This window comes from Cibotium barometz, chromosome 35, assembly GCF_041138505.1.
Source record: "Cibotium barometz isolate CiBa-2024 chromosome 35, ASM4113850v1, whole genome shotgun sequence".
Classification (NCBI taxonomy): domain Eukaryota; kingdom Viridiplantae; phylum Streptophyta; class Polypodiopsida; order Cyatheales; family Cibotiaceae; genus Cibotium; species Cibotium barometz.
This window is the reverse complement of record NC_141080.1, coordinates 31,694,763-31,838,941: the sequence shown is the minus strand read 5'-3', so window position 1 is coordinate 31,838,941 and position 144,179 is coordinate 31,694,763. Positions and strand designations below refer to the sequence as shown.

The 144,179-nt window shown below is 43.5% G+C and overlaps 1 protein-coding gene across 1 annotated transcript; it reads right to left on the bottom strand.

The window, feature by feature from the left end:
• Positions 1-46,882: 46,882 nt before the first annotated feature.
• Positions 46,883-136,498, bottom strand: LOC147618326 (phosphatidylserine decarboxylase proenzyme 2-like). The gene is made up of 21 exons (XM_086774792.1): positions 136,275-136,498; positions 114,711-114,790; positions 114,501-114,525; positions 97,967-98,026; positions 97,707-97,775; positions 77,901-77,993; positions 77,270-77,320; positions 77,026-77,109; positions 76,833-76,924; positions 75,514-75,669; positions 75,170-75,254; positions 62,176-62,287; positions 61,382-61,482; positions 53,406-53,453; positions 53,136-53,282; positions 52,113-52,208; positions 51,831-51,905; positions 51,656-51,748; positions 50,976-51,062; positions 50,829-50,879; positions 46,883-47,573 (listed from the first exon to the last, which is right to left on the bottom strand). Exons 1-21 carry the CDS (start codon positions 136,431-136,433, stop codon positions 47,325-47,327), a joined length of 2,013 nt encoding a protein of 670 aa, XP_086630918.1. The 5' UTR covers positions 136,434-136,498; the 3' UTR covers positions 46,883-47,324.
• Positions 136,499-144,179: the final 7,681 nt, after the last annotated feature.

Here is a 144,179-nt window from a genome sequence, read left to right as displayed (position 1 = left end):
TAGTCCTCCCCTAGATAAGCTGGTAAAGAATGCAAAGTCTTCTCCTCAATAGGTGAAGCATCAAGAATGGTGAAGGATTTTGCATAAGCTTGTCCTAAGTAGAAAACCCATTAAAAAACCCTTTTTCCCAACCCCCAAAGAAGGCTCCATATGATTTTGGGTAACCAAATCCAAACAAAATCAACGAAAGGATCGAGCCAAGTCTCAGCACCCATGGTCCTAGAGGTCAGGATTCCTACCCTAGGGTGCCTTCAAAATTGGAGTTTCAACTAAAAAAGGAGTATTAGTGTTTCAAATGCTAGCATCAGAGCTGGGTAACTTGATGAATGATTATCTAAATGCACCTGTTATTGTTACCACCATTCGACTCCTTCTACTTCATGATCTTGTTACTCTAGAGGCCTATGATTTTAGTGCAAGACCTACAAGAGAACTAGAGATATCAGAGGAGGCAAGTTCCACCCCAGTAGTTAGTAGCTTCTAATGCCATTACAATAACTAAGGAAGAAGAAGAAAGAGGGAGAATTCATGTTTCCTCGGTAATAAAAATAAAAATCTCTCTGGAAATTTTAAGCAAATATATTTTCCTTATTATATAATCGTATTACCAATTTTTTGATTTACGAAGAGTCTTTTCTTCCAAAAAAGAAGTTATGAGGCACAAGCATATCACAAAATGGTGTACGTGAAATTGAAGCATTGGGATAATAATGTCAACGAGGCACTTCATAGGTTTCTACAACCAAGATCATTCTGAAGAAGATAACAATCTTAGAGAAGAAATTTGAAACTAGACCAGTTCCATGGATCAGTACTTTAACATCATGGGGTACAACGGCCAAATAAAGATGGCTCTTTCCAGATTGAAGGTTATCTATGTTGATCAAAACATTTGGAGAAGTCATATTGAGTCTAATGACATCAATGCAAATGGAAAGACATGAAGGCATACCTCCAATAAAGGTTTTGTACCTCTGCATTCCAAGAGCAGAAGATGAATGATATTCTAGAACTATCCCAAGCAGAGAAATCCATCAAAGCATACCATAAATCTTATGCAAGCCTTGAGTGCTATGCTCCTATTATGGATTATAAGACCCTTCTTCATCGATTTTCCACAAGGTTGGTCCTGCGCCCTAGATAAGCTGGTAAAGAATGCAAAGTCTTCTCTTCAATAGAGCTGAAGCATCAAGAATGGTGAAGGATTTTGCATAAGCTTGTCCTAAGTAGAAAACCCATTAAAAAACCCTTTTTACCCCACCCCCCAAAGAGAGCTCCATATGATTTTGGGTTACCAAATCCAAAAAAAATCAAAGAAAGGATCGAGCCAAGTCTCAGCACCCATGGTCCTAGAGGTCAGGATTCCTACCCTAGGGTGCCTTCAAAATTGCAGTTTCAACTAAAAAAGGAGCGTAACTGCTTCAAATGCTAGCATCAGAGCTAGATCACTTGATGAATGATTATCTAATGCACCTATTATTGTTACCCCACCATTCGACTCCTTCTACTTCATGATCTTGTTACTCTAGAGGCCTATGATTTTAGTGCAAGACCTACATGAGAACCAGAGAAATCAGAGGAGGCAAGTTCCACCCCAGTTGTCTCAGTAGCTTCTAATGCCATTATGATAATTAAGGAAGAAGAAGAAAAAGGAGTAGAAAACCCATTAAAAAAACCCTTTTTACCCCAACCCCCAAAGAGAGCTCCATATGATTTCGGGTTACCAAATCCAAACAAAATCAAAGAAAGGATCGAGCCAAGTCTCAGCACCCATGGTCCTAGAGGTCAGGATTCCTACCCTAGGGTGCCTTCAAAATTGCAGTTTCAACTAAAAAAGGAGCATAAGTGTTTCAAAATTGCAGTTTCAACTAAAAAAGGAGCATAAGTGTTTCAAATGCTAGCATCAGAGCTAGGTCACTTGATGAATGATTATCTAAATGCACATGTTATTGTTACCCCACCATTCGACTCCTTCTACTTCATGATCTTGTTACTCTAGAGGCCTATGATTTTAGTGCAAGACCTACATGAGAACTAGAGAAATCAGAGGAGGCAAGTTCCACCCCAGTAGTCAGTAGCTTCTAATGCCATTCGACTCCTTCTACTTCATGATCTTGTTACTCTAGAGGCCTATGATTTTAGTGCAAGACCTACATGAGAACTAGAGAATTCAGAGGAGGCAAGTTCCACCCGAGTAGTCAGTAGTCATTAGCTTCTAATACCATTACAATAACTAAGGAAGAAGAACAAAGAGGGAGAATTCATGTTTCCTCGGTAAAATAAGTAAAAATCTCCATGAAATTTTAAACAAATATACTTTCCTTATTATAAAATTGTTATTAGCAATCTTTTGATTTAAGAAGAGTCTTTTCTTCCAGAAAAGAAGTTATGAGGCACAAGCATATCACAAAATGGTGTACGTGAAAATGAAGCATTGGGATAATAAAGTCAAAGAGGCGCTTCATAGGTTTCTACCAAGATCATTCTGAATCGAAGATAACAATCGTAGAGAAGAAATTTGAAATCTTAGAGAAGAAATTTGAAACTAGACCAGTTCCATGGATCAGTACTTTGACATCATGGGGTACAACAACCAAATAAAGATGGGCTTTTTATATAATCGTTACCAAGATTTTGAGTCAAGAAGAGTCTTTTCTTTCAGAAGACATTATGAGGCACAAGCGTAGCACAACATGGTGTACCTGAAATTGGGGCATTTGATAACAATGTCAAAAAGGCACTTTTGATCGGTAGACTCAACCAATATAATTCTGAGGTGAAGATAACAATCTTAGAGAAGAAATTCTAAACTAGACTGATTCCATGGATGAGTACATTGACATAATGGGGTACAACAACCAAATAAAGATGGCTCTTTCCAGATTGAAGGTTATCGATGTTGATCAAAACATTTGGAGAAGTTATATTGAGTCTAATGAGATCAATGCAAATGGGAAGACATGAAGGCATACCTCCAATAAAGGTTTTGTACCTCTGCATTCCAAGAGGAGAAGATGAATGATATTCTAGAATTATCCCAAGCAGGGAAATCCATCAAAGCATACCATAAATCTTATGCAAGCCCTGTCTGTTATGCTCCTATTATGGATGATAAGACACTTTGTCATCGATTTTCCACAAGGTTGGTGCTCCCCTAGATAAGCTGGTAAAGAATGCAAAGTCTTCTCTTCAATAGCTGAAGCATCAAGAATGGTGAAGGATTTTGCATAAGCTTGTCGTCGTAAGTAGAAAAACAAAAAAAAAAAACCCTTTTTACCCGAGCCCCCAAAGAGAGCTCCATATCATTTCAGGTTACCAAATCCAAACAAAATCAACGAAAGGATCGAGCCAAGTCTCAGCACCCATGGTCCCCTAGGGTGCCTTCACAAAATTGCAGTTTCAATAAAAAAGGAGCATAAGTGTTTGAAATGCTAGCATCAGAGCTAGGTCACTTGATGAATGATTATCTAAATGCACCTGTTATTGTTACCACCATTCGACTCCTTCTACTTCATGATCTTGTTACTCTAGAGGCCAATGATTTTAGTGCGAGACCTACATGAGAACTAGAGAAATGAGAACTAGAGAAATGAGAGGAGGCAAGTTCCACCCCAGTAGTCAGTAGCTTCTAATGCCATTACAATAACTAAGGAATAAGAAGAAAGAGGCAGAATTCATGTTTCCTCGGTAATATAAAAAAAAATCTTGAGGAAATTTTAAACAAATATATTTTCCTTATTATATAATCGTTATTACTGATTTTTTGATTTAAGAAGAGTCTTCTCTTTCATAAAAGAAGTTATGAGGCACAAGCATATCACAAAATGGTGTACGTGAAATTCAAGCATTGGGATAATAATGTCAAAGAGGCACTTCATAGGTTTCTACCAAGATCATTCTGAAGTGAAGATAACAATCTTACAGAAGAAATTTGAAACTAGACCAGTTCCATGGATCGGTACTTTGACATCATGGGGTACAACGACCAAATAAAGATGGCCTTATTATATAATCGTTACAAAGATCTTGAGTCAAGAAGAGTCTTTTCTTTCAGAAGACATTATGAGGCACAAGCGTAGCACAAAATGGTGTACCTGAAATTGAGGCATTTGATAACAATGTCAAAGAGGCACTTGATAGGTAGACTCAACCAATATCATTCTGAGGTGAAGATAACAATCTTAGAGAAGAAATTCTAAACTAGACTGATTCCATGGATGAGTACTTTAACATCATGGGGTACAACGACCAAATAAAGATGGCTCTTTGTTGCAGATTGAAGGTTATGGATGTTGAGCAAAGCATTTGGAGAAGTCATATTGAGTCTAATGAGATCAATGCAAATGGGAAAACATGAAGGCATACCTCCAATAAACGTTTTGTACCTTTGCATTCCAAGTGGACAAGATGAATGATATTCTAAAATTATCCCAAGCAGGGAAATCCATCAAAGCATACCATAAATCTTATGCAAGCCTTGTCTCTTATGCTCCGATTATGGATGATGAGACCCTTCTTCATCGATTTTCCACGAGGTTAGTCCTCCCCTAGATAAGCTCGTAAAGAATGCAAAGTCTTCTCTTTAATAGTCTGAAGCATCAAGAATGGTGAAGGATTTTGCATAAGCTTGTCCTAAGTAGAAAACCCATTAAAAAACCATTTTTCCCAACCCCCAAAGAAGGCTCCATATGATTTTGGGTCTTATGCAAGCCTTGTCTCTTATGCTCCGATTATGGATGATGAGACCCTTCTTCATCGATTTTCCACGAGGTTAGTCCTCCCCTAGATAATCTGGTAAAGAATGCAAAGTCTTCTCCTCAATAGGTGAAGCATCAAGAATGGTGAAGGATTTTGCATAAGCTTGTCCTAAGTAGAAAACCCATTAAAAAACCCTTTTTCCCAACCCCCAAAGAAGGCTCCATATGATTTTGGGTAACCAAATCCAAACAAAATCAACGAAAGGATCGAGCCAAGTCTCAGCACCCATGGTCCTAGAGGTCAGGATTCCTACCCTAGGGTGCCTTCAAAATTGGAGTTTCAACTAAAAAAGGAGTATTAGTGTTTCAAATGCTAGCATCAGAGCTGGGTAACTTGATGAATGATTATCTAAATGCACCTGTTATTGTTACCACCATTCGACTCCTTCTACTTCATGATCTTGTTACTCTAGAGGCCTATGATTTTAGTGCAAGACCTACAAGAGAACTAGAGATATCAGAGGAGGCAAGTTCCACCCCAGTAGTTAGTAGCTTCTAATGCCATTACAATAACTAAGGAAGAAGAAGAAAGAGGGAGAATTCATGTTTCCTCGGTAATAAAAATAAAAATCTCTCTGGAAATTTTAAGCAAATATATTTTCCTTATTATATAATCGTATTACCAATTTTTTGATTTACGAAGAGTCTTTTCTTCCAGAAAAGAAGTTATGAGGCACAAGCATATCACAAAATGGTGTACGTGAAATTGAAGCATTGGGATAATAATGTCAACGAGGCACTTCATAGGTTTCTACAACCAAGATCATTCTGAAGAAGATAACAATCTTAGAGAAGAAATTTGAAACTAGACCAGTTCCATGGATCAGTACTTTAACATCATGGGGTACAACGGCCAAATAAAGATGGCTCTTTCCAGATTGAAGGTTATCTATGTTGATCAAAACATTTGGAGAAGTCATATTGAGTCTAATGACATCAATGCAAATGGAAAGACATGAAGGCATACCTCCAATAAAGGTTTTGTACCTCTGCATTCCAAGAGCAGAAGATGAATGATATTCTAGAACTATCCCAAGCAGAGAAATCCATCAAAGCATACCATAAATCTTATGCAAGCCTTGAGTGTTATGCTCCTATTATGGATTATAAGACCCTTCTTCATCGATTTTCCACAAGGTTGGTCCTGCGCCCTAGATAAGCTGGTAAAGAATGCAAAGTCTTCTCTTCAATAGAGCTGAAGCATCAAGAATGGTGAAGGATTTTGCATAAGCTTGTCCTAAGTAGAAAACCCATTAAAAAACCCTTTTTACCCCACCCCCCAAAGAGAGCTCCATATGATTTTGGGTTACCAAATCCAAAAAAAATCAAAGAAAGGATCGAGCCAAGTCTCAGCACCCATGGTCGTAGAGGTCAGGATTCCTACCCTAGGGTGCCTTCAAAATTGCAGTTTCAACTAAAAAAGGAGCGTAACTGCTTCAAATGCTAGCATCAGAGCTAGATCACTTGATGAATGATTATCTAATGCACCTGTTATTGTTACCCCACCATTCGACTCCTTCTACTTCATGATCTTGTTACTCTAGAGGCCTATGATTTTAGTGCAAGACCTACATGAGAACTAGAGAAATCAGAGGAGGCAAGTTCCACCCCAGTTGTCTCAGTAGCTTCTAATGCCATTATAATAATTAAGGAAGAAGAAGAAAAAGGAGTAGAAAACCCATTAAAAAAATCCTTTTTACCCCAACCCCCAAAGAGAGCTCCATATGATTTCGGGTTACCAAATCCAAACAAAATCAAAGAAAGGATCGAGCCAAGTCTCAGCACCCATGGTCCTAGAGGTCAGGATTCCTACCCTAGGGTGCCTTCAAAATTACAGTTTCAACTAAAAAAGGAGCATAAGTGTTTCAAAATTGCAGTTTCAACTAAAAAAGGAGCATAAGTGTTTCAAATGCTAGCATTAGAGCTAGGTCACTTGATGAATGATTATCTAAATGCACATGTTATTGTTACCCCACCATTCGACTCCTTCTACTTCATGATCTTGTTACTCTAGAGGCCTATGATTTTAGTGCAAGACCTACATGAGAACTAGAGAAATCAGAGGAGGCAAGTTCCACCCTAGTAGTCAGTAGCTTCTAATGCCATTCGACTCCTTCTACTTCATGATCTTGTTACTCTAGAGGCCTATGATTTTAGTGCAAGACCTACATGAGAACTAGAGAAATCAGAGGAGGCAAGTTCCACCCGAGTAGTCAGTAGTAGTCAGTAGCTTCTAATACCATTACAATAACTAAGGAAGAAGAACAAAGAGGGAGAATTCATGTTTCCTCGGTAATATAAATAAAAATCTCCATGAAATTTTAAACAAATATACTTTCCTTATTATAAAATTGTTATTGCATAAGCTTGTCGTCGCTCGTAAGTAGAAAAACCAAAAAAAAAACCCTTTTTACCCGAGCCCCCAAAGAGAGCTCCATATCATTTCGGGTTACCAAATTCAAACAAAATCAATGAAAGGATCGAGCCAAGTCTCAGCACCCTTGGTCCCCTAGGGTGTCTTCACCCACAAAACTGCACTTTCAACTAAAAAAGGAGCATAAGTGTTTGAAATGCTAGCATCAAAGCTAGGTCACTTGATGAATGATTATCTAAATGCACCTGTTATTGTTACCACCATTCGACTCCTTCTACTTCATGATCTTGTTACTGTAGAGGCCAATGATTTTAGTGCAAGACCTACATGAGAACTAGAGAAATCAGAGGAGGCAAGTTCCACCCCAGTAGTCAGTAGCTTCTAATGCCCTTACAATAACTAAGGAACAAGAAGAAAGAAGAAGAATTCATGTTTCCTCGGTTATATAAATAAAAATCTCGAGGAAATTTTAAACAAATATATTTTCCTTATTATATAATCGTTATTACCAATTTTTTGATTTAAGAAGGGTCTTTTCTTCCATAAAAGAAGTTATGAGGCACAAGCATATCACAAAATGGTGTACGTGAAATTGAAGCATTGGGATAATAATGTCAAAGAGGCACTTCATAGGTTTCTACCAAGATCATTCTGAAGTGAAGATAACAATCTTAGAGAAGAAATTTGAAACTAGACCAGTTCCATGGATCGGTACTTTGACATCATGGGGTACAACAACCAAATAAAGATGGCCATATTATATAATCATTACAAAGATCTTTCCAAGTGGAGAAGATGAATGATATTCTGAAATTATCCCAAGCAGGGAAATCCATCAAAGCATACCATAAATCTTATGCAAGCCTTGTATCTTATGCTCCGATTATGGATGAGGAGACCCTTCTTCATCGATTTTCCACAAGGTTAGTCCTCCCCTAGATAAGCTGGTAAAGAATGCAAAGTCCTCTCTTCAATAGGCTGAAGCATCAAGAATGGTGAAGGATTTTGCATAAGCTTGTCCTAAGTAGTAAAAACCCATTAAAAAAACCCTTTTTCCCAACCTCCAAAGAAGGCTCCATATGATTTCGGGTAACCAAATCCAAACAAAATCAAAGAAAGGATCGAGCCAAGTCTCAGCACCCATGGTCCTAGAGGTCAGGATTCCTACCCTAGCATGCCTTCAAAATTGCAGTTTCAACTAAAAAAGGAGTATTAGTGTTTGAAATGCTAGCATGAGAGCTGGGTAACTTGATGATTAATTATCTAAATGCAGCTGTTATTGTTACCACCATTCGACTCCTTCTACTTCATGATCTTGTTACTCTAGAGGCCTATGATTTTAGTGCAAGACCTACATGAGAACTAGAGAAATCAGAGGAGGCAAGTTCCACCCCAGTAGTTAGTAGCTTCTAATGCCATTACAATAACTAAGGAAGAAGAAGAAAGAGGGAGAATTCATGTTTCCTCGGTAATAAAAATAAAAATCTCTCTGGAAATTTTAAGCAAATTTATTTTCCTTATTATATAATCGTTATTACCAATTTTTTGATTTACGAAGAGTCTTTTCTTCCAGAAAAGAAGTTATGAGGCACAAGCATATCACAAAATGGTGTACGTGAAATTGAAGCATTGGGATAATAATGTCAACGAGGCACTTCATAGGTTTCTACAACCAAGATCATTCTGAAGAAGATAACAATCTTAGAGAAGAAATTTGAAACTAGACCAGTTCCATGAATTAGTACTTTAACATCATGGGGTACAACGGCCAAATAAAGATGGCTCTTTCCAGATTGAAGGTTATCTATGTTGATCAAAACATTTGGAGAAGTCATATTGAGTCTAATGAGATCAATGCAAATGGGAAGACATGAAGGCATACCTCCAATAAAGGTTTTGTACCTCTGCATTCCAGGAGGAGAGGATGAATGATATTCTAGAACTATCCCAAGCAGAGAAATCCATCAAAGCATACCATAAATCTTATGCAAGCCTTGTCTGTTATGCTCCTATTATGGATGATAATACCCTTCTTCATCGATTTTCCACAAGGTTGGTCATGTGCCCTAGATAAGCTGGTAAAGAATGCAAAGTCTTCTCTTCAATAGAGCTGAAGCATCAAGAATGGTGAAGGATTTTTCATAAGCTTGTCCTAAGTAGAAAACCCATTAAAAAACCCTTTTTACCCCAACCCCCAAAGAGAGCTCCATATGATTTTGGGTTACCAAATCCAAAAAAAATCAAAGAAAGGATCGAGCCAAGTCTCAGCACCCATGGTCCTAGAGGTCAGGATTCCTACCCTAGGGTGCCTTCAAAATTGCAGTTTCAACTAAAAAAGGAGCGTAACTGCTTCAAATGCTAGCATCAGAGCTAGATCACTTGATGAATGATTATCTAAATGCACCTGTTATTGTTACCCCACCATTCGACTCCTTCTACTTCATGATCTTGTTACTCTAGAGGCCTATGATTTTAGTGCAAGACCTACATGAGAACTAGAGAAATCAGAGGAGGCAAGTTCCACCCCAGTTGTCTCAGTAGCTTCTAATGCCATTACAATAATTAAGGAAGAAGACCTACATGAGAACTAGAGAAATCAGAGGAGGCAAGTTCCACCCCAGTTGTCTCAGTAGCTTCTAATGCCATTACAATAATTAAGGAAGAACAAAGAGGAGTAGAAAACCCATTAAAAAAATCCTTTTTACCCCAACCCCCAAAGAGAGCTCCATATGATTTCGGGTTACCAAATCCAAACAAAATCAAAGAGAGGATCGAGCCAAGTCTCAGCACCCATGGTCCTAGAGGTCAGGATTCCTACCCTAGGGTGCCTTCAAAATTGCAGTTTCAACTAAAAAAGGAGCATAAGTGTTTCAAAATTGCAGTTTCAACTAAAAAAGGAGCATAAGTGTTTCAAATGCTAGCATCAGAGCTAGGTCACTTGATGAATGATTATCTAAATGCACATGTTATTGTTACCCCACCATTCGACTCCTTCTACTTCATGATCTTGTTACTCTAGAGGCCTATGATTCTAGTGCAAGACCTACATGAGAACTAGAGAAATCAGAGGAGGCAAGTTCCACCCTAGTAGTCATTAGCTTCTAATGCCATTCGACTCCTTCTACTTCATGATCTTGTTACTCTAGAGGCCTATGATTTTAGTGCAAGACCTACATGAGAACTAGAGAATTCAGAGGATGCAAGTTCCACCCAAGTAGTCAGTAGTCAGTAGCTTCTAATACCATTACAATAACTAAGGAAGAAGAACAAAGAGGGAGAATTCATGTTTCCTCGGTAATATAAATAAAAATCTCCATGAAATTTTAAACAAATATACTTTCCTTATTATAAATACGTTATTAGCAATCTTTTGATTTAAGAAGAGTCTTTTCTTCCAGAAAAGAAGTTATGAGGCACAAGCATATCACAAAATGGTGTACGTGAAATTGAAGCATTGGGATAATAAAGTCAAAGAGGCGCTTCATAGGTTTCTACCAAGATCATTCTGAATTGAAGATAACAATCTTAGAGAAGAAATTTGAAACTAGACCAGTTCCATGGATCAGTACTTTGACATCATGGGGTACAACGACCAAATAAAGATGGCCTTATTATATAATCGTTACCAAGATTTTGAGTCAAGAAGAGTCTTTTCTTTTAGAAGACATTATGAGGCACAAGCGTAGCACAACATGGTGTACCTGAAATTGAGGCATTTGATAACAATGTCAAAGAGGCACTTTTGATCAGTAGACTCAACCAATATCATTCTGAGGTGAAGATAACAATCTTAGAGAAGAAATTCTAAACTAGACTGATTCCATGGATGAGTACATTGACATAATGGGGTACAACAACCAAATAAAGATGGCTCTTTCCAGATTGAAGGTTATCGATGTTGATCAAATTATTTGGAGAAGTTATATTGAGTCTAATGAGATCAATGCAAATGGGAAGACATGAAGGCATACCTCCAATAAAGGTTTTGTACCTCTGCATTCCAAGAGGAGAAGATGAATGATATTCTAGAATTATCCCAAGCAGGGAAATCCATCAAAGCATACCATAAATCTTATGCAAGCCCTGTCTGTTATGCTCCTATTATGGATGATAAGACACTTTGTCATCGATTTTCCACAAGGTTGGTCCTCCCCTAGATAAGCTGGTAAAGAATGCAAAGTCTTCTCTTCAATAACTGAAGCATCAAGAATGGTGAAGGATTTTGCATGAGCTTGTCGTCGTAAGTAGAAAAACCAAAAAAAAACCCTTTTTACCCGAGCCCCCAAAGAGAGCTCCATATCATTTCGGGTTACCAAATCCAAACACAATCAACGAAAGGATCGAGCCAAGTCTCAGCACCCATGGTCCCCTAGGGTGCCTTCACAAAATTGCAGTTTCAACTAAAAAAGGAGCATAAGTGTTTGAAATGCTAGCATCAGAGCTAGGTCACTTGATGAATGATTATCTAAATGCACCTGTTATTGTTACCACCATTCGACTCCTTCTACTTCATGATCTTGTTACTCTAGAGGCCAATGATTTTAGTGCGAGACCTACATGAGAACTAGAGAAATGAGAGGAGGCAAGTTCCATCCCAGTAGTCAGTAGCTTCTAATGCCATTAAAATAACTAAGGAACAAGAAGAAAGAGGCAGAATTCATGTTCCCTCGGTAATATAAATAAAAATCTCGAGGAAATTTTAAACAAATATATTTTCCTTATTATATAATCGTTATTACCAATTTTTTGATTTAAGAAGAGTCTTCTCTTTCATAAAAGAAGTTATGAGGCACAAGCATATCACAAAATGGTGTACGTGAAATTGAAGCATTGGGCTAATAATGTTAAAGAGGCACTTCATAGGTTTCTACCAAGATCATTCTGAAGTGAAGATAACAATCTTAGAGAAGAAATTTGAAACTAGACCAGTTCCATGGATCGGTACTTTGACATCATGGGGTACAACGACCAAATAAAGATGGCCTTATTATATAATCGTTACAAAGATCTTGAGTCAAGAAGAGTCTTTTCTTTCAGAAGACATTATGAGGCACAAGCGTAGCACAAAATGGTGTACCTGAAATTGAGGCATTTGATAACAATGTCAAAGAGGCACTTGATAGGTAGACTCAACCAATATCATTCTGAGGTGAAGATAACAATCTTAGAGAAGAAATTCTAAACTAGACTGATTCCATGGATGAGTACTTTAACATCATGGGGTACAACGACGAAATAAAGATGGCTCTTTGCAGATTGAAGGTTATGGATGTTGAGCAAAGCATTTGGAGAAGTCATATTGAGTCTAATGAGATCAATGCAAATGGGAAGACATGAAGGCATACCTCTAATAAACGTTTTGTACCTTTGCATTCCAAGTGGAGAAGATGAATGATATTCTAAAATTATCCCAAGCAGGGAAATCCATCAAAGCATACCATAAATCTTATGCAAGCCTTGTCTCTATTGCTCCGATTATGGATGATGAGACCCTTCTTCATCGATTTTCCACGAGGTTAGTCCTCCCCTAGATAAGCTGGTACAGAATGCAAAGTCTTCTCTTCAATAGGCTGAAGCATCAAGAATGGTGAAGGATTTTGCATAAGCTTGTCCTAAGTAGAAAACCCATTAAAAAACCATTTTTCCCAACCCCCAAAGAAGGCTCCATATGATTTTGGGTCTTATGCAAGCCTTGTCTCTTATGCTCCGATTATGGATGATGAGACCCTTCGTCCTCCCCTAGATAAGCTGGTAAAGAATGCAAAGTCTTCTCTTCAATAGGCTGAAGCATCAAGAATGGTGAAGGATTTTGCATAAGCTTGTCCTAAGTAGAAAACCCATTAAAAAACCCTTTTTCCCAACCCCCAAAGAAGGCTCCATATGATTTTGGGTAACCAAATCCAAACAAAATCAAAGAAAGGATCGAGCCAAGTCTCAGCACCCATGGTCCTAGAGGTTAGGATTCCTACCCTAGGGTGCCTTCAAAATTGGAGTTTCAACTAAAAAAGGAGTATGAGTGTTTCAAATGCTAGCATCAGAGCTAGGTAACTTGATGAATGATTATCTAAATGCACCATTTATTGTTACCACCATTCGACTCCTTCTACTTCATGATCTTGTTACTCTAGAGGCCTATGATTTTAGTGCAAGACCTACATGAGAACTAGAGATATCAGAGGAGGCAAGTTCCACCCCAGTAGTTAGTAGCTTCTAATGCCATACAATAACTAAAGAAGAAGAAGAAAGAGGGAGAATTCATGTTTCCTCGGTAATAAAAATATAAATCTCTTTGGAAATTTTAAGCAAATTTATTTTCCTTATTATATAATCGTATTACCAATTTTTTGATTTACGAAGAGTCTTTTCTTCCAAAAAAGAAGTTATGAGGCACAAGCATATCACAAATGGTGTACGTGAAATTGAAGCATTGAGATAATAATGTCAACGAGGCACTTCATAGGTTTCTACAACCAAGATCATTCTGAAGAAGATAACAATCTTAGAGAAGAAATTTGAAACTAGACCAGTTCCATGGATCAGTACTTTAACATCATGGGATACAACGGCCAAATAAAGATGGCTCTTTCCAGATTGAAGGTTATCTATGTTGATCAAAACATTTGGAGAAGTCATATTGAGTCTAATGACATCAATGCAAATGGAAAGACATGAAGGCATACCTCCAATAAAGGTTTTGTACCTCTGCATTCCAAGAGCAGAAGATGAATGATATTCTAGAACTATCCCAAGCAGAGAAATCCATCAAAGCATACCATAAATCTTATGCAAGCCTTGTCTGTTATGCTCCTATTATGGATGATAAGACCCTTCTTCATCGATTTTCCACAAGGTTGGTCCTGCGCCCTAGATAAGCTGGTAAAGAATGCAAAGTCTTCTCTTCAATAGAGCTGAAGCATCAAGAATGGTGAAGGATTTTGCATAAGCTTGTCCTAAGTAGAAAACCCATTAAAAAACCCTTTTTACCCCACCCCCCAAAGAGAGCTCCATATGATTTTGGGTTACCAAATCCAAAAAAAAATCAAAGAAAGGATCGAGCCAAGTCTCAGCACCCATGGTCCTGAAGGTCAGGATTCCTACCCTAGGGTGCCTTCAAAATTGCAATTTCAACTAAAAAAGGAGCGTAACTGCTTCAAATGCTAGCATCAGAGCTAGATCACTTGATGAATGATTATCTAATGCACCTGTTATTGTTACCCCACCATTCGACTCCTTCTACTTCATGATCTTGTTACTCTAGAGGCCTATGATTTTAGTGCAAGACCTACATGAGAACTAGAGAAATCAGAGGAGGCAAGTTCCACCCCAGTTGTCTCAGTAGCTTCTAATACCATTATAATAATTAAGGAAGAATAAGAAAGAGAAGTAGAAAACCCATTAAAAAAACCCTTTTTACCCCAGCCCCCAAAGAGAGCTCCATATGATTTCGGGTTACCAAATCCAAACAAAATCAAAGAAAGGATCGAGCCAAGTCTCAGCACCCATGGTCCTAGAGGCCTATGATTTTAGTGCAAGACCTACATGAGAACTAGAGAAATCAGAGGAGGCAAGTTCCACCCTAGTAGTCAGTAGCTTCTAATGCCATTCGACTCCTTCTACTTCATGATCTTGTTACTCTAGACGCCTATGATTTTAGTGCAAGACCTACATGAGAACTAGAGAAATCAGAGGAGGCAAGTTCCACCCGAGTAGTCAGTAGTCAGTAGCTTCTAATACCATTACAATAACTAAGGAAGAAGAACAAAGAGGGAGAATTCATGTTTCCTCGGTAATATAAATAAAAATCTCCATGAAATTTTAAACAAATATACTTTCCTTATTATAATTACGTTATTAGCAATCTTTTGATTTAAGAAGAGTCTTTTCTTCCAGAAAAGAAGTTATGAGGCACAAGCATATCACAAAATGGTGTACCTGAAATTGAAGCATTGGGATAATAAAGTCAAAGAGGCGCTTCAAAGGTTTCTACCAAGATCATTCTGAATTGAAGATAACAATCTTAGAGAAGAAATTTGAAACTAGACCAGTTCCATGGATCAGTACTTTGACATCATGGGGTACAACGACCAAATAAAGATGGCCTTATTATATAATCGTTACCAAGATTTTGAGTCAAGAAGAGTCTTTTCTTTCAGAAGACATTATGAGGCACAAGCGTAGCACAACATGGTGTACCTGAAATTGGGGCATTTGATAACAATGTCAAAAAGGCACTTTTGATCGGTAGACTCAACCAATATCATTCTGAGGTGAAGATAACAATCTTAGAGAAGAAATTCTAAACTAGACTGATTCCATGGATGAGTACATTAACATAATGGGGTACAACAACCAAATAAAGATGGCTCTTTCCAGATTGAAGGTTATCGATGTTGATCAAAACATTTGGAGAAGTTATATTGAGTCTAATGAGATCAATGCAAATGGGAAGACATGAAGGCATACCTCCAATAAAGGTTTTGTACCTCTGCATTCCAAGAGGAGAAGATGAACTATATTCTAGAATTATCCCAAGGAGGGAAATCCATCAAAGCATACCATAAATCTTATACAAGCCCTGTCAGTTATGCTCCTATTATGGATGATGAGACACTTTTTCATCGAGTTTCCACAAGGTTGGTTCTCCCCTAGATAAGCTGGTAAAGAATGCAAAGTCTTCTCTTCAATAGCTGAAGCATCAAGAATGGTGAAGGATTTTGCATAAGCTTGTCGTCGTAAGTAGAAAAACCGAAAAAAACCCTTTTTACCCGAGCCCCCAAAGAGAGCTCCATATCATTTCGGGTTACCAAATTCAAACAAAATCAATGAAAGGATCGAGCCAAGTCTCAGCACCCTTGGTCCCCTAGGGTGCCTTCACAAAACTGCAGTTTCAACTAAAAAAGGAGCATAAGTGTTTCAAATGCTAGCATCAGAGCTAGGTCACTTGATGAATGATTATCTAAATGCACCTGTTATTGTTACCACCATTCGACTCCTTCTACTTCATGATCTTGTTACTCTAGAGGCCAATGATTTTAGTGCAAGACCTATATGAGAACTAGAGAAATCAGAGGAGACAAGTTCCACCCCAGTAGTCGGTAGCTTCTAATGCCATTACAATAACTAAGGAACAAGAAGAAAGAAGCAGAATTCATGTTTCCTCGGTTATATAAATAAAAATCTCGAGGAAATTTTAAACAAATATATTTTCCTTATTATATAATCATTATTACCAATTTTTTGATTTAAGAAGAGTCGTTTCTTCCATAAAAGAAGTTATGAGGCACAAGCATATCACAAAATGGTGTACGTGAAATTGAAGCATTGGGATAATAATGTCAAAGAGGCACTTCATAGGTTTCTGCCAAGATCATTCTGAAGTGAAGATAACAATCTTAGAGAAGAAATTTGAAACTAGACCAGTTCCATGGATCGGTACTTTGACATCATGGGGTACAACGACCAAATAAAGATGGCCATATTATATAATCGTTACAAAGATCTTTCCAAGTGGAGAAGATGAATGATATTCTGAAATTATCCTAAGCAGGGAAATCCATCAAAGCATACCATAAATCTTATGCAAGCCTTATCTCTTATGCTCCGATTATGGATGATGAGACCCTTCTTCATCGATTTTCCACGAGGTTAGTCCTTCCCTAGATAAGCTGGTAAAGAATGCAAAGTCTTCTCTTCAATAGGCTGAAGCATCAAGAATGGTGAAGGATTTTGCATAAGCTTGTCCTAAGTAGTAAAAACCCATTAAAAGACCCTTTTTCCCAACCTCCAAAGAAGGCTCCATATGATTTTGGGTAACCAAATCCAAACAAAATCAAAGAAAGGATCGAGCCAAGTCTCAGCACCCATGGTCCTAGAGGTCAGGATTCCTACCCTAGGGTGCCTTCAAAATTGCAGTTTCAACTAAAAAAGGAGTATTAGTGTTTCAAATGCTAGCATGAGAGCTGGGTAACTTGATGAATGATTATCTAAATGCACCTATTATTGTTACCACCATTCGACTCCTTCTACTTCATGATCTTGTTACTCTAGAGGCCTATGATTTTAGTGCAAGACCTACATGAGAACTAGAGAAATCAGAGGAGGCAAGTTCCACCCCAGTAGTTAGTAGCTTCTAATGCCATTACAATAACTAAGGAAGAAGAAGAAAGAGGGAGAATTCATGTTTCCTCGGTAATAAAAATAAAAATCTCTCTGGAAATTTTAAGCAAATATATTTTCCTTATTATATAATCGTTATTACCAATTTTTTGATTTACGAAGAGTCTTTTCTTCCAGAAAAGAAGTTATGAGGCACAAGCATATCACAAAATGGTGTACGTGAAATTGAAGCATTGGGATAATAATGTCAACGAGGCACTTCATAGGTTTCTACAACCAAGATCATTCTGAAGAAGATAACAATCTTAGAGAAGAAATTTGAAACGAGACCAGTTCCATGAATTAGTACTTTAACATCATGGGGTACAACGGCCAAATAAAGATGGCTCTTTCCAGATTGAAGGTTATCTATGTTGATCAAAACATTTGGAGAAGTCATATTGAGTCTAATGAGATCAATGCAAATGGGAAGACATGAAGGCATACCTCCAATAAAGGTTTTGTACCTCTGCATTCCAAGAGGAGAGGATGAATGATATTCTAGAACTATCCCAAGCAGAGAAATCCATCAAAGCATACCATAAATCTTATGCAAGCCTTGTCTGTTATGCTCCTATTATGGATGATAAGACCCTTCTTCATCGATTTTCCACAAGGTTGGTCATGTGCCCTAGATAAGCTGGTAAAGAATGCAAAGTCTTCTCTTCAATAGAGCTGAAGCATCAAGAATGGTGAAGGATTTTGCATAAGCTTGTCCTAAGTAGAAAACCCATTAAAAAACCCTTTTTACCCCAACCCCCAAAGAGAGCTCCATATGATTTTGGGTTACCAAATCCAAAAAAAATCAAAGAAAGGATCGAGCCAAGTCTCAGCACCCATGGTCCTAGAGGTCAGGATTCCTACCCCAGGGTGCCTTCAAAATTGCAGTTTCAACTAAAAAAGGAGCGTAACTACTTCAAATGCTAGCATCAGAGCTAGATCACTTGATGAATGATTATCTAAATGCACCTGTTATTGTTACCCCACCATTCGACTCCTTCTACTTCATGATCTTGTTACTCTAGAGGCCTATGATTTTAGTGCAAGACCTACATGAGAACTAGAGAAATCAGAGGAGGCAAGTTCCACCCCAGTTGTCTCAGTAGCTTCTAATGCCATTACAATAATTAAGGAAGAAGACCTACATGAGAACTAGAGAAATCAGAGGAGGCAAGTTCCACCCCAGTTGTCTCAGTAGCTTCTAATGCCATTACAATAATTAAGGAAGAACAAAGAGGAGTAGAAAACCCATTTAAAAAATCCTTTTTACCCCAACCCCCAAAGAGAGCTCCATATGATTTCGGGTTACCAAATCCAAACAAAATCAAAGAGAGGATCGAGCCAAGTCTCAGCACCCATGGTCCTAGAGGTCAGGATTCCTACCCTAGGGTGCCTTCAAAATTGCAGTTTCAACTAAAAAAGGAGCATAAGTGTTTCAAAATTGCAATTTCAACTAAAAAAGGAGCATAAGTGTTTCAAATGCTAGCATCAGAGCTAGGTCACTTGATGAATGATTATCTAAATGCACATGTTATTGTTACCCCACCATTCGACTCCTTCTACTTCATGATCTTGTTACTCTAGAGGCCTATGATTTTAGTGCAAGACCTACATGAGAACTAGAGAAATCAGAGGAGGCAAGTTCCACCCTAGTAGTCAGTAGCTTCTAATGCCATTCGACTCCTTCTACTTCATGATCTTGTTACTCTAGAGGCCTATGATTTTAGTGCAAGACCTACATGAGAACTAGAGAATTCAGAGGAGGCAAGCTCCACCCGAGTAGTCAGTAGTAGTCAGTAGCTTCTAATACCATTACAATAACTAAGGAAGAAAAACAAAGAGGGAGAATTCATGTTTCCTCGGTAATATAAATAAAAATCTCCATGAAATTTTAAACAAATATACTTTCCTTATTATAAAATTGTTATTAGCAATCTTTTGATTTAAGAAGAGTCTTTTCTTCCAGAAAAGAAGTTATGAGGCACAAGCATATCACAAAATGGTGTACGTGAAATTGAAGCATTGGGATAATAAAGTCAAAGAGGCGCTTCATAGGTTTCTACCAAGATCATTCTGAATTGAAGATAACAATCTTAGAGAAGAAATTTGAAACCAGTTCCATGGATCAGTACTTTGACATCATGGGGTACAACGACCAAATAAAGATGGCCTTATTATATAATCGTTACCAAGATTTCGAGTCAAGAAGAGTCTTTTCTTTCAGAAGACATTATGAGGCACAAGCGTAGCACAACATGGTGTACCTGAAATTGAGGCATTTTGATAACAATGTCAAAGAGGCACTTTTGATCGGTAGACTCAACCAATATCAATTTGAGGTGAAGATAACAATCTTAGAGAAGAAATTCTAAATTAGACTGATTCCATGGATGAGTACATTAACATAATGGGGTACAAGAACCAAATAAAGATGGCTCTTTCCAGATTGAAGGTTATCGATGTTGATCAAAACATTTGGAGAAGTTATATTGAGTCTAATGAGATCAATGCAAATGGGAAGACATGAAGGCATACCTCCAATAACGGTTTTGTACCTCTGCATTCCAAGAGGAGAAGATGAATGATATTCTAGAATTATCCCAAGCAGGGAAATCCATCAAAGCATACCATAAATCTTATGCAAGCCCTGTGTGTTATGCTCCTATTATGGATGATAAGACACTTTGTCATCGATTTTCCACAAGGTTGGTCCTCCCCGAGATAAGCTGGTAAAGAATGCAAAGTCTTCTCTTCAATAGCTGAAGCATCAAGAATGGTGAAGGATTTTGCATAAGCTTGTCGTCGTAAGTAGAAAAACAAAAAAAAAAACCCTTTTTACCCGAGCCCCCAAAGAGAGCTCCATATCATTTCGGGTTACCAAATCCAAACAAAATCAAGGAAAGGATCGAGCCAAGTCTCAGCACCCATGGTCCCCTAGGGTGCCTTCACAAAATTGCAGTTTCAACTAAAAAAGGAGCATAAGTGTTTGAAATGCTAGCATCAGAGCTAGGTCACTTGATGAATGATTATCTAAATGCACCTGTTATTGTTACCACCATTCGACTCCTTCTACTTCATGATCTTGTTACTCTAGAGGCCAATGATTTTAGTGTGAGACCTACATGAGAACTAGAGAAATGAGAGGAGGCAAGTTCCACCCCAGTAGTCAGTAGCTTCTAATGCCATTACAATAACCAAGGAACAAGAAGAAAAAGGCAGAATTCATGTTTCCTGGGTAATATAAATAAAAATCTCGAGGAAATTTTAAACAAACATATTTTCCTTATTATATAATCGTTATTACCAATTTTTTGATTTAAGAAGAGTCTTCTCTTTCATAAAAGAAGTTATGAGGCACAAGCATATCACAAAATGGTGTACGTGAAATTGAAGCATTGGGATAATAATGTCAATGAGGCACTTCATAGGTTTCTACAACGAAGATCATTCTGAAGAAGATAACAATCTTAGAGAAGAAATTTGAAACTAGACCAGTTCCATGAATTAGTACTTTAACATCATGGGGTACAACGGCCAAATAAAGATGGCTCTTTCCAGATTGAAGGTTATCTATGTTGATCAAAACATTTGGAGAAGTCATATTGAGTCTAATGAGATCAATGCAAATGGAAAGACATGAAGGCATACCTCCAATAAAGGTTTTGTACCTCTGCATTCCAAGAGGAGAGGATGAATGATATTCTAGAACTATCCCAAGCAGAGAAATCCATCAAAGCATACCATAAATCTTATGCAAGCCTTGTCTGTTATGCTCCTATTATGGATGATAAGACCCTTCTTCATCGATTTTCCACAAGGTTGGTCATGTGCCCTAGATAAGCTGGTAAAGAATGCAAAGTCTTCTCTTCAATAGAGCTGAAGCATCAAGAATGGTGAAGGATTTTGCATAAGCTTGTCCTAAGTAGAAAACCCATGAAAAAACCCTTTTTACCCCAACCCCCAAAGAGAGCTCCATATGATTTTGGGTTACCAAATCCAAAAAAAATCAAAGAAAGGATCGAGCCAAGTCTCAGCACCCATGGTCCTAGAGGTCAGGATTCCTACCCTAGGGTGCCTTCAAAATTGCAGTTTCAACTAAAAAAGGAGCGTAACTACTTCAAATGCTAGCATCAGAGCTAGATCACTTGATGAATGATTATCTAAATGCACCTGTTATTGTTACCCCACCATTCGACTCCTTCTACTTCATGATCTTGTTACTCTAGAGGCCTATGATTTTAGTGCAAGACCTACATGAGAACTAGAGAAATCAGAGGAGGCAAGTTCCACCCCAGTTGTCTCAGTAGCTTCTAATGCCATTACAATAATTAAGGAAGAAGACCTAGATGAGAACTAGAGAAATCAGAGGAGGCAAGTTCCACCCCAGTTGTCTCAGTAGCTTCTAATGCCATTACAATAATTAAGGAAGAACAAAGAGGAGTAGAAAACCCATTAAAAAAACCCTTTTTACCCCAACCCCCAAAGAGAGCTCCATATGATTTCGGGTTACCAAATCCAAACAAAATCAAAGAGAGGATCGAGCCAAGTCTCAGCACCCATGGTCCTAGAGGTCAGGATTCCTACCCTAGGGTGCCTTCAAAATTGCAGTTTCAACTAAAAAAGGAGCATAAGTGTTTCAAAATTGCAATTTCAACTAAAAAAGGAGCATAAGTGTTTCAAAATTGCAGTTTCAACTAAAAAAGGAGCATAAGTGTTTCAAATGCTAGCATCAGAGCTAGGTCACTTGATGAATGATTATCTAAATGCACATGTTATTGTTACCCCACCATTCGACTCCTTCTACTTCATGATCTTGTTACTCTAGAGGCCTATGATTTTAGTGCAAGACCTACATGAGAACTAGAGAAATCAGAGGAGGAAAGTTCCACCCCAGTAGTCAGTAGCTTCTAATGCCATTCGACTCCTTCTACTTCATGATCTTGTTACTCTAGAGGCCTATGATTTTAGTGCAAGACCTACATGAGAACTAGAGAATTCAGAGGAGGCAAGTTCCACCCGAGTAGTCAGTAGTCATTAGCTTCTAATACCATTACAATAACTAAGGAAGAAGAACAAAGAGGGAGAATTCATGTTTCCTCGGTAATATAAGTAAAAATCTCCATGAAATTTTAAACAAATATACTTTCCTTATTATAAAATTGTTATTAGCAATCTTTTGATTTAAGAAGAGTCTTTTCTTCCAGAAAAGAAGTTATGAGGCACAAGCATATCACAAAATGGTGTATGTGAAAATGAAGCATTGGGATAATAAAGTCAAAGAGGCGCTTCATAGGTTTCTACCAAGATCATTCTGAATCGAAGATAACAATCTTAGAGAAGAAATTTGAAATCTTAGAGAAGAAATTTGAAACTAGACGAGTTCCATGGATCAGTACTTTGACATCATGGGGTACAACGACCAAATAAAGATGGCCTTATTATATAATCGTTACCAAGATTTTGAGTCAAGAAGAGTCTTTTCTTTCAGAAGACATTATGAGGCACAAGCGTAGCACAACATGGTGTACCTGAAATTGAGGCATTTTGATAACAATGTCAAAGAGGCACTTTTGATCGGTAGACTCAACCAATATCATTCTGATGTGAAGATAACAATCTTAGAGAAGAAATTCTAAACTAGACTGATTCCATGGATGAGTACATTAACATAATGGGGTACAACAACCAAATAAAGATGGCTCTTTCCAGATTGAAGGTTATCGATGTTGATCAAAACATTTGGAGAAGTTATATTGAGTCTAATGAGATCAATGCAAATGGGAAGACATGAAGGCATACCTCCAATAAAGGTTTTGTACCTCTGCATTCCAAGAGGAGAAGATGAATGATATTCTAGAATTATCCCAAGCAGGGAAATCCATCAAAGCATACCATAAATCTTATGCAAGCCCTGTCTGTTATGCTCCTATTATAGATGATAAGACACTTTGTCATCGATTTTCCACAAGGTTGGTGCTCCCCTAGATAAGCTGGTAAAGAATGCAAAGTCTTCTCTTCAATAGCTGAAGCATCAAGAATGGTGAAGGATTTTGCATAAGCTTGTCGTCGTAAGTAGAAAAACAAAAAAAAAACCCTTTTTACCCGAGCCCCCAAAGAGAGCTCCATATCATTTCGGGTTACCAAATCCAAACAAAATCAACGAAAGGATCGAGCCAAGTCTCAGCACCCATGGTCCCCTAGGGTGCCTTCACAAAATTGCAGTTTCAACTAAAAAAGGAGCATAAGTGTTTGAAATGCTAGCATCAGAGCTAGGTCACTTGATGAATGATTATCTAAATGCACCTGTTATTGTTACCACCATTCGACTCCTTCTACTTCATGATCTTGTTACTCTAGAGGCCAATGATTTTAGTGTGAGACCTACATGAGAACAAGAGAAATGAGAGGAGGCAAGTTCCACCCCAGTAGTCAGTAGCTTCTAATGCCATTACAATAACTAAGGAACAAGAAGAAAAAGGCAGAATTCATGTTTCCTGGGTAATATAAATAAAAATCTCGAGGAAATTTTAAACAAATATATTTTCCTTATTATATAATCGTTATTACCAATTTTTTGATTTAAGAAGAGTCTTCTCTTTCATAAAAGAAGTTATGAGGCACAAGCATATCACAAAATGGTGTACGTGAAATTGAAGCATTGTGATAATAATGTCAAAGAGGCACTTCATAGGTTTCTACCAAGATCATTCTGAAGTGAAGATAACAATCTTAGAGAAGAAATTTGAAACTAGACCAGTTCCATGGATCGGTACTTTGACATCATGGGGTACAACGACCAAATAAAGATGGCCTTATTATATAATCGTTACAAAGATCTTGAGTCAAGAAGAGTCTTTTCTTTCAGAAGACATTATGAGGCACAAGCGTAGCACAAAACGGTGTACCTGAAATTGAGGCATTTGATAACAATGTCAAAGAAACACTTGATAGGTAGACTCAACCAATATCATTCTGAGGTGAAGATAACAATCTTAGAGAAGAAATTCTAAACTAGACTGATTCCATGGATGAGTACTTTAACATCATGGGGTACAACGACCAAATAAAGATGGCTCTTTGTTGCAGATTGAAGGTTATGGATGTTGAGCAAAGCATTTGGAGAAGTCATATTGAGTCTAATGAGATCAATGCAAATGGGAAGACATGAAGGCATACCTCCAATAAACGTTTTGTACCTTTGCATTCCAAGTGGAGAAGATGAATGATATTCTAAAATTATCCCAAGCAGGGAAATCCATCAAAGCATACCATAAATCTTATGCAAGCCTTGTCTCTTATGCTCCGATTATGGATGATGAGACCCTTCTTCATCGATTTTCCACGAGGTTAGTCCTCCCCTAGATAAGCTGGGTGGTAAAGAATGCAAAGTCTTCTCTTCAATAGGCTGAAGCATCAAGAATGGTGAAGGATTTTGCATAAGCTTGTCCTAAGTAGAAAACCCATTAAAAAACCATTCTTCCCATCAAGAATGGTGAAGGATTTTGCATAAGGATTTTTGCATAAGCTTGTCCTAAGTAGAAAACCCATTAAAAAACCATTCTTCCCAACCCCCAAAGAAGGCTCCATATGATTTTGGGTCTTATGCAAGCCTTGTCTCTTATGCTCCCATTATGGATGATGAGACCCTTCTTCATCGATTTTCCACGAGGTTAGTCCTCCCCTAGATAAGCTGGTAAAGAATGCAAAGTCTTCTCTTCAATAGGCTGAAGCATCAAGAATGGTGAAGGATTTTGCATAAGCTTGTCCTAAGTAGAAAACCCATTAAAAAACCCTTTTTCCCAACCCCCAAAGAAGGCTCCATATGATTTTGGGTAACCAAATCCAAGCAAAATCAAAGAAAGGATCGAGCCAAGTCTCAGCACCCATGGTCCTAGAGGTCAGGATTCCTACCCTAGGTTCAAAATTGGAGTTTCAACTAAAAAAGGAGTATTAGTGTTTCAAATGCTAGCATCAGAGCTGGGTAACTTGATGAATGATTATCTAAATGCACTTGTTATTGTTACCACCATTCGACTCCTTCTACTTCATGATCTTGTTACTCTAGAGGCCTATGATTTTAGTGCAAGACCTACATGAGAACTAGAGATATCAGAGGAGGCAAGTTCCACCCCAGTAGTTAGTAGCTTCTAATGCCATTACAATAACTAAGGAAGAAGAAGAAAGAGGGAGAATTCATGTTTCCTCGGTAATAAAAATATAAATCTCTTTGGAAATTTTAAGCAAATTTATTTTCCTTATTATATAATCGTATTACCAATTTTTTGATTTACGAAGAGCCTTTTCTTCCAGAAAAGAAGTTATGAGGCACAAGCATATCACAAAATGGTGTACGTGAAATTGAAGCATTGGGATAATAATGTCAACGAGGCACTTCATAGGTTTCTACAACCAAGATCATTCTGAAGAAGATAACAATCTTAGAGAAGAAATTTGAAACTAGACCAGTTCCATGGATCAGTACTTTAACATTATGGGGTACAACGGCCAAATAAAGATGGCTCTTTCCAGATTGAAGGTTATCTATGTTGATCAAAACATTTGGAGAAGTCATATTGAGTCTAATGACATCAATGCAAATGGAAAGACATGAAGGCATACCTCCAATAAAGGTTTTGTACCTCTGCATTCAAAGAGCAGAAGACGAATGATATTCTAGAACTATCCCAAGCAGAGAAATCCATCAAAGCATACCATAAATCTTATGCAAGCCTTGTCTGTTATGCTCCTATTATGGATGATAAGACCCTTCTTCATCGATTTTCCACAAGGTTGGTCCTGCGCCCTAGATAAGCTGGTAGTAAAGAATGCAAAGTCTTCTCTTCAATAGAGCTGAAGCATCAAGAATGGTGAAGGATTTTGCATAAGCTTGTCCTAAGTAGAAAACCCATTAAAAAACCCTTTTTACCCCACCCCCCAAAGAGAGCTCCATATGATTTTGGGGTACCAAATCCAAAAAAAATCAAAGAAAGGATCGAGCCAAGTCTCAGCACACCCATGGTCCTAGAGGTCAGGACTCCTACCCTAGGGTGCCTTCAAAATTGCAGTTTCAACTAAAAAAGGAGCGTAACTGCTTCAAATGCTAGCATCAAAGCTAGATCACTTGTTGGATTATCTAATGCACCTGTTATTGTTACCCCACCATTCGACTCCTTCTACTTCATGATCTTGTTACTCTAGAGGCCTATGATTTTAGTGCAAGACCTACATGAGAACTAGAGAAATCAGAGGAGGCAAGTTCCACCCCAGTTGTCTCAGTAGCTTCTAATGCCATTATAATAATTAAGGAAGAAGAAGAAAGAGGAGTAGAAAACCCATTAAAAAAACCCTTTTTACCCCAGCCCCCAAAGAGAGCTCCATATGATTTCGGGTTACCAAATCCAAACAAAATCAAAGAAAGGATCGAGCCAAGTCTCAGCACCCATGGTCCTAGAGGTCATGATTCCTACCCTAGGGTGCCTTCAAAATTGCAGTTTCAACTAAAAAAGGAGCATAAGTGTTTCAAATGCTAGCATCAGAGCTAGGTCACTTGATGAATGATTATCTAAATGCACCTATTATTGTTACCACCATTCGACTCCTTCTACTTCATGATCTTGTTACTCTAGAGGCCTATGATTTTAGTGCAAGACCTACATGAGAACTAGAGAAATCAGAGGAGGCAAGTTCCACCCCAGTAGTCAGTAGCTTCTAATGCCATTACAATAACTAAGGAAGAAGAAAGAGGGAGAATTCATGTTTCCTCGATAATATAAATAAAAATCTCAAGGAAATTTTAAACAAATATATTTTCCTTATTATATAATCGTTATTACCAATTTTTTAATTTAAGAAGAGTCTTTTCTTCCAAAAAAGAACTTATTAGGAACAAGCATATCACAAAATTGTGTACGTGAAATTGAAGCATTGGGATAATAATGTCAACGAGGCACTTCATAGGTTTCTACCAAGATCATTCTGAAGTGAAGATAACAATCTTAGAGAAGAAATTTGAAACTAGACCAGTTCCATGGATCAGTACTTTGACATCATGGGGTACAACGACCAAATAAAGATGGCCTTATTATATAATCGTTTTACCAAGATTTTGAGTCAAGAAGAGTCTTTGCTTTCAGAAGACGTTATGAGGCACAAGCATAGCACAAAATGGTGTACCTGAATCTGAGGCATTTGATAACAATGTCAAAGAGAGGCACTTGATAGGTAGACTCAACCAATATCAATCTGAGGTGAAGATAACAATCTTAGAGAAGAAATTCTAAACTAGACTGATTCCATGGATGAGTACTTTAACATCATGGGGTACAACGACCAAATAAAGATGGCTCTTTCCTGATTGAAGGTTATCGATGTTGAGCAAAGCATTTGGAGAAGTCATATTGAGTCTAATGAGATCAATGCAAGACATGAAGGCATACCTCCAATAAAGGTTTTGTACCTTTGCATTCCAAGAGGAGAAGATGAATGATATTCTAGAATTATCCCAAGCAGGGAAATCCATCATAGCATACTATAAATCTTATGCAAGCCTTGTCTCTTATGCTCAGGACTATTATGGATGATGAGACCCTTCTTCATCGATTTCCCACCACAAGGTTGGTCCTCCCCTAGATAAGCTGGTAAAGAATGCAAAGTCTTCTCTTCAATAGTTGAAGCATCAAGAATGGTGAAGGATTTTGCATAAGCTTGTCCTAAGTAGAAAAACCATTAAAAAACCCTTTTCACCCCAACCCCCAAAGAGAGCTCCATATGATTTCGGGTTACCAAATCTAAACAAAATCAAAGAAAGGATCGAGCCAAGTCTCAGCACCCATGGTCCTAGGAGTCAGGATTCCTACCCTAGGGTACCTTCGCAAAATTGCAGTTTCAACTAAAAAAGGAGCATAAGTGTTTCAAATGCTAGCATCAGAGCTAGGTCGCTTGATGAATGATTATCTAAATGCACCTGTTATTGTTACCCCAACATTCGACTCCTTCTACTTTATGATCTTGTTACTCTAGAGGCCTATGATTTTAGTGCAAGACCTACATGAGAACTAGAGAAATCAGAGGAGGCAAGTTCCACCCCAGTAGTAGTCAGTAGCTTCTAATGCCATTACAATAACTAAAAAAGAAGAAGAAAGAGGGCGACTTCATCTTTCCTCGTCTCGGTAAACAAATAAAAATCTTGAGGAAATTTTAAACAAATATATTTTCCTTATTATATAATCATTATTACCAATTTTCTGATTTAAGAAGAGTCTTATTTTCGAGAAAAGAAGTTATGAGACACAAGCATATCACAAAATGGTGTACGTGAAATTGAAGCATTGGGATAATAATGTCAAAGAGGCACTTCATAGGTTTCTACCAAGATCACTCTAAAGTCAAGATAACAATCTTAGAGAAGAAATTTGAAACTAGACTAGTTCCATGGATCAGTACTTTGACATCATGGGGTACAATGACCAAATAAAGATGGCCTTATTATATAATCATTATTATATACAATGACCAAATAAAGATGGCCTTATTATATAATCATTATTAAGATTTTGAGCCAAGATGAGTCTTTTCTTTCAGAAGACGTTATGAGGCACAAGCGTAGCACAAAATGCTATACCTGAAATTGAGGCATTTGATAACAATGTCAAAGAACTTGATAGTAGGTAGACTCAACCAATATCATTCATAGGTGAAGATAACAATCTTAGAGAAGAAATTCTAAACTAGAGTGATTCCATGAATGAGTACTTTAACATCATGGGGTACAACGACCAAATCAAGATGGCTCTTTCCAGATTGAAGGTTATCGATGTTGATCAAAACATTTGGAGAAGTCATATTAAGTCTAATGAGATCAATGCAAATGGGAAGACATGAAGGCATACCTCCAATAAAAGTTTTCTACCTCTGCATTCCAAGAGGAGAAGATGAATGATATTCTAGAATTATCCCAAGCAGGGAAATCCATCAAAGCATACCATAAATCTTATGCAAGCCTTGTTTGTTATGCTCCTATTATGGATGATGAGACCTATCTCGATTTTCCACAAGGTTGGTCCTCCCCTAGATAAGCTGGTAAAGAATGCAAAGTCTTCTCTTCCATAGCCGATGCATCAAGAATGGTGAAGAATTTTGCATAAGCTTGTCCTAAGTAGAAAACCCATTAAAAAACCCTTTTTACCCCAACCCCCGAAGAGAGCTCCATATGATTTCGGGTTACCAAATCCAAACAAAATTAAAGAAAGGATCGAGCCAAGTCTCAACACCCATGGTCCTAGAGGTCAAAATTCCTACCCTAGGGTGCCTTCAAAATTGTAGTTTCAACTAAAAAAGGAGCATAAGTTTTCCAAGTGCTAGCATCAGAGCTAGGTCACTTGATGAATGATTATGTAAATGCACCTGTAATTGTTACCACCATTCGACTCCTACTTCATGATCTTGTTACTCTAGAGGCCTATGATTTTAGTGCAAGACCTACATGAGAACTAGAGAAATCAGAGGAGGCAAGTTCCACCCCAGTAGTCAGTAGCTTCTCTAATGCCATTACAATAACTAAGGAAGAAGAAGAAAGAGGGAGAATTCATGTTTCCTCACGGTAATATAAATTTAAATCCCGAGGAAATTTTAAACAAATATATTTTCCTTATTATATAATCGTTATTACCAATTTTTTGATTTAAGAAGAGTCTTTTCTTCTAGAAAAGAAGTTATGAGGCACAAGCATATCACAAAACGGTGTACGTGAAATTGAAGCATTGGGATAATAATGACAAAGAGGCACTTCAGAGGTTTCTTCCCAAATCACTCTCAAGTGATCTGGGATAATAATGACAAAGAGGCACTTTATAGGTTTCTTCCCAAATCACTCTCAAGTGAAGATAACAATCTTAGAGAAGAAATATGAAACTAGACCAGTTCCATGGATTAGTACTTTGACATCATGGGGTACAACGACCAAATAAAGATGGCCTTATTATATAATCATTACCAAGACTTTGAGTCAAGAAGAGTCTTTTCTTTCAGAAGACGTTATATATGAGGCACAAGCATAGCACAAAATGGTGTACCTGAAATTGAGGCATTTGATAACAATGTCAAAGAGAGGCACTTGATAGGTAGACTCAACCAATATCATTCTGAGGTGAAGATAACAATCTTAGAGAAGAAATTCTGAACTAGATTGATTCCATGGATCAGTACTTTAACATCATGTGGTACAACGACCAAATAAAGATGGCTTTTTCCAGATTGAAGGTTATCGATGTTGATCAAAACATTTGGAGAAGCTTTATTGAGTCTAATGAGATCAATGCAAATGGAAGGACATGAAGGCATACCTCCAATAAAGGTTTTGTACCTCTGCATTCCAAGAGGAGAAGATGAACCCAAGCAGGGAAATCCATCAAAGCATACCATAAATCTTATGAGAGCCTTGTCTGTTATGCTCCTATTATGGATGATGAGACACTTCTTCATCGATTTTCCACGAGGTTAGTCCTCCCCTAGATAAACTGGTAAAGAATGCAAAGTCTTCGAACACCATATTAGTGAATTTGGGAATTTCCCAATTCCCATTTTTGAATACTTAAAAAAGGGGACATGGATAACATATTTGTAAGTTTCTTAAAACCCTATCATATGACCTATCGTTGGAAAGCGCTTGAAAAATGGAATCTAAAGAGCTATAAAGCGCTCATTTTGGATTAGTGGTGTTAAAGTTATGGTTAATCCAAACTTTTGACCACGTGTCCCAAACTTGTTGTGGGAAATTCCCATATTCCCCAATATGGTGTTTTCGCTTCAATAGAGAGCTGAAGCATCAAGAATGGTGAAGGATTTTGCATAAGCTTGTCCTAAGTAGAAAACCCATTAAAAAACCCTTTTTACCCCAACCCCCAAAAAGAGCTCCATATGATTTCGGGTTACCAAATCCAAACAAAATCAAAGAAAGGATCGAGCCTAGTCTCAGCACCCATGGTCCTAGAGGTCAGGATTCCTACCCTAGGGTGCCTTCAAAATTGCAGTTTCAACTAAAAGGAGAGTATTAGTGTTTCAAATGCTAGCATCAGAGCTAGGTAACTTGATGAATGATTATCTAAATGCACCTGTTATTGTTACCACCATTCGACTCCTTCTACTTCATGATCTTGTTACTCTAGAGGCCTACGATCTTAGTGCAAGACCTACATGAGAACTAGAGATATCAGAGGAGGCAAGTTCAACCCCAATAGTCAGTAGCTTCTAATGCCATTACAATAACTAAGGAAGAAGAAGAAAGAGGGAGAATTCATGTTTCCTCGGTAATATAAAAAAAAATCTCGAGGAAATTTTAAACAAATATATTTTCCTTATTATATAATCGTTATTACCAACTTTTTTTATTTAAGAAGAGTCTTTTCTTCCAGAAAACAAGTTACGAGGCACAAGCATATCACAAAATGGTGGACATGAAATTGAAGCATTGGGATAATAATGGCAAAGAGGCACTTCAAAGGCTTCTACTACCAAGATCATTTTGAAGTGAAGATAACAATCTTAGAGAAGAAATTTGAAACTAGACCAGTTCCATGGATCAGTACTTTGACATCATGGGGTACAACGACCAAATAAAGATGGCCTTATTATATAATCGTTACCTACCAAGATTTTGAGTCACGAAGAGTCTTTTCTCTCAGAAGACGTTATGAGGCACAAGCGTAGCACAAAATGGTGTACCTAAAATTGAGGCATTTGATAACAATGTCAAAGAGGCACTTGATAGGTAGACTCAACCAATATCCTTCTGAGGTGAAGATAACAATCTTAGAGAAGAAATTCTAAACTAGACTGATTCCATGGATGAGTACTTTAACATCATGGGGTAGAACGACCAAATAAAGATGGCTGTTTCACGATTGAACGTTATCAATGTTGATCAAAACATTTGGAGAAGTCCTATTGAGTCTAATAAAATCAATGAAAATGGGAAGACATGAAGGCATACCTCCATTAAAGGTTTTGTACCTCTGCATTCCAAGAGGAGAAGATGAATGATATTCTAGAATTATCCTCCCAAGCAGGGAAATCCATCAAAGCATACCATAAATCTTATGCAAGCCTTGTCTGTTATGCTCCTATTATGGATGATGAGACCCTTCTTCACCACAAGGTTGGTCCCTCCCTAGATAAGCTAGTAAAGAATGCAAAGTCTTCTTTTCAATAGCTGAAGCATCAAGAATGGTGAAGGATATTGCATAAGCTTGTCCTTCTAAGTAGAAAACCCTTTAAAAAACACTTTTTACCCCAACAAGAGAGATCCATATGATTTCCGGTTACCAAATCCAAACAAAATCAAAAAAAGGATCGAGCCAAGTCTCAGCACCCATGGTCCTATAGGTCAGGATTCCTACCCTAGGGTGCCTTCAAAATTGCAGTTTCAACTAAAAAAGGAGCACAAGTGTTTCAAATGCTAGCATCAGAGTTACGTCACTTGATGAATGATTATCTAAATGCACCTATTATTGTTACCCCACCATTCGACTCCTTCTATTTCATGATCTTGTTACTCTAGAGGCCTATGATTTTAGTGTAAGACCTACAACTAGAGAAATCAGAGGAGGCAAGTTCCACCCCAGTAGTAAGTAGCTTCTAATGCCATAATAACTAAGGAAGAAGAAGACAAAGGGAGAATTCATCTTTCCTCTCGGTAATATAAATAAAAATCTCGAGGAAATTTTAAACAAATATATTTTCCTTAGTATATAATCATCATTATTGCCAATTTTTTGATATAAGAAGAGTCTTTTCTTCCAGATACGAAGTTATGAGGCACAAGCATATCACAAAATGGTGTACGTAAAATTGAAGCATTGGGATAATAATGTCAAAGAGGCACTTCATAGGTTTCTACCAAGAGGACTCTGAAGTGAAGATAACAATCTAAGAGAAGAAATTTGAAACTAGACCAGTTCCATGGATCAGTACTTTGACATCATGGGGTACAATGACCGACTAAAGATAGCCTTATTATATAATCATTACCAAGATTTTGAATCAAGAAGAGTCTTTTCTTTTAGAAGACTTTATGAGGCACAAGCGTAGCACAAAATGGTGTACCTTAATCTGAGGCATTTGATAACAATGTCAAAGAGGCACTTGATAGGTAGACTCAACCAATATCATTCTGAGGTGAAGAGAACAATCTTAGAGAATAAATTCTAAACTAGACTGATTCCATGGATGAGTACATTAACATAATGGGGTACAACAACCAAATAAAGATGGCTCTTTCCTGATTAAACATTATCTATGTTGATCAAAACATTTGGAGAAGTCATATTGAGTCTAATGAGATCAATGCAAATGGGAAGACATAAAGGCATACCTCCAATAAAGGTTTTGTACCTCTGCATTCCAAGAGGAGAAGATGAATGATATTCTAGAATTATCCCAAGCAGGGAAATCCATCAAAGCATACCATAAATCTTATGCAAGCCTTGTCTGTTATGCTCCTATTATGGATGATGAGACCCTTCTTCATTGATTTTCCACAAGGTTGGTCCTCCCCTAGATAAGCTGGTAAAGAATGCAAAGTCGTCTTTTCAATAGCTGAAGCATCAAGAATGGTGAAGGATTTTGCATAAGCTTGTCCTAAGTAGAAAAACCATTAAAAACCCCTTTTTACCCCAACCCCCAAAGAGAGCTCCATATGATTTCGGGTTACCAAATCTAAAGAAAATCAAAGAAAGGATCAAGCCAAATCGCAACACCCATGGTCCTAGAGGTCAGGATTCCTACCCTAGGGTGCCTTCACAAAATTGCAGTTTCAACTAAAAAAGGAGCATAAGTGTTTCAAATGCTCGCATCAAAGCTAGGTTACTTAATGAATGATTATCTAAATGCACCTGTTATTGTTACCACCATTCGACTCCTTCTACTTCATGATCTTGTTACTCTAGAGGCCTATGATTTTAGTGCAAGACCTATATGAGAACTAGAGAAATCAGAGGAGGCAAGCTCCACCCCAATAGTTAGTAGCTTCTAATGCCATTACAAAAACTAAGAAAGAATAAGAAAGAGGGAGAACTCATCTTTCTTCGGTAATATAAATAAAAATCTTGAGGAAATTTTAAACAAATATATTTTCATTATTATATAATCATTATTACCAATTTTTTGATTTAAGAAGAGTCTTTTCTTCCAGAAAAGAAGTTATGAGGCACAAGCATATCACAAAATGGTGTACGTGAAATTGAAGTATTGGGATAATAATGTCAAAGAGGCACTTCATAGGTTTCTACCAAGATCACTCTGAAGTGAAGATAACAATCTTAGAGAAGAAATTTGAAACTAGACCCGTTCCATGGATCAGTACTTTTTCTTCATGGAGTACAACGACCAAATAAAGATGGCCTTATTATATAATCGTTACCAAGATTTTGAGACAAGAAGAGTCTTTTCTTTCACAAGATGTATGAGGCACAAGCAAAGCACAAATTGGTGTACCTGAAAAATTGAGGCATTTGATAATAATGTCAAAGAGGCACTTGATAGGTAGACTTAACCAATATCATTCTGAGGTAAAGATAACAATCTTAGAGAAGAAATCCTAAACTAGACTGATTCCATGGATGAGTACTTTAACATCATGGGGTACAACAATCAAATAAAGATGGCTCGATTGAAGGATATCGATGTTGATCAAAACATTTGGAGAAGTCATATTGAGTCTAATGAGATCAATGCAAATGGGAAGACATGAAGGCATACCTCCAATCAAGGTTTTATACCTCTGCATTCCAAGAGAAGAAGATGAATGATATTCTAGAATTATCCCAAGCAAGGAAATCCATCAAAGCATACCATAAATCTTATGCAAGCCTTGTCTGTTTGTTATATTTATGGATGATGAGACCCTTCTTCATCAATTTTACACAAGGTTGGTCCTCCCCTAGATAAGCCGGTAAAGAATGCAAAGTCTTCTCTTCAATAGCTGAAGCATCAAGAATGGTGAAGGATTTTGCATAAGCTTGTCCTAAGTAGAAAACCCATTTAAAAACCCTTTTTACATAAGCTTGTCCTAAGAATGCAAGGTCTTCTCTTCAATAGCTGAAGCATTAAGAATGGTGAAGGATTTTGCATAAGCTTGTGCTAAGTAGAAAACCGATTAGAAAACCGTATTTACCCCAACCCCCAAAGAGAGCTCCATATGATTTCGGGTTACCAAATCCAAACAAAATCAAAGAAAGGATCGAGCCAAGTCTCAGCAACAACCATGGTCCTAGAGGTCAGGACTCCTACCCTAGGGTGCCTTCAAAATTGCAATTTCAACTAAAAAAGGAGCATAAGTGTTTCGAATGCTAGCATTAGAGCTAGGTCACTTGATGAATGATTATCTAAATGCACCTGTAATTGTTACCACTATTCGACTCCTTCTACTTCATGATCTTGTTACTCGAGGCCTATGATTTTAGTGCAAGACCTACATGAGAACTAGAGAAATCAGAGGAGGAAAGTTCCACCCCAGTAGTCTCAGTAGCTTCTAATGACATTACAATAACTAAGGAAGAAGAAGAAAGAGGAAGAATTCATCTTTCCAAGGTGATATAAATAAAAATCTCGAGGAAATTTCAAACAGATATATTTTCCTTATTATATAATCGTCATTACCAATTTTTTGAATTAAGAAGAGTCTTTTCTTCCAGAAAAAAAGTTGAGGCACAAGCATATCACAAAATGGTGTACGTGAAATTGAAGCATTGGGATAATAATGTCAAATAAGAACTTCATAGGTTTCAAGATCATTCTGAAGTGAAGATAACAATCTTAGAGAAGAAACTTGAAACTAGACCAGTTCCATGGATCAGTACTTTGACATCATGGGGTACAACGACCAACTAAAGATGGCCTTATTATATAATCCTTACCAAGATTTTGAGTCAAGAAGAGTCTTTTCTTTCAGAAGACATTATGAGGCACAAGCATAGCACAAAATGGTGTACCTGAATCTGAGGCATTTGATAACAATGTCAAAGAGGCACTTGATAGGTAGACTCAACCAATATCAATTTGAGGTGAAGATAACAATCTTAGAGAAGAAATTCTAAACTAGAATGATTCCATGGATGAGTACTTAACGTCATGGGGTACAACGACCAACTCAAGATGGCTCTTTCCAGATTGAAGGTTATCGATGTTGATCAATATTGAGTCCAATGAGATCAATGCAAATGGGAAGACATGAAGGCATACCTCCAATAAAGGTTTTCTACCTCTGCATTCCAAGAGGAGAAGATGAATGATATTCTAGAATTATCCCAAGAGCAGGGAAATCCATCAAAGCATACCATAAATCTTATGCAAGCCTTGTCTGTTATGCTCCTATTATGGATGATGAGACCCTTCTACATCGATTTTCCACAAGGTTGGTCCTCCCCTAGATAAGCTGGTAAAGAATGCAAAGTCTTCTCTTCAATAGCTAAAGCATCAAGAATGGTGAAGGATTTTGCATAAGCCTTTCCTAAGTAGAAAACCCATTAAAAAACCCTTTTTACCCCAACCCCAAAAGAAAGCTCCATATGATTACGGGTTACCAAATCCAAACAAAATCAAAGATAGGATCGAGCCAAGTCTCAGCACCCATGGTCCTAGAGGTCAAGATTCCTACCCTAGGGTGCCTTCAAAATTTCAGTTTCAACTAAAAAAGGAGCATAAGTGCTTCAGATGCTACGACCAAATAAAGATGGCCTTATTATATAATCGTTACCTACTAAGATTTTGAGTCAAGAAGAGTCTTTTCTTTCAGGAGACATTTCGAGGCACAAGCATAGCACAAAATGGTGTACCTGAATCTGACGCATTTGATAACAATGTCAAAGAGGCACTTGATAGGTAGACTCAACCAATATCATTCTGAGGTGAAGATAATAATCTTAGAGAAGAAATTCTAAACTAGACTGATTCCATGGATGAGTACTTTAACATCATGGGGTAGAACGACCAAATAAAGATGGCTCTTTCCAGATTGAAGGTTATCGATGTTGATCAAAATATTTGGAGAAGTCATATTGAGTCTAATGAGATCAATGCAAATGGGAAGACATGAAGGCATACCTCCAATAAAGGTTTGGTACCTATGCATTCCAAGAGGAGAAGATGAATGATATTCTAGAATTATCCCAAGGAGGGAAATCCATCAAAGCATACCATAAATCTTATGTAAGCCTTGTCTGTTATGCTCCTATTATGGATGATGAGACCCTTCTTCATCGATTTTCCACAAGGTTGGTCCTCCCCTAGATAAGCTAGAAAAGAATGCAAAGTCTTATCTTCAATAGCTGAAGCATCAAGAATGGTGAAGGATTTTGCATAAGCTTGTCCTAAGTAGAAAACCCATTGAAAAACCCTTTTTACCCCAACCCCCAAAGAGAGCTCCATATGATTTCGGGTTACCAAATCCAAACAAAATCAAAGAAAGAATCGAGCCAAGTCTCAGCACCCATGGTCCTAGAGGTCAGGATTCCTACCCTAGGGTGCCTTCAAAATTGCAGTTTCAACTAAAAAAGGAGCATAAGTGTTTCAAATGCTAGCATCAGAGAGCTAGGTCACTTGATGAATTATTATCTAAATGCACCAGCAATTTTTAGTAATTCAAACCTCAATCATTTTCCAAGGTAAACATTTTAAGCTTTTGGTTGGTTCAAGAAGCACTCGCTCATTCATTTCACTAGGATGTGTAAGGTTAAATCAATGCAAGTGGCTAGTGGAAATATTCTTTTCATGTGCCATCAAACACGTGTAATTTAGTTCTCTTTTGCTGGGAACCTCGTCAAATGCAAGTTTAGAATGTTGCCCTTAAGCACATATATATGATGGGATTCTTGGGATGGACTGGCTTACGTAGAATTAAACTAACATCATCCACCACTATCACAAAAGGGACTATTTCCTTTATGGATATTTACGAGAACAAGGTGCAAGGGATTGGAGGAGTAAGTGGAGCTCCTACCCTACAACTTGTGAATGTATCTAAACTATTGAAGGGACTAAAGCATATAATTTATATTATTAAGCTTAATCCTACATGTAAAGAGCCAAATGCTAAGGAGCTTCAATGGTTAAGTAAGTTAACATATTTCTTGAAGATTTGATTGAAATGCCCTCGACTCATAAGGTAGATCAAGAGAAAGAGCTGGTACCTTAGCCAACTCTACAAAAAGATCTTATAAGATGGTCATTCCAGAAGCAATTGAACTCAGGGAGGAGCAATTGAGGTAACTTTTGGAGCAAGTCTTTGTTCAACCTAGTCTATCCCCTTAGGGTGTGCCAGTTCTTTTTCTAAAGAAGAAGGATGGGACTCTCAAATTTATGCATTAACAATCGAGGTTTGAATCAACTCACCATTAAGAATAAATATCATATTCCCGAAATAGATGATAAACCGATTACATGGAGCCTAGGTATTTGCAAAGATTGACTTAAAGAATAAATATCATATTCTTGAAATAGATGGTAAACCGATTACATGGAGCCTAGGTATTTGCAAAGATTGACTTAAAGTTAGGTTACTATTAGATTAAAGTTAAGGAGCAAAATATTTCTAAGATGGCTTTTAATACCCAATATGGACGCTATGAGTTTACAATAATGCTATTAGATCAAGCTTAAACACTTACATTAACTATGCCAACCAATTAAATAATTAAATACTAATATAAATATCTACATAAAAATATAAATATAATTGAAATGATGCAACCAATACAACACATATATACAGAGTCACCCATGTGCAATCAAGATTGACTCGATCTAAACCTGTCTAGGATAATCCATAGATAATAGAAAATGTGGGAATTAAACTCCAAGAATTACTCCTCATAACATAATGCGAATCTATAAAAGAATATTGATGTGATCATTTCAAGGTCTTTAATGGTACTTAGGCTCTTATGGTTTTGTTTAGTCTTATGAACACGGTTGCAAAGTATAAACATTCCCTCTTGCTTGCATAGCATCAAAATCCTCTTCATCACTATCCTCATCAATTGAGTTTGTAAGATCACTCTCAAGGGTGTTGAGTTGAGACTCAACTCCACTTTCTTGGTTCCAATCACCATTGCTCTAAGAGTCACCTCATAGGAAGAATCATAACCACCTTGATTGAGTTGAGATATAACTTCACTTTCATGGATCCAGTCATCATTGGTATGAATGACCTCATAGGAAGAATCATAGCCGCCTTCATTGAGTTAAGATTCAACTTCACTTTCATGAATCCAATCATCATTGATATGAGTGACCTCATAGGAAGAATCATAGCCAACCAACTTGATTATCATAGGCATAAGCAACTTCCATACCTTTTGAATGCCCTTGAAGATCGTACTCATAGTCTTCATCACATTGATCATTATCTATGCATGTTGAACGTTCATGATTATCACTATCCCCATCGAAAGTATCTTCTTCAATGCAATCTTCCTAATGCAATCTTCCTCATCTATGGCACAACTTCCATTGTAAGTACCACCATCGGTATTATAATCATCTTCATCCCCATAATAGTTTTCATCATCCTCACTATCATAGTCACCCATGACTCCCGAATAGTGCACCACCCAAAATTGCTCAACTATGCCTCCGGTAAAAAATTAAGTAACTCTAGAATCCAATTAATAAAGTTGAAAGATTGTTGTGAAGCTTATGGGGTGAGGATTGAATCCCAATGATTTCTCCCTAAACCCTCTTGATTCAATTAGGGTTTAGCACTTTGCTCTATGCAGTCAAAAACTGCCAAAACATCAAATAGGCCGTATTTTGCTCAAATGGACTCCAAATTTAATCAGTTTTAGTTTTCCACATCCTTAATTGAGAGAAGAGCATGTATGCCACCTTAGATCCCACTTTGGATGTGTGCTATACCTCTCTATTTTGAGATTTGTGCCATACGCTCGTCTTCTACTACACCACTCAAATAAACCCCGATTTGCGTGATCTTGGGGTCATTGGAATTCTCTTGATGAGTAGATCAAGGGTGTGTGAAAATATATTTGAAAAGTTAACTGCACTTGTTGACCAGTGGAAACATCAACCGCTTTGAGTTGACTAGTCAAATAGTCTCTAAATCGGGCGTGCTGGAAACATCAAGCTTTGAGTTGATTGATCAAACGGTCTTTAAATCGGGCATGATTAGGCTTGATGGAAAGATCTTGATATATACTTTCATGCTATATGATCACTTTTCCATCAGTTCGAGGCATTTATGACTAGGGCAAGGTTTTCCCCAAAAATAATGCGGTGGAAAATTTCAAAGTTCACTGCCTTTGGAAATTCCGAATCGGGAGTTTTAATGCTTGTTATAAATCCCTTTAGTAGTGCTATCTAATAATCCAACCCCTTCAAAATATCCCGCACCGTTTGTGACTGAAATAATCTTTTCTGCACTACCTGTGTGTAGTCAAAATTGTCCCACTAGTATCCAATGCATATAGCTTGACCACAAATGATCTTACAAATGTCAAATAGCATGTATTGACTCAAGAGAAGAATTTGTCATTGCATTTTGAAGAAATTTGGGCAATTGCTACCGGATCTCAATCCAAAATGTGATCATAAATAATACCCAAGCATGGGCAATATGCTAATACGAAACAATTGCAATTCTTGTCACTTTGTTTGTGCCATTGCTCTGCCAAATGGAATTACCAACAAGATGATTGTCGATGAAGCACGTTGATGCTTACCAATCTCCCAGCCAAGTACTTCCCACCCTCTTACCAATTTTGGTATCCAAGACAAGAGTTGGGGCCAAGTCTTTGCATCCAAGTACCTAATCCCAAGTCTTTGCATCCAAGTACCTAATCCCATCCCATACTACTTTACCAAAAGCACTCATGGCATGCTTGGTTCAAAAAATACCCCCCGACCCCTCTGCCACCATCATATGTTGAAGTACCCTCGTACATCACTTGTTTACTTGAAATTGAAATGTGAATACAAGTGTGTGTGAGTTATGTAGCTTGAACTTTGAAAGTATGTATGGAGTCACTTACAATTGGCACTTATAATTGCATGCCCAATCACTCTATCACATTACAAGAGTCTAATTACAATGAAGAGGCTCACAAGGGCTCACTCCAAGTTATTAGTATATCCAAGGAAACTAACCATAGACTATGACATTGCCATAGCGTCCAAATGCATCCCTTCCAATAAATTTTCTTCTTACCAAGTTTCAAAGACACCACATAATGTATTCAATTAAGCCAATCCATTAAAACCATCCAATCCTTGTTATAGCCAAAACTCACCTCAATGGCGAAAGCTTAGCACACCCAATGGAAATATGTGAAGCTCAATGTGTCAATGCAAAGCATGTGATAGCTAATGATGGCAACAACACATCCCATTAGCTTGCAATCATGCATGTAGCATCTCCAATAGCATAAATGCATTAATCCATGTTCAAATGGAAGCATAAGAGAGATATGGGCCACCATTCAACAAAAATAACATGTGATTTCGCTAATGGACAAGCCAATGATGCTAATGAATGCAATAAACCACTAATTAGGTTTATGAAACCCTAATTTAATGGTTTATTTTCTTTGTAGCCAAAAACCCCCAATGAAAGTGTACAAATCATTCACAAGCACCGTTGAGGGCACAATTAGCATAGCAATTGAGGAATCTTACCACTTATGAGTTGAATGCTTGAAAGCCTGAGAGTGAATATCCAAAGCTCCCAAACCTAGCCATATTTTTGCTTATGGCAAGAGAGGGAGGCTCCATTGATGACCAATAATTCTTGAAATCACAATCATATGAAAGCATGAAGCCTTACCAAGAATTTGAGAAGCTAATGTAAGACTTTGGAAGTTCCAAAATACCATGGAAATAAACAAAAACACCGGCAGCCCATGAATTTTAAAAAATTAGTGCAGCTCCCCTAAAATTTGGTCCCCCAAAAAGTTCAAGAGTTAACAATAGAAATGAAAATTTCACCATTCAAGATCACAATAACCATCTTCTTGATCAAGAAAATCAAGAAAACTTAAAAAGATTCAAGAAAATGGATTAAAGGCATGAGCTCTGATATACCAATGAAAGAAAGAAGGAAGAGGATGACTCGATAGTGTGGAGTCAGAAACAAGGGACGTCATTTACATGGAGTTCAAGACATGGGACATCATTTACATGGAGTCCAATATATGGATGAAGGTCACCATAGAAGCTTGGGCATGAGCACCAAGAAGACATAGATGTCTATAGAGTAAAATATGATAAAAATACCACCATTCAACTCCTTCTACTTCACAATCTTGTTACCAGAGGCCTATGATTTCAGTGCAAGATCCACCTTAGAACTGGAGAAATCACAAGAGGCAAGTTCCACCACACATTAGGAAATTTTTGAGCTCATTTTGGGGCCCTGTAAGGAAGTTTGACCGGAATATTCCCTCCAAAAAGGGACACTGGATAAAATTTTTGCAAACGAACTCCAAATTTGTCAGACCTCACATATTCAGATTCTACTCTTCAAAAGCTATCCATTGATATATAACACGATAGGGTTCGGAGAAGGGACAAGATAGATACCTAGAAGATTCCTTTTTGCCTAGGAAAGATTCACGTTACCGGAGAAGGGACAAGATAGATACCTAGAAGATTCCTTTTTGCCTAGGAAAGATTCACGTAACGTGAATCTTTCCTAGGCAAAAAGGAATCTTCTAGGTATCTATCTTGTCCCTTCTCCGAACCCTATCGTGTTATATATCAATGGATAGCTTTTGAAGAGTAGAATCTTAATTACATGAATCTTTCCTAGGCAAAAAGGAATCTTCTAGGTATCTATCTTGTCCCTTCTCCGAACCCTATCGTGTTATATATCAATGGATAGCTTTTGAAGAGTAGAATCTAAATATGTGAGGTCCGACATATTTGGAGTTCGTTTGCAAAAATTTTATCCAGTGCCCCTTTTTGGAGGGAATATTCCGGTCAAACTTCCTTACAGGGCCCCAAAATGAGCTCAAAAATTTCCTAATGATAGTAGGTAGCTTCTAGTGCCATTACAATAGCTAGGAAGAAGAAGAAAGAGGCAGAATTCATGCCACCATTGAGCATCACATTCAGAATTCATGCCACCATTGAGCATCACATTCAGAACCCCAATGAATTTCTAAGGTAGATATTTTAAGCTTTTGGTTGGTTCAAGGAGCACTCGCTCATTCATTTCATGCCACCATTGAGCATCACATTCAGAACCAGCAGTTTTTAGTAATTCAAACCTCAATCAGTTTTCCAAGGTAAATATTTTAAGCTTTTGGTTGGTTCAAGAAGCACTCGCTCATTCATTTCACTAGGATGCTTGTATAAATTAGTAATCGACTAGAAGGACACTAAATCAATGCAAGTGGCTAGTGGAAATATTCTTTTCATGTGCCATGAGATAGATGTAATTTAGTTCTCCTTAGATGGGAACCTAATCAAATGTAAGTTTAGAAGGAGGTTAAATCAATGCGAGGGGCTAGTAGAAATATTCTTTGAACCTCCTTAATCGACTAGAAGGAGGTTAAATCAATGCAAGTGGCTAGTGGAAATATTCTTTTAGCCTCCTTAAATGCAAGGGGCTAGTGGAAATATTATTTTAACCTCCTTAATCGAATAGAAGGAGGTTAAATGAAATTAAGGAAGTTAAAAGAATATTTCCACTAGCCACCACAAGTTGCAAGGGATTGGAGGAGTAACTTGAGCTCCTACCCTACAACATACCTTTCTAGACTAAAAATAAATAGAAGAGTTGGATGAGATGATAAGGTGGAAGGACTAGATTAGTTAGAGCTTTAACATAGGATCCAACTTTTTGTAATTGTGCGGCCACGCATCCATTTATGTCATTCAAGAAGACCAACAAAGCCAACCATTCAAAGAAGATGATACACCTTCTAATTCCTTTTATGATCATTGTATAACTATAGGAAACATCAAGGGGCATTGAATCCCTTTTATTTAGATACTTGTAACAATCATATAGCTAAGAGTGGACACTTGGAATGATGCATGCATTTGCTAATACCTACTAATAGATGTTAAAAGAGTCGATGGTTGTTGAAGTATCAAACTAGCATTTATCTACTTTACATTCTTTTTATAGATTCCTATGAGTGATTGTTCTATGCATCATATTTGGAGAAGATGTGTCACTCATTTATGTAACAATATGTTTGAGATTTATAAAACTAGCTTCATTCGCATAGCATTTCACAATTACATTCCGTTATAGATTGCTATAATTGATTGTTCTAAGCATGGAATTTGGAGAAGATGCGTCACTCATGCAAGTAACATTACGTTTGCGATTTATTCACACACTTTTGAGAGATTAAAATAAGCAAAAGGACACAAAATCAACACCCATCATGAGCATGAGAATCAATGGGTGAAAATAGACCATTCCTCTTTAAAACTAGAGCAATTACGAGTTGCATTCCTTAACTGAAATGTTCTAGCTTGAATCTTTCCAATGGTTTGAACAATTCTATGTACATGTTGCATTTGACTCCTTAACCAACAAAACATGTCATACATTCAAACAAAATACTTGATTTCGCTCCTTGCATTCAATTCTCCTTATGTCATCATGTGCATGCACGTCACAACAAAAAATATTATGGACAATACTAGCCATTAGCCATTTGAAAAACATCTAATCATTTTTGTCTTAAATAATTATAATTTGACCATCACCATCAACACTAGAGAGACCACTACAACTCTGTTTTATTGCCAGTTGGTTTTATATGCAGTCAAGATTGACTCTCTATTGATATCATTGCCATAAGCAACAACCAAAGTAAACTTCTTTCATTTCACATGGATAGAAAGTGGTGTGGATCAATGGTAGGGTAGCATGCACAAAAAACATACTCCACTCCAACAAACGAGCTCCTTCAAGACTTAAAATTGCCCCACAGTATTCACACAATGTGAGTTGTTTTTTGCTAGAATCATGTACTACCAAAGTGGTAGCCAAACGTCGAATCAGAAAGGGTGATATGATCAAGATCAAGTCTCCAAATCCCCCTTTTTTTTTCCATGAATATTTGTGCCCATGCATACGTGCATGTGTTATGCCCATGCAAAGATTTCCTCGCCTCTATATAAAAAATCTCGTGTGTCCACAAAGGGATTAATTAGAAAATCTCCTCTAAATTTGGTGATGCTTCTTTGGAAAATTTTGTTACTTTTTACTCAACTAATGTTCTTTTAAAAGCATTCACCTTAGTCTCCTCCCTATTTATGCCTTGCTTCTTAACAGATTGAAACAAAAAAACCATCTTAGCACCCCTAATCACTAGATTTAAGGATTGTTTTGGTCTATGATAACTTTTGTTTTTGGCGTTTGTGTTCTAAGATTGAAATTATTATTGTATTCAAGGATTGGTTAACAATACAACCCCTCGCACATCACACGAATTCCTCTACTTGTGCTAAATTATTCACTACTATTACTTTTATAGCTATTTATGATTCCTTGCAATGGTAATGAAGTCAAAAGGAAACAAACCCCTTAATTACAATATTCTACATCATACCATGACCAACTTCAAGCAGCACATTCTTCTATAGTGCAACATCTGCTTTCAAGTCCTTGACATTGCTTATTGACAATGCATAAATTTAGCAAAACCATTCTTAAACAGAAGATGAATAGTAGTAAACTCTTTTCCACCAAGGATTCTACATTTTGCGAAGGCTAGATATCGATCATTAGGACATCTCACAACTACTTAGCTGCAATGAAGATCATGTGACTACTGTTGGATTTGCATCATAAATTTATGTTCTTGTATTAAATTGAAAATTGGGAGAATCTCAAGCTGGACAGAGCAAACTGAGTTTGAACTTTACAACAATTTTGCCTTTTCTTGTGCAGGAGCATTAACCAGCATATACTCCCAAGATTAAGAAATGCAACTATTTAGTTATGGTAAGTTTTTAAATTTTAAGAACTACAAAAGGACAGTGCACACAAAATCAAGAAGCCAACACTCAAGTGACACTTGTGTTGTCAATCACACATGATGCATGACACATGGCACAGAACGTAAGGCACGACTCTAGATAACATAAGGGGGAAGACCATCTCCTGAACTTGTATGGTTTTTTTCAAAAGGAAAAGTGACATCTCTGGACCCCGCAGTTAATCACATATGACAAATAACACATCATACAGGTAGCTTACTACCTCCCCTGACAAATCTTCCCTTTTAACATCTTCATCAAATACAGGTATTTTAATATTGGTATCTTATATATAGCTATTCATTGTGAGGTAGCACACATACCTTAGATATCTTTAATGACAGCATTCTTTTTCGTGGTTCTATATGTATCCTTGTAAGTACTTCTCTTAGTTTGTAACATGGTTCTTTCAACTTTTGCATATACTAGAATCTCTCTTTAATAAGTCAAAATCAAATAGGACATATCCGGTTTACTCCCTTGCAAACGAAACTAGATATCCATTTCCTAACAACCATTGAAATGGCAGCCTTTGGGCACAACCTTCATCCTCAGACCAACTGCTAAGCTTTGATATCAAAAGAAACACTGGAGGAACCCATCCTTTCATGCTCACTGAAAAGCAACCTCTCACACAGTTGGTTCTACTACCTTGTTGTGCTTGCCTTTTCTGTAAGAGAAGATGGCTTAGAGAAAGAGTTGAGAATCTCGAATCATTGACAGAGAACTGCAGGTTGAAAAATTGTTGGCTCGTGCTTTTCTTGCATCACGCAGGTAGCTACCCTGGGGTGAGCCAATAATCTTTACAAAGGATGCCAGATATAGTACACAATTTGAGCTTGAAAAATCAAGTAGCTCTCAAGATTACGGTTTTACATGAATTGGCCTTTCTCATCCATATAAAAGGGTTGAAGTGTTAGAGACAATTTAAAATGAACTTGGGAAAGTGGACTACATTATTCATTGGATTTAGCCAATACAACATACCTGCCTTGAAATTAAAAAGGCAGCTTGACAATCCAAGAAATCTCTCATTCATCCTCGTCTGAATCACCAAGGTCGGTTCCTCTAGCATTGAAGCTATTGGATGCCCTGATTCCTTTTCTAGAAATCTCATTGTCCAGAGACACCACACTGTTTCTGATTGTGGGTCGTGGTGTTGTTGCCATATCTTCCTTGGACATTGCAGTCGAAATCCCAAGACTCATCCCCATAAAAACTAATGTCTCTAGTGACCGCTCGCTATTTGCAACTAGATCCTCATCAAAATCTATGGCGCCCTGCCATCAAATGCAGCATTCATTGCATCTCAGTTGCAGCGCCTTAAAATTTGTTCCTTGGTTTGTATAAGCCACATTATGGATATGACTACGCAGTTCGGTTCAAAATGATTGCAAAAATAGAAACCGTAATGTCTTCTAACAAGATAAGTCATAAGTAGTATAAATAAGTGTGTGCTTGTGAATTGATGAGAAATGGCTTGAGTAAACGTTTTTAATTATCGCTTAACTTCCCCTGAACTAACATTTTAACTTTGCTTGTGACAGAACTGATTCTGTAAAATCTCTCTCTCTCTCTCTCTCTCTCTCTCTCTCACCTCTTCATATGCCCATCCTACTATGAGATCTGAGGGAGATTCCATTGTCTTGCCCCTGAAGGATTCAGCCCCCTCTCCCAGGTCATGCAGTATAAGGATTAGAGATAATTGGGCATGTATTTACCGGAGCTTGGTCGTTCCAGAGAGGTCATGCTGAGGCAGCACTCCGAGAGAGACAGACAGCGAGACTCTTCTGAAACCTCCACTACAATTTTTTTTGGTCCACACCCAACCACTTCAGAGGTTGCCATCCAGACACGTGATCCTTTTGGTCCACACCCATCCACTTCAGAGGTTGCCATCCAGACATGTGATCCTCTGGCCCCACTCACCCAGGCGGTCACCAGAGAGGGCTGGATCCATTCAGGGCCAGACATCCTCAACCCTAAGCACCCCAACCTTCTATCCATCCGCTACAGATCAGGGACATTGTTCGACAACATGGATAGCTCCCTTCCCAGGGGGGAGAGAATACTTCAGCCCTTTGATCTGGGCATCATTAGCCGAGTCTTGCTATACTATCTCCCATTCATCCCCCACAGTGACATATTGCATCAGCCATCTAGCTCTCACAGCACATCTCCCATTCATTCCCCAGAGTGACATATTGCATCAGCCATCTAGCTCTCACAGCACTGTCAGCTAGTTTCTTTTTTTCAGTTTTTTCCATGACTTCAAGTGTTCTCAAGGATTCATTGTGGTCTTTTGAAGACGTTAATAGAACTTTCTTTCTTTCTTTCTCTCTGAGAGCCACCCATCACCAATTTCTTTCAAGTTTCAGCAGGTTACAAATGAGAGTGATCACAGGAGCCCCCAGGTGACTCCACCAGGCGGACCAGGCAGTGCAAACTGACATCATCTGGGATATCCTGACCACAATGCAACCCAAAAACAACAGTGGAGAGGGCACTCCAGCTACAGTGTGCAAGGCCCACTAGACCAAGTTAACCCTCCACAGACAGCTCTAGATCCACAAGATCCTTCAGAGACACACGAGTGCTCCACCACAACCGTGGATGTAGATAGTTTTTATGACGTCACAGATGAGCACGAGACACATCGAACTCTATTGGTCAAACCCTTTCCCCCCTTCCCCTCACCCTAGCTTCTGGTACTCTCACTACATCCTACAATCACTCTGTGGATACATTGTTAAACGTTTTGGTCTCATAGATCCTTACAAATTTCTTTTTTTCTTTTAGTTCCCCTAGAGTTTCAGCCCGCCAAACTCTTTTGTGGCATTTTATGAGTCGGTATCCTTGGTTGTCCAATGCTCTTATTTGTGGGGATTTTAATAACTCCCCTTCTCCTCAGGAAAATACTCGGAATCATTCCCGTGCAAGATTGGATGGAATGGAATCTTTCACTTCGTAATGCTACAGATTGGGTGTTGCAAAAACTTATGATTAAGTTGGAAGATTGGAAACTCTCTACTTGGCCACTTCATGTCAGATTGAGAATAGTTCAATCGATTTTGATGGCTTACATTCAGTTTTTTATCCCTCTTCCGACATGGTCTAAAAACCAAATCTCTTACTTTATGACAAAAAGCATTGAGATCTTTTGGCAAAATTCTCATTATAAGAAGGCCTTGCGTCTCCTTAAGTATGAGTTCATATGCTTGCCAAAATTGCATGGAGGGCTTAAAATTTTCGATATCCATTATCATGTTCTGGCATGCAAAGCCCCTCTGCTTCCAACTTTTCTCGTGCAGGAATAGATCTAGATGCTTATGATTGCAGCTCTCTACTTTAATGTGAACATAGATGCATTTGGCAAATGGCAACTAACTCAGTGGGAACTTTTATTTGGCTATGTGGAGGGTAAGATTTCTGGATGCCCTTGTGTCTCTCATCTCCTTGCAGAATAGAACCTTGTTCTACAATACATTCAGAGATCGTGTAGACCTTCTGAGACCGGCAATACCTTGAGACAAGAAAGTAACTTTTAGAGTCATGCATTCCCTGCTTCTTTGGCTCTCCATTCCCCACGGCGAGCTTACTTTCTTAAGGCATTCGGGTTTGCCAAGGTGTTGAAGTTGAGTACCAATGCAGTACACTGAGAGATAGGCCCAGCCTCGACAGGACACCTCTTGAAGAGCTATAGTGGATTTTTTGTGGTACAGGCATCCACATCAGAGTCCACCACCCATGCTAGTGCCTCTGCACACCGACATCGGTTCACCACCCATACTAGTGCCTCTGCACACCGACATCAGAGCCCACCACCCATACCTACAGTTCGGCTCTACGCCCCCGAGTTCTCGGTGACCGAGCCCAATCTATCGTGCAGGCCAAACGCCTTTGATCTAGAGCACCACAACCCTCCATCCTGCAGGATAAACACCCTCGATCCAGAGTACCACGACCCTTCATCCAACACAGGAAAATCCCGGAGATTCTCCACCGATATGGCATGCTCCAATCATAGAGGTCCAACATTCCCTCTGCCATCAGATTAGTTCTAGCCGAGGCGGGTATCGTCTTTAGTTGATCACAGTACAAAGGATCAGCTGCTGATTACATGTACATACGCTAGCGTTAAATGTTTTCTTCTTTTAGTTTTCCATAACTCAGTGTATCCCTGGTACCATTGTATCACTTTTGGTCTCATATACCCTTGGGGTCTTTCATAGACATTCTTTCTTTTTTTCTTTCTCTTGTCAGATCTCAGGTTTCATTGACCGACTGGGAGAGGCATCGACTCATGGCTAGCACAATGATGATACCCATCCTCCTGTATGCCGATAGATACCATAGTCCTCATCTCAGAATCAGCTGAGAGGTAGAGCAAGCACACAGACAACCCAGATGCAGGGAGCCCCAGATCGAACACAAAATAGTCCGCTTCCCTTAATTATGCTTCATTATGGTCAAAATTAATATCACAGTGCTACACGGATCAGAAATATCTCAAAAGTCATACAATTACTTCATACCTTTTGAAACACACATATAACTGTGCTTCCACCAAATGAGAAGTATCCAAACTGCACAGCCACATCTTTGCATTAGGAGGCATAGTCACAAAAAATGGTGTACATGCTGGTATTCGTAAAAGATGCACATTCTGTAGTCAGTGTTACCTCTTCGCCCTTCTTCACATGGTCACCTTCATTCTTTGTAAAATTTATGCTGCCAACCATCGTTGCACCAATTGCAACAAACGCCATCTGAAATCCAAGTATTGGCATTTCTATACTTCTGAAACTTTACAGACGCCTGCTTGCTACCCCTACCACTTCATGGATGCAAAACAAGGGACTTGGGCTGTCAAGCAATGCATGTAAGAAACTGAAAGCGTTTCAGACATGCCATTTCTTGGAAGAGTTGCAGGAAGCCCTTATTCCATGTTCCATAGCAGAGCCAACAAACACTTTTTAGAGGAAAACCTACCTGCCTATCTTTTGAAAACAAAAACAAATCAGAGTGCATGCACCTCAACAAAAACTATTTTTAGGAAAGGCTACCTGCCTATCCCTTGAAAACCAAAACATATCAGAGCAGCACGTGCACCTCTACGATGCATCTCTTGCAAGCAGAGATGACAGCACAAGAGACGATGGTTCTCAGTGCTCACACACACACAAACACACAGAGAGTGTAACGATAATGCTATTGACATCTTACACAAGACCACAAGGGTCAATGAGACAACAAGAACCCTGATTGGCGCAGTGTCAGATACCTGACTCCTTGTTCCCATAGAGCTACCGTTTACACAGTATACTTTATTCAACATTGACAAGTAAAAGAAGTGGCATACCTTCCCAAACTCTTTGCTTATGATCACATTCACCACACGCTTATTCTCTGTGAATACATTGCAGTACTTGCTATTCACGGCAATAGGATTGACCTGGAAAAACACATGGGCTCAAATCTAAAACAGTTCGTCAAAATGTCCAGTTTGAAGACAGACAAAATAAGAGGGACTGTACCGTGTACAAGTGACCAGGAACCATAACATTTTTCCCGATCACACCACTGATGGGCAAGTGAAATCTATGGTAGTCCTGTTCAACCATTGGCATGAAAATGATGTAAAAGTTTATAAAGAAATTGAACACTTAAACCAGAAAGCATGCATGTGTAAAAAGAACAGTGTTCACGTGCACGTGTATAAGAAATCAAGTTATTGAAGACCCTGGCTGGCTGTGTTGTTGGTTCATTTGCAAAGTTAGTATAAGATCTCTAGACAAAATAAAATATACAACACTCACCTGGGGAGCTAATCGAAAGATTGCAAGAGATCCACCTTCAAAATCATTTGCCAGAACCTCATCACCAAGAAGACCCTTCACTGAAAACTTACGACCCTGTAAAGGATCAGATTGGAGCAAAATCAGATGTTCTCCCAAAACTATTTGCAAGTTTGCTTATTGCTTATAATGAAACACCATCACATTGTTCACGTGCAATCACAGTCTAGCTGCACATAGACCAGAACATTTGCCCATCCTTGTAAGCAGCATTGCACCCACTCAAAAACTATGTGCGCTACTTGGTTTTGTTTGATATGGATTAGCAACCATCAAAGGCCCACAAATGAGTGATCTTGACTCAGAAGCTCTGTATCCACAGCTTCCTGTGGACTGTGTTACCCAATGCCACTTCAGTCTCCATGCTGCTGCCAATCTAAGAGACACTCAAGACGGGTCCCCTATGGTGCTATTATTGCTCTTACATATTTTCTTCAAAGTGAATGCTGTCTCTTCCAAGAAGGGGGTAAGGAGTGTCATAGTGGTGTCCAAAATATGGCCAGTGTATAGATGCAATATTCTCCCTCTGTGTCTACAAATTTCATGCACTCGAAGGGCCACACATCTCGTCATTAAACACGATTACCCAGCATAAGGGGCCAAATTCTCCCCTGGATAAGCAATGAAAGAACCCTCAGGTATCATGGTATGCTGTACAATGGAGTGCCACTTGCTCATCGGTCTCCACGTCCTGTGTGTCACATGTACGGGATCCTTCTGTTATATTTAGGGTTAACTCTATATGTGTGCCGTGTGCATTGTAGATGAATAGCACTTTGTCAGCGTAGTCCAAAATATGAAACCACCTTGCTGTGCAACAATGTCAAGCTATATAGATTCAGTTCAATGTCCCATTTATTGGAACAAAATCTGTTTTACATTGCATGACAGTCAACGTAAACACAGATGGCCAGAGAGTAACAAATTTATGCACCACACATTGGTTGAAATAGATATTCTTGTAAGCCCTTCGTAAGAACAGACCTTGATCCAAAATCGTTTGGCCTCATCTGCAGATTTGTATACCATTAGGCGGCAATCTGCTGCACAAACAGCAACATGCCCTTTGTCCTCGTATTGAATGGGACGAACCCCAGGTTTGAGCTCTCTTATAAAAAAATCATTGAAAGTCTGCACTCAAAGCAAAACCATCCTTCATTCAAAGATCCAACTCTAGTATTGCTAAGAACTTTACTGTATCCACTCTATTTAACATCTGAGCACTTCAAACACAAATTAACATAGTAGACAAACCTTGTAACTCTCAATTGGATACTTGAACTCATCCACAATGATGCGATCCTGTCCAGATAAGGAGCTAAGTATGGGACCATGAAAATCGGATGAATAACATACAAAAAAAAACAGAAGAATTTCTGTATAAGAGCCTGCCTTTGTTGTGTGAGAAAGAAAGAAAAAAATAAAGAAAGCTCATATTAACATCTGCTAAAGACCCAAAAGGTCTGAGACCAAAATTAGTACATATTATGGTTTTTTTTTCAAGTAGCCTTAGGCCCAAGATCCTCCCGTAGCTGCCATTTTTCACCTCCCGTAGGCGCTTTTTATCCACCCCTAGGCAATGCCACCAAGGAAGCACCTTGGGGGGTTTTGAACCCAAGACCTCCTGGTCCTAGGCAAACACCACCACTTGGGCTATCACCTCATTGGCATATTATAGATTATTAGAAGCAAAACACATGAAAAAAAGAATTAAAAATCCCATTACTAAAAGAAACAGGGCCAGCGTACTATGCAGGCTCTGCTTGTAAAATGAAACAGGCGGATGTAGCCATCAAGGATGCCTATGGTCAGAGTCTGGACATCATCTTGGTGGCGGATGCCTCTGGACATCCTCTTGACTCACCAAAGTGCGGGCATCCACATGTTAATGGTCATTGAGTGCCATCAACCACACATCCTCTTGGCATTTTGATAGATATCTGCAATCACATCTCAGCCAACATCCTCTTGGGCACATGAGGATGAACGATGGGACCAACCACCACCCAATGGACAATTATAATTGCCCCACCAACTAGAGCATCTGCATTGAATGGCCTCGCCTACCACACCGAATGGCGGTACTCCTAGTAAAGGAGATACCAGCTGCTAGGTTTTTGGGTGTTCGCCATGTTTCCTAATTGTTCCACATTGCATAGATTAAGTGTAGTTAAGTGGTGTTCCACGCACCTCCTTGTTGTCTGTAAGACTAGTGGAGAGATGACACAATCAACACCCCCTTTAGCACGGCTTTGGAAACCAATCTTGCTACAGATATGCTAAAAATTTGATGATTACATTGCGGCAGACACTCCTCAGTATCAAAAGCCCTTGTGTACTATCTGTATCAGTCAATTGAGCTAGTTTAGAGGTTGGAGATCCTTGGAAGACCCTCAAGCACCTATTTCTCAAGGTAGTCCCTGCATGCCCAACACACGTTCCCATGGTAGTTCAAACAAGAGCCCCCATCACCCTACATTGTTACAATATAGGAAAGCTAATCATTTTTTCCCTCCATGCAGACCCTCATCCACCCCTACCAATGACAAGTGGTCAATTTAATGTGGATATCTTGGTAACCCCAATCCTCGGAACAATCCAGAAGGGCCAGCCCAACCCCACGGTCCTGGACCTCTTTCCACTGTGCTAGGACAAGTCAATGTCGAATTTCCCACTGTTAAGGGCTCAGCCACTAAAGATGCGGATGACCGTATTGTTGGGTAGGAGGGAAGCTAGCTTGCACACACACACACACACACACACACACACACACACAACCACACACACAACCTCAAGCACAGAGAAACGTGAGTGCTGGAAAAGATGTACTTAATAATGATATGAAATGAAAGTACAAGTGAGTTAGGGCAAAGTGCCCAACACACGTAAGTGTGTTCACACGGGGAAAAAACCTATGTCCAGTCACAAGGAAAAAGTGCCTGTGAGTAAGCTGGGTTCACACCTGAACTAGCCAGGAGTGGACATGACCAACAAACCCCCCTCAAGTGAATGGTGTGAACGGGTAGCAACAGGGTGATAAAGCTGTGAATGCTGCCCTGCACTATGCTCCACAGTAAGAGTGAACTGCAGTGCCAATGGAAAAAGCAAGCACTATATGACTGGAAAAAGGAGAATCCCCAATGTCATAGTGCTAATGCTAGAACACAGTAGTACATAAATGCATCACCAGAAATGCATGGCAAAGATCATGTGGACATCAACTGCATCAAATCAAGAGGCATCGCATAATACCCCCCTGAAGGCAAGCATCCAAATGCCAAGCTGAACTGCATGTAGTCCACATCAATGCTCTGTAACTGCACCAGTGATAAGCATAAGAAGAGGTAGCAGATATACACATGTGTAAAGGCAACAGGATCCAGAAGTCATGCCTGTGAGACATGCAATGTAAGCTGCAGAAGTGATACTCATCAATGGATGATCCGATGAGGAAAAATCAGCAATGGTAGGGCTGATATAGGTAAAAATTCAGCAATGGGAAAAGCTGAAAATGGAGAGAGAAAGTGGGGGCTCAAGGCAGGTATCAGCCAATGCTATGAGAGGATAGGTAAACTCTCAGCGATGCCATGATTAGTGGCATGTATGGCAAGTGTAAAGATGCATAATCCCACAATGAATAATATACATGTGACATGTCAAAACCATGAGAGCAAGCCAACACTGGCCAAGTGTGTAAAAGGCACTCCCAGTAAACATCACATGTGAGAAAGTGACAATGTCAACACTGTAGAAACAATCCCGCTACAAGGAAAAACAGCATAAAAGGCATCTCCAGTAGACATCACATGAGAGAAAGAGTCTAGCATAGACCAGCATAAGGGTCAACAAGCATAAGTGACCATGAGGCATCACCAACTGCATGTGGGCAAGTAGAATCCCCCCCTGAAATGCATCTGCCAGACAATGCATACCATGGAGTCATCAAAAGCAATGGCATCAGAAGACATCTCTGCAAGCAATGAAGATGTAAGTGTCAAGGCTGACACGTGTAGCCAAATTGGCTTGATATGCACCTCTGGAAGAAGATGCCAGCTGCTTCTTTTTTTCACTCTCAATACGCTTCTTGCATTCCTCTATGGTGTGCCCTGTTTTCCTGCAATAGTTACAGCGCTTTTTCTTTTCAGGCTTGTCCTCTGTCTTGGGAGGATTCGATGGGCTAGGTTTAGGCCCAGATCTATTCCCATGAAAAGGAGCAGCCATTGCTGACTCAGCAGACATCATGTTGTTCCTGTTGGAGCGAGATTGCTCTTCACTGAGCAAGAGAGTCACAAGGTTGTCAAAAGTGACCACATTAGGTGCATTGCCAGCCAACAACCACAAAGTGGTGCCAAATGTTTGATAAGAGTCAAGCAAGTTGCACAAAACTGTCTGAACACGATAGCTATCTGTCAAGACCTCATCAATGTTAATGAGCTGCTCTCGTAGGTCCTTCACATGCGTAAGGTACTGATCGATAGAGTCACCTTCAAGCATGCGGTCAGTCTCAAGCTTGCCTCGAAGGTAAGCTACACGAGCCTCATTGCGACCTGAATACAATGTCGCCAAGGTATCCCAAGCACCCTTTACAGTGGTGCAAGAACGAATGTGCGGAATGATATGCCTGCGGCACGAGAGAGCAATCAATGCATGGGCCTGAGCATCCCTAGCATCCCAAGTACGCTGCTGCTGAGTAGGAGGAAGACGAGGAGGTGGACTTGCAGGAGGATAAGCGGGAATCACTTCACCTTCCGCTGGAGCAGGTGCAAGAGGACGCTCCTCAGTGCCATCCACATACAACCATACATTTTTCGCAACCAAAACATGACGCATCATATAAGCCCACATAGGGTAGTTGTCCTCATTCAACTTGTCCTCTTGAGATAGCATTCCAAAGAGGTCATTATTACTGTTGGCCATGATAGCACAGCAAATATGTCGCAAGTCACCACGAGTATGCAATGCCCAGCAAAACCGTAAGAATGCGGGAGATAAATAGTAGGATAACCAATGGACTGAAAGGGAACTCCTTCACCACGAGAAATACATATGCATGTCCCAAATCTGCAAGTGTACTGCACAATGATGCAGATCTGTCAAAGTGTCCACAATGGCATACATATTGCAGCAAACCACAAATGTATACATGTGCCGTGAAAAACACAATCAGCTGACACATGTAAGAGCTGCAAGTGCTCAAATCCTGGCAAATCAAATGTAAACTGGTCGAATGCTCCAAAAATGGGCTCAATGTAGAAAAACCCTAATTTAACCAATTAGACCAAATCTGAACTGGATCTGCACCTGTAAATCTGCTAATGCGATTGTCACCTGTACCAAGTGCTGTAATGCCCAAAAAATGAGGGAAATGCCCCAATGCCAACCAAATGAGCTTGTAATACCCAAAAATTGGAAAAAATGCCCCAATGCCAACCAAATGTGCCTATAATACCCAAAAATTTGGGGAAAATGCCCCAATGCCAACCAAATGTGCCTGTTATACCCAAAATTGCTTGCAAATAGTGCCAATTTCTGCGAGATTCCCAAATTTCTAGTGCAATTATGCACCAAATCTGCTGAAATCAATGCCAATGTGTGCCAATGTTGCAATTGCAGGCTCAATTGTAAAAAGTCCCAAATTCGAACAGGCAATGTGTGCAATTTCAAGTCAAACCTTGCAGATCTGGAATTTGAAGTTGCTTTGGGCAGTGCAGAACAGGCACAGTTGCAGATACAACCGTACGGTACAGGCGCAAGTACAATCATACGACGACGCAAGTACGGTCGTACGACAGTACAGTTGGTACGGGGCACGGTACAGGGCGGCGCAGGCGACGGCTGCCCGGGCGGAAGGCGCAGGCGGCGGCGGCGCGGCGGCGCAGGCGACGGCGGCGCTGGGCAGATGACGGGCGGCACAGATCTGAGGGCGGCGATAGTAGATCTAAAGGCGGCGACCCCAGATCTAGCAGTTGTGAAGCCGGCGACGCACAGATCTAGCAGCTACAATCAACGGCAACGCACGCAGGGGCGACGCGGACGTAGGCGGCAGAGACGCTCGATGCAGAGGATGCCCAGGCGTACGACACAGATCTGGTGGTGCACGCAGAGGGCAGCAACGGCGAACAGCTAAGGGCGACAGCAGCAGGGCGGTACAGTACGACGTACGGACAGAGCGGCGGCGACGTACAGAGGCGGCTGAGAGCGGCGGCAGCGTGGCTGCAGGGCGGCTGAAGGCAAAACCCTAACCTAATGCAGCAAAACCCTAATGCCCTGATGTGTGCAATAGGCTCAAGCTCTGACGGGCAGCAGGGAGCAAACCCTACTGCTAACCCTAACCAAGCTCTAATACCAATGTTGGGTAGGAGGGAAGCTAGCCTACACACACACACACACAACCTCAAGCACAGAGAAACGTGAGAGTGCTGGAAAAGATGTACTCAATAATGATATGAAATGAAAGTACAAGTGAGTACTAAAAGGCCTAGGGCAAAGTGCCCAACACACATAAGTGTGTTCACACGGGAAAAAACCTATGTCTAGTCACAGGGAAAAAGTGTTTCCATCTGACCGATAAGACTGTTCAACTGCTGGGATAGGCCATCCCATTTCCCTGACCTTCATGGCATTCTGTTCGACCAAGTGGGCATAGTCAGGTGGGTACACTTTCAGAGCCCCATTTAGAGAGAGAGGATTACGTTCCTGCCTTGGGCCTGCACGGGTGGGGAAAGAGGAGAGAAGGAGACGCAAGTGGGACAACGAAGAGAGGGAAAGGGGCAGCGACGTGAGGGAAAGAGGCAGCAAAGAGAGGGGAGGCAGCGCAAGTGGGACAACAAAGAGTTTTTTTTCACAAATGTGTTGTGGACCCAGACTAAGAAGCTTCTTTCAATTCAGAAGATCCAAGGCGAGCAAAAGTGACATTATAAATAGATCTTGATCCCAATAGTATTGAATCTTGATAGTATCACGTTTTTAGATGGCATGTTTGGGGACAAGAAGGTCCAATACAACACAGAATTGAGAGGTACAGAAACTATATAAAGCTGACTCTAGCCACCACACAAAGAAAACAAAAGGTTAAAAAGGCTTCATTGTATTTTTGCACCATGAACTCCAACAAACCTACTGCCTCCAAGTTTACCAGCCTTAAAAAGCTAACATTGTGGATTGTCATCCTATACAACAAGCCATACAAACCCCTCCTGTTATCTTGCAGCTAGCACCGATAGGCCACCACATTGAACCGATTTGAGCGTGTATGTGTGTATTTTCTCATACCGAACGACGACATTGCAACCAAATGTGCTCCGATGGTAACCAAACTTTGTAAGTGTGTATATATAGACACCACCCGCACTCTTGCAAATTTTGGTCACCATCGGAGGACATTTGGTTGCAATGTGCCTACCAAAGGCCCAATTTCGAACAGACTCTCTACGGCCACGATACATTGAAAACTAAGCGTCTAGCATACACATTACAGCCAAATGTGCTCCGATGGTGACCAACCTTTGCAAGTGTATATGTGTGCCAAAGGTGCTCCGATGGTGATCAAACTTTACAAGCGTGTATGTGTGGACCCCACCCTCACTCTTTCAAAGTTTGGTCACCGTAAGAACACATTTGGTTGCAATGTGTGGACCAAAGGTCAAATTTCAAGAGAGCTGCCTAAGATAACAACACATTGAAAACCGAGCAAATGCTTCGCACATTGCACCCAAATGTGCTCCAATCGTGAGACCAAACTTTGCAAGTGTGTATATGTAGACCCCACCCTCACTCTCATAAAGTTTGGTCATGATTGGAGTACATTGAAGTTGCAAAGTACGGGTCAAAGGTCCAATTTCGAGGAGGCTCTCTAAGATCACGACACATTAGAAACTAGACAAATGAAATGTACATTGCAACCAAATGTGCTCTGATGGATAAGACCAAACTCGTAAGTATGTATATATAGACCCCACTCTCAAAATTAGGCCTTTGGCCAACACATTGTATTCAAATATGCTCCAATGGCGATCAAACTTTGCAAGAGTGAGGGTGGGATCCACATATACACACTTGCAAAGTTTGGTTACGATTGGAGTACATTTAGTTGCAATGTGTGTGCTATTTGCCCGGTTTTTAACGTGTTGTGGTCTTCGAGAGTCCCCCTCAAAATTAGGCCTTTGGCCTACATGTTGCATTCAAATATTCTCCAATGTGACCAATTTTTGCAAAAGTAAGGATGGGATCCATATATACACACTTACAAGTTTGGTCTCACCATCAGAGCACATCTGGTTGCAATGTACATTTCATTTGCCTGGTTTCCAATCTATCGCAACCTTAGAGAGTCTCCTCGAAATTGAGCCTTTGGCCTACCCTTTGTAACTTCAATGTGCTCCGATAGTCACCAAACTTTACAAGAGCGATGGTGAGGTCTACCTATACACACTTGCAAAGTTTGTTCTCACCATTGGAGGACATTTGGATGCAATGTGTGAACCATTTGTCCGGTTTTCAATGTGTTGTGGTCTTAGATAGTCCCCTCCAAATTGAGCCTAGATCCGCACATTACAACCAAATGTGCTCTGATGGTGACTAAACATTGTAAGAGTGAGGGTAGGATCCACATATACACACTTGCAAAGTTTAGTCACCATCAAAGAACATTTGGTTGCAATGTGTATGCCAGACGCTTAGTTTTCAATGTATCGTGGCCTTAGAGAATCCGTTCGAAATTGGCCCTTTGGCCCGCAGATTGCAACCAAATGTCCTCCAATGGTGACCAAACTTTACAAGAGTGAAGGTGGTCCACATATACACACTTGCAAAGTTTGGTTACCTTCGGAGCACATTTGTTTACGATGTGCATGCCACATGTCTCATTTTCAATGTGTTGTGGCCTTAGAGAGCCCTCTCGAAATAGGGCCTTTGGCTCCATATTGTAACCAAATGTTATCCGATGGTGAGCAAAGTGCTTAACCTCCTTTTCCTATGCTATAGTATCTCCTACACCTGGTCTAGTTTTCCCTACTCCCACCTCCCGTAGGAAAGCCACCAGCCATGGCATTGCCTCATAACCTGATGCGTCTAGCGTTACCAACCTTAAGAGCAACAGAGAACAATAACGGAAAGACAAGGTGACACCTTTCCATCAAGCACGGAACAAGAAAAAGTTGCTAAAATTTTCCAAATTGTGGATAAAAACAAGCATAGGGTCCTATGATCAAATGATCGAAGACATTACTTACCTGGAAAAACTCAATAAATTTCGGTATCTCTTTCGCTGACTCAGGTGAGCTCATATGCACACCTTGCTGCTTGGATAAGTTAACAAGCAACTCCTTTGTACCTTACAACACACCAAAAAAAACACAAAACAAAACAAAAACACCAAATATTTTAAAAAAAAAATTGGTGGTCCATTATACACACTTCAAATGCAAGCTTCATAGTTCATGCACATGAACTATGATCACATATAACTAAGTTTTGTATATACCTAGCCATTTGTATTTTTGTAGCTAGTCTTTAATACATGGTTCTTTACACTTGCTATTTCAAATGGTGTTGTAAAACCTTGTGATCTCTTCTTAAGACATTGGAAAGTGAGGACAGGAGCAAGTTAAGATAGTTACAAAGTGGGCAATGTGAATGCACGTAGATGCCATTGTCCTTCCACAAAAGCAAATAATTAAATAGTCAAGCATTAGGTTATGATAGTCCATGCAATATTGGTAGACAAAAAGTCCCAACTCATTAAATGCACTGGGTTTCCCTGGACATAGGCTCAAAGCTTAAGCTTTAAACAGATGGAGTGCTTTAGCAATTTATTTTTTTCCACGAGTAGACCATTCTATAGTCGCAAGGTTTGATATTTGCAAGAGGAGGCTTGTTCTTCCTACCTGAAGGTGTTACAACTTGCGGTCACGAAGTGGCCAACATACCAGTCTGGGCTTGCGGGGATTTAAACTCGGGACCTCCCAAGCCCTCACCTCAAGGCCAACAAAATAAAAAAGAGGTAGTGCTATATATGGGTGTTTACCTTTGTCAATCAATGTAAGACCTAGTCGAGATTGATATATGGCCCGCATGGCCAACACAATTTTATTGTCTATCAACTCTTCTTCGAGCCTCTGTGTTCTTCTATCAAAGACCTGTTTCATGCATCCAAAAAGCCAATAAGGAAAGATATTTATTAAAACATTCTTTTCCAACAAACAAGCCATGAAAAGAATACAGAAATCAGAATCTAATGTGTACCCTATACCTCAGGTGCCCATAGATTACCAACAGAAAGGCAAAACAAACTCTATATACAAATGTTCTCAGCCCATTTACCCATCGTAGTATCCCACTATGTCTATTGAAAAGCAATATAGGTTAGAACTAGTGGTGGCAAAGGTGAAGCGTCTTGTACCCGAAACATCCCCCTAGGTAAGTAGGAAGAGTTGGGTTGTCCAGCAGTAGCGGTGATCTGTCCAGGTGGCGTAGGTAAAGCCAATGGGGCTCTAAGTACTGGTAGCTATGCAAGATTTTGAAATCTTGGATATCTGCACATTGAAGTGTCATGATTTTCTAATTTTACACAATGGGCACAATACAAACGTTCCAAACGTTTGAAACGTTCACTAACGTTTGGAAACGTAGTGAACGTGCACTTTTGATTTTAAAGGTTAAAAAAACGGACGCAAGTCAACGTCATTTTTTTTCGCTTTTCCTTAGTGCGTGTGGCGCTCAAGTCTTCTCCTACGGGTGTCTCTATGCGGCGCTCAACTCTCTCTTTGTCTCACAATAAACAGGACAAGATCCAAGTTCTCCGACAGCCCAGAGCTGGAAAGTGGGCAGTCTACCGTGACGGAAGGGCAATAATCGAGGACTTCCGTAAGCCTAAACCCAATTGACTAGCATTCTAATGTGCCATCGGCATTTTTTGTATCACAGAAAGTTGTTTATCATCCTAGGGTTTTCATTAATCTTTTGCTTGTGCCTAAGTGCACCCCGAAGTGGATTGTAATGACCGTGAGGTACCAGTTTTTGGTCCCATATGCCTTCAAGGCATTCCATGGATGTTAATATGACTTTCTTTCTTTCTTTCTTTCTTTCTTTCTCTCTCCCTCCCTCCCGCACACGCTCAAGTCTCTCTCTCTCTCTCTCTCTCTCTCTCTCTCTCTCTCTCTCGGAGCATGGCAATAGGCAGAGATGAAACCAGGGCGAAGATATTGATCATCAAGTTTGGTGACTTGGAGAAGAAGAAGGCCTTCCTCTCCAAAAGGATGGCCCTTAAGGGATAAAAGATTTATTTGGATGAGGACCTTACACCGGCACAGATAGCACACCGGAAGGAACACATGCCACGTGTGCTTGAGGAAAGGAAAGAGGGGAAATGGGCGGTATACAAAGATGGCCGAGTCATCATTATGGAGAGGAGGCCCACCTGACGGTGCGCGGCCTATGAGACCTTGCGCTTCACGGTGTGGAATTGCAACGGACCCCTTAGAACATATGCAGGATACTTTGAGGATACTTTCAGACACAGTGATATTGCTATGTATACGGAGACCCATTAGTGCACAAACAAGAGGCTTCCTGACGTACGTGGTTATAGATGGGAATTAGTTTTCCACCCTCAGCCACGCATAGTGCGAGGTACCAAAGGATCTAGAGGGGTGGACAGGGAGGAGCTTCGTGACAAAATACATGTGGTACATAGAGATGCAGATGCGAGGTACATGTGGGTCCGAATATGCACAGAGGGGCTCCACGAGCTATATGTGGCGGTATGCTACTTTCCCCAAGCCCACTCCAGGTTTGCACCATCAGGACAGTCGCCCTATATACCACTATATGATGACATCATGAGGTTTGCCAGCATGGGAGACATATTTCTATTGCGAGACTTTAATGCACGTTCAGGCACAGAGCAGACAGAGCTGTAGGATACTCAAGAGGCTATGTACCGGGAGATCACGGCAGAGGATGTAGGGTTGCACAGATCAGCACAGGATGAGGGGGAGATTACAGATTATGGCAGGCATTTTCTCACACTCGGGAGTGTACATGGGTTGGTCATATACAATGGCTTATCGAGATGGCAAGGATCAGATGCTCTCACACACTGGAACTCTAAAGGGGGAGCGACCACAGTGGACTACTTGATGGGATCTCCTTCGTTGATACCTGATGTGCGGGGTTTCACGATTTCCAGTAGGCCCATTGGCATAGCAGCCGAGCATGCATACTTGAGTTTCACACTAGTAGGTAGATCCCCGAGAGATGGGCCAACCACTCAATCTACCTAGGTACCCGAGATATCAGTTTACACGTAAGACAGTTGGGGTTTACCGAGATGCAGTATCTGATGGCTTGTTCACTTTAGACCCGCATAGCCCTCTAGACGAGATCACAAGAGGATTGGCAAGTGTACTACATGCATCCGCCTCATATGCGTTTCCCTGCACTATGATCCCTTCCACCCACCCCCGCAGCAGTGCCCCACAGAACAGTTGGTATGATGATGAGTGTCGTGAGACACGAGCATAGCGACAGCGTGCGAGCTGTTCGGCCAGTCTTGCTTCACGGTCTCGTTCGTCTTTTTCAGTCATCCATCGAGACCATTGTTCCATTGAGGAAATTTGTTTTTTGGGTGTCTCTTGCTGGGCCAATGTTACCTGTAATTCTACCAATTTTTTTTCCATCTGCACTCTTTTGAGTTGAATCTGGAGTTGCGCCAGTTTTTTTTCCATCTGCACTCTTTTGAGTTGATCTGGAGTTGCCGTATTTGCTTCTTCAGCTTTTGGTTGTCTTTGTCTTCTTTTTGTGGAAGCGTTTCTTCAAATGGTTCTTCTTCTTTAGTGCTATCTTCGGAGCTTGATGCCATTGTGGACGGGCCTTGAAGGAGGCATGGCTATTTGATACGCTTGTCACACCGACCCTCCTGTACGGAGCTCCAATTTGGGGGCCCAGTATACATCACAGATCTCAAAGAGGGACAGATGAGGGATGGAGGCAAATGGAGAGCCCACTGATTATGATGATTGCCCGCATGATTTGGAGCAAATCAGCAGGACCACATGAGATTGTTTGGGCTGAGTTGGGTGACCCACCAGTAGTAACCTAGGCCCTTTTCCAGGCAATTACCTTTTTACAGCGGCTATGGGAGCTCCCTCAGCAGAGGTACTCCCGATTGGCATTGACCTCATCCATACAGTTAGTAGAGGATGGAGATACTCATTGTTGGTACGCTCAGATAAGATCATGGTTTGACCTACATGGTTTGCGGATAGAGGCACTACCACCCTTTCAGTACAGTCTGGATTGTCCATTTTTGGATCTCACCCGCTCAGAGCAAAACCACGTGATCAGGATGGATATCATCAGAGTGGACACACAGAGGACATGGACTAGCCCCCTTGAGCCCTTAGGCACGAAAATGGCTCATTACAAGAGCCATTTTCTACACCTCTCACCAGATGATTTTATCACCCACAAGGCGTACATGGATGTACACCTATCACATGGGATACGTTGTGCCATTCGACAGATCCGAACCTCATCACACCACCTGCGGCGGATTGAGTCAGGGCGATATGTGCATCAGATCTTGGATGACCGCATTTGACAGCTATGCTACCAGGAGGTAGAGACAGAGGAACACTACATTTGCCGATGTATAGTCTATTATGAGATCCGGGGGAGATATCACTGCCTCTTCCGAGAGGGTTTTGGGCCGTTACGCAGGGTCATGGAGTTTGAGGATCAGAGATGCCTGGGATTGTTTCTACTTGAGCTCAGGAGACACAGAGAGAGACCCTCTTGGCAGACAGGAGGCCAAGCCATGATGTACCTAGACAGAGGACCCTGACAGATTTCTTCGGCACCAGCACCAACACCACAAACCCAACCCACACCTCCTGATACCTCCTCCATTGGGCCATCAGGGCACTGACCACGCTCCCAGGGAGTCACCACTGATAGAGCAGTTATCTTATGTCGTGCTCGTCGGCCATGCCCACGAGCATCCTAACCACGGCATCCTCACCATCGCCAGATCAAAGCCATTATTGCTCGGCATCGGAGGCGCCTACCTTGCTTCTACAACCTCTCCATTCTAGACAGCCCCATGGCAGAGATACTTGATCTAAGGAGAGGCAACACTTCAACTGATCGTAGAAGGCTGAATGTCTAAGATCTTCCTGAGCTAGAGACGCTCGCTCGCTGAAGCTCCCGCCCCCCCAGCTCTGCGCACCTTCGCTCCTACCTCGCTGCTGCGCCGCCCCCTCTTCGCCTGTTTCGCCCCCTCCCCTCTTCGCCATCCCCCCCCGCTGCTGCCTGTTCGCCATCCCCCCCCCGCTTTCGCCTGTTCCCCCCCCGCTGCCGCCTATTCGCCATCCCCCCCGCTTCCACCTGTTCGTCATCCCCCCCCCCCCCCCCCCCCCCCGCTGCCGCCTGCTCGCCCCCCCGCCTCCTCGCTCTCCTCTCGCCCGCCTCCATTCAGCAGCGCCCCCCCCCCCTCTCCTTCTCGCGTTCGCCGCCCCCCCCCCTCCCTCCTCTGTCGCGCTGCCTTTCCCCCTTGGGGGTTTTTGTTTTTTTTCCCTCTTCGTCATCCGTCTTTCCGCCTCTTGGTGTGCAGCCCGCTTCTTGCTGGTTTTCCGCTTTCGCCTCGCCTTCGCTTGAGCTTCAGACTCTGATGGAGACTCCTCCCGCCTCGCCTCAGAGGGACTCTTCCGCAGCCCCCTCGCCCGCCCCCGAGGTCATCCCCATCAGGCTTTCTCTTTCGCCGGAAGAGGAAGCGAGCCTCACCGCAGAGGTGGAACGCCTTCAGGCTCACTCCACCATCTGCCGTATAGTCGGCACTCGCCCCAGCAGAGGGGAGATCAGGGATCTACTTCAGGCTCGCCTTCTTGCAAATGTGGGCAAGATCCTTGATGTACAGCTCTTGGGCCGGGGACATTATCAGATCGAGTTCGAGGCCGCCCAGAGCGTTGCCAAGGTCCTTGCCATGAGTCCTCTGGATATCAGGGGTGCTCGGGCTTTCTTCAGGCCTTGGCAGCATGGATTTGACCCAGCTGCGGCGGAGCAGGGAGAGCGCCTCTTCCATATTACAGTTTGTTTCCCTGGTCTCCGCCGGGAGTATCTTCCGCTCCTCTCCAGGCTCGGAGCATTGGTGGGCTCGGTTCTTGAGACGGGCCCCTCAGCAGCTTCAGTGGTGGCCAGAGCAGCTGGGCTACCTTCGGTCAGAGTGTTGGTATCTGACATCTCCTCCCTTCCTAAGGTCATTCAGCTACCTAGGATAGGGGGGGGGTGGATAGATCAGAGAGTGGAGTTCTCGGGGCTCCCGAACCAGTGCTTCATTTGCAGGCAGGTCGGTCATTTGGCCAAGGCCTGCCCTCGCAGGAGACCTCGGCCCTCACCACAGCAGCAGGCCACGGATGGCCCGCCCACAGATTCGGCTCGGCAGGCTGCCTCAGGGACACCTGCTCAGGCCACAGAGACCTCGGAGTGGCAGCCTGGACAGGGGCGCCGTCGAGGGAGACAGCCACAGCAGCACGCCCAGGTACCGCTGCAGCAGCAGCAACAGTCTCAGCCTCACTGGGTTCCCGTGAGGAACAGATTTGCTCCCCTTCAGGAGGAGACCCCTGCAGCGACCGAGGACCAGGAGATGCCAGCTCCCCCTCCTTCACCTCCCCCACACCCATCCCCTCCCACCGCCTCGCTTCCACCTTCGCCTCCTCCCGTCCCCGCTCCGGCCTCGGCAGCGGCTCCCTCTCCTCCTCCCTCGCCTCCCCCTCCTCCCCCTCCGCCCGCCTCGCCTTCCCGGGAGGTTCTGGCAGCTCCCTGGCGCTCACCTACAGTCCGGAGGGCGCTGAGCACTGACCTCGCTCGAGCATCACAGAGGAGACCTATGCCGATTAGGGCCTCACGGATTTCATCTATCCGCAGTCGGCTGAGTCGCCTCGGCATTCGACAGCGCTCGGCGGCGTTTGATTATACCTTCACACGGCTTTTTGGAGCAGAGGGCCCCCATGAGCCAGCACCCATCCGAGTGCATGTAGTGATACCTCCGACCCGCGGGGAGGAGGCACTAGACTCAGCGGTGGCCTTCTCGTTCCCTCTATGTGGACCTTGTGATTGGGAGTGGACTCTAGAGCTCGCTCTCAGCACGTTGAAGACTCAGGCAGTTGAGTTTTCTCATCACATGAGCGACTTGGAGGTTACAGATGTGCTAGGCCGACTTTGGGAGTTGGCTCATTTTGTCTTGGATCCCGAGGGTGTGGATACATCCGGGATTCGGCATTTGGTCGTGCGCATAGTTGCAGATTTGGCACGCGACCCAGGATATGTGAGTATTCACGAGGTTACTATGTCAGAGCAGGAGGCAGTCGTCATGGGTCACAGCCACTGGCGCCTGATCCGGGATTCTTGCAGTACACCGGGTGGGCAGACTCGCAGCCGTTCGGATGGGGACTACTCTCCATCCAAGCCGCTTGCGAAGGCCCGCCGCACGGCTGAGACAGCCTCCACCTCAGTAGGACATCCATGAGGATCATCTCATGGAATGTACAGGGCCTTGGCGGAGCACACTTTATACGCTATCGAGGCTGCTTGAGGCAGGAGCTACAGAGATGCCTGGTTGGTGGCAGCATTGACATTCTGATGATGCAGGAGCACCACTTGGGTGAGAGCAGGATCCGGAGATATGGTTCGGTGATGCCTGGTAGATGGGACACTTTCTGGTCTGCAGGGTTTGGTCCTTTGGGAGGACAGGGAGGAGTATGCATGGTTATTGCAGATGCATGGCGGCAGGCCATTGTGGATCGAGGGATCATTGTGCCTGGTAGAGCACAGTATGTCATTCTGAGGATGCATGATGAGCTATTGGGTGTGCTCAACATCTATGCGCCCAATCATGCTAGTGCCAGAGCAGAGTTCTGGACTCAGGTTACAGATGCATTGCCAGAGGCCGCACATTGGTGTGTTGGGGGAGACTTCAACATGCTTGAGGACCCGGCAGATAGGGTGGGAGGCAGTCATGTTACAGTGCACGGCACGGAGCTTGCAGCTTGGGACCGGTTTTGTATGACACTGAGGATCACTGATGCATGGCAGCATGGGGCTTTCTCCCGGTCTCAGGACAGTCTTAGTTTCTCTCGGTCGGATCGCCGGCAGGGAGGGACTAATCTATCTCGGATTGATCGCTTTTATGTGGGCGATTGGTTGGGGGAGCGAGGGGGCTCCGTCGGCATTCTTGCTGGCACCTCATTTTCAGATCATGCGCCAGTTATACTGACTTTGGAGGAGGGGACACGGGAGCCCAGCTTGCAGTTGAGGATCCCAGAGAGGGTACTTGCAGACCCCAGTCTCGCTGAGGACATTGAGAGGATCTGGCATGATAGTCAGTGCTCTGACCAGGATGCAGCGGGCCAGTGTGCCCAGGGACTCATTGATCTTAGCTCTTTTCTACACGCTGCAGCTTTGACACGACTGGGAGAGATTCGCGAGCGGGAGCAACGGCTGAGACGCAGCCTTGCTTCGCTACAGCGCCTTCAGGAGCAGCAGCCTGCATGTGAGTGGGTGGCGTCCCAGCTGAGCCAGGCACGCCAGGAGGTTAGAGAGGCAGAGGAGCAGAGGCATGAGTTTTACTATCGTCGTCAGGCCTCTCAGTGGACGCAGCTTGGAGATAGAGTGACTGGGGAGTTTTTTGAGATCACTGGACCCCGTCATGCGCGAGCAGGGGTTCGCCAGCTTGGTAGACCGGATGGATCGATAGCTACTGAGCTCGGGGAGATCAGAGCCATTGCCACTGCTTTTTATCGTGACTTGCTTTCAGCGGAGCCAGCCACTGAGGATCGAGATGTATGCAGACAGACAATGTGGGCCCATGTGCAGAGGAGGGTCACAGACCATATGCGCACAGTTCTAGGTGCGCCTCTGTCAAAGATTGAGCTTGCCGAGGCCTTGAGGGTCCTGCCGCGACATAGTTGCCCAGGGGAGGACGGACTGACGCCGGCCTTTTTTATGCGCTATTGGGACCTTTTGGGGCCAGGCCTCCGCAGGGGCTTTCAGCATGTTTTGGACACTGGGGTGATGCCGCAGAGCTTTTCAGAGGGCTTGATCTATCTTATCCCCAAGGGGGAGGGAGTATCGGATGACATTCGGCATTGGAGGCCTATTACGATCCTCAATACTGTATACAAGGTCTTGGCAAAGGCCTTGAGTTTGAGGATCCAGCCCTTCCTGGGGGAGTTGATTCATGCTACTCAGACAGGATTTGTCAAGGAGCGCAGTATCCTTGACAACATCTTTACTTTTTGGGAGGCGACGGCCCGAGCTAGGTTTCTTGGCGAGGACTTGGTCGTGATGCTTCTCGATTTTGAGAAGGCATACGATAGAGTTGATTGGGGATTCTTAGAGGGCACTATGCTGCGCCTGGGCTTTGAGCCAGGATGGATCAGAGGGGTGGCAGCTTTGTATTCCACAGCTCGCAGCCAGGTGCTGATTGCAGGAGGTCGGGGGCCGAGTTTTGAGTTGACCAGATCAGTCCGTCAGGGGTGTCCTCTCGCCCCTTTCCTTTTTCTCTTCTTTGCGGAGGCTATGAGTATGTATTTGACGGCAGAGGAGGTTGGTTTGAGAGGACTTCAGCTCCCAGTCCGGGGGGAGGATTTGCTTGATGCAGAGTTTGCAGACGACACGGGCTTATTTTTGCATGGCCAAGAGGCCAATCTTATTCGGGCAGAGCAGTCGCTCCAGGTTTTTAGTGCAGCTTCGGGAGCATTGATCAATTGGCGCAAGACAGTGGCCTTTTGGATCAGTAGTGCTCCCACTCCGGCATGGAGTCCGGACCCCGGTTTTAGATGGATTCCTCCCGGCACAGCAGTGCGGTATTTGGGATGCCAGATTGGCCTCGATTTGTCACCTGAGCAGCAGATTGCCCCGCTTCTTCTGAGCATTCGGAAGAAGCTATTGTATTGGAGTACAGCTCGACTATCCTTGGCTGGGAGGGTGGTGGTGGCAAATCAGGTGCTGTTAGCGACTATGTGGTACATTACGTCTTGCTGGATTTTCTCGAGCTCTTGCATCAGCCAGGTACAGAGGCTGATCAGGAACTTTCTGTGGTCTGGGCGGGACGGTCAGCCAGCCCGGGCAAAGGTTGCATGGGCAGTTATTACACTTCCGCTGGCTCAGGGCGGTTTGGGCATTATAGATCCAGTCGATCAGAGTAGAGCCTTATTGGGGAAGCTTATTGTTCGGGGGTTGCTTCCAGGCGCTGAGCCTTGGAAAGAGCTCCTCTTGCAGCGACTGCAGGCCCGGGCGCCTCCTGCAGGGGGTACTTGGGCACCAGAGATTCGCTGGATATTCATAGAGATGAGGAGGACAGGCCTCAGTAGAGGATGGGAGGACAGATTTGCTTTGAGTATCCTGCGAGCTTGGGAGCTGCTGAGACCGGGGCTCTCTCAGCGGCCTCCGTCTTGTGTTGAGGAGCGGGCCAGGCAGCCGCTCATCTGGAGCCCAGCGGTTCGTACAGAGCAGGGTCATATGCTGGGTTCTCGGCCTCGTCTAGCCTGGGGACCTTTAGCGGCAGGCCCAGCTCGTAGTTTTGGAGACTGGCAGGCTTTCTGCAGTCTACCAGAGGAGACCCAGGTGGAGAGGCTGAGTCACTTCAGAGGGGGGTTGATTATGAGGGATGATATTCAGGAGGCACTTACAGAGGAGTGGTTCACACCTCTCGAGCCAGTGGCCCCACGGTGGATGGGTGCCTTCACACAGTTGGAGATCCTGATTGCTGTCAGAGCTAGCACAGAGGATGGCAGATGCCTCTATTATGAGATTCAGGATGAGCGCCGACTCCAGAGAGTGGAGGTGGAGTCGCCTTTGGTTGCAGAGTGCACCTTTCAGAGGATTCGGGTAGTGGCTGCCGCTTCTCGGAAGTGGCATATTGACCCCGACCCTGCTGACGTGCTCCCGGATTGGCGCATATGGGCATATGCAGCGCGCCCCTTGGCCCGGCTGCAGTGGGACCCCGGAGAGTACGAGTGGCATGATCCTTATGCATCCCTTGAGGCCACAGAGATCACATTTTTCCAGTATACTGTTCGGCTGGGACGGCATATCTTGACGGCGAGGAGGACGGTTTCTCCAGCGGCAGCGGGGCATTGGCGATTGCAGGGACTATCACAGGAGTTCCTGGAGGATTTCTGGGCTCGGCTCTGGGCTAGTCGACAGGCCCGCAGGATCTCGGCTTTTCAGTGGCTGGTCGCCCACAGGGGCTCAGCAGTTGGCACTTGGCTTGTTTACAGCGGTCTTCCGGCGGCCTGCGTCCGATGCGGCCACCCTATGGAGACACAGAGACATTGCCTTTGGGACTGCCCTCAGGCTCAGCAGATTTGGCTGCGGATGCTGCGTATTCTGGCCCTCCTCTCTCCAGAGGGTATGTTTACGTGGGGTGCCGCTGCTTGGTCGACTTCGTCAGGGCCTGCTATGGGCTATGAGATGGAGCAGGGCAGTCAGGCCATCAGATTTATTAGGGGCCAGCCTCGCCTGGTTCCGGCACCGGATTACTCGTCCGCCAGCTGGACACAGGAGAGGGATTTACGATGGGAGCTCCTCAGCAGCCTCACCATCTGGTTCACCTGGAGGGCCCGGTGCTTCACGGCCTTTGAGGGGAGATTGGAGCCACCAGCAGAGACTGTTCGAGGGATTTGGCAGGAGTTGATCCACACCCTGCGAGGACAGTACGACCGCATCCGGGGAGACTCGGATGAGGCGATCTTACGGCGCCAGGCCTTTCATACCACTTGGCGCTGCGGCCCGTTCTACACCCTACACACGGGATCCCCCCGTTGGCACTACAGGCCACCTGTTTGGCTCTTTCCCCCCCCCATTGTATGATTTAGCCGTTCAGTCCTTTAGACTGATGTTTGTATTTTGCAGCACCTAGGGAGAGTCTCCCGGGCTGCCATGATGTATTCACTGCTCTTCTCTCTGTTAGGAGCAGGAGAGATCTCTTTTGTAGCCCTACGGGCGTTTTTTTTACATAACTAATGAAAGGATCTTTTCTCGGAAAAAAAAAACACTTCAACTGATCAGCATACATGGATCTACCTGATATACAGTTTTCAGTATTTTCTACTCAATATCATCTCAGAGTCTTACAATTCTGTTCTTATAACTGTAGGACAATCAGTTTATTGTACTTTTTAGTCTCATTTAGTTGTTCTCTTTGATGAGACACCAACTTCAGATGTACTCTCAGTTTTGGTCTCATAGGCCATTATGGCCTCTTAGAGACGTTAATATATCATTTCATTTCATTTCTCCCTCCTGCAAAATTGAAACTAAAGGTTGTATAGTATTAGTAAGTGCTTTAATGTTCATTGATGAATCTTCAAACTTCATATTTCAAAATTTTATAAGTAAACTATAAATTTTGTATATATATATATATATATATATAGGGGGCAGCATTCACTACGTTTGGAATCTTTGCAGCACGTTTCCAAGCGTACTAAACATATCGTTCACTACATTTGGAACCACCTTGGGCGGTTATGGACTTGGGAGGGCCAACCTCTCGTGAGTCTACAATGGGACCCAAGAGAGTGGACTTGGCAAGATCCTGAGGACAGTGAGGAGACGCCTCGCAACCCCTCTTTTGCTTACACTGCAGGGCTGGGCCACATGATTTAGATGTCAAAGGTGGAGGGCACCCCAGCAGCAGGCAGAACATTGACAGTCCCAGTGCCTCCCGCCTCACTCTCTCAGATTTATGGCCGCCACACTCTCTCTCAGATTTCTGGAAGCGGCTATGGGATAGTTTTCGTCCGTGGAAAATCACTCTCTTCATGTGATACCTGGCACATCGGAGCTTGGCAGTTGGCACTTGGTTGGCCATTGGGGGTAGACCAACATTATGTCAGAGGTGTGGCCATCCCTAGGAATCTCAGCGTTGTTGTCTTTGGGATTGCCCGAAGGCGCAATAGGTTTGGCAACAGATCCTATGCATTTTTACTATGGATGGGAGCCCTGCCCATATTGTTACGTGGCGCAAAATTGCTTGGGCCATTGAGGCCGCGATCATCATGCCATATAAGGAAGAAGGTGGGAGACTAGCCCTTCAGGTCTCTCACCTTAGTATTTCTACAGTGCTAGTTCCATCTCCTCCTATAGGTCGCTTGACGCCAGGTTCTAGCAAGAACCGAGAGATTTGCAGCAGTATAGCTGCGTGGCATATATGGAGAGGTCAATGCAATGAAGCCATCGACGGCACCCTCACCTTGTCAACGGAATCTATTTGGAGTATTTGGCTCGATATCATTCATACCCTCTGTGGTCAGTTGGGGGGCAGTTTCAGGGTGGCTCAGACCGCATGCAGAAGCGCCGGGGCCTGGGAGGCCTTCTAGAGGACCTGGCGGCACATTCCCTTTCTTATAGATAGTGGTGGCAAGCCAACTTGGCATTATAGACCACCTGTGTGGTTGTTCCCCCTCCCCATTGTATGATATAGCCTTCTCCTCCTAAAGCAGCCAGCTGGAGGAGAAGAGCATCCTCCCCTTTTGTACATCTTGACTCTGATTTCCCATTTGAGGACAAGAATGTACTTAGCCATTTTAGCTGTTTTTCTCGGTAACTAATAGAAGAATCTTTTTCTCGGAAAAGAAAATAGACTTTACACTAGACACCCTGTCTTGACATGGCGGAGCCCAAGTTAAGCTCGAATGGCCATTGGAGGTGGGACAATTGCATAGCAATTGCTAGTAGTGGGCCAAGTCTAGACCACGAACAATGGCACCAACCATGACGGCGGACCTACGTCATCATGTCATAACCACCCCGCGTATACAGGACTATGCAGATCATCAATCATCACTGTGAGTTTACTCCCTAGCTTCTATTAGCATACAACCTCCATATAAGCAATTCCAGATCAACCATTCAAGCTTGGAAATGACAGCCAATTCTAGCCATCATAAAGCTAAAATTCAAGAAAAGGAACCCTTTTAACTATTTCAAAACAGCAAAACTCATTTTGAAAGTCTTACCAAAATATGTGAAGAATTGGTCCCTTCTTTCAACCCAATGTCATAGGAGGAGACATGAGCCCATTCGCTCAACTTGAACATCCATCTACTCAACACAACATGTTTAAAGGGTTACAAAGGATTGAAACAAAGAAAACCTTTGAGCTTTCGTTAAATTATAGAGATTACCCTCAGTTATCTACAAAGGTTGTTCCAAGCACACACAAGCACAAAAAGAACTGTAGATAGCCTTTATATGATCATAACCACCACACTTTTTATGATCATTAGCATATATATAGTCTTTATATGATAATTATTACCGCATTAAGCATACAACACTAGGAAGCTCTGGGTAAACTCACCCGTATGAAGCTTGTTTCTCTGTTAAGAATCCCCCAATCATGGTTTGGTATCCTGTCCCTTCATCAAAGCATAGGCTTATATGTATCACATCGTCAATAGAGTTGGATCGTCCTAGCTTTTCCCCACATACTGGACACTTATTCATCAAACCTGACCTGCCTCAGAGTAATAGTTCAGATAACAAGGATGTCAAAATGGGAAGTTACATGTCGCTACTTTCTGCAGTCAATAAGGGAGACAAATGGCACATCAACAACCACAACATTGCTAGAAAAATACTCTGTAAATTAATGCACTTAATGCAAAACCTTGGCACAGGACACCACGCTTGGCTTGGGGGAGGGCCTTTATAAGGCCCCCTCTGATCATTTACAGCAGGTTGGCTAACTATAGGACGGTCCAAATGAATTAGATGCTTTAAGAGCATGATTTTCTTGCTGTCAACCTTGCATAGCCTTGTATATCTAGAGTCTAGACTAAGAACAATTTAATCCTCCATGTGATCTGCCACACCACTTGAGGTGTCAACAGAGGATCCTCGTGAAGAGTTCAATGAAGAGTGTTAATAAAACACCTTTTGATTCCTACCACCCATTGCGAGACATGTCTGTGCTATGAACACTGAAAACTGAACAGGTCTCATCAATAGTGGTGCCTGGGACAGCTTCTCAATTTCGGGGTTGGCAAACTCCCGAGCCTGAAGTGAGACCAACACCTCACTATGTTTGCCCAAACCCTGGCGTCCCATACCACCAAAGCCCACTATCCCAAAACATATGGCTAGAGCACAACCAAGGCCACAGTTGGGTCTTCCATTCCTTGGGAATCCTCTCATGGGAAACCCTAATTAGGAGGCACATTATAAAAAAGGAACACCAATAATGATTAGGTCCCTCCAAATAGTCCATGCCCTAAGTGACCCAAAACCCACTTATAAACACAGATGTCACAATCCAGGGCCATTCCAAGGTACAAATCTAACCTCGACAATAAAGCCAGCCATATTATGATCTTCAGGGCCATGACATGTCAAACAGCTTACAATAAAGATTACTCATTTTTTCGGGATGATGTTTGCATGTTTTGTGAAATGTGTTAACCACCATAATGTCATTATGCTCTTTGAAAGGTCTTCCATTCCAGGCTGTATTCCAGCAATCTGATTGGTGTAAACTTTTCAACCTGATTTTCCTTTATAGTGGATGGCTAGGATTTTATCAAAGCCACGTGTGTGCTCTCCAAATTCAGGCATAAAGTAAAGAAGAAAAACCCCATAAAGGGCTATGGATGAGAGCGAAAGGAAAGCCTTTGAACTTACTTCTCGTGATACTCTGCTAGAAGTTGAGCTAGTTCATCAGAACTAACTTTTCCATCGCCATTACTGTCGGCTTTTACAAAAAGTTCCTCAATCTATTTTTCAAAAAATGAGAACTTGATTTTCAAAATTGGCAGTTTGTATGTTCATCAAGTAAACCAAATAAAAAACAATAATTGGTCTTTAAAAACTTTACCGCACGAGTCGATGGTTTGTTTCCAAATGCTCTTATAAGCTCATGAAACTCTTGCAAACATAACTCGCCGCTCTCATCATTATCCTGTGACAACGAATCAATAAGAGACAGTAGTTTATATACATACATATAGGATATCATATGTATGTACGTTTAAGTATAAGCCCTGGTCATTAATGGCTTTGAAATGTTATGCTTCTTGCACCCATACACAGTAGTAAAAAAATTTCAAAAGATACTTCACCATGATTGAAAGAAGACGCCGAGCAAAACTCCTCTCAGTTTCTAATCGATCCTGTCAAAACCCTTCATTCAATGGAAAAGTTGCCCATGCACACAGACGTGTGTGTGTGCGTGTGTGTGTGTGTGAATGGAAAAACCATGCGTGCGCACATGTATGTGTGTGTTGCTAATGCATTAATAAAATACATGTGCCTGTGTGCATCTTGTGTGTGTGTGTGTGCATGCGAGTGTGTGCAGGTGTGCACTCATGTGTGTCTGCCCATACACGCAGCCGTGTGTGTGAGTGTGTGTCTGTGTGTGTGTGTGTGTGTTGAATGGAAAAACCACGCGTGCACACATGTATGTGTGTGTTGCTAATGCATTGATGAAATGCATGTGCCTATGTGCATCTTGTGTATGTGTGCATGCGTGCATGCATGAGCGTGTGCATGTGCACACTCATGTGTGTCCGTCCATGAGAATTGAAAATAGAGCACAAAAGTGCACGCAAAGCTTTAAAAATAAAAAAAATTAAGATATTTGCCTCCCCTAGAATTATCCTAGTGTCGATCTCTAGCTTTAACCTCCCACCCTCTTCCCAAGCAAGAAAGACAAAAAGGAGTACTTTGGGAAGGTAGAAAACCCAAATATACCTCCGTGTTGTAGCCAAAAGTGATTGTTCCGACTATTTTTGTCTTTGTGCTCGGATCATACAGCTCAAGTGTTTTACGGCTGTCACACATTTCCTGCACCATCATTTCTAAAATCAGAAAACAAAACTTCAAAAGCATAAAGTTCACAAGAAGATCTCAGCACTGCAAGTCTAAACTATGGAATCTTCCTTACAGGCATTATAAGCCTCTCTAAGCCCAATGAAGCTTTGCTGAAGGGTCACATGTGGGCAATTATGTACAAGTTTTAACCCTGTCTACTCCAGCATGTTGATGTATCTGAAATGAATGCACATCCACGACCACGTCTGCGAGCTACCTTGAGGGCTTGCATGCTTCATGGCTACAGCTTCTTTGCTGTGGAACTACACTGATTGTTCAAAATTCTGAGTAATCTCTCATGCTCTCCAATTCATCTCTGCTCTTCTGTGAATGCACTACTACAATTCGCTTGGTATGATAGTCCCTTGCAGGTTGCCACCTGCTTGATTTCAATGATTTCTAAGACCAGCACAAGTGAAGCTTGTGTGCACAGCTGCTGAATCTGTGTGCACTCCTTGGGCGGGCTGCAAGCCTTAATTGCTGAATCTTATAAAGCCTCTAGAAGAGGCCACTGGTGACTGCCTTGAACAAAAAGTTGGTCGACTAGCAAAGATGTTATTTTTTGCACATTTTTTCTTAACAATTAAGCTTCTACTTGGGTTGTTTAAAGAAATACTTATAGGCTGTGAACTGTAAACAGGAAGGTTCATGGAGGCTATCAGTGATTGAATAAGAAACCTTGCTCATCAAAATATTTTCTGCTTCTCTATGGCTATCGGGCTCTTCTCTTCACTTCATAGAAGACTTTTTAAAATGTATCTTACTCTATCCTACAGCTAAGTTTTCTGGACCCAAAACTGCTCCAATGCTTGGCCTTTGATACATTGTGGCGTATGAATCAATAATCAAAATATATCCTTTAAAGTTTTCATTTGATTATTTACTTCTTAACTTGTAACATTGAAGTTTTCCTTAAGTTGCTTAGAATAAATAAGTAATGACCTTATTGAATAAATGGTTGTTTAGAGTACCAGGTGTGAAGGGCTGGGAGTGAGACGTAGCCTGTACCACCATCTGGACCTGTCTGTTGCCCACAGGCAAAGCCCAACCTTGCTGGTCTGTCTTCCCAGCATGTGTAACTGCTGGTCCTGGCTGGCCTACTTCCATGTGGCTGTCCAAGGCATCCTATTGGGGAAGAGGCTGCTCACCGGGAGTGAGGTCTGTCACAGGAGCATGGAACCGTTTATGGCCTCTTCTTCCAAGCTCCTACACCAGACAATGGATTGACCCGCACAAAGGGCCTCTTTTACAAATCAGAGTCAGGTTGGTCTCATCAGCTTGCTGTTCGCAAACTGTTATGCTCCCAATTGAATGGCTTTGAGTGTCCATCTCTAGGCAGGGCCCATATTTGCACGACATATTCTCGGTGTTTGCTAGCCCGCACATTGCTGACAACAGGCTAACTCAAAGCTTTGTGGACTGCCCATAGTATGGTATGCACCAATCCACCTTCAGTCTTCATCTAATCCTTGCTCCTTATGTCCCCCACCCCCCACCCAATATTGCGGGAGGATATTGCTGATTGATCAAGTGGTGCCTCCCCTTCCTTGGCCCCCAAAGTTCAGTCTTTTTTCATCACTCCCTATTCTATCCTGTTGGGGGTCAACACAGCAAGACAGTCGGGTTGCAGGTCTGTCAATCCCTAATGGTACCGGAGCACTACAAGCGGGGGTCAGGAGAGTAACAGAATGCACTCAGATGATCAGCAGTCAAACATTACAGACATAGAATGTAAGAGACTGAGAGTCAAACTGGTTTCAATGTACATTTCAGACTACTGCATACTCATGTACAAGGTGACTGCACTGCAGCCAATGCTCTACTATGCAGGATCCTTTAAGCTCTAAGCTCTAGTACTCTCTCTGCATGTCTCTCTACTCTATCTCTGTCTCTGCTTACGACTGTATATCTATATCCCAAAAAACGTTTTGTTCAGCTCGGCATACCCATCTTGCTGACTGTTACAAGATCATGATTACAAGTATACGAGAGCTAGAATAGCTTGGGATACAGTTGTTCTACCAACACATGATGGGAGGTTTGGGCATCATAGACCCTGAAACACAGAGCAAGGATTTACTGGCGAAATTCATGGTTCAAGGGCTCACTCCAAGAAATCATACTTGGAAGATCTTACTTCAGGATGGTGAGTCATTGTCACCTTCGCCTTGGTGGAGATTGGAGGCCTTCTATCAGATGGATTTTCACTGCTGTCAGCTATCAGCCACCTTGGTCGGCCTTTCTTCATAGTTGACTGCGTGTTTGGCGTTCTCTCAGACGAATGCCTTGTTCACCCAGGGCCCACTCTTACAGAGGAGACTGACCAATAGCCTATCCTATGGAATCCCCACATCAAAGATGCTTTTTGGCACACGATTGGTGAGCGATCTTACATCTCTCGGGCTCGCTGGGATGCAGGTCCTGCTCGTTCTCCGAGGTATTTTGTTGGTTGCAACCAAATTTGGTAGCCCAGCATCTTGGATACAAGGCTGCTCTAGATGATTTAGTTTTCCACATCGAGCATGGGATCTCTGCTCACATGCGTTTTTCTGATATCCCTTGTCATGTTATGCATTCTCAAGAATCATCGAATAGCTCAGATACCTTTAGTATCATAGGCGTTACTGGCTGGTGCATTTGGAGGGCCAGATCTGGACTTGGATGTGTGCGCCGCCCACTGCTCCCGTTTTGGCTGTGCGCCCTCCGCCCTGCTCCTGTTTCGCCCTCTGCTCTGTCGCCGCCCTCTGCCCTGCTCCCTTTTCGGTTGTGCACCCGCCGCCCTCTGCTCTGTGTGCCGCCCACTGCTCCCATTTCGGCTGTGCGCCTGCCGCCCTCTGCTCCCATTTCGGCTGTGCACCCACCACCCCCTGCTCAGTGCGCCGCCCACTGCTCCCATTTCGCCCTGCGCTCAAGGCACCTATTTTTCCCTCTACTCTGTGTGCCACCCTCTACTCCCATTTCAGCTCTGCGCCCGCCGCTCTCTACTCTGTGCGCCGCTCTCTGCTTCCGTTTCGGTTGTACACCCGCCGCCCTGTTCCCGTTTCGCCTCTGCTCTGTGCGCCACCCATTGCTCCCGTTTCAACTGTGCGCCCACCACCCTGCTCTCGTTTTGCCCTGTGCTCAGGGCACCAGTAATGTAGAATGTCCATACCCCCGACCAATAATGTAGAATGTCTGTGTACCTCGGACCAAAGGTTGAACCCTCAACCAAAAGCCACTCCCGCCCTTACCCCATCGCATCGGGCCGGCTCCCGTCTTCTCCCGTGTCCTTGACCATAGCTTGAATTGGGTGATTGTGACAATGGCGCTCCCTCTTTAAGATAGAGTGAACAAGATCGAAGAACAGGCTTAAAAGGCCCTTTCAGACCAAAAGAAACTGACAGACTCCTAGGACATTGAACCAGCATCAAAAGGAGATTCATGCTGTCTAGATTGAGATTCAAGGCAAAGAGGAAATGTACAAACACCTGCAAGCTAAGATGCGACAAGCGATGGAAGCCTGGAAGGACGCATGCCTGGCTGCATGCATGGAGAAATGTATGGAATTATGCAAGGAAGAGATGCACAAGCATGGCAAAGAGGAAGGAGAGCTAGCTACACAAGAAGCCCATTGCTCTAGAGATTGCCCAGGCCAAATCAGGATTCCGGGAGAAGCATGCAAGCCTCCGAAAAGACATGGAAGCAACCAAAGAAGAGGTTGGAGAAACCTCCAAATGGGTTGAAGTTGTGAAAAAGCAAAAAACAGTCCACACCCCGAATGCCACATCCATCATGACGGCCACGCTTGAGGAAGAGAAGCGTCGCTCTACATGTGCGAGTAACAAGCTTGCAAGCGGGCAACTCACCAAAAGAGGACGGTGGGACTTTATGTAGACAGATGGGCCTCACTGACACCCCTTTTGTAGATGCTTGGCGAGCCGGGAAGGGCTTGACGAGGGAGAGGCCTCTCCTCCTCAAGTTCAAAGATACAGAGTCCCGTTTGGCTTTCTTGAAGAAGAGGGCCACCCTTCGAACCACCAAAATATACCTTGGAGATGACCTCACCCCCCTACAGGTGGAACACAGGAAAGCCGGGATGGTTCAGGTTATGGAAGGCCGCAAGGCAAGAAAATGGGCCATTTATTGTGATGACCAAGTTATCATCACGGACAAACGCCCCACATCACAATGTGGGGCCTATGAGACCATACATGCATTGAGGATGGGAGTATGGAATTGCAATAGAACTCTATGGTCAGACACAGGAGGCTTCGCAGAGACTTACACAGATAGGGATATTATCTTCTACACAGATAGGGATATTATCTTCTACACAAAAACGCATCAAAGTCCTGAGAGAGGGCTACCCAAAGTGGAGGGTTACACATGAGAATCAGCTTTCAGAGGACAAACACGGACCACGGGGGCGGGGGGGGGGGGGGGGATGCGTGGCTCGAAAGGAGTCGCATGCTTGTTTCGCCCTCATTTGAGAGGCATGCTCACAATGGTTAGACACAATGAGGAAGCTCATTTTATGTGGATGCGATTAGCCAAGCCTGGCTTGAGAGTGATGCATATTGCAGTATGCTACTTCCCACCAGAGAAATCAGAATATGCATGCAGGTAGACAGAGAAAGGGGAGACTCCATATGCGCCATTATTTGCAGACATTGCAGAGTTCTCCCAGCAAGGAGAGGTCCTATTAGGAGACTTTGATGCACGGACAAAAGGGAAATAAGTGCAGACATATGACTTCCAGGGTGATGCCATTATGTTGTCAGAAATTGACTTGGTTGAGATGGGCCTCCATAGGGCCAACTAGGATATGGAGAATGCAACACCATATGGTAGACACTTCTTGGAGATGGGGGCTATGCATGAGCTGGTTATATATAATGGGTTGTCTAGATGGCCGCAGTCGGACAGCCTTACATCTTTTCCGCATGGGGGAGGCACTAGTACAGTGGATCTCCCGCTCTTATACCACACATCCCAGACTTCACCATCCCTCCTCCTCCCATACTAGCTGACCACGCATTACTTTCTTTCACAATCTCATGCCCCATCTTACAACCCACACCCACACCCCCTATTCACCACCTTCACCCGGATTCATTCCCATCATGATCTTAACCACATCTATGAGGACCACCTCTCCCGCCACATTTCAGCTCTCAACTTATCCCTCCCGATCTCCACCATCACATCCCAACTTTCCTCCATCATCCATGACTCCGCCCACGCCAGCTTCCCCTACACCACATGCTCCACAGCAAGTTTGCCAGTGGGATCCCAACCCCAAAATGGATGGTATGATGAAGAGTGCAAAACCACCACGCTTCGCCTCTTACGCGAGAGGGAACAGGGGCTGATTTCAGCACATAAGATGCAACGCAACTTCCGTACATTCACTCGCCGAAAGAAACGGGCATTTCTCGCCAGACGAGAACAAGAGTTATACCAGTTCTTTTTGACTTTGTGGACTTTTGCAAAGCCTTTGACACGGTGCCACGTGCCAGACTCATGAGGAGATTGCATGACATTGGTGTTCCCGACGAGATGCAGTGGTGCATTTATGCATTATATGAGGCGGTGATTGGGAGAGTACGGACTCCCGGAGGCATGTTGAATACAGTGACTAGCACCATTGGGGTGAAGCAAGGATGCCCACTGTCACCCACCCTTTTTGGACTTTACATTGATGAGATATCCGACTACATTGACAGGATGGGGGGGCAAGGGGCCAGTCTGGCAGGGGTTTGGATACCCATACTGCTATATGCCGATGACATTGTACTTATTGCAGAATCCCCTAAGGGTTTGCAACAGCATTTGGATGCTTTGCAGTCGTTTTGTGTAGAAAGGGACCTCACAGTGAACCTTGGGAAGACTAAGATTATGGTCTTCAATACCGCACAGGCCTGGGTGACTAGATCCGACCATCAACTCACTTTTAGAGGTGAATCAGTGGAGTACACCAGATCATGTGTACCTAGGAGTCACATTCAGCGGACCACAGTTCTCTGTGAGGCAGGCAACAGAGGCTAGATTGGCATGTCCTAGGGGCACTAGAGAGACAATGTCCCTACACTCAGTTTCAGGAGCCGCACACCAAACTCTGGTTGTTTGACACGTTGGTCACACCTACACTCATATATGGCTCACCCATATGGGGACCTAGCCTCTACCACACGAGGAGGGAGCCGCTTGTCGACCAAGTCGGACCAGAGAAAGATTTCTATGATGGATGGCAGGTACTAGAGAAACCACTGGTGACTATGATCGCACGCATGATTCAGAGCAAACAATCGGTACCTCATGAGAGTGTCAGAGCAGAGATAGGAGCCGCACAAGTGGTTACCGAAGCCCTGTTCCAATCAGTGACATTTTTGTAGAGGATATGGGAGCTCCCCAGACAGAGATACCCGCACCTAGCACTTCTCTCTTCTAGGCAGTTAGCAGCAGACGGCAACGATACACGATGTTGGTACACCCAGATGTGTACCTGGCTGAGATTACATGGCATGACGATTGATGCACTCCCTCCATTTGATTACAACCTGGACTGCCCCTTCTTGGACCTTAATCGCTGTGAGCAGAATAGGGTGATCAGGATGGACATCGTGAGGCTAGATGCAGAAAGGACATGGTCCAAACCCCCCTACCACTAGGCACGAAGATGGCCCACTATCGGGACCATTTTCTACATCTCTCCCCAGATGGCTTTGTGACACAGTCTACATACATGGACACCCATCTCTCACATGGCATTCGCAGTGCCATTGGACAGATCCGCACTTCATCACATCAACTGAGGGTAGAGACTGGCAGATACGAGGGGATGAAGCCAGAAGACCGCATTTGTCAGCTATGTCACCAGGAAGTGGAATCAGAGGAGCACTACATATGCCAATGTACTATGTACTATGAGATATGAGGGAGATACTGGTGTCTCTTCCGAGAGGGTTTTGGACCATTACAACATGTGATGAAGTTTGAGGATCAGAGGTGTTTGGGGCTTTTCTTATTGGAGCTCAGACGCCATCGAGAGGCTCTCTTACGAGCCAGGACAGCACACCAAGATCCACCCCGCCAGCGAGCCATGACAGATTTTTCCAAGGCCAGGACCACCCCGACAGATATGACCAGGACTTCCACTACCCCCTCGACCAGCAAGACGTCCCATAGACGTCCTTCAGGAAGAGTCACCCTTGACAAAGCCATAGCACTTTGTCGAGCAAGACGACCACGCTTACCAGGACCTTGTCCATGGCCACTTCATCACCAGTGGATTAGAGCCATCATCACCCGCCATAGGAGATGATTGCCCCGCCACTTTAGTTTCTCTATCTTACAGCACCCCATGAGAGAGATACTGAGATGAGCATATTACACTAGTCTTATGCTAGTTGTAGATATTATACACTTTTGTTGTACCTCAATAGGTGTATTTTCCTTTCATAGCTGTTTAGGATTTTTTTAGTCCTTTTTGTTTTCCTTTTGATGAGACATCGTCAGCTGTGTACTATGTTTTGGTCTCATAGGCCACTTTGGCCTTTCACAGACGTTAATATATCTTTCTTTCTTTCTTTCTTTCTCTCCCCGTCTCTCTGCTCTCTCTCTCTCCTCCCTGCCTGTGGGAAGTGCTGCGAGTAAGCTCGAGGAATGGCTCCGAGTCTCCAAGAGAAGCTCGAGGCCCTCGAGACGGCAATGAAGGCACTAATCAAGGAGAACAAGAAGACATCCGATTCCAACCTCAATGAGGTGGAGAACAAACTACACCGGCACATCATGGCCCTCGAAGCACGGGTCACGGACCTTGAACAAGAGAACACAACACTCAAGGAGGAGGTGAGTGCATTGAAAGTGGAACTGGTAGCCGTCAAGAACACCGAGAAGGAAGAAGGGGAGATCAATGACAACACTCTCACGGCCATTAAAGAAGAGAATTCCAAGGAGATCACAAAGGACATGGAGGGAAAACTCGAAGCCAAGCAGTCAGGATGGGTTGAGGTGGTGAAGAAGAACATCCGTAAAGAAGTGAGGGAGGAGACTCAAAGGGAAGAACACCAAATCATTCACACCACCATTGAGGAGGACAAGATGAGGCATGCCCGCCGCCTCAACATTCGAGTCACAGGTATAGCCGAGACACCCGACTCCACTCCCGAGAAAGATGGACAGCTTCTATGCATGAAGCTCGGCTATAGGGAAGAGGACTCTCTCCCCTTCACCAAAGCATGGAGAGCCGGGAAAGACTCAACACGCAAGCGAGCCCTCATCCTACAGTTTGCACGAGAGACGGAGAGGGTCACCTTCATTGGAAAGAGGGTGATTCTACGAGGATTACAGGGAGATCCCATCTATTTGGATGACGACCGTACAAGGATGAAGATAGAACATAGAAAAACATGCATGCCGAGAGTCCTACAGGCTCGAAAAGAGGGCAAGAGAGCATTCTATCACGATGGCCGTGTCATCATCGATGGCAAGGCCACCGATTAGCGCCAGGCGGCCTATGGGACATCGGCTATGGAGGATACAGATTCACAAATACACATAGCAGTTTGGAACTGCAATGGAGCACTTTGGACACATCCTGAGAGGATGGAGGAGGTCATGGAGGGACGGGACATCATACTACTTACAAAGACGCACCAGAGCCCAGAGAGGGGGCTACCCAAAGTAGAGGGCTATCAGTGGGAGTTTACATACAGGGGGACCACACGACAGAGCACATCGAGAGGATCTAAAGGTATAGCGGTACTCTTCAAGCGAGAGCTACAGGAGCACCTACAAGTGGTAGCACGTGACCAAGAGGCTAGATACATGTGGATTAGACTGCGGCTCTCAGCAGACCGGGTGTTATACATTGCTCTATGCTACTTCTCTCCTAGAGGATCGAGATATGCCATGACAGCAAAGGATGAGAGTAGAGGCGAGGAGGAGGACACAGGGCCATTGGGAGAGTCACCATATGCAGCCCTTTCAGATGAGATCATACACTACTCCAACCTGGGGGAAGTCCTCCTTATGGGGGCACGGACACACAGCCGACAGTGCGACATTTATGATTTCGAGCACCCCAAGGTGATGCACACTAGAGGTGGAGGACACGGGAGCCTGCAAGGTGTCAGAGGACATGGGGCCGGATAACACCAGATATGGTTATCACTTACTTGAGCTGGGAGCCTGCAAGGTGTCAGAGGACATGGGGCCGGATAACACCAGATATGGTCATCACTTACTTGAGCTGGGAGCGCGACACCATCTCGTTATTTATAACGGGATAAGACAGTGGCAGGATTCAGGAGCACTGACATGCTTTCCACGATCAGGGAGGGGTAGCACAGTGGACTACATCATGGGGTCCATGGAGACCACACAGGCAATGACATCTTTCACCATCCCCCCCTGTCCTATTGGTGCGGATCACACGTACCTCTTACTGTCACTAGCGAGCTCCACACCAGCACCCACACAGCCCACACAGGCATTGCATACAACCTTCTACTTCACCCATGACTTGGCAGACATATATGAGCATCATGTATATGACGGGCTATTCCAGATGGATCCCTTTCACCTCTAGACACACACCACCCAGCTGTCATCTCTACTACATACGGCTGCCACCCGCAGCTTCCCCCATCACACACATTGCACATACAGATAGATCTGGGAGCATGCCCCAGAATCGGTGGTATGATGATGAGTGCAGAGAGCTATATAGACACCTCCGTGCCCAGAGAGCACTGGGGACCATTACACAGAGACAGGCGAGCCGACAGATGAGGATCCTCACACGCAAGAGGCGTCACAGTACTGGGATATATACCACCTACTCATGAGCAGAGATGCAGCCACTGCATGGCGCAGGATGAGAGAGCCTCGCCCTCGTACCCCGATTGAGGATCCACACACATGGCACACATATGCAAAGAGCCTCTACCATATCCCTCAGCAGCCGCCCATACCACAGCCACAGGAATCCCGCCCTACCACCTCTACTTTCTTTACTGCCTCGATGGTAGAGAGAGCTATCTGCCATTGTGCCATTGTAACTGATCCACCAATTTTTGCATGGTCTGGGCAGCATACATTAATTTCTGCTGATCTCTACTCCTGCTCTAAGCTACATCACTGCGTTCTAATCTTCTTACTCTTGCTTGAATGAATCATTCAGCAATTTTTATGTCCTGCAAGGTTCTGATCTGCTCATGTTCCTTCTCCATCTTTGCTGCTAACCTTCTGCTCATCTCCTTTTGCTGATTCAGTTCTGCTATTGGCTTTTCATTGATGCTTTCAGCAGTCTTCTTCTCCTCCTTGAGAGTGTCAGCATGTTCTACCTAAGCATCTCCTTTTCTTTTTCCAGACCCCATCTGTGGTGGTCATCCTTTTGCTTTTCAGCAGTATTTATTAAATTCCCATTGCTTTTTGTTGGGGTAAAGGCACTATGCCCACCCTTATAGTGTGTACAAGCCCAGAAGTTATAGTACATAGTACACTTAGTACTTTTAATGTACGAAGTGCACTATGTGTACTAGTGCAATATACATGTGTGATAGGGGAGTCACACACTCGTATCTTCATGAGTTGACTTATCCCCACAACTCTCTCTCTCTCTCTCCCTTGTTCTCTCTGTGTATGTCTCCCACATGAATTAACCTAACCCTAATTCTAATCCGCCCTTGAAGCTTTGTGAAGGGCGTTGGTTGCTCAGCGATGGCATGGAGCACTTGCATGGGTGGAGCGTCCACAGGGTTTTCATGCAGGCCATTGATAGGCGAGTGTGGTAGCGGGACACCCAAGAGCACGCACGTTCTCTGAACGTGTAGCGAAAACACGTGTAGCTCTACACGGCGAAGGCAGCAAAGCGAGCGCTAGGCGAAGCAGGCAAACACAAGCGAAGGCAGCGTGGCGATTTGGTCGACGGCTGGCTACGTGAGCGAGTACGTGTAGCGCTGGCCAGGCGAAGGCGAATACGTCACTTTCTCCAAGGCGCTTCGCTCCACGTCAGCGCTGACCTACACCTGCCTCTTGGCGTCGAAGCAAGAACGCATACCCCTCCGCCTTCATACGCGTTCTTTGCACTCGATGATCTCTCTCAACAAGGCAGCCCGTCTGCTCTTCACGACTGCACCAGCCCTCCGTCATCCGTACAGCAACAAACGCATCAGCTTGATTAAAGCATCCATCAAATCTGCAGCAAGGATCACCTCCAAGAATCTGCAACAGCATCAGATTTTCTGCAACAGCAAAAATCATCAACCCCTTTTTCCTGCAACAAAAAGAAAAATCAAAAATTAAGAGGTATTTGCCTTCAATTTTGGGAATTTCTTATCAATTCAATCAATTGAGCAGGTACAGGTGCCCAATTGCTCAATTTTTGAGCAAAATTGGCAAAATTGGGTGACATTGGTCACAATCAGGATCAATTTGCAAGAAATTGGATGTCGAAATTTGGGGCTTTTGATGTAATTGTGCAATTAAGCACTCATACATGCTGTATGATGTGAGAAATCGCACATTTGGGTAAAATTGCAACAAATTGCAGTGCAAATCAAGGCGTTTTTGTGCCGATTGGATTGATTTGCAAAATTTGCAGCAAATTGCAGTGCAAATCAAGGGGCTTTTGTGCCGATTGGATTGATTCGCAGTTGATGCTGTGGATAATGTGTTGATGCCTTACAAGCACTCAATGTGCCTGTAAATCAAGGGGCTTTCATGTATTGGATGTATATGTGGCCAGGGGGAAGCATCGTGAACACTCTAGATGCCTTCATGTGCATCAATGTACCATGTATGATCAGAAATTGATCTTAAATCAAGGGGCTTTTCAAGTTCGTATGCTTGTTGAGCTTGGCAAAACAGCAGGCAAGACTTTTATGCCTTGAATCCTCAGAAATCAGCTTGCAGTCAAGGGGCTTTTGCCCAATTTCTGTTTGGGACTGTTGTATGCAGTGTACGGGACTGTAAAAGTCTGATTTTCACTCATTTGGACAGCCAGGAGAGCATTTATTGCTATTGTACCTATTGGTACAGATTTGGCACAGCTTTGTGCAAGTTTTGGCATGGCTGTACACTGTTTTGAGTGACCAAAAGGTTCAATTTCAGCTGCTGTACTTGCCGGTACACGTTTGGTACATCATTGGTGTGCACTTGGTACTCCTGTACAGTACTTTGGAAGGGCAACAGAGCACATTTAAGGTGCTGTCCAAAATCTGCAGCAACCAGATTTTGGTGATTTCATCACATACAGTGGGAGAAAAGTTGCATTTGTGCTTCCGCAGTGGGAGATAAAGCTTGGGAGAATAACTGTGAGCACTTTGTGTGCTTTTGGTGCAGTGTTTGCACATTTTGCAGGGAGTCAGGCATTATTGCTATGGCAACCACAGGTGAGAGCTCTTCATTGCTTCACATCAAGAAGCTTGAAGGCTCACATATCTATGATATTTGGCAAACCCAGTGCTATAATGTGTTGCTCCAGAAAAAGCAGCACAAGCCTATCAAAGAAAGGGGTGTAATGCCCGCTTCTCTTACTGCTGAAGAGTGGGAAGATATGGATGAGCTGGCAAGATCTACTATCATGTTGTCTGTGTCAGACTCATTACTTTTCAGCATTCGTGAAGAGAAGACAGCTTGGGGAATGTGGCAAAGATTGCAGGACTTGTATGCCCAACAAAGTGCCTCAAGCAAAGTGTATTGGTTGAAGAAACTCATAGGTCTTTAGATGAACGAAGGGGCGTCTATGACAGCCCATCTAAATGAGTTTAATGGTATTGTCACCCAGGTCATTAATCAAAAGTTGGCAATGGACGATGAGTTCAAAGCCACTTTTCTGTTATGCACTTTGCCAGAGAGTTGGGACACATTCAGGACAGCCACTAGCAATTCGCATGCTATGCTGTCATATGCAGATGTTGAGGGTGCTCTTCTTCAAGAAGAGATGAACAGGAAAAACAACTCTGTTGGAAAGTCCAATGCAATGAATGCACGTGGGAGATCCCAGCAAAGGGGGAAAAGCCAAGAAAGGGGAAGGAGCAAGTCTCGCTCCAAAAAGGATTTGGAATGCCATTATTGTGGCAAGAAGGGACACATTAAAAAGCAATGCTACAAATGGAAAAATGATCAAAAGGAAAAGGGAAAAGGCAAAGACAAAGAGAAAGATGAAGCCAAAGATGTAAAGCCAAAGGGCAAAAGTGGAGTCAAGATTGAAGAAATCAATGTGTCACATGCAGGTGGCAGTGAGGATGAGGTCCTATTTACGTCTTCACTTGATGCCCATTCACTTCTTACAGGTGGTCATGGTATGCACTCATGGATCATTGATTCAGGTGCCTCCTTTCATGTCACAGGTTGCAGAGACTTGTTTGTCAGGTATACTGCTGGCAAGGAAGGAGTGGTTTATTTGGGTGATAACCATGCATGCAAGATTCTTGGCAGAGGTGATGTGAGGCTTGTGTTTTCAGATGGCTCACAGCTTATGCTCCATGATGTCAGGCATGTGCCTGAGATCAAGAAGAATCTGCTTTCTACTGGACAGCTTGATGATGCTGATTATGTTACCACATTTGGTCGTGGAAAGTGGAAGATTAGTAAGGGCTCACTGGTTGTTGCCAGAGGCTCTAAGGTGGACACTCTTTACTTTATGCATGCAGGTGTTTGTCACCATGCTAATGTAAATGCAACCGAGCTGCCGGAAATCTCTATGTGGCATAGCCGGTTGGGACACATGAGTGTCAAAGGAATGGAGCAATTGTCTCGTTTGGGTTACTTGCCTTCTCTAAAGTTTTCAAGTTTTCAATTTTGTGAGCATTGTATATATGGCAGGCAACTGCAGTGCCCCCACAAGAAAGCTCTTGGACAGAAAGATGCTCAGTTAGAGCTTGTGCATACAGATGTATGTGAGATGCCTCAGCTTTCTTTGGGAGGGGCAAAATATTTTGTGTCTTTTATTGAAGATGCCACACGTAAGGTGTGGGTTTATCCTCTTCGTTTGAAGAGTGATACATTCTCAGTGTTTGAGAAGTTTGTTGCTCTTGTTGAGAATCAAACTGGCAAAACACTGAAGGCTTTGCGTTCCGACAATGGTGGAGAGTATATGTCCAAACAGTTTCAGGACTTTTGTGATGCTAAAGGCATCAAGAGGGAGCTCTCTACTCCTTATGATCCTCCACAAAACGGGACAGCAGAGAGGATGAACAGGACCATTCAGGAGAAGGTCCGTTCTATGTTGTCACGTGCTGCATTACCTCATGGTTTTTGGGCTGAAGCTGTTATGATAGCCGTTCACCTTATAAATAGGTCACCTAACACGAGGCTTGGTGGGAAAGTGCCAGAGGAAGTATGGACAGGGAAGCCTCCGTCATACAAGCACTTGAGAGTGTTTGGTTGCGTTGCGTACGTGCACATACGCAGGGAAATGCGCACCAAACTTGATCCTAAGTCTCACAAATGCATATTCCTAGGATATGGTGACAGAGGTGAAATGGGGTATAGACTTTGGGATCCCATGAATAGAAAGATTATACGCAGCAATGATGTCATTTTTGATGAAACATGCATGTATAAGGAGCCTGCAAGGCAACAGGAGCCTGGCAGAGTCATCTTTGATGATGATGGACATCATGGACAACAACAAAGGGCTGTAAATCAGCCATTACAGCAGGAAAACCAGCCCTTAAATGGGGCTGAAAATGGTCCAAATGGACAGCCAGAGATGGCAGAAGATATCCCTATGGATATACCACAGTTAGAGGAGATACCAGGCATGATTTTTCAGCCTTATGGCATGGAACAGGAGCCACCAATGGGTGATATGCAGGCTGAACAGCAACCTGCAAATGATGGTCATTGGGTACGGAGGTCCACTAGACCCTCCAGAGCCCCTGACAGGTTTGTTCCAGGGGTTGACTACTTGATGCTCACTGACTGTGGGGAGCCCTCATGTTATAAGGAGGCCTTACAGAGGGCAGACAAGGCTCTTTGGGAGCGTGCCATGAAGTCAGAGATGGATTCTCTGCATAAAAATGGAACTTGGAAGTTGGTGCATTTGCCTGCAGGCAAGAAGGTTTTGCCATGCAAGTGGGTTTACAGGCTCAAAGTTGCACCTGATGCAAAGCCAAGATACAAAGCCAGGTTAGTGGCTAAGGGCTTCAAGCAGGAATATGGTGTGGACTTTGATGAGATCTTCTCTCCAGTGGTCAAAATGACCACACTTAGAGCTGTGTTGGCTTTGGTTGCGCATGATGATCTGGACTTGATTCAGATGGATGTGAAGACTGCTTTTCTTCACGGTGATCTCCATGAGGAGATATATATGCAGCAGCCAGAGGGTTATGCAGTGAGTGGAAAGGAGAAGCTTGTATGCAAGCTGAAAAAGAGTCTTTATGGGCTCAAACAGGCACCAAGAGAATGGTATCATAAATTTGATACATTCATGAAATCCCAGAAATTCAGAAGAAGTGACATAGATCACTGCTTGTACACCAAGAAAGCTTTGGATGGCAGTCTATTGATCCTCATCTTGTATGTTGATGATATGTTGATTGCCGAGAAATCTCCTAAAGAGATGGATGCCTTGAAGCAGAGGCTGCATCAAACCTTTGATATGAAGGATTTGGGTGATGCAAATCACATTTTGGGTATGCGGATACTTCGGGACAGAAATCAGCATGTGTTGTATTTGTCTCAGAAGGAATACATTGGCAAAGTCTTGCAGAGGTTCAATATGGACGGGGGGAAGAAGACTAGTACTCCTTTGCCTCCATATGTGAAACTCAGTGCTATGGACAGCCCACAGTCAGATAGAGACAGGGCTGATATGGCCAAGATTCCGTATGCTTCAGCTTGTGGCAGTCTCATGTATGCCATGGTTGCTACTAGGCCGGACATTGCATTTGCAGTGGGAGTGGTTTCTAGATACATGGCCAACCCTGGCAAGAAGCATTGGGAAGCAGTGAAAGGTGTCATGAGATACCTGAAGGGCACACAGGATATGTGCATTTGTTTTGGCAAACAGGATGCATTAGTGCATGGTTACACGGATTCGGATTATGCCGGTCATCCACATAACCGGAAGTCTACTACCGGTTATGTATTTACATTCACAGGAGGTGCTGTGTCATGGATATCCAGGATGCAGAAGTGCACTGCCTTATCTACTACAGAGGCCGAGTATATTGCAGCCACAGAGGCTTGCAAGGAGGCATTATGGCTATCTCGGTTAGTGCTTGATTTGGGTTATACAGGGGATATTCCATTGTTGCATTGTGACAGTCAGAGTGCCATCCAGTTGGCAAAGAACCCTGTCTTTCATGCAAAGACGAAGCATGTGGATGTGAAGTATCACTTCATCAGAGAGGTGATAGAGAACAAGCAAATTCAGCTTGTTAAGATTCATACGAATGACAACCCGGCTGATCTGTTGACAAAGAGTTTGCCTCCGGAGCGGTTTGCTCATTGCAGACACTTGATGGGCATTGGATGAGGCCAGTTTCAGCCTTGATATGGCCTTGTATATTATCATGTACATGCTGATTTTTTATTTTCCTTTACTTAAGGGCACTTTGCCTCTAAGTGGGAGGTTGTTGGGGTAAAGGCACTATGCCCACCCTTATAGTGTGTACAAGCCCATAAGTTATAGTACATAGTACACTTAGTACTTTTAATGTACTAAGTGCACTATGTGTACTAGTGCAATATACATGTGTGATAGGGGAGTCACACACTCATATCTTCATGAGTTGACTTATCCCCACAACTCTCTCTCTCTCCCTTGTTCTCTCTGTGTATGTCTCCCACATGAATTAACCTAACCCTAATTCCTGTTTCTCCCATTCACTTTTATGCTGCTGCTGAAGCTTTGCCTGAGCGTCCTTTAGCTCTTTTTGCAATTTTTGGACCTTGTCTAACCATTTCCATGGGTTGTCTGATTATGCTGCTGGTAGAGAAAGGGCACCGGTAGCCTCTTTTAAGTATATGTCTTTGTTGATTAGCTCATCATCCATTGTTTTTACTTTTTGCATGTGGATCCACATTTGATCACGCAACTCGCTGATCGTAAGTGTGTCAACCTGAGCATTGGTTGGTAGAGCGAGGAGTCTGTTTCTTGCTGCTCGACTGCCTTGCCCTAAGCTGTAGCAATTTTTTGTTGTGCTTCTGCCAAATCTGCTATCACCTGAGCATTCTTGTTCTTTTCTTCCTCCAGCTCTACCTGTAGGTATAATAGTTGATACTGCATTTTGGATTCTGTTGTGGTCTGTTGCTGTTGGCTTGTGTCAGCACCATCATCTGTGGCTGCTGAAATGTTGGTGTTGAGGCTGCTAGGGGCTGATGCTGCTGCTGACTATCATTTCCTTGGTCAGGCTTTGGGCCATCTAGGGGTATCAACAGCTAGTTTCGGCAAGTGGGAGGTGGAAGGGCCATGACTTCATGAGCTTCCTTTAGGTTCTACTATCAGACATCTCCCATGGTATCCAACACCATGTCTCCCCATTGTTGCATCACCTCTATGGGCAGCTGCACTATGTCTATCAGTCTGCTCATGTTGTTGAACAATCAGCTGGCCTCTAAGCTTTATGACTTCTAGTCTATTATTGTCAGCATTCTTTTCTATGCACTCGATCTGACTCTTTGTAACCTCAAACACTCGGTTGGAGTGCAGTTGGAGTTTCAGTTTGTCAATGTGGACTTCTTCGAGCTTCCTACTGAGCTGATCATTCTTTTTTTTAAGTTGCAAATTATCAGCTTGCAGTTTTGATGCTCTTTCTTCAGCTAGTAGCTTTGCACTGTTCAGCTCTTGGACTTGTTGTTTGAGCATGGCAACTCTGTGTTAACAGCCTCTGCTTTTTGTCATCACCTGCAAGTTGAGACTCTTTATCATCGAGCTCAGCAATATGCTCACATAAAAACTTTTGCAGGATGCCTAAAGCAAACACTGCTTCTTTGACCTTGAGCATTGAGCAATCGCAGCATCTGTTTGTCAGCAAGCAACCCTATGGTTTGTTGTGCTGCTTCTGCTATCGAGTTGTTGAGACCTAGCTGCTTGGCAACTTTCTTATTTCCAGGCACCATCATTGGTACTTAAGATACTGTGTCTGGAGGCGAATAGATGAAACTACTCAAGGCACGAATAGGAACCCAAGAAATAGGATGGAAAGTAACTTGTACGGGTGAAAGGAAGAATACATATAGATCCCTTTGACTGTGCAGAAAGAATGGATAGGTGCATGCTGGCCCAAGCCTACAGCACTTCAGGATGGGGGCTTAATGAATCCCCCCTCCTTTTTGGTTTTATTGAATTCAGCGAAGAGGATTCACTCCAGATCCACCATCTAACAGCACATTAGACACTTTCTTCCCCCTGATTACAATTATGACCTCAGGCACTCTACAATGGTTGTCTTACAATCCACTACTTCCCTTGTAATCTCATTGTTAGTTCTATTTGACTGCTCTCGACCGCCAACAACATCCGGCTGAGCCACTAATCTCTTCAAAAGTTGTGTTCTATAGTTGGGCACAGGAGATAAAAATCGGTCTAACATGATATTCAGCTTCATGTCCTTCAGGTCTTCCCACAAGTCGTAGGATTCTTCCTTGCCTGACTGTACCACTTTAGTCGAATCATCTAGCCAAGGTATCCTCATGATCCATGTCGGTTGCATTAATTAACTTACTTTTCTCTTTCTTATTATGGTTGTTTCTTCTATTAGCTGCTGCTGCAGGTCAGTCCCACACAACCATCTGACTGGAGGACTATCTTGCTTCCTCCACATCTTCTCTACAAGGCTGACCTTCTTGGCCTTTTCAGCTAGCACTTCACACTCCACGGTCACATTCTGCCACTGCCTTCTCATGATGGTTGTTTTTTCTGTCAGCTGCTCTGCTGACGATTCAGCCGACACATCCATCTGACTGGAGGGCTTATCTTGCTTCCTTCACGTCCTTTCTGCAGGGCTAGAGAGTAACAGAATGCACTCAGATGATCCGTAGTCAGACATGACACAGACATAGAATGGAAGAGACTGAGAGTCAAACTGGTTTTCAATGTATTTTCAGACTACTGCATGCTCATGTACAAGGTGACTGCATTACAGCCAATGCTCTCGCAAGATACTCTAAGCTCTAAGCTCTACTCACTACTACACTACTCTGTCTGTCTGTCTCTCTACTCTACCTCAGTCTCTACTTAGGATGTACATCTATATCCCAAAAAACGTTTTGTTCAGCTGGGCATACCCATCTTGCTAATCGTTACAAGATCAAGATTACAAGAATACTAACGTACATTCTGTTAACAGTCAGCTCGCTGCGCACATGCAGAGTTGTGCATGATGATGATCTACACCTGACAGTTGGCAGCCGGATTCCCAATCAACAGCCCATAGCCTGGAGATAACCACATGCATGTGGCCTTTCAGCCGCATCAACTTAAAGAGCAGGTGTCATCTAATAAAAGCAGTACAGGACTCCAGAGGATGTGCCTAACACAGCCTTCTAAACTACAGTTGGTTTATATCAGTTCTTAGAATCCATATACAGTCACAAGATGCTATGCATGGATGCACTAAGGCCTATGACCATGCTCAATGCCAGCATGGCCTCGCTAGGAGATTAGTGTGCTTTTGGAGATGCTGCCTTCTCAATCAGCTGCAGGTTTAACTTTTTAAGCCACACAAGGCAAGGGCATCAGTGACTTACAGAGTTCACGGCATTTGATAGATCCACTTCACAATATCCAACCAGATTATTCTTTGACAATCTATTTGTCTGCACCAATTTTTTTTGAAAACAAATTATTACATGATCAAATAGTAAGCACCCAGATCAAAATATAGTAAGCAGACCAAGCTTATGAGTTCCCAAGTGTTTCTAGCACCTGAGGCATTTGGTATACATGTAGATGGAGGCTAGCATGTGTAAAAGAAGAGTTGGGATTATCAAAGGCTAAGAATTTGAACCTCAAAAACCGAAATTCGAGCAATGCGTGGTCCATTTTCTTCCAGTGCAATTTTCTTTTCCTGCAGGTAAGTTGTTCATTATACATCACAGAAATACAACAAAAAAGATCCAAAGCGCATTAATGGAGGGAACCAATGCATTGGCGCAGATGGGGGGGTGGTTGTTGTTGTTGTGTGTTGATGGGGGGGGGGGGGGGGGGGGGGGGGAGGGGATTTATCAGCACCTGCAATAGGCCAAAATGGCCTATGAAACCAATAAGATACAATGTGTATGATGGCACATGGACATGGTTTTCTACTGCAGCCGGCTATTCAAAGGTTCAGAGGCCCCGAAGGGCTCATGTGAACAAGGATTTTGGGCAGTTAGACAATGGGCAGCCAGGCACCCATGGCTGGGCCCCCTGTGGGCAGTTTTTAATACATTGTAATTATGCACAGTTGGCACAGTAGACCCAGTTAGCCGACCAGACAACCCTAGCAGCAGACCAGACCTTAGCCACTATATAAGGGCATGTTGAGGATCATTCTTAAGTGTTTTTTGAGCCAGATCCCTAGACAAACAGACATCAGCATATCGGCCACCCCTAGAAGGCATGAACAATAACAATAGGGCATGCTAACCTAGAGAGCAGCAGAATCAACCTCACTAACCTTCTCTATGCATGTACCCAGCCTTGCACCTCATGCACAATTCAGATACAAAGTTTAGATCTGAGATTCCATTGTATATCATCTTTTGAGCAATATATGGCAGTTTAGGTCACTGACTCACTTCAGCCTTGCCTATTGTGTATTTGCCGTTTCAGTCACTTCAGCCTTGCCTATTGTATATTTGCAGAATTAATTAGCGTTAATCTATGCGCTTAGCATTTATCACGATCAGCTTTTGCAGGAATGTTACATTGGTATGAGAGCCTCAGGTCAACCTTTATGCAAGCTCTCTGTTACGCCATCCATAGCGCAGTTTTTTTCCATGTGTGTTTTTTTAGGATTTGCAAGACAGCCAAGCTTTGCAGCCGAATTCATGAGGGTTTGGGTTTTCAGCCCAGATTTTTCATTTACTTTTATAAGTATTTGTATATACCAAAAGTGCAAAAGAAACATATGTATTGGTTAGGATATAAATAAGGTAAAAATAAAAAAATCAAATTGGTAATGGCGACTTCCTCGACTCATCCTCACGAGAAGGTGCCTTTTAGTAAGTGTAATGGTAATCTCAATCCCACAGCTTTGTATTCATTCATGAGTTTGAAGCTTATTTTTTTGTGGGTAGAAAGTCGGATGTGGAGAAAGTTGTGTTAGCTAGTTGCTACATTGAGGGTGAAGCTAGGGTCTAGGCCAATTCCTAGTTTGGGGTTGCCGCCTATGAATGGGATCGGTTTGTCACCGATCTCAAGAAGCGGTTTTTACCGCCGCGTTACCTTGAGCGGCTTGAGGATGAGTTCAAGGGATGCATCCTCGAAAACTCCCTCCTATTGAGTTTCAACCTCAGGTGGACTCTCCACCTTTGTGCCTTTGTCTACGAGCATTGTGGTTGTGACCGTTGTACCTCATGCTTGGATCTTTTTGGCATTTTGCAAGCCTCTCGTGCGAGGATATCGCATCCCAAATGATTGAGCCCTTGTGTGGCATCTTCTGATGGGGAGAAAACAACAATTAGGGTTAGAGTTCATTCATGGGAGACATACACAAAGAAGCAAGGGAGAGAGAGAGAGAGAGTTGTGGGGATAAGTCAACTCATGAAAAGCATGAGTGTGTGACTCCCCTATCACACATGTATATTGCACTAGTACACATAGTGCACTTAGTACATTAAAAGTACTAAGTGTACTATGTACTATAACTTATGGGCTTGTACACACTATAAGGGTGGGCATAACGCCTTTACCCCAACAACCTCCCACTTAAAGGCAAAGTGCCCTTAGGTAAAGGAAAAGAAAAAATCAGCATGTACATGATAATATACAAGGCCATATCAAGGCTGAAAATGGCCTCATCCAATGCCCATCAAGTGTCTGCAATGAGCAAACCGCTCCGGAGGCAAACTCTTCGTCAACAGATCAGCCGGGTTGTCATCCGTATGAATCTTAACAAGCTGAATTTGCTTGTTCTCTATCACCTCTCTGATGAAGTGATACTTCACATCCACATGCTTCGTCTTTGCATGAAAAACAGGGTTCTTTGCCAACTGAATGGCACTCTGACTGTCACAATGCAACAATGGAATATCCCCTGTATAACCCAAATCTACCACTAACCGAGATAGCCATAATGCCTCCTTGCAAGCCTCTGTGGCTGCAATATACTCGGCCTCTGTAGTAGATAAGGCTGTGCACTTCTGCATCCTGGATATCCATGACACAGCACCTCCTGTGAATGTAAATACATAACCGGTAGTAGACTTCCGGTTATCTGGATGACCGGCATAATCCGAATCCGTGTAACCATGCACTAATGCATCCTGTTTGCCAAAGCAAATGCACAAATCCTGTGTGCCCTTCAGGTATCTCATGACACCTTTCACTGCTTCCCAATGCTTCTTGCCAGGGTTGGCCATGTATCTAGAAACCACTCCCACTGCAAATGCAATGTCCGGCCTAGTAGCAACCATGGCATACATGAGACTGCCACAAGCTGAAGCATACGGAATCTTGGCCATATCAACCCTGTCTCTATCTGACTGTGGGCTGTCCATAGCACTGAGTTTCACATATGGAGGCAAAGGAGTACTAGCTTTCTTTCCCCCGTCCATATTGAACCTCTGCAAGACTTTGCCAATGTATTCCTTCTGAGACAAATACAACACATGCTGATTTCTGTCCCGAAGTATCCGCATACCCAAAATGTGATTTGCATCACCCAAATCCTTCATATCAAAGGTTTGATGCAGCCTCTGCTTCAAGGCATCCATCTCTTTACGAGATTTCCCAGCAATCAACATATCATCAACATACAAAATGAGAATCAATAGACTGCCATCCAAAGCTTTCTTGGTGTACAAGCAGTTATCTATGTCACTTCTCCTGAATTTCTGGGATTTCATGAATGTATCAAATTTGTGATACCATTCCCTTGGTGCCTGTTTGAGCCCATAAAGACTCTTTTTTCAGCTTGCATACAAGCTTCTCCTTTCCACTTACTGCATAACCCTCTGGTTGCTGCATATATATCTCCTCATGGAGATCACCGTGAAGAAAAGCAGTCTTCACATCCATTTGAATCAAGTCCAGATCATCATGCGCAACCAAAGCCAACACAGCTCTAAGTGTGGTCATTTTGACCACTGGAGAGAAGATCTCATCAAAGTCCACACCATATTCCTGCTTGAAGCCCTTAGCCACTAACCTGGCTTTGTATCTTGGCTTTGCATCTGGTGCAACTTTGAGCCTGTAAACCCACTTGCATGGCAAAACCTTCTTGCCTGCAGGCAAATGCACCAACTTCCAAGTTCCATTTTTATGCAGAGAATCCATCTCTGACTTCATGGCACGCTCCCATAGAGCTTTGTCTGCCCTCTGTAAAGCCTCTTTATAACATGAGGGCTCCCCACAGTCAGTAAGCATCAAGTAGTCAACCACTGGAACAAACCTGTCAGGGACTCTGGAGGGTCTTGTGGACCTCCGTACCCAATGACCATCATTTGCAGGTTGCTGTCCAGCCTGCATATCACCCATTGGTGGCTCCTGTTCCATGCCATAAGGCTGAAAAATCATGCCCGGTATCTCCTCTAACTGTGGTATATCCATAGGGATATCTTCTGCCATCTCTGGCTCTCCATTTGGACCATTTTCAGCACCATTTAAGGGCTGGTTTCCCTGCTGTAATGGCTGATTTACAGCCCTTTGTTGTTGTCCATGATGTCCATCATCATCAAAGATGACTCTGCCAGGCTCCTGTTGCCTTGCAGGCTCCTTATACATGCATGTTTCATCAAAAATGACATCATTGCTGCGTATGATCTTTCTATTCATGGGATCCCAAAGTCTATACCCCATTTCACCTCTGTCACCATATCCTAGGAATATGCATTTATGAGACTTAGGATCAAGTTTGGTGCGCATTTCCCTGCGTATGTGCACGTACGCAACGCAACCAAACACTCTCAAGTGCTTGTATGACGGAGGCTTCCCTGTCCATACTTCTTCTGGCACTTTCCCACCAAGCCTCGTGTTAGGTGACCTATTTATAAGGTGAACGGCTGTCATAACAGCTTCAGCCCAAAAACCATGAGGTAATGCAGCATGTGACAACATAGAACGGACCTTCTCCTGTATGGTCCTGTTCATCCTTTCTGCTGTCCCGTTTTGTGGAGGATCATAAGGAGTAGAAAGCTCCCTCTTGATGCCTTTAGCATCACAAAAGTCCTGAAACTGTTTGGACATATACTCTCCACCGTTGTCGGAACGCAAAGCCTTCAGTGTTTTGCCAGTTTGATTCTCAACAAGAGCAACAAACTTCTCAAACACTGAGAATGTATCACTCTTCAAACGAAGAGGATAAACCCACACCTTGCGTGTGGCATCATCTATAAAAGACACAAAATATTTTGCCCCTCCCAAAGAAAGCTGAGGCATCTCACATACATCTGTATGCACAAGCTCTAACTGAGCATCTTTCTGTCCAAGAGCTTTCTTGTGGGGGCACTGTAGTTGCCTACCATATATACAATGCTCACAAAATTGAAAACTTGAAAACTTTAGAGAAGGCAAGTAACCCAAACGAGACAATTGCTCCATTCCCTTGACACTCATGTGTCCCAACCGGCTATGCCACATAGAAATTTCCGGCAGCTCGGTTGCATTTACATTAGCATGGTGACAAACACCTGCATGCATAAAGTAAAGAGTGTCCACCTTAGAGCCTCTGGCAACAACCAGTGAGCCCTTACTAATCTTCCACTTTCCACGACCAAATGTGGTAACATAATCAGCATCATCAAGCTGTCCAGTAGAAAGCAGATTCTTCTTGATCTCAGGCACATGCCTGACATCATGGAGCATAAGCTGTGAGCCATCTGAAAATACAAGCCTCACATCACCTCTGCCAAGAATTTTGCATGCACGGTTATCACCCAAATAAACCACTCCTTCATTGCCAGCAGTGTACCTGACAAACAAGTCTCTGCAACCTGTGACATGAAAGGAGGCACCTGAATCAATGATCCATGAGTGCATACCATGACCACCTGTAAGAAGTGAATGGGCATCAAGTGAAGACGTAAAGAGGACCTCATCCTCACTGCCACCTGCATGTGACACATTGATTTCTTCAATCTTAACTCCACTTTTGCCCTTTGGCTTTACATCTTTGGCTTCATCCTTCTCTTTGTCTTTGCCTTTTCCCTTTTCTTTTTGATCATTTTTCCATTTGTAGCATTGTTTTTTGATGTGTCCCTTCTTGCCACAATAATGGCATTCCAAATCCTTTTTGGAGCGAGACTTGCTCCTTCCCCTTTCTTGGCTTTTTCCCCTTTGCTGGGATCTCCCACGTGCATTCATTGCATTGGACTTTCCAACAGAGTTGTTTTTCCTGTTCATCTCTTCTTGAAGAAGAGCACCCTCAACATCTGCATATGACAGCATAGCATGCGAATTGCTAGTGGCTGTCCTGAATGTGTCCCAACTCTCTGGCAAAGTGCATAACAAAAGAGTGGCTTTGAACTCATCGTCCATTGCCAACTTTTGATTGATGACCTGGCTGACAATACCATTAAACTCATTTAGATGGGCTGTCATAGATGCCCCTTCCTTCATCTGAAGACCTATGAGTTTCTTCAACCAATACACTTTGCTTGAGGCACTTTGTTGGGCATACAAGTCCTGCAATCTCTGCCACATTCCCCAAGCTGTCTTCTCTTCACGAATGCTGAAAAGTAATGAGTCTGACACAGACAACATGATAGTAGATCTTGCCAGCTCATCCATATCTTCCCACTCTTCAGCAGTAAGAGAAGCGGGCATTACACCCCTTTCTTTAATAGGCTTGTGCTGCTTTTTCTGGAGCAACACATTGTAGCACTGGGTTTGCCAAATATCATAATTATGCGAGCCTTCAAGCTTCTTGATGTGAAGCAATGAAGAGCTCTCACCTGTGGTTGCCATAACAATATGCAACCTTTAATGCCTGACTCCCTGCAAATGTGCAAACACTGCACCCAAGATGTGCAAACACTGCACCCAAAGCACACAAAGTGCTCACAAATGTTCTCCCAAGCTTTATCTCCCACTGCGGAAGCAAGAATGCAACTTTTCTCCCACTTTATGTGATGAAATCACCAAAATCTGGTTGCTTGCAGGTTTATGACAGCACCATAAAAGTGCTCTGTTGCCCTTCCAAAACACTGTACAGCAGTACCGAATGCTTGCCAATGAAGTACCAAATCTGTACCGGCAGGTACAGCAGCTGAAAATGAACCCTAATCACATTCAAATCACTGTACAGCCATGCCAAAAGTTGTACAAATCTGTACCAAATCTGTACCAACAGGTACAGTAGCAATTAATGCTCTCCTGGCTGTCCAAGTGAGTGAATTTCAAGCCTTGATTGTCCCCACCACTGCATACAACTGTCCCGGACAGAATTTGGGCAAAAGCCCCTTGATTGCAAGTGGATTTCGGAGGGTTCAAGGCGTAAGAGTCTTCACTGCTGCTTTGCCAAGCTTAACAAGCATGAAAACTTGAAAAAGCCCCTTGATTTTAGATCAATTACTGATCATACATGGTACATTGACACACATGAAGGCATCCAGAGTCTTCATAACACTTCCCCCTGGCCACATATACATCCAGTACACAAAAGCCCCTTGTTTTACAGGCACATTGAGTGCTTGTAAGACATCAACACATTATCCACAGCATCAAATGCGATTGCCTGCATGCAAATCAATCCAATCGGCACAAAAGCCCCTTGATTTGCACTGCAATTTGCTGCAATTTTGCCCGAATGTGCGATTTCTCACATCATACAGCATGTATGAATGCTTAATTGCACAAATACATTAAAAGCCCCAAATTTCAATGCCCAATTTACTGCCAATTGACTGCAAATGTGACCAATGTCACCGATTTCCTGCCAATTGACGTGGGATGTGACCAATGTCACCCAATTTTGCCAATTTTGCTCAAAAACTGAGCAATTATGCACCTGTACCTGCTCAATTAATTGAATTGATGAGAAATTCCCAAAATTGAAGCAAAATACCTTTGATTTTCTGATTTTCGGGCTGAATTTGAGGTTTGCAGGAGTCGATTTTGATTGATCCTGACTTGTGTGTTGATTTCTGATACTTGCAGGTGAAAGGGGGGGGCTCTTCTTGCTGACTCGTTGCTGGTTGCTGGTTGTATGCTCCACAGGGCTCCGTTTCAGCAACTACAACAGACTGCTGCTGCCCACTTGCACCACGAGGAGTCTCTTCCAAAGGCAAAGGACGGGCTGCTGATAACTGCGCCTTGAACGAGCAGGTGATCAAAGGAGTGTGCTAACACGTGGCCTGGGGGCAGCCCACGTGCTGGGCAGCCCGTCTTGTTGGGGCAGCCCACGTGCTGGGCAGCCCGTGTGTTGGGGCAGCCCACGTGCTGGGCAGCCCGTGTGAACTCTCTGCTCAACCTGCCCCGCTTCCTGCTTGACAGCGACGCAAGGCGCTCCTCCAGTGCGCCACCAGCCTCTAAAGCGCCGCCGTTAAGGGCCACCACCACGTACCTTGACTCTTGCGCATGCAATCTTGTTATCGTTTTCTTCTTTTACGAATGGAATTTCTAAAAAAAAATAGAGAGGCGATAGGCTCACACAGAAGAAAAACGACCAGCAGCTCACACAGAGGCAGGAAGAGGGAAGAGGGAGGGAAGACCTTGCTCTGATACCAGTTGATGGGGAGAAAACAGCAATTAGGGTTAGAGTTCATTCATGGGAGACATACACAGAGAAGCAAGGGAGAGAGAGAGAGAGAGTTGTGGGGATAAGTCAACTCATGAAAAGCATGAGTGTGTGACTCCCCTATCACACATGTATATTGCACTAGTACACATAGTGCACTTAGTACATTAAAAGTACTAAGTGTACTATGTACTATAACTTATGGGCTTGTACACACTATAAGGGTGGGCATAACGCCTTTACCCCAACATCTTCTTGCACCCAATGGATTTGTTCTTTGATAGTCTGCTCCCAAAGCACCAATTGTTTCATGGGCCAAGCCTTGGTGAGACCTCTTCCCATGCGTGAATCTTGAAATGAATAACCAGATTTGCCTCTCTAGGGGAAAAAGGCAATTCTCAACGCCCAGCTATCTATCTAGACCTAGGCTCTGTGCAAAAATCCTAGACTTATGCTTGAAATAGTTGCAGGAATACCTAACACAAGCCCTAAATTTAGGGAAACGCTCGTGTTCCACCTATCGTCTTTGTTCCTCCTGCACAACAGCGCGAGCTGCTGCCATCGTCCAAGCTCAAACTCCCGTACCCGCAATTCATGTAAAGCACGGGCCTACTGCATTAACTCCGCAATGGAGTTAGTCGAGGCAGCAACCTAGGTGAGAACTGGCGGGGGGGAGGAAGGAGGAATGGGTGGAAAAGAATCTGGAGGAGGTAACCACTTCTCCAGGGCCTCGATCGTGGCTTTTTGCTCAAGCAATTGATCTCCCTGTTGCTTGATGAGAAGAATAAAATTATGTAACATTGCCTGCATCTAGGAACATTGCTTCATGATGCCATCACTGTAGAAGTGACAGTCTCTTCGAGGATGTGGTGTTCTCTCTCATCATCGGAATTCACCATAGTGGGAGTGGTCAAGTTTTTCCCTAACCGCAAATAAACCATCCACAAATACACAGTATACCCTCTGAAGGAACCCCACCACGTATGGTGTGTTTGCTTTATTGAATGAGTAGAATGACAGATTTATGGCTGTAAATAGCCAAGACTGAAGTTAGTCCCTTGATCTACACTTATCACCTTGCTTGGCCCCTTCTCGGCTTACTCTAGCCCTTGGACTTCAGCACTTGCAGAGATATGAGATGATTTATGCTCCAGGCAGCCCATTGCTTATATATTGTCCGTAATATACCAGTCGGTTTGCCGTAGGGGCTGTCTGCTGCTCACGACTAGGTACAACAGCATTTAATGCAATGCTTATCACGTATGTGAGCTATAAGCCCATCGGGGCGTGCCATGACAAATTCAACCACGTATTCAAGGGATATAAATATAGAGAGAGAAGATAGAGAGAGAGAGAGAGAGAGAGAGAGAGAGAGAGAGAGAAGGGTTCAGGGAACTTTGCACAATACACACTGAGCGAGGAACAGGCCCCGCTCCCTTTTAGGAATTTATTTAAGAACAATCCACGGGCTCGCAAGCCAGGATCAATACAACCAATGAATACAAAGCAAACAAATATGCCAATGTAGAATCCAAAGTCGGAGTCATCGTCGAGGCACGAGATTTCTGATGCCGGGCACACCATGGGGATGACCCACAAGAATCTCTCACCGGGCTAGTACCAGATCCAATATCCAAATCCAAGTCCAGATCCACTATCCAAATCCAAGTATAGTTCCAAGTCCAAATCCAAGTCTAGTAACTCCAAGCTTGTACACAAGGTACACAGGAGATGTGTGTAGAAGATGAGGTACATGTTGACCAACTGTAGATTCTGTTGCCCAAACTGGAATAGAGACAACCCACAAGAAGGCCGCACAAGTAGACGATGTTGGCCAGAAGGGGATGGTGGTGGCCAAGCAAATGACAGTCAGCGGCTATGATAGACGGCGTTGTCCAAAGGGCAAACCGGTGGCAACTGTATGGCGGCAACAAGTGGCTGTAACTAGCGCAAGCTAGCTGCATGTAAACAGCTTCTCGTGACAGAAGCAGCAGTTCAGGAGGTGATGACAGCCAGGTGGCGGTGCAGCCAGGTCTACGCAAGCCGCTAGGTGGCGGCTGCACAGCAGCCAGGTGTGCACAGGTGGCGCAAGCTGCGTTACAAGAGGCACAGTCCAACAGCACTAGCTAAAGCAGTAGGCGCAGGCAGTATAGGAAGCAGTCAACTGGCAGCAGATGGCGGAGCTGGCTGCAGTCACACAGGCAACGTTGGCAGCGGGGGACAGCAGCTACATTGGAGAAAGGTGGTTGGCAACTGATGGCAGCAGCGCTAGGCGGCACACAGCAACAAATGGCAGGGGTTGGCGTTGGTGCTAGCAGCACTAACTGCAAGCGTCGGCACTGGCAGAGCTGAGGGCTGATGGCTGTTCAATACAGCTAGGCGGCACAGAGGCAGTAACTCCAAATCGGCAGCAGCACACAGATGGGTGTCGTGGCCAAACAGGGTGACGGAGAAATATCCCCACACTTGGGTGATGAAGATGTTGGAAACGATGATCAGTGTCTTGCTTTGACAGTGAGGGTAATGGAGAGCTTTACTCTTCAATGATCTTGATGATGGTGCTACAAGAGAGGTTCAAGCCTTTTTATACTTGAGGAGAGCCCTGCTTTTTGCCAAAGGCTTATCCATGTTGGAATATATCATCTCCAGAGGGTCTACATGTACCTTTTCACGCTTGTACTGGTCATTTTTATGAGGCCCTGCATTGGCATATTTAGCAGATATTACTTAGGATTTTTCTACCATTTTTTAGGCTTTTTATAGCATTTTTATATACATGACATCTGGCCGACCAGGTCATAGGAGGGAGATATAAGGGTGCACACCCTTCCTCTCATATTCCATCTCATTCCTACGTATCTGTTGGAGGTCATTGGCTGTTGCAACAGTCTCTTATGCTTGTAAAGCACCTATGGGCTTCCCTTGTGCTCATTTTCAGCAATAATCAACTCTTCACAGCCTTCTACACTTTGTGGTTTGGGCCTACAACCTATGTTTGCTCTTTCTTTCATGGTATCAGAGCCAAACGCTGATCTACAGGCAAGAAATTACTGCATTTTTTTTCTGATTGGAGTAGAGGCTTCATCAATTTGCTGCGTTTTCTGCATCTATACTGATGGACTGCTGTGTTTTTGCTGTTGGAGAAACTCTCTTCTAGGTGCTGAGGACAGGGTCCCTGAGAGAATTGCTTTCTCTTTCTCTTTTCCCACTCTCCCTCCCTTTCTTCTCTCTCCTCTTGCTGTGCACAGCTTGAGAGGAGGCTATTTGCTGTTTTTTTACAGCCCTCTTGCTTCAGAGAAGGTTTCTTGTCACAGGACATGGCTTCAGGAGATTTATCTACTGCTCCTTCTCCAGTTGATACTCCAGCACCTTCATTGCCTGGATCCCCTATTCCCGCTCCCGAGGTGGTTCCTCTTCCCAATCTTTCTTCTCTAAGTTTCTCTCATCCAGGTCTTGTTGCCACCCCTACCCATATACCATCCTACAATCCTCCCCAAGTCAATGACTACATGAAGCTTACAGCAACCATCTATCATACATGGTCTTTCTACACTCGGTTATTGCTAGAAGGAGCCGGTGTGTGCATAATCATCTCCACACCTCACTTGGTGGCCCCTGCTTTGAGAAGCATATTGGATGCTCAGGCTCATCTTATCATCATCCATTGCATGACTCCATCCACAGTTTGTGCCACCCACACATGGTAGAAACAACCTTCAAGAGAGCACGTAGGACAAGAAAACGAAGGCAAAGGCAAGGGTAAACAAGATTCAAAGGAGTCCAAGAACAAAAGCAATGAATGTGATTACTGTGGCAAGACAGATCATTGTGTGGCCAGTGCCCATGCTCCCTTCCATCTGCTCTCTATTGTTCCACCCACACATGGTAGAAACAATCTTCAAGAGAGCACGTAGGACAAGAGAACACTACACACGGCATGTTGTGCTCGACACTACCCTTTGAAGTACCCATGTTCCCTTCCATCTGCTCTCTATTGTTCCACCCACACATGGTAGAAACAACCTTCAAGAGAGCACATAGGACAAGAGAACACTACACAAGGTATGTGAACCATGAGTTCCATAAGTCCAATGCATCCCAAATAAAGGGAGCCATAAAGAATAATCCATAAACCTGAGGATAGATCCAAATCCCTAGAAAAGAAGTCCACGAATCCATAGACCTGTATACCATAATCCTTGTCTTACCACATACTCCGTGCTAACCACACACCTTGGAGTAGAGATGGACTTTATCCATAAAAAGCATCATATCCATGAGATATCCAAAGATTTCTTCTCTATAAACTCCGACAGATTCGTCCATAGAAATTGTTTGTAAAGCCCAATATCTATATAAATCTCCTGCAAGAAAGAAATCTTTATAGATATAATCCATCCCAATAAAGGGAGCCATGAAAAGAATTCATTCCATTAAAGGGAGCCATAAACAATGTTTCCTTGAAACCATCTCAAGGCAAACAACAACACCTTTCTCCTTGCATAGCTTTACAAGGGTTAGTGAACATCAAAAACACTTCATAGCAAAAGCACTAACTTTGCAAACTCAAAGTATACTTAGCTTTTCTTTGCCAGGTTGGTCATGAAGCCAAAAGAAATATCTCGTCACCATATCCTTAAGATATCTTGAGATATATCTCCATATAGCTTGCATGTAAGCTTGATAATATAATCCACAATATCCATATGGAAAGAGTGCAAACGTGTACACATAAAGCCAACTCCATACTTCCAAGATAAATTTTGTAAATTCATAAATCCTTAGATCAATAAGCTGTCTGCTGCTCATGCTCTTACTTCATAAGCTATGAAGCAGCTGGCCATGCTTAAGAGCAATGATGGTAAGTGTGGTCCCCACTTGAGATCTTTTCTCTTCCTTATTGATAGAAGGAAGCCTCCGCTTCCAAGAAAGCCTATGCTCTCATACCAATGAAACTCGCAGGCGGTGGGCGGTGCCCGAGAGACTAGGGCCTTTGACACACTTGTTGATACCATCAATGCATATTAAAACATTTAAACATAGCCACAGCCTTAACACATATCCATCATCACTTTGCATAAAACATAAAAGCGATAAAACATCCACAAATGCTGAAAATGGAGCTTGCACACGTGACACCACATAGAGGCCGGAATGGGCCGACTCCCCCCCTTGGAGTATTTTATTACCCAAGGAGAATAATATCATGTACAAGCTTTGAGGGCCTTACTCTCCCCACGGGAGGATGCCGGATTATCCATATACAAATGCCATAACACAGCCCAACACGAGGCAACCAAGCCGGAACATAGGCTGTAGAAATGCCGAGCCAACAACATAATCCATATACCTCTGTGTGGGTACTGATTCTTCCCCAAAAACCACGGGTCTTCATGCAATAGAGCTGGTACAGCAAGTACAACTCTTCATTCAGCCGGTACAACAGGTACAATGGCTTGTACAACCGGTATAGTGGCCGGTGCAGCAGGTACAGTGGTTGGTACAACCGGTACGGTGGCCGGTGCAACAAGTACAATAAGTACAAATGCTAGTACAGCATGTATAGTGACTAGTCCAGTAGGTACAGTGGCTAGTACAGCAAATAGAAAAGCTGGTACAACTGGTACAATGGGTGGTACAGCAAGTACAACAAGTACAAGGACTGGTACAACCAGTACATGGCTGGTACAACAGATACAAAGGTTGGTACAACAAGTACAATGGCTAGAAATCATAATAAATGATTAAATACCCTTGCCTTCAGTATTTCTTCGCAATGGAAGCCTCCAAAACAGTCCCCAACAGCCCGTATTCTTCATGGGCAACCTTCGAGAGAGAGAGAGAGAGAGTAGCCATCATTACGGCAACCTGTAACAGTGGTAGAGGCTAGTGTGCAGCAAGAGAGCCTCTATTAATGAGGCGAGAGGACTTCAATTTATAGATTTGGGCCTCCCATGAGCTAAAATGGCAAGAGAAGCCTACACAATAGCTGAAGTGACAAGTGTGAGGCCACTTGTCTCACTTTGATCCACTTTATAACAAGTTTCAGGCCACTTGTCTCACTTTGGTCCACTTTCATGCCACATGTCCCAATCTAAGAGATGGATCCTTCCATAATCTTTACCTCTAAAAATATCCCAACTGGTAGACATTCTGTCATAGGCACTTTGCCAACTCTTGGTATCTGCTCAATTCCAGATGTAATGACGCGAACAGAATTTCCATCGGAGTCGGGCCAAAAATAGCAACTCTCCTAAATTTTAGGAGTGTGGTCCTTTGTATTCTAGGATAATCTCCCATTCCCAAAGCTTGTACTTTCCAAATATTTAGACATCCTAGAGTCCACCAGACTCCTTTCATACTGGGAAATGTCCAGGCTGGTGACATGCCATCCAAACCCGACCTGAGAAAATTGTGGATCAATCCCCGCAATTGGCCAATGCACACACGAGAGAAGCACCAACAAGAGGCAATAAACCAAGCTGAGGCAAGCAAAACCTGATTAGCCACCAAAGCTCTGGAGGCTAAATCTAATCTCCTAGAGCTCCAATGGAGGAGCTTCTTCCGGATACTCATAAGTACCGGAGCAAACTGCTGTGCAGGAGAAATATCAATCCCAACTTGGCATCCCAAATATCTCGCAGTGCATCCCAAATATTAATGAGTGCCCCTGCGGCCAAACATAACTCCTCTAGTGTTACCCGGAAGGAACATAAGCATATATGTGAAGCCTCCAAAAACAGGCTTGTGTCATCAGCTAACTCAGAGTCAACCAATTCCTCTTGACTACGAAGAGGCAACCTCAATCCCGAAATACTAGTAGTGGAGTAGAGAAAGGTGCTCATGGTCTCTACAACTATGATATATAATAATGGGGCTAAAGGGCAGCCATGTCGTGCTGAGCGAGAAATCTGAAACCGCTCTCCTCTATCACCGCAAGCAAGAACTCTACTGTGGGCATCACGATACATGCATGAAACTCCCTTGATCCATCTCTGAGAGAAGCCCATATGGCTAAGAGTACCCTCAAGGAAGTCCCAATCCACTCTATCATAGGCCTTCTCAAAATCCAAGAGCAGAATGGCTAAGGGCTGATTGCTCGCTTTAGCCCATTCGACGGCCTCCAAAAACGAGAAAATGTTATCAAAGATGCTCCTGCCGTGTAAGAATCCATTCTGAGTATCATGAATAACATCTTGCAAAATTGGCTGCAATCTGATGCTCACTGCCTTAGCAAGAATCTTATAGGCAGTCCCAAGTAAGGTGATAGGTCTCCACTAGCCAATCAATGTCTTATCCCCGCTCTTAGGAATAAGATAAATAAGCCCCTCAGTGAGAGAAGGCATAGAACGTGTGTCCCACATCTCCTGCAAAGCCGATGTGATCTCAGCCCCGATCTCATCCCAAAAAGTAATGAAAAAAACAGGGGAAAGACCATCCTCTCCTGGACACTTACCATGAGGTAAGGCATGAAGAGCATGACTGAACTCCTACATAGAAAAAGGGACATCCAGAGCGGCACACATCTCCTCAGTGATCAAATGTGGCAATGCATTCCAAACCTTCCACTGTGCCCTGTGTCTCAAATCAGAATGCGGCCGTCCCCATGGTCCCTTTGAGAATTCACATGCATTTAAATCTAGACAATGTTCATACAGGGCCAAAATTCACACACACAAATCATTCCCCAAGCCACACACAACACGACATTAAATCATAGAAAACAACGTATGAAGGAAATCCGTCCATCTTGTGAAGCTTTGTATTCAACATATATCTCAAAGACCATTGTCCAGTGTCCACTTTTTCTTAGCAATCAGAGGACAAATACTCTCCAGAGTTTCTTCCATGCAAATGTTCAAGGTCCAAAAGCTCTATGGCCACCTACCATAGTAGCTCCATGGCCATCTGCCTTGCAGGACCAAATATCTATAGCCATCTGCCATAGGTTTTTGATGGCCATCTGCCATCTCTCTATAGCCATCTTCCATAAAGCCCTGATGGACATCTGCTCTCTCTGTACCCATCTGCCATGGAGTCCTCAAGGTGAGTATCCTGTTGGTGACATCCAACTAGTGTTGACTGACTTAGTTGGCCTATTTTTCCTTATAAATAAAACCCCTCTCGCTTCATTATAAACATCTTCGTCTTTTGGAAGCAGCCAAACGGGAGAGAAGATCAAGTCACCGAGAGTAGGAAATTCAGTCCGAACAGCAACAATAGATGCAAATGAAGACAAGGATTCCAATTAAGCATATAAATATAAGGGTTTGTTGCTCTCTTTGGAGAAAAGTTAGCAAATGAAGTTTGTTGCTCTCTCTATTTGCAACAATAGATGCAGATGAAGACAAGGATTCCAATTAAGCATATAAGGGTTTGTTGCTCTCTTTGGAGAGAAGTTAGCAAAAAGTTATATACAGTAGGGTAGGTTGAGAGAACCAAGTCTTCCTTAGTGACTCTCTTTCCTCTCATCTTGTCCTCTGTATACTTTCAGTTTTGTGGTTCAATTTGGGTCAAAGCATCACGTTACTAGTAGTGCTATTCGGAAGGGAAAGGCATGGGTTTGGGTTGCATTGGGTACATAATATTGCATTAACTCTGATGTAACTACCATGAAAGACACTCAAGAATTTCAAGCTTAGGGGTGGAAAAATGGTCTTACCGATTTCCAAATAGGTTTGTCCGTCCTGTATTTTGGCCAAAGCACATGTATAGAAAAGCGCACACACAGGTGAATGTTAGTCCTACAAAAGCACTATAAAGAACATGCATGCATGCCTAGTTTAATTTAATTTGACACAATACAACACTTGTATATTTAGAAATATGCATTGAAGAGGAAGATAGAGTATGCAAATGATAAGGAAAGTACTGAGATGATGTTGCAGTCCGGAAGGTTTGTTGTCCCAGAGAAATGCAAGCAAACCACCTGTCCTTGAACTGCATTTCCGCCTATCCCCCCCCCCCCCAAATCCAGCAAGTAATTGCCCTCAACTTTTTGCCGTAATAAGGCACACATGCATAGAGATTTCAGGTAGCTTAACGCGAATAACAACAATCTTAACTTCATTAGTCTACAAGCAAAGCTTCACATTACTACCAATTCATTTGTCATTATGGTCCAGAAGTAGATGCAAGTTCATGTATAAAATTGTCCATCTTAGTAGGGAAATCTTTTTAAACAAACTGCATGGATAAGTTTGCCATGGTGAAGGCCAACACTAGAGCTAATGAAGTGCAGCCACAAAGCCATCTCGCAGCTTGGTTAACACACACCGCACACTTCACCGATGTGTGTGCCCCATCTATCTCTCTCTCTCCAGACACCCGCTCCCACTAGGGGTGGGAGACAGTCCCAGCTCACAGATTTCTTCCAGAGAGCTATGCCAGTGCCAGCTGATGTACCACATGGGGTGACTGCACAGAGAGCAGAGGAATTGAGAGCCACAAGGAGACCTAGACAGACTGGACACAGAGCACCCCGACTCCGTCACCGAGAGATAGCAGCTATCAGGATGAGAGACCAGATGGAGACACAGGAGAGGCTAGCTCGCTTTCATTTAGACTCAGGGTACATGTTCACGCCACTCACGGCCTCAGCATCGGCGATGTATGATATCTTATATCCCTCTTATGGCACTGCATGGAGTTAGACATAGATCTGCATAGCATGCTTGTACTACCCCTTCAGCTTATAGAGATGCATATTGCCTTAGCACTCCATCCACATCCCCACCCCCCTTTATATTGTTTGTATATGGGCTCCACCGATCCATGATGATTCACAGTTGTATCCAGACACATGCACACTTTTTCTTTTCTTTCTTTTCCTTTTCTTTCTTTTTCTTTTCTTCCGATGACCGGAAGAACACAGTTGTTTTTTTTTTTTTGTCTCATAGGCCGACTTTGGCCTCTCGTAGACGTTAATATATCTTTCTTTCTTTCTTTCTTTCTCTCATATCAAAGCCCCCAGAAAGGGCTACCCAAGGCAGTGGGTTATAGATGGGATGTGGGAGATTAGGGTTAGCAAAAGTCAGCAAGGGTATGGTGGATAAAAGGTACTCAATGTGTAAAGAGAGAGAGGAACAAAACTTCTAGGGAGAACACATTGTCAGAATATGCAGCGGAGATGATGACCAAATCTGGGAACACGAGCAAAAAACGCAGGCAGAAAAACAGCACAAGAGAGAGACAGATGTAGGCGTGTAACTCTGCTCTATATACACAAGAAGATCCCAAGATATGATACAAATGAGGTATGGGGGCTGGGGTCCTATATATACTCCCCTAGAGGGCAGTCGGCCAGCATAAGAGAAGCCCACGACTGATAAAAGAAGTCCACGACTGCATAAATGCAGTCGGCCAGCTATCTGGTGCCAAAACCTGATCAAAACCAGTCGGCCAGCAGCAAGAGTGCCCACGACTGATAAACATCCAGTCGGCCAGCACTGTACTGCTCTTGGCACCCTCTGGCAGCCCTCCCAAGCCTCAAAAAAATGGGAAAAAATAGGGGAAAAATACGGAGAGTGGGGAAAAATGGGAAAACACCTCATAAGGGCGGGCACACCCACAACAAAGGCCCTGGTGTATAAAACTAGACAGGAGATGACTTCTAACACCCCCTCTCAGCTCCTGGCTGTGTAACCAACCACTGGGAGCTGGGGTGCCGCCTGAGCAAATCCTGAGAGCGACTTCGTGAAGAGGTCCACCGTACTGTCCTCCGTCGAACAGAACTCCAGCAAGATGTCATCAGCAACAATCTGTTCACGAACAAAGTGCCTCTGGATGACCATGGGTTCCTCCAGTGGAAACCCAAACCTGCAATGTAACCTCCTCCTGCTCCGTAAAACTGCTCCTGGGCTTGAAGTAGATCCCCTCGTGTCCGGATCTCCTCCCCAAACCGAGTCACTCCAACCGTGGAGTCGGACTCCATCCAACAATCCCCCTCCTGTGTACAAGAGTCCATGATCCTTCGCATGCCGCAGAAACCACAGGAAACGCGATCCTGCCTCACAAAGAGACATCTGCAACCAAGAGCTCACCTGCCTCATCAGGAAGCTCCCGTCCAATCCGGTGTCCATCAACCAGATCAATGAACCATACAGCTTCTGAGTCACAGAGACATCACACTGCTCACAAGGATCAACACCTGTTACGGTGCACAAGCAAGTCCTGGAAACCTGATGAAACCTGTCAACCACCCCCTCTGAATCCGAAACCACAAAGCCTGGAGAAACCACCTCCTTCTGCAAGTAATCACCTGTGACCTGCCTGGCTTTCCGAAAGGTCTCCGTGGAAAGAACATCCTCAACAACTGGAGGTTCTATGTCCCGAACACGACGAGACATCAGAGCATAAGTGACCTGTTCAGCTTCCTCTGACTCACGAACACAAGAACTACCAACCTCAGTACTGGAAAGTTCCTGCCAACTGCTGCCATCTACTGGCAAGCTATCCACCATCTGGTCTCTGAAAGCCCGCACCTGCAGCGTATCCACACCTGAGTAGCTATTACCACACTGCCACTCATCACAATCTTGAGGACCTGGGAGAGAGAGTGCTGAAAGCCTGTAGACTCCATTCTCCACTCCACCTTCCCAAACCACTTGGCCTGTTGCTTTGTCCCGGAGAGCAACAAAATGCTCATCAAACTCCACCCGTACACCAGTCTTGCAAACCTGATGCACTGACAACAGATGAAAACCAAGTGCCGGAACATACAACACCTGGGAGGAATGCTTCCCCCCTCTGCCATCGGGAACTATCTCCATCCTGCCCTCACTGTGAACTGGGATAGTGGACGTATCCCCAGTAAGAATCTGACCAGAACACCTGCAGAGATCCTGTAAACCGGAACGGGAAGGAGTCATGTGCCTGGAAGCACCACTATCGAGAATCCACTCCCGAGTATCCGTTGCGGAGAGTCCTCCAATCTCCTCCCTGCCTGAAGAAAATGAAACATCTGTGTCCATCACCTCCAGGTGCACAAAAGCCGGAGTCTTCGTGATTGCTGAGGAGTCTGCACCCTTCTCGGTCTTCCGCTTGGCACACTGCCTCCAGTAGTGGCCTTTCTCGCCACAATCATTACAGGTCCTCTCTGCCTTCAGCTTGTCGCGGTCAGCGTCGGACATCTTCTCAGAAGACTTCTCCGATGAAGCCTTCCCTTTGCCCGAATTACGGCCTTTCGACCGTTGGCCAGTAAAGGCCTCCGAACCTCCACCCTGAGGAGGGTTCATGAATCGTTCCTCCTGGTCCAGGACCATGGGCACAAGCTCCTCCCACGTGATGGTGCTGAGCCTGCCACTGGTAATCAAAGAGGAGTAGAATGCTGAGTACGAAGAGGGCAAATGTGACAGCAACGTTATGGCCATGTCCTCTGACGATATCTCCTTCCCAGCCTGAAGACCTTCCTGCTGAAGAGCCTGCAGCTTGTTAATATGCTCCCGCATCGTCGACGACTTTGCAGGGCTCATAACACGCATCTGTACTTCCAAGGAAATCCTCTTCATGGGCGATACCCTGTTGTAAAGTGAGGCCAAATGCTGCCAAATACCTCTGGCCAGCGTCATGTGCTTTACATGATTGATTACCTGTGGTGTGCACTTGAGGAAAATAAACGAACGGACCCTGGCGTTGACACGATCCCACATCTGTGTCTGGGCCTCCCGGTCCTTTCGGGTTGACGGTAATTCCCCTTCCTCTACTTCCGGCCGTGGAACACCAACAACGACGAAATCGACGAGATCGTAGGACTCCAGAACGGATTCCATCATCACCTTCCATATGCCGTAGTTGCTCCCGTCCAACTGACGGTCCACCGGAAACGTGGGGAGTGTCGGGATCTTCACATGTCTCTCGGCCATCTCAAACAGATCTGCCATAGCGGGGATGTACTCTGAAAAGGGTGGGTGGGTGGGAACAAAGAAGAACTGATACCTGCAAGTGGCTGTCCAGCAAATCAGCCCGCCTTCCTCTTGCTTCTCCTCTTCCCGATCAGCCCAAAACAGTCCACCAATCAGCCACAAAACAGTCCCCTCTTGCTCACACAAATCCCAAGAACTATCTAGAGCCTAGGGCTCTGATACCATGTCAGAATATGCAGCGGAGATGATGACCAAATCTGGGAACACGAGCAAAAAACGCAAGCAGAAAAACAGCACAAGAGAGAGACAGATGTAGGCGTGTAACTCTGCTCTATATACACAAGAAGATCCCAAGATATGATACAAATGAGGTATGGGGGCTGGGGTCCTATATATACTCCCCTAGAGGGCAGTCGGCCAGCATAAGAGAAGCCCACGACTGATAAAAGAAGTCCACGTCTGCATAAATGCAGTCGGCCAGCTATCTGGTGCCAAAACCTGATCAAAACCAGTCGGCCAGCAGCAAGAGTGCCCACGACTGATAAACATCCAGTCGGCCAGCACTGTACTGCTCTTGGCACCCTCTGGCAGCCCTCCCAAGCCTCAAAAAAATGGGAAAAAATAGGGGAAAAATACGGAGAGTGGGGAAAAATGGGAAAACACCTCATAAGGGCGGGCACACCCACAACAAAGGCCCTGGTGTATAAAACTAGACAGGAGATGACTTCTAACACACATATGCACAACTCAATGATAGCTTCTATTGATTAATGTAATACAAGCTTCAAAGAGTACAATGTCTTTTATAGGCTTAAAAGCCTTGTCTTTGACACATCGCATACACTGGTGCAATGACACATGGTTAAACATATGACATCACGGCTTACCACACTCACCGCCATAAGAGGTTGTTCACACAGATAAACACACTAAGCCATCTAAGGGTTGTTTCACACACACATGAGGCTCCGAATACCCAACAAATCCCCCTTCGGAGCGAAGGTGGTGAGACCCAACACGCAAAAAAAGTAGCTACCTTTGTGACATGCGGAAGCTCTAGGTAGTCTTCTTTCAACCCTAAGCATTGCATAGGTACTCTTGATGCAAGAACAATCAACATAGACAGAGAAGAGAGACAAAGAGAGAGAGAGAGAGAGAGAGAGAGAGAGAGAGAGAGAGAGAAATGAAATGAAATGAAATGATCTATTAACGTCTCTAAGAGGCCATAGTGGCCTATGAGACCAAAACTGAGAGTACATCTGAAGTTGGGGTCTCATCAAAGAGAACAAGACTAAAAAGTACAATAAACTGATTGTCCTACAGTTAAAAGAATAGAACTGCAAGACTCCGAGATGATACTGAGTAGAAAATACTGGAAAATGTATATCAGGTAGATCCATGTATGCTGATCAGTTGAAGTGTTGCCCTCTCCTTAGATCAAGTATCTCCGCCATGGGGCTGTCTAGAATGGAGAGGTCGTAGAAGCGAGATAGGCGCCTCCGATGCCGAGCAATAATGGCTCCGATCTGGCGATGGTGAGGATGCCGTGGTCGGGATCCTGGTGGGTGTGGCCGACGAGCACGACATAAGATAACTGCTCTATCAATGGTGACTCCCTGGGAGCGTGGTCGGTGCCCTGATGGCCCAATGGAGGAGGTATCAGGAGGTGTGTGGGATGGGTTGCTGGTGCTGGTGCCGAAGAAATCTGTCAGGGTCCTCTGTCTAGGTACATCATGGCTCGGCCTCCTGTCTGCCAAGAGGGTCTCTCTGTGTCTCCTGAGCTCAAGTAGAAACAATCCCAGGCATCTCTGATTCTCAAACTCCATGACCCTGCGTAAAGGCCCAAAACCCTCTCGGAAGAGGCAGTGATATCTCCCTCGGATCTCATAATAGACTGTACATCGGCAAATGTAGTGTTCCTCTGTCTCTACCGCCTGGTAGCATAGCTGACAAATGCGGTCATCCACGATCTGATGCACATATCGCCCTGTCTCAATCCGCAGCTGGTGTGATGAGGTCCGGATCTGTCCAATGGCACAACGTATCCCATGTGATAGGTGTACATCCATGTACGCCGAGCGGGTGATAAAATCATCCGGTGAGAGGTGTAGAAAATGGCTCTTGTAATGAGTCATTTTCGTGCCCAAGGGCTCAAGGGGACTAGTCCATGTCCTCTCTGTGTCCACTCTGATGATATCCATCTTGATCACGCGGTTTTGCTCTGAGCGGGTGAGATCCAAAAATGGACAATCCAGACTGTACTGAAAGGGTGGTAGTGCCTCTATCCACAAACCATGTAGGTCAAACCATGATCTCATCTGAGCGTACCAACAATGAGTATCTCCATCCTCTGCCAACTGTATGGATGAGGTCAATGCCAAACGGGAGTACCTCTGTTGAGGGAGCTCCCATAGCCGCTGTAAAAAGGTAACTGCCTGGAATAGGGCCTCGGTTACTACCGGTGGGGCACCCAGCTCAGCCCGAACAATCTCATGTGGTACTGATGATTTGCTCCGAATCATGCGGACAATCATCATAATCAGTGGTCTCTCCATTTGCCTCCATCCCTCATCTGTCCCTCTCTGAGATCTGTGATGTATACTGGACCCCCAAATTGGAGCTCTGTACAAGAGGGTCGGTGTGACAAGCGTATCAAATAGCCACAATTTGGTGCGTGGCTCCTGAAACTGTATGTGTGCACACTGCCTCTCAAGTGTCCCCAAGGCTGCATGCCCTCGAGCTAATCTAGCTGCTGCTGCCTCCTTCAAGGAGAAACGCGGTCCTGTGAAAGTAACTCCCAAGTAGACATATGACCTGACGTACTCTACCGGCTCCCCTCAGAAAGTGAACTGAGGCTCTGATCTCGTCACCCATGCCTGTGTGGTGTTAAACACCATAACCTTGGTTTTTCCAAGGTTCACTGTCAGATCTCTATCTGCACAGAAAGCCTGTAATGCATCCAGGTGTCTCTGTAGTCCCTCTAGAGAGTCTGAGATTAGAACAATATCATCAGCATATAACAAGATGGGTATCAACACCCCTGCCAGGCATGCCCCTGGGCCTCCCAATCTCTCTACATAATCAAAGACCGCATCAATGTATAGTCCAAAGAGGGTGGGCGATAGCGGGCATCCCTGCTTCACCCCTATCGTGCTGGTCACCCTATCAGATAGTCCGCCTGGAGCTCAGACTCTGCCTGTCTCACAGACTCATACAAAGCATATATCACCCACTGCATATCCTCGGGTCCTCCTCTTCTGTGCCCTGCCCTCTTCAATAAGTGCCCGAAGTGTCAGTATGTGATCCAAGGTAGTAAATCCTCTCCTAAAGCCAGCCTGTCCATGTGCTCGATGACCATGCCTCTCTGCCCATCGGCTCAGCTCCGACTCCAATATAGAGCCATATAATTTGGCCAAGTAATGACCAATCATGATCGTCCCGAGTTGCCTGGTCCCCACTCTTAAAGAGTGGTACAATGATATGCTATGTCCAGCTTGTCGGGAAACCCTCACAAATGGCACGATTAAACACATGTACAATGAGCGGAGCCAAAGTGTCTCGTGCATATGAGAAGTGCTCTCCAACTAGCCCATCATGATCCTGTGCCTTTCCATTCTGTAACCTGTCTATCGCATCTAGCACCATCCCATAGTAAAAAAGGTGCTGCTAGGCGGTCTAGCTCCCAGTGGAGGGGGGGTGGGGGGCTGTCCTGGTGCATCATATAGCTCTCTAGCATAAGTATGCCATGCCTCAGGTGCAGTAATCGAAGTACCAGGCTGTCTCTCCTAAAACATCTTCCATGCCCTCTTGTTGTCCTTCCCCAGGAAGAGTTGGTAGATCTCCTCCTCTAGCTTAGCCAGATAGGCTCGTTTCTTCCTCCGCACAAGGCGCTGAAAGATCATCCTGGCCTGTCTATGCGTGTGAGACCTCACGTTGTAGCTGTGCTCGTGTCTCACGACACTCATCATCATACCAACTGTTCTGCGGGGCAGTGCTGCGGGGGTGGGTGGAAGGGATCAAGGGAAACGCATATGAGGCGGATGCATGTAGAACACCTGCCAATCCTCTCGTGATCTCGTCCAGAGAGCTATGCGGGTCTAAAGCGAACAAGCCATCAGATACTGCATCCCGATAAACCCCAACAGTCTCACGTGTAAACTGATATCTCGGGTACCTAGGTAGATGAGTGGTTGGCCCATCTCTCGGGGATCTACCTACTAGTGTGAAACTCAGGTATGCATGATCGACTGCTATGCCAATGGGCCTACTCGAAATCGTGAAACCCCGCACATCAGGTATCAATGAAGGAGATCCCATCAAGTAGTCCACTGTGCTCGCTCCCCCTTTAGAGTTCCAGTGTGTGAGCATCTGATCCTTGCCATCTCAATAAGCCATTGTATATGACCAACCCATGTGCACTCCTGAGTGTGAGAAAATGCCTGCCATAATCTGTAATCTCCCCCTCATCCTGTGCTGATCTCTGCAACCCTACATCCTCTGCCGTGATCTCCCGGTACATAGCCTCTTGAGTATCATACAACTCTGTCTGCTCTGTGCGTGTACGTGCATTAAAGTCTCCCAATAGTAATATGTCTCCCATGCTGGCAAACCTCATGATATCATCATATAGTAGTATATAGGGCGACTCTCCTGATGGTGCAAACCTGGAGTGGGCTGGGGGAAAGTAGCATACCGCCACATATAGCTCGCGGAGCCCCCCTCTGCATATTCGGACCCACATGTACCTCGCATCTGCATCTCTATGTACCACATGTATTTTGTCACGAAGCTCCTCCCTGTAAAGTATTGCCACTCCTCCAGATCCTCTGGTACCTCCCACTGTGCGTGGCTGAGGGCGGAAAACTCATTCCCATCTATAACCCCGGACGTCACGAAGCCTCTTGTTTGTGCACTGATGGGTCTCCGTATACATAGCAATATCACTGTGTCTGAAAGTATCCTCAAAGTATCCTGCATCTGTTCTAAGGGCTCCGTTGCAATTCCACACCGTGAATCGCAATGTATCATAGGCCGCGCACCGTCAAGCGGGCCTCCTCTCCGTAATGATGACTCGACCATCTCTGTATACCGCCCATTTCCCCTCTTTCCTTGCCTCAAGCACACGCGGCATGTGTTCCTTCTGGTGTGCTATCTGTGCCGGTGTAAGGTCCTCATCCAAATAAATCTTTTCCCCCTTAAGGGCCATCCTTTTGGAGAGGAAGGCCTTCTTCTTCTCCAAGTCACCAAACCTGATGATCAATATCTTCGCCCTGGTTTCATCTCTGCCTACTCGCCATGCTCCGATAATGGGTACATCAGTGGCTCCAATTTTTGTTGCAAGAGCTTTTGCATCCTCTTGGGGATTTCCCTTATCTTCCCACCCAACTACACGTACATGTAAGGACGGTGCCCATCTCTTGGCTTCCTCTTCCAATGTAGCTGTAACATACCCATCTTCACTAATAAAGAAATGTCCATGTAATAGATAAATTTATGAGTTTTTATGGTATAAAAATCAATGATTAGCATCCAAAACGGACACCGGATCAAGCTTATACGCAAATTTTAGTCATTTTAGTTAAAAAGCGACGACCTTTAAACCTTAATAAATGCACGACCGGGCGTCCGATTGACAAACGGTCTGAACCCCAACGACCAGGAGAACCTCCCGGACCAAAAAAAACGCCCCCCGAGGTGGTCCGGTACGCAAATCGAGGCGGACACCCCAAATTTGGGTACCCGCTCCAAAATTTGGACCATACACACTTACTAGGGTGCCCGTACGATGGCCGCCCAAGAACCAAAGGGCGCCCACCCACTGCGTGGTCCACACGTACCCTTACGTGGACACCCATGCTGCCCCAGACCAGATAACGTACATGTGTACCACTCCTTTCCTTGGCAACCGACACCGTACCTTTCCCCTAGACACATGCAGGCCACTGATCCATAGCCTTTGATGGTACACCGTCCTTTCGTCCTTGCTTTGCGCAGCGCCCGTACCCATACCCACAGCTATATAAATCCCCGGGGTGCTCCACAGGCAACACGCATTTCTGTGTAGTGTATGTCCTGTTGTACCGCCGCCCGTCCCTGTGCAGCGTACTTGCTGTAGTGCAGCCACCCCTCTCACACCCCCTCATTTGCCTCTTTTCAGATAAGCCAATTTTGCTCCATCCCCCTCTTGCTAGGAGGCAGTGTCCTTAACTCTTCTCCCTCCCCCCGTGTGAATAGACTTACAGCAGCCCTCACAGCCCTCCTCCACGTTTTTGGTCTTAAGGACATCTCACAATCCCTCCCCCCCCCATTTGCGTAGACTTTAATAAGGGTTTTCTGCCTTAAGAAAGAGTTCGTGCGCTATAGTCTTTAGCTCATACGGTGAGCAAACGATCTCAGAATCGAGATCCGACTGAAGCGTTTCGACCGCGGCAGCGAGCCCTACAAGACGCCATCCAGAATGGCCCCTTCTCGAAAACGTCAGAATATTGCTCCGAGAGGAGCACGCAACAACGAGATTAGGGAAGATGCTCCCGATGCGGCTCCAACCCTCCCTTTACAAGCTCCTCAAGAAAATGGTGGGGCCAGGTTAGCTTGGTTATATTTTAAAGAAGCATTTTTTTATATTAGTGCTAATAAATGTGTATCTTTTCCTTTTAAAATAACGACATAAAATTGTATGAAGTTATGAATTGTGTGATGCTGTATTTAATAAATTGCATTGAAATTGTTATCTTTAAAGAGTGCAAGTTTTTCCTGGCTTCAACGCTAACTCCGTTCCGTGCTTGTGTAGCCGGGCGGCGTCGTAGCAAAGCCCGGGATTAGTCCAAGGTATCCCTCGTATCATTGGGAGAATAAGGTTCGCCGATTGAGGTGAGAGATTATGATGCTACCTAGTTCTGAGGGCCCAGGCTAGTGCGGTGAATAAGCCCACCCTAGTGCGCAGACATCCCTTTGAGGGACGGGAGGATCGAGCGATGGAGCCTGAGAGGGCGACAGGCCGGCTTGAGTCCTCGCCAGCGGCCGACGATGAGGTGTATGGTCCCGTAGGGTTTTGCCCAGCATGTAGAGGCTAGAAGGCCGAATTCTAGATCATCGGCAGAATAAAGGAAAAGAATAAGAGAGCCAGTTTGGCTTGTATGGAAATGATTCATGTATAAACTTTATATATATATATATATATCTTGTCTTTGGCATGATTGTATTGTGTAAAAAGGCTGTCTTAACAAACCTTGTAAAAAGGGCTTTAATTAAGGAACATGTTTATTTATGTCAAACAGTGTGGTAGGATTAATTAGAAAACAAATTGACGTGTGAGTAGGGTGGAAAGTGGGAGGATGGAATGCCCCGATGGCACCATCCTACGGACGGGTGGACCCAATTAGTCGGGTGGCTTTCCAACAGATTAAGTGAAAGTCCTACGCTAGATAATTAGGTTCTTGGGCAACTCTATTCTAGAAGACTAGGTCAGCGGCTGTGCCTTGCATGGATGAGGAAAAAAGCGTTGCCTCTAGAGATCAAGTCTAGTAGTTGCCCAATTTATGATAAATTATCCTATGGGTGATTTGACTTTTAGAAGATCACGCTTCCCCTGCGGGATAGGACTAGGTCTTATCTATGAATCGTATCCTTGAATCTCTACATGGTCAAGAAGTCGATAAATAGGAAATTTTCTCCAAGTTAAGACTTAGTGGACTATCTTAAGTGTTTCTCCTATTTTAGAAGGGGGGAACCTTACAATTGGTATCAGAGCCGATCTTAGCTCCTAGGAATTGCCATTTAAGGACTGTTTTGTAATGAATGTTTTACCTAACATAATGCTAATTAATAAAAACATCTTACTAAAACAAACAAGTTGAATTGATGTTTGAATGATTGTAGGAAGAGAAAGATGCCTACTCGAAGTTTCTGGTTTTCCAATGCATCTTCGAGACTGCTAGTCACTCCTCAAATTTTGAGTTCCGTGACACCATGGTGCAGATACTAGAGAAGATGTCCCTCCCTCATTTCTCTCGTATTGAAAGAGGATGATGGGGTAGAGATTTTTGGAGTCGTGGGCCGAGATATTTCTTCGTCCGAGCAAATCGAATTGGGAACCTTACCACCGACCTAAAGCGGATTCGTTGGATTGAAAAGTTGAAGATGATCGGTTTATTTTGGTTCGTCGGTACCCCTAGGGCCGACACCTCTGTGACTATAGATGGGATTCGCATATCTCAGGATCGCTGGGTGTATGACCAAGTGATGCAGATCTTACCTGCTGATAGAGTAGCTGTGTTGGGATCTACCCCAATCCAGAGTTTACCACCCTTACCATCAGTTTTTAGAGTCTTAGAAACTACAGCGGAACCCCCATATTTCACCTATGTGGACCGCTCTACCCTTATGTCATGGTCAAGCTTAGGAATTTCCCTTGATGGCAAGTAAGACTAATTATATTAGTCTCAGATCTTTGTAATAAAACTCGTCCTTGTAAAAATTTGGAAATAAAATAATTTCAATGTTTTACTCTCCAAAAATAAGCGTTGTACAAATATGAATCTTGTAATCTTAAAATTGTTTTTACAATGATGGCCAGGACGATCACCCTCTACTTCCCAATGCGCTTTACACTGATACCCAAGAGAAGAAGCTCCTGCTCAAGCAAATGCAACCTCCCTCCTTTAAAGGAGAAGGTTCAAAGGTTGAGAAGGATGCTGAAGTCTGGATTGAGGCGATGGACGATTATTTCTCTGCCCCGCCGGTACTGGAGTAGCAAATCAGTCTATGCTTGCACGGTTTCGTCTTATCGGAGATGCTAAACTCTGGTGGAAACAGTGGTGTCGTGACAAGGAAGTCACCGAGCATTCTCAAACGTGGGAAGACATCAAGCAGACAGTGAAGGAAAGATATCTTCCCCCATCCCATGAATCCATAAAGATGAATGAGTTTTTTAGTCTTAGGCAGTGCAGCTGAACTCTTGAGGACTACTATTCCAAATTTATCACTCTTCGGAAGTATGCCCCAGCTATGACTACTTCCCAGCAAGTGGCTCGTTTCTGCCAAGGGCTAAATGAACCCTTAGACTCCCGCCTTGAAGCAATGAGGCCAAGCACATTACAGGATGCTCTCATACGAGCAAAGCCCCTTGTGAAAGAAATGAAGACTGACAAACCTAAGCATCAAAAGAGATCTTACCCTGAGGCAAATCCTAAAGATCAACCCTACAAGAAACCCCAACAGAATTTCCCCTACTACAACAGAGGGCGACAAGGCAACTCTTTTGTCCCCCGCTCGTATGCTGCTTCTTCCAGAGAAGGCCCTCTGTGTTTTGAGTGCAATGAGCCCGGACACTTTAGAGCCAACTGTCCCAAGATGGCAGCATCATTTTCCCAAGGTAGCAGAGGAAATCAAGGCCGTGGAACCCCTATCCACCAAGGTGCAAGAGGCGGTGGACGTGGCAGAGGCCGCGGAGGAGCAGTTGCTAGAACCGCCTGTATTATAAGTGAAGAACCGACCTTGGAAATGGCTGAAGAAGAGCGCGCCACCGTCCATGCGGCAGTAGAACACCAAGGTCCGAATAAACAATTTGGTGTAATCCAAACCCCAGCCACTCATCACGGTAAGCCATTTCAGCTTTTGATTGATTGTGGTAGTACCCATTCATTCCTTTCTCCTAGGTGTTTGCAAACATTAAACTTGGGTCAAAAAACAGCTAGAAGAATGATTGTAGAATTAGCCAGTGGGAAAGAAGTAGTATCTCGCCACTCTATAGGAAACCTTGATTTTGAGCTTGGTAATGAGCAAACTCATGGCCACTTTAGAGTCTTGCCATTAGGAATTTATGATGGAATCCTTGGGATGGATTGGTTAATTGCAAACATAGCTAGCATTCATTGTAACAAGGGGAGTATCACTTTTGAAAATGAGCATGGCCAAGTAATATCTATTCAGGGGATAACAGGAAAACCTAAATCTAGGGTAGTCAAGGCAAAACATCTTCTCAAGGGAACACGTAAGGGTCAGCAAGTTTTCTTAGTCAAGCTCAACAAAGCCATTGAACCTAGTATGAAGACAGAACCCTCTTGGCTCCAAGAATTCTTTGACATCTTCCCTGATGAGCTTACAGGGCTACCGCCTCCTCGAGAAGTCGATCATGAAATCGAGGTGATCCCTGGAGCTCAACCCGTCTCAAAAACTCCCTATAAAATGTCCCTTCCTGAAGCCATTGAACTTAAGGAACAACTTTCGCAACTCATTGAGCAAGGATTCGTACGCCCCAGTAGCTCTTTTTGGGGGGCACCTGTTCTTTTCCAAAAAAAGAAGGACGGAACTCTCCACCTCTGCATAGATTATCGAGGGCTAAATCAAGTCACTGTCAAGAATAAGTATCCTATCCCTCGCATCAACGAACTTCTTGACAGACTTCATGGGGCCAAAGTCTTCTCAAAAATAGATTTGAGGTCTGGTTACTATCAGATCAAAGTCAAGGAACCAGATATACCCAAGACAGCCTTCAATACCCGTTATGGCCACTATGAGTTTACTGTAATGTCATTCGGGTTAACCAATGCTCCTGCAACCTTCAACCACCTAATGCAAGATATATTCCGTCCTTACTTGGATAAATTTGTGCTTGTTTTCTTTGATGACATCTTAATCTACTCCAAATCAATGAAAGAGCATGAGGAGCATGTGCGTAGAGTTCTACAATTGTTGCGCAAACACAAACTCTATGCCAAGAGGAGCAAATGTACCTTCTTTACTCATCAAATTGAGTATCTTGGATTCATCGTCTCCAAAGATGGCATTTCAGTAGACCTCGCCAAGGTCAAGGATATTCTGGATTGGCCACCCCCCAAATCAGTTCGTGAAGTTCGTGGGTTTTTGGGAATCACGGGATGGTATAGGATTTTTATCAAAGATTATGCCTTGGTAGCTGCACCTTTGACGGATCTTCTTAAGAAGAATTGCAAAATAGTGGGGCTGCCAATCCATCAAAACAGTTTTGATCAGCTCAAGGTCATTATTACTTCTGCCCCAGTCCTGAAACTTCCTGATTTCGCCAAGGAATTTGAAGTGGTTACTGATGCTAGTAGTCTAGCACTTGGTGGTGTCTTAGGCCAAGAAGGAAGACCAGTCGCTTATACTTTCCGCAAGCTGAAGCAATATGAAGCAAATTATGCCACCCATGATTTGGAGCTCTTAGCAGTTGTTTATTGCCTCAAATTATGGAGACATTATCTCTTGGGGGGCAAATTCCAGCTTGTAACTGACCACAAAAGTCTAAAGTGGATCTTCACCCAGCATAACCTCAACATGCGGCAAAGGAGATGGATTGAAATTCTACAAGAATATGACTTCGACATTAAATTTCGCCCTGGGAAAGATAATGTGGTAGCAGATGCACTTAGCCGCAAATCCTCCTTGAGTGCAATTTCAATGCCAAATAATCCCATACTGGTCAAGGTGGAAGAAGTCTCATCTCATGATCCAGATTATCAGAGAATGATGAAGTTAGTAGAAGAAGGGGGAAATTCAGAGAAAGAGAAGAATCTAATCAAGGGATACTCCACTCATGAAGAAAGCCTCTACTTCAATCACAGGCTATGTATCCCTAAGGATCCTGCTTTAAAGAAACTAATCCTCCATGAAGCTCATGATAGCCTTGCTGCAGGACACCCAGGCTATGCAAAAACATTAAATGCCGTAAGAAGGAGCTTTCATTGGGCAGGCTTGAAAAATGATGTGCTTCGGTACTTGAAGCAATGTCTCTCATGCCAAAGGATCAAAGCTGAAAGGATCAAGATGCCTGGAAAACTTCAACCCTTGGATATTCCCCAAATGAAGTGGGAGTGCATTAGTATGGATTTTGTCACAAGTCTCCCTCTTTGGCCAATAAAAAGTGTGTTTCACTAAAGCTAATGTCCTGTGTATCCTATCGTGTCCAAGCAGAAGGGGCGTCGTGACACTCCTTAAGAATCTTGGACCTAATGTCCGAGACCTATGGTACACAAATTTTGTCATTACAGAATAGTAAACCATTCTAAATCATCCATTGGCCTCCCCTCCCGCAGCTTGAATGGTAGGCTGCTCAGTCACTAAGTCTTGGTCGATCAATGAGCTCCCGTCCTAGATCCTCTACCAATATGGACCAAAATAACTATCAATCTTGCAAAGCCCTCTCAATGACTGAAATAAGTCGGTAGAAATCTCGGTGAACGACAAAGTATTCACCTCTCTAATCCGACTAAGCGCATCTACTATACTATTCATGGACCCCTTTTGATAGCGTATTTCAAAATCAAAATCTTGCATTAATTCTGCCCATCTAGCTTTTCTTCCTCTCAAATCATCCGCATCACACATACTTGATTGACTGATCATATTGACTGATGATCAGTCAATACCACAAACTTGGAGCCATATAAATAATGCCTCCAAACCTTGAGAGCGTAAATGACAGCATAAAGCTCCTTCTCAAGGATTGGCCAACAAGATTGAGTGTCGTTCAGCTTTCGACTCTTGAAAGCAACAGGTCTACTATCTTGGAATAGAGTAGTCCCGATCGTAAAGTCACTCGGGTCAGTCTCACGAACATAAGGCCGACTAGGATCGGGGGCAGTGCTAAGATTCGGTCCGGAAATTTTCCAGTTTGTCAACTGCATTCTCCTAATTCGCTTATCCCACCACGATTTCCTTTTTTGTGTAGCACACCTATCGGGGACGCTTCTGTGTGTCCGTTTACGGAATATCACACTATCATCTACCTCCCTTTTCTCGGAGCTTTTGATAAATAAACTCAGCACTGATGGATTCTCCTGCCTTTCCTGCATCCACAGCCCGCAAGAAGTATGTGCCAAGACTTGAGGACACCAAAATATTGATAATGTGTCGTCTACGCATATCACTCCAGCCATCAGATATGATGGTGCACCCAAAAGACTGCCATCCTGCCTTGACAGGTACCAATGCCTTGTCTATCAAGGCTTTCTGCTCTTCAAGCATCGTGGTACGCATTTTGTTATACTCCACCCCGAACCACGAGTCTGTGTGGCCAACCTCTGCTATGGCCCTCACCATTCTCTTCCATTGATCAATCCTCAATACATTGAAGGAGATGTTGCACTCCACAAGAGTGCTTGCAATCTCCATCTCAGCCACTTTTTGTCTCTCTTTCACCCACGAAAGAGATGACACACGTGAAGGCAAAGTACTCTGTCTCAGCACATGTGCATCATCATCCTCATCACCCTCCTGCATGACACGGGCCCTCTTTCTGCCCCCTATAGACTGGCTATCCTGTGTGGAAGAATCACCCATCTCCCCCACAAGCGCATCATGAAGTGCATCTTGAGTGTGCTGGCTGCCCCTTACCTTCTTTGAACCCTTTGCTGTTGATGAATTCTCAGCAATGAGCTTGTCTCTGATATCCTGCGGCACCTGCTTGCACCCACCACAATTGCCGGTGGTGCCAATACCTGTCAAGTGTATCACGACACAAGAAATTGTGCTCGTGAGCTCGAAGTTGCAATACTTGCACTGCCATCTACGCGTGCCAGAACCAGCTTGGGTCGGCGTATTAATAACACGGATGACATTCGTGTGCTCCTGCCAGTAGGGGTTGCATGGCTTCGGCATATTGGATCCTGGAAGCTCTGTGACACAAACAAAGAGAGAGAGAGAGCTTAGGGCAGAGTACATACTCCAAAGGAAGAAAGAGAGGGGGAGAGAGAGGGAGAGCGTAGAGCATACTCCAAAGGAGGAAAGAGAGAGAGAGAGAGAGAGAGGGAGAGGGACCCCGGACTCGGGAGGGAGTGAGAGAGAGACGAGATTAATCATGTAGACAATAGTGCATTGGCAGAGAGAGAGAGAGAGAGAGAGAGAGAGAGAGAGAGAGAGAGAGAGAGAGAGAGTACAGTACGAGATGCATCATGAGGGACCAAGGCCATGAGCGAGAGAGTGTGTGAATTACCTGTGCACAGTGTGCAGAGACGGAGCGAAACAGAGCGCTGGGCGAAACAGGCGAAATTCCAAAACAAGGCCAAAATCGCACGGTGAAGGTCAAAAAGGGGTTTTTTTAAAAAAGTAAACGTACGGATGGATCCGTACGCGTACGGATCCGTACAGTACGTTCCGTACGGTACGGATCGATCCGTACAGTACGTACGGATGCAACCTTGAGGGTAACCAGCCTTAGATCATTTTCATTCCATCAGTCATTCAGTCAGTCATCATGTTAATTGCTTCCGCACAGTTAAACCCAGTTCTCAAAATCTTGCGGGCCATCCTTAGGGATTTTCCCTTAGGTATGCATTAGTAACCCATCCATCTGCATTCTTGCACAGCATATAGGGTTTGCACATGGCTTGCATAGCAGTCATCTTAGTAGTCAGTCTTGCATCTGCAAGGCATACATGTTTGCCCATGAATTCTCTGGGGAAGAATCACATCCATCATCAAAGGAGTACATAAAGATTTGGGCTTCAACTGGCAGCAGCAGGGGGTTCTCTTCAACGGAAGAAGACGGAAGTTTTCTCCAACATCGCCTCAGGAGGTTCAAAGTTTCAGGAACGACGGAGATGGTAGGTGAAAGGATTCCACAGACAAGTCAGGGGTGACTCAAGTATTTCCAAGCAGTTTAGTAGCATTTGCCATTCAGTTCCCGCAGTAGGCAAGTCTTTGGCTCGAAGGATTCAACTCCTACAGCCGACCTCAATCCCGGCAGAAGAAGTCAGAAGGGGGCAGTCGTTTCAGTGGAGAAGGATCACTAGGGGAGTCGAAAGGTTGCCAGGTATACCACCTAGCAACAGTTTAGCAGAGGGGAATGTCACGTGCACACCCATCAGGTGTAGGCATCATCAAGCATTAAGTAGGACATTTAAGTATTATTCAGGCATATATCAGCATAAGCATGTAAATGGGGGTGTTTCAGCACCAACATCAGTACCTTAGCCTTCGTAAGTATATAAGGCATTTAGTTGCATCAAGTCGGGGTTGTTAGCACCAACTGACAGCACTTTATGACCAGCCGACAGAAGCAGATATGCATTTATGGCAGGTCGTGAGCATCCAGGAGCTGGCCGACAGCAGCAAGGCTGGCCGACCAGCATTATTCCCACATATATATAAGAAGCGCATCCATTCAGTCCTTCATCTCAGTTCAGTTCATAGATCTCACATCAGCAACGCATTGATCGTCCTCTCCTCACCGTTTCCTTCTTAGGCAACAAGGAGAGCATCAGTTCGTCATCTGTTCACCAGTTCAACATCAGTACATCAACGTTTCAGCATACAGACAGCATCGCATTAGTTCCAAGCATTCCCTTCAGCGTTTCCTTCCCAGGAGACAAGGGAAAGTCAGTGGGACAGCAGCTCATCCAGCAGATAGTCATCAAATCAACATATTCAGCACCATAGGCAGCATATTCAGCATATTCAGCATATAAGTCATCATTCCTACCTCCTCCAGAGGAAAGCTGGCATCGAAGGGTGGACCTCAGCATTGGAGCAAGGAACAGTCGTCATCTTCAGCATTAAGCTCATCCATCTCATCCCGAGAAGGATCTTCATCTAGGACAGCATCATAGATCTATTTAGATCTCATTGTAAACCCATTCATTTAATATAGCTGCATTGCATTGCATTGACACTATCTATATATTTCTTAAGCATCATTAAGTGAAGTTTAGTCAGCCTAAGGTTGTGTTTACGACGGTCAATCTCTCACATGTCACACTGAGCTAACTAGCAAGACATACCGACCAGTCTCTACCCCGTGACATCCCATACCGCCACGGAGCTACCCTCGCGGACCTCGAGACTACTGCCGGCCTTGGCTGCATGAAGCAGGTGCACGTCTGCACTAGTTCTAGGCTCCTGACCATAGAGCTCTCACAAAGACTCGCGAGACTCTATGAATAACTGACTAACCTTGGCCACCCTTTTATAGGTTCTTGGCCGGTCACCGGGCATCCACACTTGGGCACCCGCCTATCCATACTTGGATGCCCCCCCGTCGGTCTATCCCTAGCCCAGCTCGCCAATCAGCCTGCCTAGCTCCAAGCTTCCCCAAGCCTCGAAGCTAGTCTTGTGTGCATGTTGCACACGGTAGATACACTCTGTGCACATGACAAACATCATCAGAATCACCATATCATCATCACTAGCATTACCATATCATCATCCAAGAGTAAAGCAATACCCGGTAATAGATCGTCGGGAATCCGCATCTCTAGCCTAGTCGGAGTCTCTCCAGCCACATAGAGTGGTCCCCTCTCCATAAAATCCTTGGTACCTTGCAAGTACCGCAACACGCGGAGTAATGAGTGTCCAAAGGTGTCTGCATGAAAGCACTGAGAGTTAGAGAGATGACAGAGATCAGAGCTCACTTTCACAGAGAGGGTGCGGGGCGACTGGCTCGCTTCAGAGCACACCCAGGCATTTCTTCAGGGAGTTGTGGACACCCCCTTCATTGATGTATACCATTTTATACCCCCAGTATGGTACAGGATGGAGCTAGCTAGGTTGCATATCATGATTGTACTCCATGCATATAGCTTTGCATTCTCCTAGTAGTAGAGCTCCATCCCCTCCACCACTCATTGTACTTATTGCACACCCAGATTCAGCTTTTTAGTTTAGTACTTTTTCATTTTGTTGGGATGACAGAGGATACCCCATACAGGTACACCAATTTGTCTCATAGGCCGAGTTCGGTCTTTTGGAAGACATTAATAAAATCTCTCTCTCTCTCTCTCTCTCTCTCTCTCTCTCTCTCTCTCTCTCGTGCGCCCTGTGCACGCGAGAGAGAGAGAGAGAGAGAGAGAGAGAGAGAGAGAGAGAGTTTCTCTGTGGTGTGCATGTATGCTCTTTTTTATGCATATAATTAGCTCTAGTGATAGCCTTGAACATGGCAAAAGGCTGAGTTTGCCATGACAAAAATTGGCACTAGTGCTAATGATATCCAACCATATGGCCATCATTTCAACTCATTCAAAAAACACACACACACACACACACACTTGTGCTTGCATGCCGGCACAAAGTGAGATGCTCAAGGCTGAGTTGCTTTTGGTAATTATACGCAGCCATAATGCCATCAGCTCAGCCAGCTCAAAATATACACACAACACACACACACACACACACACAACAGATGATGATATGCAGCTGTAAAGGCCACCTCTCAGCTTGCTCATAACACACACATGCGCGTGCACCCGTTACTTACACAGCGAGATACCTTCATTCGTGTGATCAACTGGGCAGGCTTCACCTCACCCCCACTTGTTAGTTTAGTGGTTTCTGTTGATTTCAGTGCTTCCCCCTGGCTCCGGGGCAGGCCGGGAGGCCAAGAAAAGGCTTTGTGCTTTATCAGATATGCTCAGGGCTGAGTTTCTTGTGATAATTATATGCAGCTTTCTCAAAATACACACACACGCGTGGGGGTGCACCCACAAACAAGTATGCAAGGCGGAGTTGCTTATGATATCAGAGCTAACATTTCACCTTCACACACACACAAAAAACAAAAGATGATTGGGCAGGCAGCCCCTGTTCAAGCAGTCCATGCAGCACATTCTGAGGTCACATACCTGATCGAGCTGTATGCGTATGATTCCACAATAAGTTTTGCTGCGATGGACAGCAGAAGAGGAGTCATCTTCGCCTTTCTTTCCTCGGCTGGAAGAGGAGCCCTCACAATCGCTGGACTTTCCATGGCGAGACCTCCCCGCCGAAATCTTCTGGCCCATCGCTACTGGTACAGTTGAAGAAAGAGAGAGAAACTAACTGCACTTAACCCATGTGAAGTCGATATATCTAATATCAATATAATATATTGTCTCCTAGGAACATGCCCGCATCTCCTTTTTGGAAAACCTTTTTAAACCTTTAACTTTCTCACAAAAACCTTTTTAGACCTTTCACTTTCTCACCGACAAAAGTCAAAATCTGAGGCGGCACCTTCTCCTTGGTTGAAAAAGTCAAAATCTGAGGTGGCACCTTCTCCTTGGTTGAAAAAGTGCAATTATCTCCTTGGTTGAAAAAGTGCAATTATCGTCCCTCTTTTCCCCATAATTTTGAGGTTGTAATGTCCATAATTTTGAGGTTTTAATGTCCATAAATGGACTCTTTGACTTTTCAACCTTACAAACCTCCAATTAAAATTTCAAAACACCAAAAATATATATGAGATACACAAGAAATGACTTTTTTCTAAAAAAGGGACTTTTTTCTATGGAGTCCCTATATCGGCGCTTGTGCCCTAAAGCATGTACCCATCTAGTACATATTTTAGAGAACACACTCTTTCTCAAAGAGGTAGTCATATTCACAGATCTATCTCCTCTCAAAGAGTCAACTCTGGCAGACAGGCCAACAGAGACAACGCCCGAACAAGCAACACCAATACGGGCTGAGGAGAGACAAAGCGTGAGGCGGCCACAGTTCCCATACAAGAACTAGAGGCCCCAATTGACGCAAGCAAAAGAAAAAGAACTGCAGAGCCATCCAGTCCAAGAAGCAAGAGAAGGAGGTTGGATGATGAACAAAGACTACCCCAACTGGCCTCCTTCCAGAACATAGACTATCAACAATTCTTGCAGGAGACCATGGAAGGACTCGATGAGCTATTCAATCAACCACAAACTGGGCTGGATGCCGAATCAAGCACAAGTGCAATGTGGGAGCAAGAATAAAAAGTCTGTCGGTGCCACCTCCTGACAACACACATGCTCCACGACCGTAGCGCCCCCCTCTGGAAAAACAAGTGAAAGATGCATCCACACAAGTGCAAAAATTAAAAGCCAACCTGGAAGCAGATGAAGTGACCCATAAAGACGTCATTTCATGAAGAGCTTGAAGGCCACAGAGGAACAGGAGAAAGGTATAGCGCCCTGGAGAGTAATAACATGGTCCTAAGCCAAAAATAGTGCAAAGAATCAAGGACAATGTGGACCTCAACACCAAATTAGAACAAGCGAAGGAGTAGCTTCAGAAAGAAGTCACCCACACCAAGGAACTCACTACACTTCATGCACAACAAATATAGGAGTTCCAAGCCAATGCCAGGGCTAAAGAAGAAGATTTGCAAGGCCAAATCCAGAAGCTAACAGCATAGCTAAAGGAAGAGGAGGAAAGGGCAACCCATTTATAGCAGGAAAGGGAACAAGCAAACAAGGCCCATGCAGAAAAGCTTAGAGCACTTAATGAAACAATTAGATTTTCCCACTAACCCTCTCGCCCCCCGAGGAGATACTGGCACCTCACCCATCTCCACATGGCACTCTCAAGAGGTATGACATCCTATCCCGCAAGATAATATTGAGGCATTTACTGATGATACCATATTGGAATCTTTATCAGGTGCAGAGTACGAGGGTTTCATTCGAGCTGGCAACCCTCTTTTGAAGCCAAAGTGAATGTTCAAAGTCCTCATGCAGATAATTCCATTTGAGCCCACAAGAGGAATCATGCCAGAAGCTTATTCAGAAATCACTCCAACCAAACAGCACAATGTGTCATACCCTCTCCAAGCTCCATGCCTTGAATTAGAAGAACTACTTCCATTAGCTGGAGAGGGTACATTATGAATGTGGCAAGGCACACAAAGCTGGAAAACCCCCAATTAGCTGATTTGTTGGAGATACGGATCGTTACATTCATGATTAGCTATTGTTTCGGAAGGTGGAGGAAAGCAAACCCTGTGCACACAAGAGGTGGCTATGCCACCATAGTCACACCAAATGAAGAGCACCCCAGACTGGAAGACTTTAGCATAAAACCAAACTGGCGGAAGGAGTACGTGTGGCAATTCCATAATACATCCAGGTGTATATGGCGCTCCATAAACACTGCGGGTAGATCCTCTCTACATGCTAGTGAAAAGAAGATGGAAACCGCTGGAATTTCAGGAAGCCAAAAGGTGCGACTCACATGTTTGCTACAACTTCCCAATTTTCTTACTAGTAACATTTGCAAACATTAAGGAGCAAAGACATCAAATGCTACATGGATAAGGGCATGGTACATAATTCCAAACCCCATAATTGTTGCTAGCGTCAGATTTTTAAAATTGGCGGTGGTGCTAATAGACCAACCAAAGGAGCCCTATGATGGGTATGAAGCATAACACCTAAAGTTCGACATGAACTGAGGGCCATCCGACAGAGGTATCATGCTTTACTACCACTGACTGCGATGTCCTCCAGGATACATGCATATCACTTTCGAGAAGACATGGTGGATACAGGATTCTGGAGATCACACTCAACATTCTGATGCACACTTAAAAAGATCCAATCCAGAAGGAACTTCTACCGGTGACTAGGTCTTTAGACCTCGGTAATAGGTTCTACGGACATAACCTACATTAGGAAGGGGGGGATGTTAATCCTGTTTTGGATTAACAAACATGATCCTCCAATTGAGGACATTAGAGGTTCGATATGATGCTATCAGCTTATGTTCCCAGTCTGTTCCCAAGGTTTTTGTCAAGATAGTACATAAAATTTTGTTTAGCTTGTGGATAATAAGGTGATGATTTTCGATGATTTTGTTTATACTGTCTGCTTAAACATTGGCCCTATGGATAATAAGGTGATGATTTTCGATGGACCACTAAGAATCCCACAAAAGTAAATGATCAATCACCTCATTTTAATAAAATGTGAGCCGCGATCACTAACTAATTCTAATGGGCAGCCGAACCTCGAGATAATTTGCTCGTATAAAAATTTGGTTGTTGTTCGTGCATCAGCTTTTTTTGAGGCTCGGGCTTCTGCCCACTTTGTGAAATAGTCTGTGGCCATGATCACGTATCGGCGGGCTTAGGATAGATGTGCCGGTTGACTAATAAGTCCCACAAAATCTATCCCCCATTTCTCGAATGGTTGTCTTACAATAATAGGGGTGAGCGGCATCTTGTCCTTTTGTTGTGGAATAGCAAAACGTTGACATTCTTTGCATTTTTAACAAATTCGATGGCGTCTCTGTTTAAAGCACTTTTCGACCTGTGATTTCTTCAGCAAAATGCCTGCCTGCTATCCCTGTGAATGAGCCTCTTCCAATATGGTAACAACTCATCTTCTCTAACGCATCTTCTGAACACATTATCTTTTCCTAGCTTATATAGTTCTCCCTCGGAGTCAGTTGATAAGGTGCAGCAAGCTTGATAAGCCGTCGCATTTTATCTTTGTTCAAAGGTGATTCCGATGAAAAACCATAAGCTAGATAATCTGAGATTTCCTCATTCTATTTAGGTATCATATCCAACTTGAACAAGCAATTTAGCAAGCATTAGGGAGATCATCATCAATACGAGTTGCTGGTTCTCCATTTGGAATTCTTGACATGTGATCGGCTAACACATGTTGTGTTCCTTTTCTTACCGTGACTGTAAAGTCGAATTCCAACAATAATAGCAACCATCGTGTGATTCTCCCCGTGGTGTAAGGCTTATTCACCAGGTATAATAGGCTTGATGGTCCACGAAGAATACGAATTTGTTGGCCAAGAGGTAATGTCGATATATCTTGATGGTGTAACAATCCTTCCCTTTCTGTGTGATGGTGTAGTTCACCTCCGCATCATTTAGTTGACAACTAACGAAGCAGACTGGATAGTCCAATTTAAACTCACTAGGCTGGGCTAGTACGTAACCAATAGCAAAATTTGAGCATCAATATGCATGTGAAATATGAGATCCCAATTGGGGGGCCGTAGAATGGGCACACTAGCCAATGCTTGCTTTAGTCGATCATATGCTTCGTGGCATTCCTCAGTCCATTCAGAGACAATGAGGAGCTTGTACAATGGTCTGGCTATTTCAACATAGAAAATTATGAAGCGGCGATAATAACCCACATGGCCCATAAATCTTTGCACACCCTTGTAGTTGGTAGGTAGTGGCAGCTCCAATATCAGCTTGACCTTGCTATCATCTATGGATATACCATTCTTTGAGACAATGTGTCTCAATATAACACCATGCTTGACCCAAAACTGACACTTCAAAGGGTTCAAGGATATACGATATAATCGACATAGCTCGAACACTTTCCTCAAGTAGGCTAGATGGTTTGCCACATATATCGTCAATGAATACCTCCAACCACTTTTGTAGGTAATCCTTAAAGGCTATGCACATCAACTGTTGAAATGTTGCTAGGACATTGTGGAGGCCGAAGGGCATGACTATCTTGTCAATGGAGTGTGCGTGGACCTTGACTGTGGGTGGAAGTTGCAGAGCATCACGTATGAGATCCTCTATGATTGAGAAGTTGCTCGGTAGTGCCGTCTGCTTTGGTGATGGTTCCTCTTTTGGTCCCCTTGTCGTAGTTCTTGAGGTATTCTGCGCATAGTTCTGTGTCGATACTTCTTGGGGGAGTATCTGCGCCATCTTACCTAGACCAACCTTGTCTAGCTTTGCTTTAACCTTGGCCTCATCTAGAATTTGTAGGCATTCTAGGCTATGGTACTGGAGGGCTACCTTTCCATGGGCCATGAGAGCTTTTTTGTTGATGATGGCCCCATGAAAGGCTTGGGCATAAGGGCCCAAAAAGTTCATCTTTGGGCATTGTGCTGACCTCTTTCTCTGACTTGCTGGGGATAGTGGCATTGGCTTGAGTCGCAACTAGGGTCTCGAAAGCTTCTGACTCCGAGGTCGACATATGTACATGCACCTTGGATCAGCCTACCGACTGGTGGGGTTGATATCTTTTTTTCTTTTTTCTTTTTCTCTTTTGTTTTTTTTATAAAATGGGTAATAGGTTAGTTGGATTGAGGAGTTTGTTAGTGTAGGAGCAATCCTGGGGTGTGTTAATGGTCAGGGGAAGGTTGTGGTGTGGAGCTGCATGGTTAGAGTGAGTTCATGAATCTACAAGCCGTGAAAATGTTTGGCGTGAAAAGGTGAGCCATTAAAAATCTAGTCGTGTGAGAAAACTCAGGCCGTGAAAATGTTACTCGTGAAAAGTCAGGCCATGAAAAGTTAGGCCGTGAAAAGTCTGGCCATGAAAATGTTATGCGTGAAAAGGTTAGTCGTAAAAGTCAGGTCGTGAAAAGTCATGCCATGATGAAAAGGTAGGCCGTTGAAAAAAGCTAGTCGTGAAAAGTCAGGCCGTGAAAATGTCAAGTTGTGAAAATGTTACTTGTGAAAATTTAGGTCGTGAAAAGTCATACGTGAAAAGTCATACGTGAAAATTTAGGTCGTGAAAAGTCATACGTGAAAAGGTGAGCCGTGAAAAGGCAGGACATGAAAATCAGGCTGTGAAAAGTTAGGCCATGAAAAGGTGAGCTGTGAAAATGTTACTTTATGTGAAACTGCAGGTTCATGAACCTGAGTTTTTGTGAAACTGCAGGATGTTATTGTGAATCGTTGATTATGGTTGTTTGTTTATGAGGTTTTTTTATTTTTAAATTTTATAGTAATGACACACATGTGAAGATTCTACCAAGACATTGTTTATACTAATTACAGTGTTTGCACACACAAGATGTGATGAATTTTCAAAGATAAAAAATACAAGAAGAATAAAAAAGAAAACTAAGAGAAAGAAGATCAAGCTCCCACCTCAAATGGAGATAGTCGAAAAGGTCGAAGTCCGGAGATGGCGGGTTTGGGAGATGCAAACGGAAGCAAATCACAATCGATAATTCAAGGCACTCGATGCAAAATGACAAAAAAGAGGAAATAATTTCAATATTTTTTTCTTCATGCTCAAGCAATCAAATATGCAAATATGCACATGATGAGTGAATGATACCTTGCTTACCTTGTACCCAATGTGCAACCATTGGGTCACCCTTTTGTTTTATTGCCACACGAGAACCAAGGGGTCACCTGGGCACTTTTGGGCATTTGTTGATGTAGATGTTTTAGCTCTATGTGGGAGTTTTTTATTGTCCCTTCCACCCAATTGAATAATGTTGTCACTATGTAAGGGCTTCTATATATGTCTCCTTGCTGAACTTCTTTGTTTCTACCTTTAGATTCCTTGTTCAGTTCTATAACAAAAGTGGGTTCTTTCGTTGCTTTGGCAATTCCCAACCCATTTGGCTGAGTTGTCTTTTTCCTCCACACAAGGGTTGGCAAGGTTCTTGGTTGAGTCAGGAGTTGATGTTGTTTGCTCTTACCACCCTCTTTTTTACGATTTTAACTGCTTGTGGTATTGGCCATTGAGTGGGGTTTGGGTACCCATATTTTCGTATTTCCTTGGTAGTATCCTTGTGCTCGCAGTAGGTCCTTTCGGATCCATTGCTTATGGAACCTTTGAGTTCCCTTGGGATGCTTGGAGTCCTACCAATCGGTTTGTGTCAACAAGGTCTGACTTTTGAATTTTTTACAGATTCTTCTTGTGGTCCCCTTCTCATTCAAGGTGTCCTTTTTGTCTGGTTGATCTTGAAGTTGAATCTTGGGCACCCACTTCTATGTACCCTTAGATGTTGGGTATTGTGTGTGCAAGCTTCATAAGACGGATGCTGGTTCTATTTTTTGCGGTGTTGCCATTGCACTCATTGTTTGTTCATCAGTTATGATGTGTTTCCCTCTATTTATCAAGCTCCATAAGGGTATGGACATGACCTTGTCGCCCGTGCTTAACAATGCTATCCTTTCTTCCCATTGGATTTTACTTGCACAGATGCAGGATCGTCCTAGAATCATTTCTTCTTCCATGGAACTTGCAGAGGCATGACAAACACCTTCCCAACCAAGGAATTGTTTTTGATGGAAATGTTAACATTTAAAAATCCCTCATCTTTTGTGGTTATTAAGTGAACACTACGTACTTGCGCATCAGTGGGTTCAAGGTGTGTTCTATCTAATGCTACCCAGGTTTCATATGAGATCAAGTTATGACTTGACTCCATATCTATTAATGCAATGCTTATTGCATGGCCTTTAGCTGTAGTCCCTGGCTCAATGTTTAATTTCTCTTCGTCCAAGAGAGCCAGAGAAGCCATGTTGACATGTATCAGTCTATTGTGCAGTAATTGTTTGGCTTTGGCCTCCCTAGCCTTAGTTTCTTCTTGAGCCTACTGGATTTTTTCCTTTGCAAGCTGTTTCTATTAGTTTAAGAGATATTCTTGTAAGAGCATCTCTTGGGTTTGTGCTCCAAAATACTTTTTTAATTTACTTCCATTGACATAACCCTCCATCTAGATGTCGTCAATTGTATCAATTCGAGTAGACCCCTTGAGGTGTGATCTCTAATACTCGGAATGGTCCCAAGCCTCAGTATTTGAGTTTCTTTTTCTTGGTGCTTCCTACACCATACATGAGGACAAGGTCCCGCGTTTCGAGTTCTTTTTACTTGAGGTTTTTGTCAAACCAATTTTTCCTGTGTAGTTTTTCGACCATGAGTCCATGTGATGCTATCAGCCTGGTCTCATCAAGCTTCTCTCAGTCGATTGCCTTTCAGCTAATGCATTCTCCATCATACGTTCTTGTATGGCAATCCTTAAGCTTGGGACTAAGTATTCCATGGGCATAACTGCTTCAA

Excerpts from the sequence above, each read along its gene's own strand:
- LOC147618326 (XM_086774792.1), bottom strand. The coding sequence starts at position 136,433 with ATGGGCCAGAAGATTTCGGCGGGGAGGTCTCGCCATGGAAAGTCCAGC. Across the intron at positions 77,110-77,269 it reads GGCGTCTTCTTTCAATCATG|GATAATGATGAGAGCGGCGA; the intron begins GTGAAGTATCTT and ends TCGTTGTCACAG. Across the intron at positions 62,288-75,169 it reads CCAATTCTTCACATATTTTG|GTCTTTGATAGAAGAACACA; the intron begins GTAAGACTTTCA and ends TGCATGAAACAG.